General features: G+C 32.6%; 4 protein-coding genes and 1 long non-coding RNA gene across 5 annotated transcripts; 2 read left to right on the top strand and 3 right to left on the bottom strand.

Annotated features, from left to right (window-relative positions):
• Positions 1 to 7174: 7174 nt before the first annotated feature.
• On the bottom strand, positions 7175 to 43959 carry LOC123659085 (casein kinase I). Its single transcript, XM_045594351.1, has 13 exons — positions 43805 to 43959; positions 26702 to 26812; positions 25431 to 25594; positions 24157 to 24271; positions 21719 to 21838; positions 20968 to 21116; positions 19557 to 19727; positions 16281 to 16361; positions 15808 to 15873; positions 13293 to 13418; positions 12652 to 12705; positions 9358 to 9464; positions 7175 to 7819 (listed from the first exon to the last, which is right to left on the bottom strand). Exons 1-13 carry the CDS (start codon positions 43914 to 43916, stop codon positions 7744 to 7746), a joined length of 1452 nt encoding a protein of 483 aa, XP_045450307.1. The 5' UTR covers positions 43917 to 43959; the 3' UTR covers positions 7175 to 7743.
• Positions 43960 to 52123: 8164 nt separating this feature from the next.
• On the bottom strand, positions 52124 to 77086 carry LOC123659088. The gene is made up of 3 exons (XR_006743973.1): positions 77058 to 77086; positions 76358 to 76362; positions 52124 to 52190 (listed from the first exon to the last, which is right to left on the bottom strand). It is a non-coding gene; the product is annotated as an uncharacterized LOC123659088 (long non-coding RNA).
• Positions 54713 to 73337, top strand: LOC123659087 (alpha-tocopherol transfer protein-like). The gene is made up of 7 exons (XM_045594353.1): positions 54713 to 54818; positions 57958 to 58055; positions 68913 to 69072; positions 69330 to 69582; positions 71846 to 71956; positions 72911 to 73047; positions 73148 to 73337. The coding sequence occupies exons 2-7, from the start codon at positions 57968 to 57970 to the stop codon at positions 73236 to 73238; spliced, it is 840 nt and encodes a 279-aa protein (XP_045450309.1). The 5' UTR covers positions 54713 to 54818; positions 57958 to 57967; the 3' UTR covers positions 73239 to 73337.
• Positions 77087 to 78558: 1472 nt separating the features above from the next.
• Positions 78559 to 93874, top strand: LOC123659086 (clavesin-2-like). The gene is made up of 8 exons (XM_045594352.1): positions 78559 to 78634; positions 78670 to 78760; positions 79378 to 79456; positions 85477 to 85636; positions 89431 to 89677; positions 90252 to 90362; positions 92960 to 93093; positions 93622 to 93874. The coding sequence occupies exons 2-8, from the start codon at positions 78740 to 78742 to the stop codon at positions 93728 to 93730; spliced, it is 861 nt and encodes a 286-aa protein (XP_045450308.1). The 5' UTR covers positions 78559 to 78634; positions 78670 to 78739; the 3' UTR covers positions 93731 to 93874.
• Positions 93875 to 97504: 3630 nt separating this feature from the next.
• Positions 97505 to 116379, bottom strand: LOC123659123 (alpha-tocopherol transfer protein-like). Its single transcript, XM_045594382.1, has 7 exons — positions 116234 to 116379; positions 110603 to 110692; positions 105116 to 105275; positions 103396 to 103651; positions 102218 to 102328; positions 99569 to 99705; positions 97505 to 97991 (listed from the first exon to the last, which is right to left on the bottom strand). The coding sequence occupies exons 2-7, from the start codon at positions 110688 to 110690 to the stop codon at positions 97868 to 97870; spliced, it is 876 nt and encodes a 291-aa protein (XP_045450338.1). The 5' UTR covers positions 110691 to 110692; positions 116234 to 116379; the 3' UTR covers positions 97505 to 97867.
• Positions 116380 to 119094: the final 2715 nt, after the last annotated feature.

The following is a 119094-nucleotide window of genomic DNA, read 5'->3' on the forward strand; positions in this document are numbered from 1 at the left end:
TCAAGCCTGCCGTAAGGAACTTCGTTCCAATACTAATTACCAAAAAAAAAACAAATGCACGATGCCTCAAAATGTGTGGCTTATAAAATGTAATGCATATACATGTATGTAATAATATATTATTTAGAATATTTAAAGCATAAATAGTATTTATTATTTATTACCTGCCTACATTAGAGGAACATTTATTTTATACTTTATTGGTACCACATAGTATATTATAAATTAAATATAACAACTGTTAAAAGAAAGAAATTGATGACAATATAGATAACGCAATATCGTGAGTACATACCACGGTCTTATTACAGTAAGACCGTGGTACAAACTACTGATGACATCCAAATGCACATATGGGCAACATTGTGCAGGCGGGCGCCAGTGCAGCAGCCACAGACCGCACAAGCAAAATGACAGGGGGCGGTGCCTAATGAAGCCTCCAGTACAGAATCAGATTCAATTTTACTATTTAAAACAAAATACCTTATTATATTATTAGCGTTGGTAAAATAATGAAGCAGAAGCAACTCGTAAGAACCGGTTTTTGACATCGGAGTGCGCGAAAGCAAATTAATAGCATATTACAAAATAATTATTTATAGTTACTTATAGGGTTTTATATTTCCGTACTAGCTGCTGCCCGCGACGTCGTCTGCGTGAACGCTATACAGCACCAAAAATACCTACGATTATACCTTTTAAAATAACATTCATTTACCCGCTTCTTCTTTACATTTCATATCTACAGAAAAATCTAATGGATGGCGCTGCTTTAAAATTGTCGTGTCTACTTATATTCATTTAATTATGTTTATCGGCTTACTTATATTGCGTGATTTTTATAGTGTGAAGCTAGCTTATATAGCATGGTTATTAACATAATAACAACAACATTCAAATATGCGTTGTTAGATTACACGTTGTTACAGAATGCATTATGGAAATAAAGGTTCACTGCTCGTTCCCGGTAGGTGATAACATGATAATATGTAGCCTATATGTTGACCCAACTTCTTAATAATATTCGTGCCAAATTTGAAGTAAATCCATGCGGTACTTTTTGAGTTTATCCCGGACATACATACAGACAAACAGAAACAGATAAAAATTCTTAAAAGTATATTTTTGGCTTCGGTATCGATTGTAGATCACACCCAAGTATTCTTTTAAAAAAATATTCAATTTACAGTTTTGACTTTCCTACCATTTTATTATATGTATAGAAATGAGTCATTGTAAAAACATTATATCATCATCATCTTTTCATTATAGAGGCGAGACGAACGGTCGAAAAAGTTACGTTTCACAATGTCTAGTCTACTGTATTCATTTTTGATAGTTAAAATCTTCGTTTTCGGGAAATATATTCATTTATAACAGAGTTGAGAATCTTTGCGTAGAAACATTTAAAGATAATAATATTCAAACTGTCAGAAGTCCCGTATCGGTATGTAATTCACAGGCAAGTTAGTTTTTTTTTATATGACTAGATAGGTAAACAAGCGCACGGCTCACCTGATAATAAGCGATTACGGTAGCTTATAGACGTCTGCAACACCAGAAGCATCGCAAGCGCGTTGCTGACCCTATATATTCCCCCCCAAGAGCTCTGGTCACTTTACTCACCAACAGGAACACAACACTGCTTGAAAACAATATTATTTAGCTGTGATCTTCTGTACGGTCGAGGTATTACCCCAGTCGGGCTGCTCCATATTTTGAGCAGGAAATTTTCTGCTGTGCCTTACCTCAGCTAAAGTAGGTTAAGACATGACCATGACATGACAGTCATGACCTTTAAGACAGCTCTGAGCTCCAGAAGCAATAAGTAGCCTTTTGTTAACCAACCCCAAACAGTAATGCAATACGTAATAACATATTTTCCTTGGGCTTTATAAATACATTTTAGTATAGGACCTAGCCTAATACAGGCTGAAGCGAACGAGCAAAGCCGTTTTTTATTTGTATGCTGTTTTTTTTAATTTTTGCTGTGTACAATAGAATATTATAATTGATATAATAAAAGATCGAACTCCAGAACTCATCAGACATGTTGTTTGTAATTTTATCGTCTAGTTAACGGTGAGTATTTGCAAACATAAATAAGTAGATAGGATTAATAATCCACCAAAAACTGCTCTTCGTTACAGCCTCGTTGACAATGATTTGCCATACTATAGGTACAATACAGCGCCATTTCATGTTATTGTGCCATTTTTATTTTTTCAGATTGCCATTACTATTTCTCAATCTCAACATAAATTTAAAGTGTTTATTAAAAATAAATTTATAGATAAAGCGGTTCGGTGCAGGTTACATAGTTGATAAAGGTGTGTGAACTTAGTGACGCTGTATTTCATGCAAGATTTAAAGTAATTTGTAATAAAGCACAGTTTACGTATTATTTTCAAAAGAGTACCTAACTACAGTGTTTGTTGCCGATTCTTCTCTGCAGAATCTACATACCGAATCAGTTGCAGCTTCACTGTTAAAAATAATAATCACTTTAAATTTTTTATTTGTAAAATGACGATTTGAAAGTGCTTTTGAACACTATTTGAATAAAGTTGATTTTGAATTATTTCAGATTTGTCACTGTATTTTCAAACCTGAAATTATTTTTTTAATTATTATAAACTACTAAAAAGCAATTGCATTTGGAAAAATTGGATTTATTGGATAATCTAAATAATTTTAAAATAAAATCATTAATCGCACATATCTTAGATGAAGATGCAAGTGCAATCAAAATTGCCGGTTGTTATTCTATAATGAATCAATAAAACGAATATCTTATAATAAGCTTTATTTAATTATGAGTTAACAAATATTTTCGTATTTTTGAAAACAGGTTGTGACCTTAACTGAATATAAGTCAAATTGCATATGCAAATGTACATGTTACAGAAAAAATAAACACTGAGAATTGTTTCTATGATAATGAATATTTATTTATATACTTAACAATAAGAATTCAATTCAGTTTCAAAAGCATCATGTATTATAATACATAAAGTTAATAACTATAGCTCAAAACTTTCCTCGTGCGTCCTCAAGCCGGCCGACAGAGCATGACTTACTTAGTAAGCGAAATTTTTAAAAATTATAATTTAAATTAACTACACAGTACAATACGCGGCGAACGCCATCTGCCGGCGAATCACGCACTTCCACATCGGTGCAGCCTTTACAATAAATACCCATGTATATTCCATTCACATCAGTTTTATTTGAAAAATGAAATTAATAAAATGGTGCTTAAAATGTTGACTGTGATAAGATGAAACTAGTTCGAAATGCGATCGTCAGGCTTCCGACCGGCGCCGAACTCTTTCGGGCCGTCTCTCATCGCTTACAATACTCATTCCGACACAAGCAGAATAATTTTTCACGTTCAGAGATCACACGATTTGACTTTGAATTTTAATATCCACTCTAATTTGATTATTCTATCTAGCAAATAGAAAGTAACAATTAGGTACAACTATTAATATTTTTAAGACTTAATTTTATTACATTCGGTTATACTGCAACGTGTACAATAAGTATTTACGATCTATTCAACGAGGGGAATAATTTTGTTTACAATATTATATAAAAAAACTCAAACAGATTTTTTTAAATTTTCAGTTTTATACATCGACGATAATTGCATTTCTATACTTTCTCTAAAATTATGAAAACGACGCAACAAGATTTTTTTATTTATTCAGAAACATTTCAACTTTAAAAGGAATAAGTCTATTAGGGGGGATACAATTTTGTGATGACTACATATCCGTGACTATTAAAAAAACACCTTACAAAAACGCCAATGCTATCGACAATACTTATCTCGCCTATAAATCACGGACGCACCGCATCACATAGGCCCGAGACACCAGACTAGTATCCGACGGCGTCACGCTGCTCAATCATATCTGCAGACCTTATTCTACGCAATTCACGATTCGAATCTTTGCCATTTTGTATCCAAAGCAAAAAATATACAAACGTGTTTTTTCTAAGCTGTACAATTTATACACTATCAACGTAGCAACCGCGATACAGTAACCACGACGCTTGCTCACAGCGGTATACGAGTACTTGAGGGCGCGACTAGCTCCCTCTAGCCTCGCTCATAGAGCAAGTCATGGCCACACTCAAGCGGTGCAGTGAGGCGCGACCGGTGATATTATTTACTCAGTCTATTCACAATTCAGTACTAAACTCTAATATGTTATTTTTCATTTTAGCCAGCGTGAAATGTAGCCGCGGTCGTTATCGAGGAACGTTTGAATTTCGATAAACTTTGATATCATGGAATGCCCCCGTTCCCTTCGACCGCGACCGTGACGTACGAAGTCTCTGCACTATATTAATATTAAATAAAAGATTACAATAAAAATTGACATGAGCCGAGCACGTTCAAACATGAGATGATGTTTCAATCAGTCTTGTAGGGACACGCGGCAACTCACTCGGGTCTTCGATTGAAACAAATAATATTTTTAAACTATTGTAATGAATTAATACATAAGTTATTGCACGTTATATATAAAATTTACGTCAGCCAACGAACCGTATATCATACACTACCGTTCGTCACAAAACATGTAATGGAAACATGACCGTCCTCTCATTACTGCACGATATTGTATATTCATATCACTCACTAAAACTATTATCATATAGGCATAAATAAACAGGAAAGTACGTGGCATCACTATAGGAACGGAGCCGATTACATAATGTATTAATAATTGTTTCTCGCACAAACTGAACTTAGTGATAGACAATGACTAAATAAAATTATAACTAGAATATGCAAATCGCTAGCGATGTGTTGAAAGTATTGTCTCGCGTTAGTTGATCGCAACCTCGGTACTGTTCTGATGAACTGCATATATATTAAGCTCATCTAATGTACTGTGTTATGCTTTCAAATGACGTTTATTTCCCACAAAATAATATCACGTAATAAACATATCGCAGGTGACAATATCAACACACCGCTCGCCCACAATTTCAACAACACACAACTTAATATAGTCACGACATCTATGTTATGGTAGTTTATTACTTACGTAACAAAATATTATAAATTACACTCGACAGAAACTATAGTAATGAACTCACAGTGGATTTAAAAACTTTACTGTATCACTAGTACATGGGAAGCGATACGCCTACTGTTAAAACTACGGCCGTTCACGAAAATGACAATATGTACTGTTCGATTTGTTCGAAGATGATCTGAGGGTAGTTCATCAAAACTGTCATTAATACTAAAATTATCAAAGAAAAAAATTATATTTTCTTAAATTAGTAACCGTTTGGTTTAACCCTATAAAAGGTTCTTTCTGTACTGATCTATGAGTCAAAACTGATAATTTGACGTAGATATAAATTGACAGCAATGCCTTTTTGGGTCACACCGTTTCCGTCCAAATTAACAAATTGCGATAATTATTACATAGCAATGGTGACAGTTTTCAAGAACTACCCCACTGGAATGGACATCTGATGAATGACAAGTGAGGTAAAGACAATCTCTAGTCTCAAGAGACAAATAAATATAATCGTATGTCGAAGATGAAAGTAAATACCTACGGACGGGAACACAAACAAAAGCCAACCGCACCTCGTAGACGTATGTACAAAATAGAGCAATCGTTTCTCAATTCTCCTTTGGAAATCAAAATATTATTGTAAGATCAAAAACAAAACTAAGATATTTAATTACATTATTTAGGCATCTTAAAGTTCCGTTTTGTCCTAGTTTTGTCTTTGGTTTTCATGTATAGTTTGAATGCATCGTTCAGTGATCCGTTGATACTATTGTGTAAGCGTTGAATAGCAAATGTATCGACTATAACAATTGACTCGGCGCTAAACAACCAATAAATATTAAAGTATTTAAACTTTAATTTTGATTTACATAAAGAATGCCTATTACAATTAAACAAAATATAATTTAGTCTATATTTTGTATTAATTTCAGAGTTATTCTATTTCACCAACTGATTAAATGTTCTATATATCCTAAGCGCTAATTCCAATTGTAAAACCGAGAAAAATTTTGTGTAATAAAAAATACTTTTTTTATTATTATGAATTATTTAAGTATAGTTGCTTTGTAAGTGGTTATTGTACATTTATGTTTGGACGTCATAAAGGTTTTTTTAATTAACTCTGACCACCTTATTAATAAAAAATATCTTGCCTCTATATCTGGAATATCTAGAGACGAGCTTTTAGACCGTTGATAATAAATTATTTTTCTTTAATAAGTATGTCAGATTCTTACGTTAAATATATTATAACGGTAGCTGCCTGACCAACTGAATTGAATCGAAATCAAATACTATTACAAATATATAGTAATAATTTTAACATTTTGTCATATATTTCAAGTGCTCCGATTATATATAAAATATACATTGAATTATCAAGTAACATTACCGTACAATAATTAAGTTACTAATACAAGGAGCCGTGGGTTTTGATATAACGCCTAACATAACAGAAAACGAATTTGGTTACATAATGTCAAAATATATGAAATAAATATAAATATATTCGTTTGGTCTTGCTGGTTTTCATTATAGATAAATGTGAATCAACGGATCTATATGAATTATAATTTATTTGATTAGGGGTATTATGTTATCTATTACTCAAATTTAACAGTGTTGGTTGAGTGGTTTATATAGTTACAATAACAGTAACAAAATCACTACAGTTGAGATTGTTTATAAGATATTTACAAAAATTTAATACAACCAAAACAACTAACATTACATCCAATTTTAACGCTTACTGTATCAACACCCACATCAAAAAACCACGTGATTGTTAACTTCTCACAAACAATCTCACCCGTCGAAGGCAAAATACAGATATGGTCGATTTTTTAAATCAATAATTTCCAATTAGCACTTATTCATACAGATAAATGCGTGTACATTGAAAAGTCGAACGAATGCTTTATAAATAGGGTTGCCAACTTACGAATACGAATGATTCTACGTTGCGAAAGACCAAAATATGTCATAAATACTGATACATTTCATATAAAAGTACTAATTTAAAAATAAAACCTTATTTTGAAACATTTAAATAATCATTAGGCATTTTAAATCTCACATTTCTTAGACAACATAATTTAAGTTGAAATAATCAAAATAACAAATATCTTTTGAGTTCTTCCAATTTAATATACGGATACAAATAATTATATGAATGGAAGATGGTAAGCGGCGAATGTTGTACTATGAGCTAATGCAGATAATGTTCCTAGAGGATTTGTAGAGCGGACGAGCCATATTACGTACAATAAGACTGCAGGTTACCTGTCTCCTTCTTATATAGCAGAACAAAATCAATTCTATAAACGTTAGAAATAGACAAATAGTATTTCATTAGTAAGTCATCACCGTAGGACCCACAATTAAAACGTTGCGTTATTTATTCTTACCAACACGCAGATCGACAATCCATTCCGAGTATGTGTTAAACTGCTTAGCTGAACTTCTTTCTCTTTCTAACGTATAGTAACTACACGTCCCGCGTATGTAAGAGCAAGACAGGTAGCTAGGTTCGCTAGAGCGCTCGTCTGCCTTCGTACGTCACACCGTCTCTTTCTAACGTGCACGTTCCTGTGCGCTAGAAAGAAACGGGCATAGCTCGGCCGTCCACGCCACCCCTTGTACTCGGGCAGTCGGCAACCCTAGCGGTGCGGGGCGGTCACGCGCACACGCGTCACTTGTACGCGCGCGTCGCACACTTCTTCTTTTTACGTTTGAAGAAACAGCAACATCTGGAATAGACGGATTGCCTACATGATGATTTTTTTTTTTAGTCTGCCTGTGGTTAACTTCATACACTGTGATATAAGATTATAGAGAAACAATAATACGTTACAGAAAATTGAAAACAAAAATTGTTTTAGTGCCCAGCAAATATACTAAAATGAATATGTTCAATAAACATAGTGTGAATTTAATTATGAATCAATAATTCTAATATACATGTCAGTAATAAATAGTTACTGATAATAATTATTGATTTAGAAAATATAGAAGAAGTTTAGAACGCTTAAATTAAGCAAGCATGTACGGAATAACGAAAAATTTAATAAAAAATAATTGTTCAAGCAACGTAAATTTTGAAAAATAAATGTGGAAAAGACGAGCAAGAAATTTTAACAGAGGCAGTGTGGAGAATTCGGTAACCGGCTATCAGTAAAAAAAAATGCCTTATCAGTAGTAATAAGAATCCTAGAAATGACTAGAAAACTTATTATCTATATATTCCATCGTTTTAAATTTCCCCATATTACCTTTAAAAACTATATGTATATCGGAGACTAAAAAAGAACCAACTTACATTATTAAATATTTAATATTAATAATTAAATATTTTCATTATTTTATAATAATGAAAATATTTAACGTAAATGTTAAAAAATAAATAAAAATAACAAGTTTATAAATGCATAATGTCATGTTACATAAAATCACGTAAATGTACAAAAGTTAAACAAATATACTTTTCTACATACAAGTAGATTATAAAAATTGAAACATATTTATGACATTACCCATCTATTAAACGAGTAGTGATTGGTATAGTGTCAAGTGCTGGGTATTAGTGTTTGTTCAGTTATAGTTATTGGTGCGGATATTGAGCAACTGACTTTCAACTTTACTTTCAAAATTTATCGATTTAATGAGTACTAAATTCTTTTACACTTTATTTATTTTTATTTTTGTACTGAACAAACCTATTTTTTGTTGGCAACCCCTGCATAATACACACAACGATCCCTAATCGGTCATTGAACGCTCAATTTCTGTGCCGATACATATACATTGTAAAGTGTTTCACATATTATTCTATACATATTCATACTAATGATTTGTCAAAAAAACGAATTGCTAACAAGTGATGAAGAAAATATGACATGGGAAATTTGCAAATATATTTTATAGATGACAGCAATAAAAAATCTTCTCGAATATAATCGCTGTGCGTAACAGCAACTCAATAAAACATTTTTCATTAAGAAAAATGATGTTAATTCCTATTTTAAAGTTCAAAAAAATTTATTAAAAGTTGAGTTAATATGTAAAAAATATTTCACTTACGAATTTTTAGGGAGACTGTGAACTAATTGAACGAATAAAATACAGTGTAACAGAAATAACACAAAGAAAACACTAATTACGTATCGTCGAGAGAACGAGTGGGTAGCGTGTGCGTGCGTGTATGAGTGGGTAGCGTGTGCGTGCGTGTATGTGTGAGTACGGTTCCGTGGGGCAAACTTAAACTAAGAAATAAAACGGAAAGGTCGCATACAGTTGGAACACTGACTTGGTGTCGTCGACCACGTCCACCTCGTGGTGTTGCGTGATGGGCGTGTTGCTGTGGCCAGCGGTGGGGTCGTCGGCGCCCAGCTCGCCGTTCGTAGAGCTCACCACCTGAAGACACCGCCAGTTACTTACTACCTTTGCGAGAGGCTCTCTCTCTTTAATATCTAATCACGTACTCGGTATTAAACAGTTGTGTGGGTAGAATACGCGCTTAAAAAAAGTGGGCGGCTTGTATTAAATGTCAGTTACTACCTCCGCTCCAGTTCATGTGTGGGGTAAAGAAAAAAACCCAAGAAAAACGAGGCGGTTTTAATGAAATTAACACGTCACAATGGAGATACTGGTGAAATGGTGGCTAATTTAAGATAATAATGATTTTCTGTGTTTATAGTAAAAAAGACCCGTAAAGTGGATCGTAGCAGAGAGAAATTATGATTTATATTGAGTCTACTTTTGTTTTTTTTTTTTTCAATATACCGTGGCTACGATTTTGAGTTTTGATTTTTTTTCTCCACATCAACTGACTATTTGACGCTATTTCCTGAAAAGTTTAACACGCTAAAAGAGTGTACATAATATATACAGCTAAAACACAGTCGAAATCGTAAAACAATCCTTATTACTTGAAAATAAAAAGAGGTGTAATAAATACATTCAAAGTAATAGAAATTTTAGGGTTCCAACGTAATAAATTAAAATCGCGTGGTTTTTTAAATTTAATGTATTTATTTCGGATATAGTTGATTTTACGCTAAGAACGCTACTTTGTAAAATAGATGATTTGATAATAATGTATTTTTTTCCATTATTTACTATCGGTATATACAGCTTATATATATAAAAAAACTATATCAGTTAAGCTAGCTTCCACAGCCACTAAATTTAATTTATAACCTACTTTCGATATTCTTTATTATTGACTTGACCCTAACATCTTTGAATTAAAATTACACATTAAGTAATCGGGAAACTTTATTTATACTCGATTTAATAACGTATCATAAATAAATAATAATCACTAACGATAAACACACAAACTTGTTTACGTCTATTCTATTTTTAGACCATTGTAAAAAAAAAAACTGTTAAATTTATTAGTATTACATATGAATAAGAGTTGAATTTGCGCATAGACTTCACAATTCTATTCCTGGTACACCCAAGTGCTATCAAAACAAAAAATTTTGCTGAGATGGTTAAAAAGCTGTCTTGTGCGTGATATTTAACCGGAAAAATAAATCTTTGGGATCATATCCAAGCAACATTTATAGCACATAAAACTATACAGAGGTTCAGTTATTTGAAAAGCATTTTCAATACGGTTTAAAAATATTTTAATTGACTCACTACTACATACTTTTGAAATATCAAGCGTTTCTTTTTTTTTTTTTTAATTTTTTTCGATCATGTTTAATAATTATCTTGCGCAACTTAAAAAGCTTGTTTAATAGTACAATATATCGAAGAGCATTTTGATGCGAGTCCGGCTTTGACGGTTTTTATAAATTCTAGATTATAAAATTATTAGTAAGGAAACAGAAAAAAAAAAACTTTAAAGAGAACCTCATTCTAAATAAAATATAGATCGTTCGACTCCCTAACTATGTTCCTTAAATGGTTGCTTTTGTAAGTGTAATATATCACGTTCCACGTAAAAAAATCTTACGCCTCTATCTGTAATATCCCACTGCTGGCTATATGCCTCTTTCCCCGTGTAAGAGAAGGATCAGAGCTTAATCCACAACTCTGCTTCAATGCGGTTGGCGGATATATTTCCTACTATGAGTAACGATCTGTTATAACCCTGATCAGTTACCCTTATTCCCTATTCAGCACTCCTATTCTGCCTATTCAGTATTTCTATCCTTTAGCAGGTGTTATTACTTATCCGCCATAGTCAGTCTCATTCCCTTCTTCCATCCGCGCTAGACGTATGCTTTAAAAATAAATTTTGTTTCCTTTTTTAAAAAGACTCTCGCCTTGAGGCTCCTAACAGATCGCTATCAGATGTATGTGGTAACAACCGTGACCGACGGCTTAACGTGCTCTCCGAGGCACGGTGGGGAGACCCACAAGGACTGTACAACACAGACCCAGAGCTCGGCAAACATCTGTATGGGCCATACAAATGTTTGTCGTGGGCGGCGATCGAACCCGCAACCGCACAACAGCCACAAAACCATCGCTGTGACCGTTGCGCCAACGCGTCGTATATTTAGACAAAGTAAAATTTAAAAAATCTTAATTCTTTTTTAAATTTTACTTTGTCTTAAGAGAGAAGCCACTTTGGCAAGACACTTCTGCATAATCGTTTACAGCTATAATTTACAATAAATAACATTCTACGAGGAAAATAATTCTTTCCAATACACTATTGTTTAGTTGTATTCGTCAATCTATACTAATCTTATAAAGAGGTAAAGTTTCTAACTTTGTTTGTTGTAGGGACTAATCTTTGCAAATACTGATCCGATCATGAAAATTCTTTCACTAACAGAAAGCTACACTGTTCAGGAATAATATAGGCTATATTTTATTGTTTTAACAAAAATTCAGTGAAAAATAATAGTATATGTAAATCAACTCGGAGAAATGCGAGCGAGATGAAAACCTTACTGTATATTTACATCAGAAAAATAATACTTAACGCCCAACGAAGTGGGCACGAGTCGGCTAGTTAGTAATAATTTTCCTTTTTAAAGGCGTTTTTACGTGCTCGCGAAAGGTATCATGCAGAACGAGTCTATCAAAGTAGCTTGTTTATTTAAATAAAGTCAAATTTAAAAATGGGCTAGGAATTTTTTCCACGCGGTACGTGATCTATTTGAACTAAAGAACCCCCCATTTGAAGGAACGTAGTTGAGAGTCGAACATCTAGTATAATTGTACAAATGGATTTTTTTTTACTTTTGCTATATAAAGTATCTTTGTCTGAATGACTAATTCAATGTGTTAATTTGAAAACACGCCGTTCTAATTGACTACATATCATTGACCAAAATGCGTAGGTGGCTAAATAAAAGCGATCATTTTTCACATCTACCATTTTCTTAAAGCGAATGATGTATAATAATTTTAAAAATATTTTGATTTTTATTAACCTGTTTCTTACATTTTATTTTATATTTTTTATTAGCCGATTTAATTGTATTTGCGGCCGACAAATTGATTGTCTTTTTAATCTCACTATAGTTTCCGTCTAAATATTTACCGTCAAAATCAGACACAATTATTTTAGCTCAAAGCGACATGCAAAATTTCACACAACGACTGCCGCAAAATGTTCACAACTGACCGTTGACACCGATCCGGGAAATTTCACATACCGAAAATGCTTATTCTTCAACAGCTAAAAAATAAATACAACAATATACATTCACGGTCGACAAATAAACGCATAAATATCATAAGGAAAATGATATCGTAATATGATAATAGTCATGCAGAATAATTGTAAATTATTTTGAAAATAGGTAACTAACTCATAAGTTGCCATGCTTCATTGCTTAAAAATTAACAATAGAATAGATGTCTGCGTGGACGTAAAGTAAAAAGAAATAATTGCAAACAGATTCTATTTCTATCACGCTAGCTTATACTAGGATCATTTTTATACTTTAATAGACCCCATTATACTCTTCTGTTTATTAAATCGAGACGAAACGCTTACGTGCCAATATTGCTTAGGTATATTGGCTAACACATTTTATAAGTTATGTATAAGCTAGTCAGTTATATTAGAACAATTTTTATAAATATAAATGGATTCAGCTGATGACATTTTTATACTCACTTTTATTATGAAAAGAAATACGCAAAAATAGAAGAAATTATAAAAATTGGTCCTACAAACCGGATTTTAGAAATCAACAACGCTCAATGTGTTTATCTTGATATATGTTTGATAGTAAAGTGTTTTTACGATGAGATTTGTACCTGCACAGAGCCGTGCCTGTCAGCCGGCGTAAGGTGACCCGCAGTGAGAGGCGTGGCCTTCCCGCTGTGCGGCCAGTTACCACCGGTATTTGCGGTACCGCCGGTACCGGAGTCTTTTACGGCGCCCTGAAATTGTTTATTTAAACCATTTTTGAATGATCTTCTCGTATTAAACATAACGCTATGACTTATACTTTAAGCGTTATAAAAACATAAATCAATTTATGGTAAGACCATCACAATACACGCATTTAAATTACATTGACGACGCGGCAGCAATAGGTACAGGCGCAGCGGTAACAGCACTCTATGCTCACGGGGCTCACGCTAGGGTTCGCGGGTTCTATCTCCGCACATGACAAATAATTGTATTGCCTATGTTTGTCGAGGTCTGGGCATTTGTGCTTATGCATTGCATGTGTTTTCAGAACCCCGACACAAGAAAATCCTACTGGGGGCCGTTGAGTATGAAGCGTTTAATTATTAAGTTCGTTTTCATGTTTATACACGAAATGTAATGAAAATACTACATAAATAAACAAGCTTATCCGTAATGACTATTTTGTAAAAACGATAACCTAATTTTGTTCTTAATTGTTTTAATAACTATATTATTAGTAGTACAATATTATTCGTAGTGCGTGTTAAACTTAGCCCAAAAGTTAATTATAGTCGAGAATAAAAGAGAAACACTAAATAAAACAACTGTATAAAATAATATATGATTAAATTTGTTTATTCTGTAAAACATACGAATACGCCATGTGCATTATTGTTGTAAAATGAATTTTTATAAATATACTTATCTAACAATAACGAACACAAAAAACAACAATTATCCAATTTAGTGCAGTCATTCAGAAGTAATGCATGTACAATACGTTTCGGCGAGTCATTTTTATTTATATAGATATCTGTCTATTTATGTGTTAAATCGGCGTTAATAAAGACAAGTAAGCTAATTTAATAACCGCCGTAGAGCCCCGTGACTCACGTTTCAAACGAGCGTGCAGTTAATCTTAATTACCTAATAAATAAATAATACCGGTCTAGTTTATATGGCTTAATCTGAAAATTGGCTTAGTTTTACACTGTCGGACTAATGCATTCTTTATAATATTTATTTATACGGAAATTATAGAAGATTTTTGTGGTAACATTACTTAAACGCAAACAGTATATCTAGAAACTAAATCTTAACATATGTACATAAAAGACGAAATTAAAAAAAAATAGAACCTATTTAAAGGTTTTATGGATTATTTGGTAAAAAAAAAAAACAAATGCGTCGATTGTGATAACTAAATAATAAATCAAATTTGAGTTTTAACATAGCGTTAATAAATGCGACATATATGGGTACATTTGAGTTAGCAAATACAAATTAAAACCATTAAAATCGGTAATGAACGAAAAATGTAACGATTGATTATACAAAAAAAAAAATAATAATAAATAAACATGGTAACTCCCTTAATTCATTTAAGGATTTAACTACCTCCTTATTTTTTTATTAATAAAATAATCACACCAAAACTGAAACAGTGTAATAAATTAAAAATTATAAACATGTATACAAGCGAAAGGCATTAAATTAAACCACACTTACTACACACATTTTTAAGCTATTTACAAAAAAATGTTACTAATACAAGCAATAGCTAAATATAATATTTATTACATTTGTACGTCGCTGTATATATATATTAGAGTATGTGCACTTGTGTACATATAAGGGGTTCGATTCTTAACTGCGTTCCTTCAAATGGGGGGTTTTTGTAGGTATTATAGATCACATTCCACGTGAAAAAAAAAACTAGCCCTTTATTAAATTTTATTTTGTCGTAATATGCGAGCTACTCTGGCAACGTTCTTCTGCATATTTCTCCAGTACTAACATAGCTACTCATAGCCCCAAAAAACGTCGATAAAGTAAAATATTAATACTAACTGTCACATAAAACTAAAGAACCGCCCGCACATTGAAACGAATTTTTTTTCTCGTAGAATGTATTTTATTGTAAATTATAGCCGAGCTTACGCGTTCACAAAAGGTATCATGCGGAACGAATCTATCAAAGTCGCTCGTCTATTCAAAAAGTCAAATTTAAAACTGGGCTAAAATTTTTTTTCACGCGGTACGTGATCATTATTTTACGCCTATAGACCCCCATTTTAAGGAACGTAGTTAGGAGTCGAACACGTATTAGTGTAGGGTACGCCTTTTGTACATGTTTTTATTTCTCTTTCGTTTTTTTTTTTCTATGCAACAACATGCCTTGTTTTGCGTGCACAATATTAGTATATTTGTATTTTAGTTTTGGGACAAGATTTAAAATGAAACTGAAACTACTGTCTTCTAATTGACTAATTTCAATTATAAAACGATAATTTATGTTGTTTAATTTAATTGCCTGTCGCTTGTATCAACAGGTAGCAAGTATGGAGAGATTTGAAGTGTGTAAGGGATAGCGAAGTCTAAGGTAGAACACAAAACAGGGTACGTGAACCAAACCTCTCCGGATATAAGCGCCGCCTCATCGTCCTCAACCAAACCAATCATATAATCACACAAATCATCCTGCACCGACAAAAAAGCAAATAAGTTCGCCAGTCTCTTCACTTCGTATTTACGCATATAATATAAAAAATGTATTTAATTTCACAGAAGACATAGTCAAGAATCCTACAATAATAATATTTTAAAAATATACCATATAATAGATATGTTGTCAAGTGAAAAAACTGACAGAAATAAATAATATTCTTAGAAAATATATAAGTACCTAGTGCGTATAATAAAAAAATTAAAACTTAGTTTTGGAAGTGATTTCTATCTAGGCGTGCTTAAGATTAGTGGCAGTAAGTAAACATCACTGTTTTATTTCTACACAAATTAATAGTTAAATCATTTTAATATTTTTATATTATTACTATTCTTTTCTTATAATATTTATACGTCTTATTGTATAAGTTTGATAGGCTTACCTTGTGGAAGGGCTGATGTCTATCTCGATTTGGCGATACTACTACTTCGTGTCCAGTTTGTATTGAACCCACCGGTGTAGACTAAAATAAACGAGAAAAAATATATTAATGCGTTGTTTTCTTTTATTTCCCATCTACTATTATAATTAGCTATGGAAAAGGGACACAGAAATAAGATTTTAATAAACTCAAATAAGCTTAAATTTCAAACGAATCAACTAATTTTATACTGAAATAATTTTTATTATTGCTGTGTCCCAAACTAATGAAATACTAGAATTTATGAAGAAACCAACTTAAGAGTAAATGAACGAAACTATATTGATGACCATACTACTAATGAAACTATTGAAGAAAGCTAAAGACCCACGCAAATGAAGTAGTAAAAATTCAAATATGCTAAATACTACATAACTAAAAAAAGTACACATCTACATCATATGTATATATTTAGTATGAAACACTACATGTACATTACATGATTTTACTAATCGAGTTACGAATCAACGTCAGAAGCGTACAGCGTTGATGCACTGACCTTGTCTGATTTATTTCTAACGATATTCGAAGGCGGCGCGTTACGTAATATTCTCATAACGTGCATATTTGCGGGCTGCGGTAAGCATGCGGCACACAACAGGCAGGTTAGTAACGCCATGCGGTAGGAAAGCGGTAACAATAATGCGTTTTTCAAACCTAATACTTCATTTTTAATAAGACAATATTTTTTTGAAACACCGCAATATTTTATGTAGGCTAGGATCCCCATGCATACAGTCGTAAAGTTTATAAATCTTATTCTTTAAGATAGTAATTGTTTTGCTTATGTTACCTTATGTTAAAGAAATAAATGAAATAAAAAATAATAAAAACATTAGTTTTAAATAAAACAAATGTTTTTTTTTTTTATTAAATATACCAATATTTTATTTTTGATGATTTTTTTTTAATTAAATCAATTTTTCAAAAAGGTTAGGGATCATATTTTTAAAAAAGTTAAGTGTTAGTGAAATGATCTCAGTCAAACAAGTGTTAGGGGGTCGTCAATTAATCACGTGAAGTTTTTTAGGAACTTTTTGGCAGCCTACTACGTGATACACCAAAACCACATCCTTAGTGATATTGATAAGATTTTAGGTCACCCCCCCCCCTCCCGTGCTCAAAAATCACGTGTATTTTTTCCCCTTCCTTGTGATATTTCCTGATGTTTTTCCGAAAGGGGCTTTAGAGTCTACGTGATTAAGGGAGATCCGCTTTGTAAGTAAAGTATTTATTTTTGTTCATACTAATAGTATAGAAAAACATAACGAGTTCAATTTTTTTTTTTATTTTCTCTTTCAATGTCCAACAAACAAAGTCCATAGATTTTTTTCAATTTTTACAATGTAATTTTGACATAGAATTCTTTTATTAGCATATTATTTAATAGTGCTAGGAACATTTCTTGTTACACGATTGATAATATCATTTTTTATTATTGCTGTCAGACACACAAAAAAAATTATAAACATTTTTTTCAAACTACAAAACCACTAATCTACACAAAAACACACATTTACGTGTTAGCTTTATTACGCAAATACAATAAATAATAATTTCTAGCAATTAACAACTAGGTACCATCGGATAAGAAATTTCATTGTGACAATGAGTATTTCAAAAATAAATTTTTATTTTGAAACAAAACATTAAAAAATTTGTTGCACCAAACAGTGGAAAATTATAAAAGACAGGCTTTATTGCATAACAGAGCATTTGTGGTGTTGTAGGCTAGCATTCATACTAACAAAGACTTCATTTAATGAATGTAGAACGATGTTAGAAGCTAATTGCATGCAAGGACGTATTATATGGTACTTGAAAGTGTTACACGTTGAAATAAATATTTACAGAAGATTATCGATTTCAATTTTGATTGTTTTGTACGGTATAACACTTGCAAATAGGATGTACAAAATTAACGATTACTATAAACACTATTGTGCAGCGATTACATTTTTAAAAAACACACTTTCACAATATTAGCGCATCTCTTTATATTAACACAAGTAAAATAATTTAAGTAGTGTTTAAATATTTATGATACTTTATTATTTTGAAAATAATTTGTAAGTAACCGGAAGTCACAACAATTTCGTCACAGTGTGATTTAAAGTTATAAAGCTCAATAAAGTTATAATAAGGATCAATTATAATTAAAGTAGGTACTAATAATAATTTAGAGTTTAAAATATTTCTTTGTAACACATTTTACAAAAAGTATAAATAAATAAAAAAGAATTTGTTGACGTAACGGCCATGTCTATTCAAGTCATAATTCACTGTGATATGAGCTTCTGGCTTTACTCAGGATACTGTAATAATATTTAAATAATTGGCATTTGTTGTAATACTTGGAACTCTCGCTATTGCTAAAAATCTGTCTATAATAAAAAAGGTTTTAGTTGCCTCCTTGAAGGCATGCAAATGTTTATTGTTTAAAATTGAAGAATTTTTCAGCCTTCATATTGGCTTTTAAATAGTTTTCTGACACAATAAAAAAACAGCTTATTTCGTCAAGTGGTTCTCAGATTTTTGTAATCATCCGTACATCAATAAGTTGACGTCCAACATAATATTTATTTAGTTGATTTTTGAACTATAATAATATTCAAAAAAGACTTCAAATAATATTTAATTTATAGTTTGATATGTATTCTGTGTAAAAGTGTGAATTTTATATTATATTAATGCTTTGTTTATAAAAATATAGAGGTTTAAGAGTATGCACTTCCTGTATTTTTCATTTTGTGAGAATAAAGCACAGCCTACTCGGAGGCGTTCAAAAAAAACTTTCTACATGGTACACATTGATGTGACAAATATATGTACATTAAAACTTGCCAAAAGATTTTGCCCACAAAGTTCCCATTAATGTCGTACAAACATATGTACATAAGCACAAACAAAATTCTCGCTTAACAATAATTTAGAAATATCTCTTAGATAATTTTATCTCTATCAATATGGAAAGCAGGACTAATCAATCGTTCCTCTTATCACAGTAGTATATTACAGTATAGTACAGATCATATCAACTACAGAAAATCAGCATCCTGAATTGTTTAGTTCAAGTTGAAACTGTATTTCGAAATCGGATAAAAAGCGTTTATAGAAATTTATTAGTGTTTTTTTTTTTTTTTTTATTAAACAATACAAAGCAAATGATATAACGACACCGTCACAATTCCACAAGTATCTTAGCGCCAAGTGTTAGCAGCGTGTACTGCGACTCACCATGGTCTTGCCGGTCCAGTCGAACTCGCCGTCGTCCACGTAGCCGCGCCGCTCGAACAGGTCGCGGAACATGCGGCGCAGCTGGTCGTAGTCCGGCGTCTCGAAGAAGTCCAGCCGCCGCACGTAGCGCAGGTACGTCGCCAGCTCCTCGGGGTGGCCCTCGCACAGCACCTGCCGGCGCGCACACCTCCCCGTTATGCTCTCGGAGTGGGGATTTGCGTTTCTACTCGTGTTATATCCGGTCTGGTTATGTCTTTGTGGGTCTCCCCCACGTTAAGCTGTCGATCCCGGTTATTATCGTAAACACCCGATAGCGATTGTTACTAATAGTGAGGTATATGTCCGCCACTCCGCAGTGGAGCAGCGTGGCGGATTAAGCTCGACCCTTCTCCTACATCAAAAAAGGGGCTTATTCCCGGCAGTGGGATGTCACAGGCTGAATCGTAACAGGAGAGCGACGGAAAAACTGGCATTTAATGGGGAAAGAGAAAAAAATTAAGATTTTACAGAGGTAGAGCACGGCCTACCGATCTAGAGCAGCCTGACTGGGAAAACATCTCCTCCTCAACCGTTCAGAAGATCACAGCTAAATAGCACAGCTCTCAAACAGTGTTGTGTTCTTGTGGTAACGAGAACTCCTGGGGCCATTGGGGGAATCGGCAACGCGCTTGCGATGCTGATGAGTGAGGTACTAATATGTGCTGGTAATATTGCTTTTGCCATTAATTACAATCTCTTAAAATATTTTTTTTTCAGCGATTACGAAATTTTGGGCTAATTATGTAGTAGATTTTACGCAAGTTTACATGGTAATTAGTTTAATTTGCTAAATCAATTTACATAACGCTATATAATAATAACATGAATAGGAAATTTAAAAATTTTAAAAATTTCTACACTTTTGCAGTTGCATCAAACAAAACTGCCCGAAATGGGAGGCACATTTAGCAGTTGTGGTTAACTTTAATCTCAGCTTCTACTAACTTCAAAATCTTTTAAATATTTTTACTTTGATACACCTTTTAAAGGTTCTCAAAGTAATAACAGGCATATTTCTGCATACCAAAATCAAATATATACTTGAAATAAAACTATAACGGAAATTCTTTACATTGAAGATATTTTTGATAATTTGTGGTCGTGTTTGTTTCGTGTTTCGTTTTCGTGTGTTTTATTTTGTCTATCTTTTGTTAACTTAGCCGAGCACCTCGGTAAAACTGTTGAAACTGGATAAGTCTTAAGCTCATCATATTAAGCTCACTAGGTGCTAAATTACTGGATACTAATAATTTCAATCTTTAATCTTTCAATCTTTGAACGTACGACTCATCTTCGATTGGTGCTGCTTACATATTACCTTAAAAGCTTTAGTATGAAGTTTCATGTAAGTTAAAAATAAATAATAAAATACCTCAATTGGAGTCGCTCGTTTGGTATCGCCGATTTTTTGGTATCTTTCTTTGAGTGTATCAGCTTTTAAACCCTGCCAGGGTAAGGAACCACGTAAAAAATACATAAACATATGCCCCAGAGCTTCTAGGTCGTCGCGTCTAGATTGTTCTGGAAAAAACATATATTTGAATAATTTAATTGAAAAAATATAAAATCATTTCGTCGTTTAGGTAACTATTTTCTAATTATGTCATTTGTTTTTCACGGACTTATTACAGATTTTAGGTTCATGAGGTTATCGATTCCAATGTACACACTTCCAAGTAATACTAAGCTAACTTGATTTGTCGTAGCTATACAAAGAAGTTTCTATAGAAAAAATGTTAATATTTACTACATTACTAAAGCAATTTTTTTATTAAGGGTTTTAAAAAAATTGAAATAACTAAAACTAAGTTCGCGCAGTATTCTTCGGATGTATTTTTTAGATATCTTTATTGGAGAATACATATATGTATTAAAATTGTAATGCATGTAATATACGTGTATATGTCCACTAAGTCTTCACATAAAACTAAAACAAACAATACAAAGATGGGGAAGTATTAAGAATAACTCACTCACTCACCTCTGCCTATCGCAGTCCAATGCTGGACATAGGCCTCCACAAGTTCGCGCCAAAAATGGAGTGAACTCATGTGTTTTGTTCATAGTCACCACGCTGAGAGGGAGGATGTATTATTTGAAATAATTATAAAATATATCCATACCTTTCCCTAAATGTGTATTTATTGACATGTATCTCGCAGTCCCAGTTAGTGACTTGTGCTCCCGGTAAGGGATATGTTTGTTTGTCTCTAAGTCTATATATTCTTTGGCCAAACCGAAATCTGAAAAATAATTTACTTCGTATTATTTACATAGTTTAAATTCAAGTGTCATCATATTTTGTTTTAACTAAAATACAAAGTTTTCAGTATTTCTTATTGCAAAACTACAATTTACTACTTACTGCTGTTACTGAAAAACATCGTTTATTTGTTATATCAAATTTCTTTCACATTTGTAATTGAATTATTAACAGTTTCAACTTTAATTTTAACAACATATTTGTTATATTTAACAAAAAGATCCTAACATTTATATATTAAACGTCGTTTTATATAAGACATGTATGTACTAAAAATAACCTGTGCTATTAATTAGTGAGTCTCGTGTCCTAAGTGGTAACAATTGAGACGCTTAAAGAGCAAATCGATTTACTAATTTTAAAGTACTTAAGCCTTTAGATATATTAGATGTATGTAGTACAAAAATATTATTTTTAGATAATAATGAAAACCACATTTTTTTTACGAAATGAATGAAAAAATGAAAATTTAATGAATTTTAAATGTTAACATTTTTTGATACATTTTTATCTTATTTACATAAATTTGTTTATCTTTTTTATATTATTATGTTATTTTATCGTTTTAGTAACAACAAATTATAGAAATTAGTAATATATGATATCAGTAGCAAAGTCCTACAAAAAGCTGTCTGTACCGCATTACAACCGCAGACCGCGTTGTCTCAAAGATTGTGTTACTTCACCGAACTCATTGTACCGAGTTACCTAACGACACTATTGTGTCGGCTCGCTATCTTGTCATCACGGTATAGTTACGAAGTCTAGTCAAATCTTTATAGTATAAACTATCTTTTCACGTATACACGTGTTATAGACTACAAAAATTAAGTTTCTAGCGATGTACAGTTCGTATATCAATTGTTATCTACCCAAGAAATAGCATAATGTATTTTGATTAGATTTTTATCTCTTTAAATTAAAAGAATTCGAGTGTTTTAAAAATATACTCGTAAATATTTATTTTTGATCAGATTTGAATAATCTATACAAATAAATAAAATTGGAGTGTCTGTTTGTAATACACGGTACATATACCAAAATAACATTTTTTACAATTTTTGTCTGTCTGTCTTTCTGTTTGTCTGTCTATCTGTTTGTTCCGGCTAATCTCTGGAACGGCTGGACCGATTTTGACGGGACTTTAACTGGCAGATAGTAGATGTAATAAGGAGTAACTTAGGCTACTTTTATTTTTAGATATTTATTTATCTTATAACTTTGCAAACTGAACAATAATTTTCTTGTTAAATTCCACGCGGACGAAGTCGCGGGCACAGCTAGTTTAAAAATAAATTTGCTTTGTTTCAATCGTTTATTGAACATTCCAACTATCATTAATAATAATGAATTGAAGAGTATTAAATTCACTATCAGACGTTAAAAATGGGTCTAAAGACAGCTGACGCGGTAACGGTTTCCTATCCACATTGTCTGCAGTGCATAATGGGATTACGAAGGTCAAGTGTATCGATTCGCGAAAACTGGGCCTTGTTGATTCAAGGTGGCGAGCGAAACTGCGGCACGAATTAAACTTTAATACCATAATATATTACCATACATTAAAAAAACAGTAAATACCATAATAAATGTTAGTAATTACATTAATATTTTTAAATTTTAATATAAATAAATGAATACCGGCGATCTGTAAAGAGTTTTGAGCTCGGTCAGAAGAATTAGAATATCAAGAACACTTACAATTTATATGATTTCTTGTATAAACTAGTAGTTTCAATATAAACCAACCATTATCTTATATCTCTACAATAATAAAAATAAGGGATCAGTTAGAAACGACATCCAACCTTTACGGTATCTCGAAATGTAATTTACGTTTGAAAAAAAAATTGTCCAAATCCATTCATAAGTAAAGTAAGTTTCAATGTAATTTTATTTAAAAATGGACACCGACCTAAATTATAAACGGTATACGATTATACACAACATTTCATCAAAGTAGAACGTTTAAGTAATAGGCCACTATTTGTCTTGACATAGTTGCACGTTACATTTCAACTTAAATAATTTTATACATGGATCACGACTTCACTTTGAATTAACATTGAATAATATTTATTTAAAAAATAATATATAAATGTATAAACATTTGTATATCAGTCGGATGTTACCGAAATCACAGAAATTTAAGTTGATTACCTTCGATACAGACGGACCGTAAATGTCCTTACACAATTACTTATTTATAAACATTTAACTAATCCTTTTGCACCAAAACTGTCTTTTTTTAAGAATTTGTGTTTATAATTTAAGCAAATATAATAAAAGTCGACTCACCAATGATGTGTATGATTTTTTCCCTTTTACTCGTAGCTCTACCTATTAAAAAATTCTCGGGTTTCACGTCCCGATATATTAAATGTCTCGTGTGGACATATTCGATGCGATGTAACTGTAACAAATGGACGTCTATTAAGCGTCTAAAGTTGCAAAGATTAGAATTAATTACGAGGATTACGTTTCCATTCAGGATCGTAATGAATTTATACGTCCACACAAATTGAATACTTTTATTCTACACAATTCTATTGTTAGAAATACATTTAAAAAATATAAAGAATATAAGCATTAAACTAAACGACTCATAATGAAACCATCACCATACATTTCTAAGCTCTAGCAAATAGAAGCAATAGTACCTATAAGTTCAGTAGTAAGCATACTTGTGCCTACACTAATGGTTGTTTGAAATATATATATAGCTTAGAAATCGTATGTTGTATATGTGGTTTAATTTAATACTTTTTAATTGAATCCACCTGTACAGTAATGCATTACCGAATACCTTTTAATTGTTTATATAAAATTATTAGCTATCATGTTCTGTAGTAGAAATTTGTAACGGTGTGTAGAGTGTGATTAAATCGTCAACTCGTGTTGTCAAAGTCAATCATTCATTTAATCAGTTTAGGCAACTGACAACCAAGATCTAGGCCATACAAACAGGCAAACGTTGCCCTTATTAGCTGCACAATAAACTCAGCTCGTATTAGAACCGTAATAAGAGATCACTGTAATAGCGATATGATCATCGATCAATAACACGAAAACAAACAAATTATTAATACTTTACACTATTCGAACAATAGACAAACATCATTAGTAACTATTAGGATTTAACACGAGTTTATAGGTATCATAAGTAAAATATGAAATATTATATACTAATTTCGTAAAAAAATTGTGACGAAACAAAATTTTAGCAACCATAGCCCGCCTGCCCAGCGTGGTGACTATGGGCAAAACACATGAGTTCACGCCATTTTTGGCACATACTTGGGAGGCCAATGTCCAGCAGTGGACTGCGATAGGCTGAAGTGAAGATATAGCAAAAATCTTGTACTAATATAATTTTTTTTAGGCACGATTGAAAATTATAACCTTAGACTTATGGATAGGGTAAAGTCTAGTAAGCCAGACTGTCAAAAATGTTATATGTCTCCAGGACAGTCTACAGTTGTTTAGTCTGGCCGATGATCAGACGATGTGTATAAGTGAGTCAATCAAAAGTTAAGTCATTTTATAAGTATAGATTATTAAAAGAAACTCACCAGCTGCATGGCGATCATCAACACAGTCTTTAAAGAGAAGCGACGGCCGCAAAGGTCGAACAGGTCCTCTAGCGACGGCCCGAGCAGTTCCATGACCAAGGCATTGTATTTACCGCAAGGGCCGAAGTAGTACACCTCGGGTATGCCTTCTGCTGTTGATGGCGCTACGGGGACCGACGGGAATAAGGAGAGGAGGAAAGAAGACAGACATACATTTAGTACTTACGTTTTAGACACAGCGTAGCATTGCTCTCGCTCGAACCTAGCATTGACACAACACTGAAGCCGATATGACGAGAGCAATGCTCGTTTTAAACGTTACGTGGGGCCCTACCAGCGTCATGACCATGTTGCGACAACATTCAATATCGGTTGCGGTGTTGTGTCCGAAAAACGCGTTTCTATTTATCGTTAACGACTTACTAGCTGCACAGCGATCATAAGGACCGTCTTGAGCCTGAACCTTCTGCCGCAGTGAACGAACAGGTCCTCTAAAGAGGGACCTAACAACTCCATGACCATGGCGTTGTAGCGGCCGCCACAAGTACCCAAGTAGTATACTTTTGGTATGCCCTCTAAGCAACAATTTTTATTGAATATTGCATAATAATAATAATAATTGGTTGGTACTAGATATGAATGTCTAATTGATTTGATTCGAAAAGTATTTAAACCTGTATTTGTGCCAAACGATTTTTTATAAATGCCATGAAATATTTTAACGACACAATACGCATTACATATTTTTCATTACATATATGTTTTCAAGAAAACAAACAGAAAACAAACTTTTTTTCTCAAATTAGTATAACAAAGTGAAAAGTATTCATTAAGTTTAAATTATTTATTGAATTGTTTATAATGTAATTAAAGCGTTTGGAAATCTGTTCATTGATATTACGCTTAACGTTCTATTTTAAACTAAGCAGGTGCACTCTAAGCATTTTCCTAACTAGTGGCAAAATCACTCTTATGAAATCTTGCTGGCATTGTATATAAACTGTTCTGTCTCGTAAACAATAACCGACGGCAGCGTGAGTGATTAATCCATTTGAAGCGATTTAGATAAAAACATTAAATACACCCAAATACGAGGGGATCACGGTGTCCATTCAGCATATTTCAACTAATTTTTACCATTTTGAGATAAAAAGTCCTTAAAAACACAATTGTAATTATCACATTGTATACTGGTTTACTATGTTTATAAATGTATCCTATATTTAATATTAAACAAACTATATCTAAAAATAATATGAATCAACACTCACCGTGCGTCCCTAATAGTTTGTAAAATCGGTACTCTAGATGTAGTTGTGGAGCCTTGGATTTCATTGGCTCCATCTTAATCGCTACGTGTTCATTGTTGTAGAGATTTTTTCCTGAAAATAAAATATTGACTTTAATATCATTTATATAAAACAATCTGATGGGTGGTTACGGCAGTAAAGAATATAGCCACCCCCTCTTTTCTCGTGGGTGTCGTAAGAGGCGACTAAAGGATAACACAGTTCAACTACCACCTTGGAACTTAAAAGGTCGACCGATGGCGGGATAACCATCCAACTGCTGGCCTTGAAATATACAGGCCGAAGATGGGCAACAGCGTCATTGGTACGACAAAGCCAGCTCTGCGATCACCAACGCGCCTGCCCAGCGTGGTAACTATGGGCAAAACACATGAATTCGCACTATTTTTGGCGTGAGCTTGGGGAAGCACTGGACCGCGATAGGCTGAAGTGGCATAGAAAAATAATGAGGGCTTATTTCACCGGTTGCCGTTAAAGCTATTTGACGTATGACGGTAACCAAGAGATAAGTTTATTTTTTATTTTTATTTTTATTCATTGAATTTCCATTTATTTATGAGATAGTTCTTTTTGCAGCCTTCGAAACTTAAAATTGTAGTTTATTATATAATTGCGATGGAACAGGCCCGCATAATAATAACATATTTTACCTTCGTTGGGAGCAAGATATATTTTACCAATAGACGTGACGCAACAGGATCCTAATATTATATATACACAGAACAACAAATGTTTAAGATTTACGTTGTGTGACGCAGAGATTTCTGCGATCTTTCTTAGAATTACAGTTACAAATTGTTCGATGTCTGTAAACATTTTTGTATTTACATCATAAAAATGCAGTTCCCGACAAATATTACATTTAAGATAGAAGAACAGATGGCCCGTTATTGACATTGAATGAAATTGACTACTTTGTAACTCAAAATTTGCCGTAGCCAAGTAGGGTAATGAAATTATTTTATCTCTAAGATAGCTGTTTCATGGAGTATTAAGTGTTTTAACTGAATATGAAAACTATAATAAAATTGAATATCTAAGATTTTTACTTAATAATTTAATACATACTTAAGTTAATAATCAACTAATTAGTAATTACTTCTTTTGTAATCAAATATAAAGTGGAGATGTTGAACAAACAGAATTTAATTACTTTTTTTCTTAATAAAGGTTTACATAAATCGTAAGACGAATATACGAGGGGAGGTCCAAACGTTCAAGGAATGGGGGGGATGGAGTGTAGATAGGGTAGCTCACTTAGTGTCATACTAATTGGGAGTCATCATTAGTATATAAACTGAGTTTCAGCCCTAATGCGTCATTCGCTTACGAACACTCGCCTGCTAAACAAGTAAATCAGGAAGAAAACTGCAACTATGGAGAAAATTGACCACCGTGCTGTGATAAAATTCCTTACCAAGCAAGGAAAGACAGCTCAGACCATTTTGAATGAAATGGAAACCGTTTATGGGGAACAGTGCCCTCGTAAATTAATGATTTACAAGTGGCATGGTCTTTTTAAACATGGTCGGGAGTCGATTGAAGACGACCCCCGCTCGGGAAGGCCAGTTGAGGCCACCACATCAGACATCATCGAAAAAGTGGAAAAAATTGTACTGGAGGACACCCGTTTGAAGAAAAAACGTTATCTGCATTACTTCGAGTATCCTACATGACCACCTGGGTATGACAAAAGTCAGTGCAAGATGGGTATCGAGAATGCTCACGCCGCTTCAGAAACAACAACGCGTCGATGCGTCAAAACAATTTTTGGAGTTGTGTTGAGACGAACCTGCTCAGATTTTGGAGCAGATTGTTACCGGAGCGTAAACATGGGTTCATCACTTTGAGCCTGAGTCCATACAAGAGTCCATGCAATGGCATAAAAAGGGGACACAACCGCCAAAGAAATTCAAAGTTTCGGAGTCGGCTGAAAAGTTGATGGCTCTTGTGTTTTGGGATTGTGATTATATTACTGATTGATTACAAAGAAAAGGGAAGGACCATAACCGGAGAATACTACGAAACGATATTAGAAAATTGAAGGAGGCCATCAAGGAAAAACGTCGAGGAAAATTGACTAAGAGTGTGTTGCTCTTGCAAGACAACGCGCCGGTTCACAATAGCAGAGTTGCAATGGCTGCTCTGCACACGCATGGCTTCGAATCACTAGTCCACCCACCCTACAGTCCAGAACTGGCCCCAAGTGATTTTTATTTGTTTCCTAATTTAAAAAAAAAGACTTAAGGGGAAGGAAATTTTCCGACGACAATGGGGTAAAGGAGGCAATTTTAGCTTATTTTGACGCAAAAGATAAAAAATATTTTTACGATGGCTTAGAAAGATTATTTCATAGATCTAATAAATGTATTCAGCTTTATTTAACTATTGATTTTTTAAGGGTGACTATATTGAAAAGGAAAAATAGATTTATTGGTTAATTTTACTTCAAACCCTTCCATTCCACGAATTTTGGACCTCCCCTCGTATATCACCTAATTCCTTTTCGTCGATTTAAGTCGTGAACGTTAATCAACGCTCCAACGTTAGTTTTAAACGGTATTTGGTTATTTCTAATTAACATTTACAACTTGAAAAAATATCACATCGTTAAATTTTACCGCAAACGATAACTATTTTTTTTCCTTGATAAAATATTTCGTTAATCTGTTGTTCGAGCCCCGGTGGGGTGAATTTAATTAAGGTTTTATTGAGGCTATTTTTAAATTGAATAAATGTTTAGTACGCAAGCAGATTTATAAAATACTAGCTGACATGGCGAACTTCATACCGCCTTATTTTTGTTAAATATAATAATTACATATATCAAAATAAAATACAGCATATCTTTCAAGTTGAATCAAACTACACAGGTGTGCAAATTTGATTAAACTCGGTTAAGTAGTTTAGGAGTCCATCGCGGACAAACAACGTTATTACGCGCAATTTATATTCATTGAGATTTATAATACTCAATGTGAATAACTTATAATTAATGCAAAACTTATAAGTCTTATGGATTTAAAATATAATTAATTGTTCAAAAGTATGGCAGCACGTCCTTAAACATTGTATTTAAAACATCTTGAGACGATTTAGTACTAAAAATATCGTTGACATTTAAACGATCTTACTAGGTTAACAGTTAATAACTAAAATCTTTCGACGTCTGTTAATATTAAGAAATTAAAGGATGTGAGTCACGTTAGTTACGATATATTGTTGCATGTTTTATTATATTTCTTTTAAGCTTGAAATAACTATCTACGACTGACGGTAAGTACCAGTTTTCAAAATAAATTCATCATAAAAGGAAATATGTATGCCGAAAAGTAACTTATTAAAAAGTACGAGTAGTTATGTAGCTCTCGGATCATTGAGTTGTAGCGCAAAAGCAGACAGAGGCATATCAGATAATATAATTAGAAGGCATTATAACAAAACCCAATTTGTTGATTGTATGAAAGTGCTCCGTGACGTCACAGCTCGGTGATTCATCAGCAGGTACAATGGTATATTGTGAAGATCGTCACTATCAGATCTCAATGGTACCGTATCTTATCAGCTCGGAAATAAAATGGAACAATACGACTTACTGTCGTCGATGAGCCATTTTACTACTAATAATGTTATCAATTTTATTCTTTTATGGTCACCGACAACTCGGCCATTTTTTTTAATTCCTTGTATGAAGCGAAAAACGATACGTAGGTAATTATGAAAACGTATAGTCTTTTAATTTAAACAATAATTAATAACAAATCCTTTCTTCGTCTATAAAGTATGCAGTAAACAATATCTAATACAACTTACGAAGGCTTTTTTCCTTTTCATTTTGATGTAAGGGACAAGTCATTATTCGTGATCTTAAGGTCTGAGATGACCCAATAAACTGTTTGATTCAATACTGGGGAAAAGGGTAAATTTTTTGAATAAAGTATGTGAAATCCATTCCGTTTTGAGTTACGGAAGTATTTCTAAATGATTTAATTACATTTCAATATGGCAACTAAAAACTATCCCGTACCTTCTTATTATTAATAACAAATTTTGAATAAGCAGAAAACTAATACGTATAAATTGGTATAAACGTAGTTATATATTACAATTATATATACACATGCTAAATATGAATATAATAAAATGCAATGCAGTTAAAAGTAAAACAATTCATGGGAAAAGCGAGGAAAAACAAAATAAAATCTCAAAACCTTTAGAATATATTATATAGTACTGAAAATAAAATTAAAAGTTAAAACAGAACGATGAGACAATTACTTTAACATTATGGTACGAAATTAAGGTATTATTTGTAATATTTTATTTAAAGAATTCTTAGATATGACGCATGTATAAGGCATAATATATAATAATTATCGTATTTGATAAAAATATGCAATAAGCTTAGTTATAAAGACGTATTGATTAAAGATATGCCTATATCATATTCAATAAGATTTTTTTCTATATTTATCTGAAATTTCTAAAACGACATTATATAAAATACATCGAAAAAAATCACATTATCGATACAAATATATTTAGAACATTATTAGTATAAGAATAAGCGTATCTTATAACACGAGAAGTTTAGGTTCGATATATATATTTAAAAAAAAAATTTCTTTAGCCATCGCGTACCATTCACGCCATGACGCGGACGCCGCGTTTGCACAACGGTCACAGCTATGAATTGTGCCTGTTGCGCTGGAGGTTGCGGGTTCAATGCACCGCACATGACAAACATTTGTATTGGCCATAGGTGTTTGCCGTGGTCTGGGTGTTTGTGCAGTCCTTGGGGTCTCCCTACCGTGCTTTGGAGAGCACGTTAAGGTCGCTCACGGTTGTTATCACGTACACCTGATAGCGATCGTTACGGAGCAGCGTGGTGGATTAAGCTTTGATCCTGCTCCTACATGGGGAAAGAGGCCCATGCCCAGTTGTGAGATATTACAGGCTGAAGCGGCATTAATAAAAAAAAAAAAAAAAAAAAACAGGTGCTTCGTAGAGAAATGTAGCGACTTGTCTAAGCAGTATTATTTAGCATTACACAAGACACATTAAAAAATGTCGATATTCAAAATTAATATAATGAAATAATCTTAAAAGAATTTAATATCGTAAAAATAGTATTTAAAAAACTACACAATCATCACGTACCGTACAATACCACCAATACCATACAATTTACGTTGATCATTCAGTGTCCACGAAAAAGTATACAATTTAATCTTATTTTTATTAGTATGGTCAGTGTTTTTGTAAACAAATGCTTTACAGCACTCATATAATTAAAATCACATGATAATAACGTCTGATAGAGGTTATGATGAAAAAATTAAGTCAACCATTGTCTGTATCTGACCCTTGTCCACGCGAATCGAGGTCACAGTTTCATTCATAACATTATGAACAGGATTTTTTTCTTCACAAGCGACGCCGTCGACTATAAACTCTGAGATAATATAGCACGAACTGAAGGGCGTTGTTACGTCGATACACTCTGTTTGGTTTTAAAAATAATTTATATATTGTTTATGCTTTCCCAAAAAAGTGTACCGTGTATGTATAATGGTAATAGTATATATAATAAATAAGGCTATTATAGTAACTTCTAAATTTTTATATTACACAACTGATAACTGTTATAAAAACGAATTGTTACCAACAAAAATAATTGAACGAAAAATGTGACAAAAGGCCACGACGATAACAGTTTTATTTTTTGTACGGAAACTTAAAGTCTGAAGTCACATTTCCTAAGCTTTTTTTAAACTAATAAGAAGAATTTTAAGGAAAGAGAGAAATTTAATTTATTTTACGTTGCTTGCGTTATACATAAAATACAATATTAAAAAAAAATGTTAAAAAAATTAAACGGAAATAACTTGATTAACGTCGACTGCGCTGAATCGAACACGTTAGTGAATATACCTCTGAGTATGAAATAATTGTGTTTGCTCGCAAACGAAAAAAAAACCGACTTCAATTACATCGAAGAGTAATACAACGTAGATCGACGAAAAAATAGTAATACTTTGTTCGTATTCCATATAACGCGACATTATAAAATTGTAGAATTATATAATGTTCTACTGTTATTTCTAACATTTTGTTAGCGATTGTAGGCAGAAATTTCATAAAAGGCCCGTCGTCGATTCGCGCGAAGCGCTGACATCGCTTATTACGGCGGGTTTTATAGTTGAAGCGGATTTATATTGAATTACGGTTTATGTCTTTTTTTATTAAAAATATGTAATGTTCATGTTTTCACACAGCTCCGATGCACGACTGGAGTTTACCCCTTCAGATCAACTGTCTAAATAGGCACAAAAAGGCTTACTAGTCTAAGAAATATATTATTACTATATCAAATTGTAAATAAATGAATGCAATAACGCCATCTATCGGAACCTAATTGCGTTATTAGAAAACGTCTGAACGCCATCTCTAACAAGGTCATTTGTTCAGTAGATTTTACTGTTCAATTTTTTCATTCCGGGGCCTTAACCCTTAATTACTCGCATGGGGTCAAACCATTTTTGGATTAAAAAATGAAGCACTTGGCGCGGCCCGATTTCCCCTGCGCCCTCGCTAGCTTCATAACGCGCGTCCAAGTTTGTATTTTACTAGCGACCAAGTCACAGGAGTGGAAGGATGCGTCGCTGCACTCTTCAGCGGTGACCCCGTGCGAGTAATTACGTTACTTTTTTGGGAGAGGTAAGTTTTTTATTTTATGAATTTTTTTTGTGTATTATGAATGATATTTGTGTTATTGTATGTTCAGTGAATAAATGTTTGTTATAAATATGTTTTTTTCATCTTTATACAATGAAATTACCAAAAAATTCCGTTTTACTACGAGTTTTGTCTTTTTGTCAGAGTTAGTCATGGATAGGAGAGAACAGCAAATTGCGCAATGGTTGGTGGTTCTGATAAAGAAGAAGTGGGAGGGTCAGGTTTCTTATGTTCAAAAACCAAATAAAGCTGTTGTGTTGTTATCTTCCATGCATCATGTAGCGCATATCGACCCAGCCTCAACTGACAAGCAAAAACCTGAAATAATAACATTTTACAACAGCACTAATGGAGGAATGGACACCAATGATCACTTGTGTAGTACATTCAATGTAGGGAGGTGAACCAAAAGGTGGCCGTTAGCCATTTCCTTCCATCTGATAAATGTTTCAGGCATAAATGCACTCATTGTACATCGAGTAAATACCGAAAAATCACGTACTCACATGAGGCGTAATTTCTTGCGGCAATTGTCTGTTAAACTTATTCATAATAACTAAAAACGACAACTTGAAATCAGAGCAATTTCTAAGGAGGTAAAAAAACGTCTGATGGAAGTGCATGAGTTGGAAAATCGAGTCCCGCCAACCACTGCAAAACGCGGACGTTGCAACAGCTGCCCGAGGAAATGTGATCACAAAGTACCAACAAAATGCAAGAAATGTGCAAGATTTGTGTGCTATGATCATTCTGAGATGTACTTTCAACAGTGTTACAAGAGTGATTGGGAGAGTCCCTAAAAAATACGAGTATTTACTATGATCTCAGTATACCTAAGTACAAATTGTTGATTATTGATAATAATTTTAGTTTAACTTGTTTTTGTATAATTAGTTAGTAATTAATGTTATTACTTATAGATATTATAGAATAAACAAAGCACTTTAATAATAAAATAGTTTCATTTACTTGTATATTTAAAAATATATTAAAAGCTACTTATACTGTTTGGGGTCATCTGTGACCCCATGCGAGCAGTAATGTAATATTCTTTGTGCGAGTAATTAAGGGTTAAATGAAAATCGATTCTTAAGGAGAAAACTCCAAAAACAGTCAAGTAAATACGCCATATCAGATATAGCTCAAAAAGTTCGAGTCAAATCTCAATTATATTTAAATGGGACCACATGACAAGCACCACCTATCGATTAAAAAAAGAATCATCGATATCGGTCCACCCAGTAAAATAGTAATGAGGTTAATATAACGTTGGTCGACGTAAAATAGCCAAGTAAATACCCAGTATTAGCGATAACTCAAAAATTAAAAGCTCAAATATATTTATAACGAATAAACTGCTACTCTCTACTCTAGTGGAATATTGTAATTTGATCGATAGTGAACGAAGTAATTTCATTACATTTTGATAGATGGCGTTGTGGCAAAGTATTGAACATGACCACAGTCGTCTTAACATCGTCATGTAAATACGTGTCATCAAAGATTACTCAAAAATTGCTCATTATATCTCAATCATATTTAAAACGGACGACATGACAAGTATTAGCTTTTGATTTATACAAAAAAGATCAAAATCAGTGCACCCAGTAAAAAGATATAACGTATAATACAACGTAGGGTGACGAAAAAACCGTCAAGTAAATACGCAATATTAGATATAACTCACAAATTACGAATCAAATCTCAATTAAATTTGAATGGGACCACGTGACGAATAGTAGCTTTTAATTTATATAAGAAACGTCAAAATCGGTGCACCCAGTAAAAAGTTATGAGGTATAATACAACGTAAGGTGACGAAAATAATGTCAAGTAAATACGCGTTATCAAAGATTAATCAAAAAGTAGTTATCAGATCTCGATAAAATTTATATGTGACCACATGATAAACATCAGCTTTCGATTAAAGTAAAAATTATCAAAATCGATACACCCAGTAAAAAGTTATTGCGGATTTTCAAGAGTTTCTCTCGATTTCTCTGGGATCCCATCATCAGATCCTGGTTTCCTTATCATGGTACCAAACTAGGGATATCCCCTTTCCAACAAAAAAAGAATTATCAAAATCGGTACACCCAGTAGAAAGTTATGTGGTATAATACAACGTAGGTCGACGAAAAAAGCGTCAAGTAAAAACGCATTATTAGATATAATTCGAAAAGTAGTTGTTAGATCTCAAATAAATTTAAATGGGACCAATCGGCACACACCACCTTTCGATTAAAACAAAATTTGTCGAAATCGGTCTACCTGGTCAAAAGTTCTGATGTAACATACATAAAAAAAAAAAAAAAAAAAAAAAAAAAATACAGTCGAATTGAGAACCTCCTCCTTTTTTTGAAGTCGGTTAAAAATAGCGCTAGTACGTCGCTCCTAAGACCTACTTTTTGGTCGGCAAAGTTTTCTACAGTTCCACTAGTTTGTTATAGACAAGCCACGATTTTATTGTTGTTTTGAAGTGGAGAAAATGGAGAATTTATCTATACTATTATTATAAAGAGGTAAGTTTCTAACTTTGTTTGTTTATAGGGGGGTAATCTTCGCAAATACTGATCCGATCACGAAAATTCTTTCACTAACCGAAAGTTATTCAAGAGTGACATAGGCTATATTTTATTTTAATTGAACCAAAAAATTCAGTGAAAAATCTTATATATAAAATTCTAGTGCCACAATGTTAGTTACAATATTCCTACGAAAAGGATGGACCGATTTTCATTTTGTGTACATATCGGGTAGGTCTGAGAATAGGCCAACATCTATTTTTCATATAGCTAAGTTATAAAGGGGTAGGGGGGGGAGATTAAGGGGGGTTAATACATATACGGTAAAACAACGTTTGCGGGGTCAGCTCGTTTGTAAAATGTTTTTAAAAAATCCGTTCATACAAATATTCAATAAAGGTGAACTCGAAAGTTTTGGTATGGCTACAAATGTTTGGCGTTTATTTCACGTTTCGTTTTTACTCTTTTGGCGACATAATTACAAAACTGTTGGCAATGAAATTTAATGATAAATAAATTATTCTTATACGAAATATCTACTAGGTCCTTATTTATACAGTGTAAAGCAGCGGTTATCTAGTAGTTTGTTTTGTATGCATATTATAGACAAACTTATATAACAGTTACATATTACGGTAGCTTATTTGCCGCAACTACACCCACGTGCGCTTCGCTATAGACATTGCCCTTAAATATCCTGTAACTATCGACCGCTACAAAACGTATAAGGTATAAGTATTACTACGAGCATGTCCTACACATACATCTACTCAAAACTTTATAGACGTCATATATAAAATATATTCGTAGAGTAAAAGTAAACAAACTGGTTTCATGTATTGTCACATAACGACAGTTAAATTCAAAACAAGTAAGAACGATAATAATAAAAAAGTCGGTTTTAAGAGGAAAGGGTACCGAAGAGACTTTTCAAAAATAGGTATTTGAATAAAATGTTTCTGTCGCGCTGCATGCCGCTACCGCGCCCCGCGCCATCTCCGCCCCGTTTTTTCTATGTGTGACTGTCGTGTTGTTAGTGTGCGCCGGCTATCCAGCTATTAATTGTTGACGATATTTTAGTATTCGCATCTTTCGTTTGTGATTGACTACGAGTACATATAGCGCATAGTGCTATTTTTCTGAATTTGGCTTGTTTTATTGAATTTGTTCTGCATCGTATTGCTGTGACTCGGCTTACTATTATTGAATTTCGTAAACTACTTATTATTTATGTTTTATTATTTTGAATTGGATACTCTTTGTGACTTGATACATGTCTATATTTTTGTGGGTAATTATCGAAATACTTAGGTACTTTATTTATGAATTAGGTATGTAATTACATGGTTGAGGTGTGTGTAAGAATGGATAATGAAATACATACATAATTATAGTGTATACATGTAGTACATAGTATAAGTGTAAGTATAGTATATATATGTAATGTAGTACATACACAGTATAAAATGTTTGCCTTAGTACCTATATAATTTGTAATGTCTCATGTTTGTCGCAGTTATTAATACATGGGTATAGGTTATATATATTAATTAACATATAATTGCGGCGATATAACAATGGTTAAAAATAATATTATAAATAAAAAAAAAAAACAAGAAAAGCCGCCTGCGTGAAGAACAACTATTAGAAAGTCAATTGAAAAAAAAAAAATAAATAAATTACACCAATTTCAAACATTATGTACTGTACACTTACAAAAATCATGAAGGCGACTTTTTCAATTATTATTTTATTTATGTTTTTTTAGTTAGGCAAATTACGTAATCGATTGAATTTTTTTAAAGAGTGGTTGATTAAAATGACATAACATAACAATACACTTTATTGAACACCAACAGAAAATAATAATACGTATCAGATTGATTTTTAACCGACTTCCAAAAAAGAAGGAGGTTCTTAATTCGACTGTATTTTTCTTTTTTTTTTGTATATATGTTACTTCAGAACTTTTGACTGGGTGGACCGAGTTCGACTTGTACGCAAAGGAAAAAAAGCCGACTTCAATTACATCGACATGTAATACAACAAAGGTAGACGAAAATATAGTCAAGTAAATACGCGTTATTAAAGATTACTCAAAAATTTCTTATCAGATCTTGATGAAATTTAAATATGACTACACGATAAACATCAGCTTTCGATTAAATTAAAAATCATCAAAATCGGTACATCTAGTAAAAAGTTATGCGGTATAATACAACGTAGGTCGACGAAAATAGTCAAGTAAAAACGTATTATTTATATTACTCGAAAAGTTGTTGTTAGATCTCAAATAAACTCAAGTGAGACCAAATGACACACACCACCTTTCGATTAAAAAAAAAATTTGTAGAAATCGGTCCACTCAGTCAAAAGTTCTGAAGTAACATACATAAAAAATACAGTTAAATTGAGAGCTTCCTCCTTTTTTGGAAGTGGGTTAAAAATAGAAACCGATTTTACACGTCTATAGAATTCCTAAGTCGACAAGCTTGAACAGTGAAAGATTTAGTATAAACGAAAGAGGAGTGAGAGGGAAATTCAAGAAGTAAGCTTTCCTCAGAACGAAAACTGCGTTCATTGGAATCACTAAGAAACTTAAATCGTCGTTTTAGATAAGCAGGTACAACAGGATTAAAAAGAATAGAGTAAAGTAAGTTGAGAATATACGTATTCCCGAAGTAGGGAATTGGGTGCCACTCAGGGCGTAACTACTGCCGTATCAGCCGTATCAATGATACGGGGCCCCCTATTTACAGGGCCCCTAAGGTGTGTAAGCAAAAATTAGTAAAATGCTATCCACAATGTCACTTAATCTTGTGCTTCCTGGAAAAAAGAATAAAAAAACTGTCATACATACCTATAGAGTTTTAACTTCAGAAATGACTGAAGTCTGAAAAGCAGTCCCCTTTTATCCGAGTCAAGCGTGCGCCCAATTGTTAATAACATTCTGTATCGTTTATTTCGGGATTCAGTTAATCATTATTAACAATGAATTAATCTTTTTTATATAAGAATGGGGCACACAAGCAGACGAAGCCATCTGATTTATAACGGCTACCGTCGCCCATGGCCTTTAGAGAAAAGATGTAGAGACTAGACGCTTTAAAACCCCCAAATTTTAGCAAGGTCATTCCACACTTTGAATGTACGCGGAAACATTGCGCACGAAGCTCGCACATTGGTTGCAAACCACTGGTGGATACAATTAGCACCACTAGACTTCTTGACATCGAAATAATGCAGAACACGACAAACGACACTGCTCGTAGTGCACATTACGCATCGCGTGTTCGCACCGTGGAATGCTCGGTGGTGCTTTTCCCTCATCGTCAAGAGTTGAATTCGACGCAAAAAGAGTGCAAAGAATTTCGCTTACTTTTTCGCATAATATGCCAGAGAGCCTTCAGGTTCGCGCAATGATGGAAGTGTAGACTAAAAAAAGTTACCTTCGACAGCTTTTGTAAGAAACAAAAGGCATGGGTTCCATTTGGAAAGCCCAATAGTCTCTCGCCAATTCTGCTGTGTTTGAACTTTGCCCTAGCGATTTACTACCTGTAAGACCTGGAGGCAGCGTTGAATCTCTTCTTCAGGTTATGCGCCTGTGAATCCCCCATATAGATGCGGAAGATTCATAGGAATTCACTAATAGTATTGGCCTCACAGGCTGAAGCGAACGATCCCCCGCATCTATTGCTGCAGGTCAAGGCTAATAACTCTCCAGCTTGGAACTACAAGCTCTTTAAATTAGCTTAAAATCCGAAATTCAAAACATTCATTCCATTAAAGAACTCATGGAATTATTACTGATAAAATTCAATAGCCTTGCATCCAATTTTCCGGAGGTATTAACTTGATGTTTTTCAAAACTAAAACTGATAAAAAATTACCTAAGGATTTCGATGGAACAGGAACAGCTACAGCAGACTACACTCACTATTGTCTATTCTAGGAGGAAGTTATAATTTATAATCAATAAATATTTATTTTAATTCAATGCAAGCATTTTTTGTGAGAAATCTTTACCCATCATTTGCCTGCCCCCACTAATTTTGATACAGGGTCCCAAGGTTCCCGGGGTTCCAAGGAATGCTACGCTAGTGGCGCCACTTGAGTTTTTTACGCAATTGAGAAATATGATTCTATTTGCGAAGTCCAAATACGAATCGCATAGGTACATAGATTCGACCAAATTTAATAATCTGCTCCTCAGTAATGTCAAGAAAACAACTAAGCAATTTTTTACCGATGAAAAAAAACAGAGGAGGGTCTAAAGTCGCTACGTACCTATATTTATTTATGTTTGACCATTCATAGCTTTTTACAAAGTATTCCGAAATTGATAAAAAAATATATTGGAAAGAGTAAACCCCGAAGTTGTTTTTCGCCTAGGAGGCGAGGAAGAAGCGCGGCTCGCAGATTGCTTGGCATAGGCATGGGAAAGAGCAGTCCTAATTTTTTAAACTTTCTTATTGTATTTTTTATTAGTATTACGGTAATAATAATCATAATATACTTTTTTGAAATCCTTGTATTGAGCCCTTTTGATACCAAAAACAAACAACACAGTTATTTACCATAATTATCATTGTTATTTGTTAGCGAAACCCTTCGCTAGCCCAGGTTTACACAGTGTTACAATAAAAACCGCATATACAAATACGGTTTTATTGTAGTTATGAAAAGAGAAATTATTTAATTTTGTTAATACGAATTTTAGAAAATATCGACTAAAAATAACATCACTAGTGTATCGATATAATTGTCGACTATGAGGCATCACTTCGCTGGCGTATATACGTATTGCTTTGACCCTTCCCTCCCCCAGACCTATCCCCCAAAAAGCAAGAAAGGGACAACTGCAGCTCAGACCGTTTTAGGTATATAATTTTTGACCAAAACAGTGTTTCGTAGTCGACTGTTTTCTCCTCAAAACATGGCAATTTTTTAAAAATTTTTTTTTTAGAAAATAAAAGAAGACTTCGGCTATGCCCCTATGTTTTCATTTTTTTGAAAATATGCATATATTTTTTTTAATGAGTGTCTGAAAATGTACAAAAAATTATGCAATATTTCGAGTTTTTGAAGTCTCCTAATTCCTATGATAATAAGAATATGAAAAAAATCAAAACATAGGGGCATGGTCATGGCAGCAAAGAGTTCTATGTCACAAAAATATTTGATCTAGTGTCATTATCCAGGGAGAAAACAGTCGACTACGTTTGTATGGAGAAAGACCCGGTACCCTTTCCTCTTAATTTAACTGTATTTCGGTGCGAAGGTCCTTGTCTCCTTCGAGTCGGCGAGTATTTTGAACGCAGAGTCGACCCAAATACTTGTCGAAAACATCGCAGCAATTATAATCGAGAAAGTAAATCATGTATCGAGCTATCGATTCACATGTGCCCACCGTAATGACATTTTCAATGACGCGAGTTCAATCCAATTCCCATTCGTCTGCAGCCGTAGAAGTTTCAGGTGATATAAGCGATAGGAAGCCTTATTGCGTAGGTATTAGAGCTTACGTATGTTTATCTTCGATATATGTGTATACATAAAATGCGTATCAACTTATAAATTTAGATCTGTAATCCTTAAAAAGTATACACGATTATAGGTTTTTTTAATGACAAAATCGGTTTCAATTTTTTTCTTTTACTTTTCATTTTTGGAATGTTAAGTTTACCCCTCGCGGTACTATTTACGTTAGTGAATAAATAAATAAAAAGTATAGTTTATCTTAATCGTAGATAACATAAAATATAAATTTTCTATTAAAATATTTAAATTGATAAAAATCTCAATTAAAAGCAAAGTTAATGTTAAACGTTGTCATACAATATTTATCATTATATCAATTCCACACTTAATGTACTATTAAACAAAAAGTGATTTTTTAAGTAAAAACGCTTTACGCACGCTTGACTTGGGGATTCAGCTGGTTAATGCGTGACGAGGGAGTTACAAAAAGTGTGATCTGGCGAGCCGAATAAAGCAAGAGAAGGGGGAGCACACATTTTATTTCTCTCTTTCGAGAGAAGAGACGAACGAACGAGGGAAGACTTGTCGTGTGGTCTAAACACTCGTTTTTTTTTAAATTAATTTTTAACCAACTTCAAAAAAGGAGGAGGTTACTCAATTCAACCGTAATTTTTTTTCATGTATGTTCGGGGATAACTTCGTCGTTTATGAACCGATTTTGGTAATTTTTTTGTTGGAAAGGAGATATCCTAAGTGTGATACCGTGATAAGGAAAACAGGATATAATAATAGGATCCTAGAGAAATCGAGGACACCCTCGAAAATCCGCATAACTTTTTACTGGGTGTACCGATTTTGATGATTTTTAATTTAATCGAAAGCCCATGTTTATCATGTGGTCACATTTAAATTTCATCGAGATCTGATAACAACTTTTGGAGTAATCTTTGATAATACGTATTTACTTGACTATTTTTTGTCGACTCTATTGTGATGTATTCTAATTTCTATAACAATTATTTATACACTTCCTAACCGCTTTTCTATGCGCTGTCCTATACCCAAAGGTTGTCTGGAAGAAATCGCTCTTTTAGCAATAAGACCGCCTTTGTACATCTTCCTCTAATTATACTACTTTTGTTTGTATCTTTTAATGAAGTGCAATTAAGAATATTATTATTATTACCTACGTTGTATTACTTTTCGATGTAATTGAAGTCGGTTTTATTTCGTTTGCCAGCAAACACAATTATTGCCTTTAGATTTTTACTAGTATGCATAGAAATAATAATTATAAATTTTAAATACAACAAATATGTTATTAATTATAGTAAGGTGTCTTTTATTATGTTATTTAAAAGTACAGTTAAGCAAACTTCCAAAAAAACTATATCCGATTCAAATTTATATCAATGTTATACAGTATAAAATTACTATACTGCTGTTTGATTATTACTGCTGTTTCATTGTCCGATTATTTTATAACCTCGATTTTAAATACCATTCTGCCTAAACATCGTTTCAAAGAAATCCACTAACTGACAAACACGGGATGACTAACAAGTTTTTCAATATTGTTAACTATCCTTACTTTTTACCTATAACGCATCCTCATAAACTCTTAATCCAATTTAATTTTAATTAATATCTAAACCACTAGTATAAAAGCTAGAAATGTAACTGTCTTAACTTACTTTTGTTTAAGACAACCTTAGTCAGTAAGATTAGGATGCAAAAACGAATTGCTAAATCGATTCTACGTCGAAGTCGGCTAAGGTTATTACTGAACGAATAATGTAACATTATTTGTCTTAACGAGTCTTATAATGCCCGCGAGATGTCAAGAAATTTTAAATCAGAAACAACCGAGCTCCGTCGTCGATAACCAACCGTTCACGGTTTATAAGCCTTGCGTTTCGTACGACGATTTCATTGAAAACACCTGCGCGTTGTTCATTATATCCTTATTTATACTGAATACACATTGATACTAATCTTGGTCTTTATTTTTTTTAACGTTTATCGTTTATGTGTTTGATAACGCTCCTAGATGTATTTAAAGAAAACTGATATTTTATACAATATTTCTATATTGTAGTTCGAACCTTAATTTTCATTAATAAAATCACGAATTAATCGATTTAAGAATGGCGTGAATTGGGTCACAGAGGCAAGAAAGATATAATTTGTTTGTGTTTGTTAGGTGTAAATTAGTACCACAATTAGTTTTGTTATGTATTACATAGAAGTTGAGTATTATTGTTGTACATCGACTTGTTTTACATCGATTGACATGCTTAAGTAGTTCTTATGTTCTTACCGAGTCTGAGTTCACCGAAGTTACCGCAGCCGATCTTTTTGCCGACGCGGAAGTTGGGCCCGACCATAAGGACCCCCGAAGACGAGGTGACGGAATGTCGCGACGTGTGCATCGCGCCGCTTCCGCCCACGCCACGCCCACCCACCGCACCGGTCGCGCTGCAACAGTGTGTGAACACCCTTATACTAAACCAGCTTACGTCTCAAATGTGTTCAAAAGTGTTGGGAGAGCTATTTTCACAGATGATTGATTAGTGCATTTTTTAACCTGTTAGATACAACCAACCGACTTAGAAAACCAGTTAAACATAGATTTTTGTTCAAACCTTGGTTCCAATGCACTGGCCTTAGTAAAATTATAAAGGAAAAACATTGTCAATAAGGTTGGTCGAAGCAAATAATGATTTTCCTTTAGTTTTGAAAAGAAAATAAAAACACAAAATTTCCATACCCATAGGCCATAAGTCTTCCACAGCCCACCATCGAGAAATTTAAATTCTGAATAATAAATTCACTTGATCATTATACATATTGATTTAAAACAACATAGAGCATTAGAATGATCGCCAAATATTTGTGCTGCATATGTTTGTATTTTCCTCTCTATGTCCTTAGCTATAAGATTCAATATAATTATTATAATTTGTAGCTGAAGACCTCGAATCAAATAAAGATCATCTTGACAATGACTTTCATACCACTTTATAGCAAACAAACGAAGGATTTTCAACAAACACAAAAGATTATTTGATTTTACTATTAAGAATGCTATAAATAAAACAGCTTTTCGAGTATAGGATGTGACTGCTTATAGTAATTGCTTCTATTGTCTCAGTAATGGACAAAGGAAATAATGATGTGTGCTTAGAACAACTTTCTATATAAAATCAATATTTCTGATAGATCTAACACAAACAACCTTTATAAGAAAATTCATAAGCAAATTACACAAAAAAAAAGAACACAAAATTAATGTGCAGAATCATTAATGTGTAATAATAGTTAGTTTCAATTGATAAATAAACTAAGTTATATTAAAAGGAGTGTAAGCTTTTGAAATAATATATTGCAACTAATGTATGACACATGATTTGTAGTGAGTTCAGAGACACCCAACAGGTTCAAGGTTAGTTTGGAGATTGGTCGTTTATATTTCTACTACATTTTATATTAAGTAAATGTTATACTTGGAAAAATTCTCTTTGCCTGTTGTTTTTAATTATATACAATGTTTAAGTCCTATATTAGTTAGTAATAAATACCATGTTTCTAACAACTGAAAAAAGTAGTCTTAAGTTTTTGGAACGAAGTTCCTTACGGCAGGCTTGACATTCGGCTGAGCAAGCGGACTGAAAAAAATGTGATACTAAAACCGTAAGAAAAATATATAACGGAAGTGACATAATATCAGTCACACGACTGTATAATATGATGTTTGTAAAACTAAAACATTACTAGTAAACTTTATTTTTAATTATTTATGTAATTTTATACTGTCGATAAAAATAAATAAAGACACATGTTTTTTTATTTCACTTAATAGTTTGAATTATTATTATTATCGTTATTACTTTGTTTGATTTATTTTATTTTACGGTATTTGTTATTATCTAAAATACTAAATTTCCTAAATACTTTTATGTACTTAATTAAAAACCAATCAACAAAATTAAAAAAAATCAAGAACTAGATTTTTTTTTTTATTTCCACTGTTTTTAAAATTGTGTTGCTTCTATACTATCCGAAGGAACTTCGTTCCTACTAGGTGTCCCATGACACCACATAATTTTTAAGACTTTTATGATTTATTTGTCATTTCTAAAAATATCTTTCTGTAATTGTTTGTGGCAACATTTGATGAAGCCACAAACAACTAAAGAAAACTGATTCATACATTATCCTGAATGATATTATGATTATACTGGGTAGGTTTAAAAAAATCATTCTACTGTAGTAATAAAATAAAAAAAATTCTAACATCCTCTTTATAATAAAACTAGCTGACCCAGCAATCATTGTCTTGCCACTATATGCTATTAAAAAATAAGGGTTGGTGGTAGAAGGGTGAAAATATAGGGTTGTATGTATCTTTTAGTGCCAAATCATTATAAAATGAAAATATAAAATTTTGTCAAAAAAATAAATAAATACAGATTTAGGGGTGGGACACCCTATCATTTAGGGGTGTAAAAAAGCAACAAACACTGCGACACAAGAATTTTATATACTAGATAATACTGGTTTATGATTACTACTATGGAAAAAAATTGAACTAGTTTCTTTCATTTTTACCTTTACAAAATTTAAAATACGAAGATTTGAAATAAACTTTAAGTAGAAGAGAAAGCCTATTGCAAATTAGATTACAATTAATTACCACCATACACAGTTAAATTAACATAAAATGAGTATTTATAATAAGTTTAACTATTTAGAAGAAATTTAAAAAATCCATTCAATACAAAACTACTCATAATTGTATTTGAATACTTATCTACAATAATAGAGTATTGTATGTAGTTAATAGTAAATAAATAGTATATTAAGTGTTGATGTATAAGAAGTTGATGTATCAGAAGTAATTACTGACTCAGTCAATAAAGTTAAGCTGTTTTGACCAAGGCTTATTATACTAATATTAATCTTGTGAATGTGTAGAAAAATAAAACATTTAATTCTCATAACAAAATTATCTTTCTATTATTGTAATTGCATGTCAGTGTAATTTTTTAAAGACTGTTAAATACAATTAGGTAAGTAATATTATTAAGATGGTAATTAATGAACGGTATCTTAAGAGTTATCTCTGTATTACAAATACACCATAATCAAGTTAAGTGTACATTGACTGCAATGAATCATACCAACCGTTATTGGCATTGAGTCTAAAAGTGAAAGTTACTTGATGCACTGCCATTAACTAGACTTGAAAACAATTTTAGTCAAATTTTTATTATGAAATTAACATATTCAAGTTTTCATTTTGTTACTGTTTTTATAATATTATAATATGAAATACCATTTACCTACAAATTTGTCAAAATAAAAGTACCATTAATTTTATTTGTTTGTCTCTTTTCATAATTTTCTTGTTTCCATTATTAAATTAATTTTATATCAAATTTCAAGGAAGTGATAAATCTGTCATTTGTATTACACTAAATTAATGCACTAATATTTTTAAAGCTACTCTATCTGTGAACACGAATATTTAATGGAAACTATTTCTTTACTGACTACTTCTTACTGACATAAAAACATTTTAGTAAGTATATTCATTACAAATGACTAAATAACAATAAACAGTAAAATTTCTATGTTCGAAATGTTAATGTATGTTAAGGTTAAGTAGCAACACTTACAATTTTCTATGCATTACCAGTGTTTATATGATTGATTATCTTGTTTGAGTGCAGTTTAAAACACATACTTATGTTATTACACCCATCACTTTTGCAACAGTCACATATCAAATTTATGTCAAGATACATGGCTAACAAGATTTCACTTAAAATAGTAAAAATTTGAATAACAAATCACTTCACTGTATGATGTCAATCAGTTTTTTTACACTGAGCCCAAACTTGAATGTATTGTACAACAATAACAAATATATTTCATACAAATTTTGCATTGATAAACAAGTATTGTTTTTATTAAGAATGTTATCGAGAGTATTGTGAAAGATATAACAAGATGTTTACGTTTTATGATTCACTACATACAACTATTTATAGTATTAACACCATCTACCTACATGTACAGACTGGTGGTATTCCCACTATTCCCTTTTATATGACTTTTCAGGATAGTTTTTGTTATTTATAACAAAGGATTGTCTTATATAATTTTGTCTTTATAAAGTTTAAAAGATGACAACTGAGAAGTGATAAGATTACTACTTAGATAATATATATTTTTTAGTTTTACTCACTACTTAGATTTTATATAAAACAAAATAAATTATTTATGAGCTTACTTTCATAATATATTCTGTTTAAATGAAATTCAACAAATTATAGATGTATAAATAATATTAAATTTCAAAGACTTTAATATAACTTAGAAACTCACAAAATGATATAAATAAAAATGTTTAATAACTATTACATAAATATTTGAATACTCTTATAAGATCACAATATGAATTTTTGGTTTTATAATATTGATTAAATTAATAAAATATTTAATTTAGTATAATTTTAGGGTATAAATATATTTTGGTTAAAAAAAATATATAAATATAAACCTTTTTAGCAACCTTACTCAAGTCACCATAATATTAAGAATGATGAAATGAATTTAATGTTAAAGTGATAATCTTATAAGCAATTATTCATAACATTTTCATGTCTCTGATAATGATTCTTTTTAATAATTTATTCTTTACTGCTCTAAAATCAATGCAGTGCATATTTATATTGTTAGGTTATTTTTGATGACGACATACAATTGAGAATTGTATCAATTCTTTTGAGCTAGTAAGTTTGTAACCAGTATATTGCACTATAAAGAAGTCAGTTATTTTGTACTTTTGCATTAATGAGCCTAAAACATTGAATATGCAAAGTATAATTGATTAACATTTGGTTAAATAATATTTCACATAAGTAAGTTGTAAAGATCTGTATTTCTTTCAAAAATTGATACAAACTTGGTTGTTCTTACTACAACTCGCCATCATTGACATTTTAAGTAATTTCTGTTATTTCAAGCGTTTTTAGGAGAATTAAGTGCATTAGTCTTGCTGTTTAAATCTATATTTAAATTTAATTATGTTGTATAGGATTTGTCAGTAAAATTTCCTTTGTAGAGACAATGTTGGTAGTAATGAATGTAGAAAATAGCAAGAGTAAACATACAGCTATTTAAAGGAAATGCAACTAATGGATTGAGGTGAATCATACAAAGCAGTCTAGTCTACTGATAATAGTAAAAGCATGATCCTTACGTGGAAGTTCTTTTGTCGTCGCTCTGACGTTCCTTGTCCTTGTTACCCTCACGCTTATTCATAATATAGGTTATGATGTGCAGGCACTAAGCCCAACACCTTAGTTCACTCCCAGAGCCCACCGTCTGTCGGGGCCACACCACGCCGTAGTCCATGTCACAGCCTCCAACCACTGCACTGCAATCTCGCCATTCCACTGCACACACCACCAATCCACACCCAGCACTTTTATAAATATTGCTATTTTTATATTATTTTGACACAGCAAGCACTACACTACAGAATTTATCTCAAAATCATTTTCGTCACACTGAAAACACGATACAGATGTTTCGACGACTCGTAAATTTACTGTACGGTAAAGGCAATCTCGGCGTAACTTTTCTTTTTATAATTGATAATGACTTCTGTATAATAATTTAAATATAATACATCAGGAAAAGAACGCAAACCATTATGGGTCGCCGTGCCACTGTTATGTTCACTGAAGAGTAACAACAAGCAATGTAGGTGGTAAAATCTTTACCAGACTAATGAATAAATTTAACTTTAGGACGTGTTGTATAACGCCTTAATTAAAGATTGCCGATGGTAAAAGTGGAAAAATCATCGGAAAAACCTAATAATTGACAGCTCCTCTACTATGTGGGAAGTCAACCCAAATAAAATTATCTGTCGGCACTATTCGTACTGCAACAGATTAATTGGAAATATTTCTCTTGTCGAAGTTCACACCACTCATTACAATTAAATTAGCAAGCAAATAAAATCACAGTACGTAATTTCTGATTAGCTTCGCGTAGTCGCCGAAACATCAAAATTCAAATGGACATTTGTCCTGATAAAAAAGTTTAGGTTTTGTAATGGCCACCAATGGTACACTTTAGTCACTTTTATAACTGTAATTTATGAATCCTGTTTTTTAAAGGTAAAAATAAGAAATTTTATTATCTAAAACTTTACCCAAATATATACCAACTAACGACAAAATTTCATAGTTAAAAATATTATTTCAAAGAATAATCACTGAAATATCGCCATTCGGCGCATGCGCAAACTTGTAGCAGATGGTGTTGCTGCACCAAAAATAAATGTTTTTTACTAGCTACTTTGTAATCTATAATTATTTATTAAACGATTTTAACTTTTAATTAGAGTTTTTTAATGATGTCGATTGCCTAGTTATATGTTAAAACCTTAATGTAATATTATTATTGTTCATATTTATCTCAATATAAATATAAATGTATGATGAAGTCATATAAAATATATCTAGTACTGAAGTATAGGTAGGTACTTTCTCTTCGTTCTTTGTATAATAATGTCTCGTTCAAAATAAATAAAAAAGTATATGGAAAATGTTAGCATGCAACCTTAAAAGTTAATCTGAAATACATGTAAACGAAGCCTAATTTTATGTAATTATCGTATTTACAGTTATTTGCATTTGTTATTGTTTACTAATATACTATATTCATATGTGTAATTAAAGCTTTTTTACTGTGTTTTAATATATTTAAGTCACATGAAGTAACATAGTATATACTTGCGTGTAGGAGGTAATTATTCATTATTGAAAATCTTCAAAAATATGAACGCAGTGCAAAAAATATATTAATTCTTAAATAAAACTATATTTGTAAAGTAATAAAATAGTTATAATATATATTTTTTATAATATTATTATAAATATTTTATTATTCCACTTGTTTATTTGAAAGCTTACGTTCATTGAAAACTTAAACGGGTTCAAAATGGCGCCAATATTTAAAACAAGAGTATTTGATGATATAAGAGATTCGATTCATTTATAGAATGTATCATTCTATATCTATCAGTCAGTCAGTCAGTTCAACCTATAGCAGTCCACTGCTGGACATAGGCCTCCCTAAGTTCGAGCCAAGTATTCCACTTTACCGCAATCCACGTTGTATTACTAGTCGATGTACTGAAGTCGGTTTCTTTCGTTTGCGAGTAAACACAATTATTAATGAGACTATGTCTATATAATCGTGTTTTTTTTTCTAGTGTTTGCTTATAATAACGAAAAGAATTTTTATTAGAAACAAAAAGAAAATAACGCAGAAAGATTGATTCAGATTAAATGCGATGTATGGATTTTTTTTTGCTTTACACCAATGGAGACTAATAGAATTTTTTTAGACGTAAATAATATTGTATATTTCTATCTTTTAAATTCTGCGGTAATAAAATAAATGTATATTTTATTATATTCAAATAAACCAAGAAGTACCTTGACATTACATGTGAAGTAGTTTTGTTATCTTTGGCTGGATGACTCAAAATCATCTGCGTAGCGCTTTCAGTTAGAAAATGAATAATTTTAATAATTTTAAAAATTAAGGCATTAATGTAGTTTTTAAGAAATAGTATTTATATATATTTATGTAATACTTTTATAATTAATTTGATAAAAGTCGTAATAAGTTTGGAAGAAACAAGACAAAGATTGACATAATTTAAGTCCTAGCTTTCCCTTCCCCGACTTAGCGAAGTATGTTTACCTTCTAGGTCATGGTATTCACATATACAATAAAAACGTACAAACGATTTTGCAACCAGCAAATAATAAAGTGAGGTTTATATCAATTAAAAGTCCTTGAATGGCCAATTTATTTACAGCTAATAAAAGCGCTCTTAAACGTCATTCTCATGTCAGTGCGTCAGGTTTATCTATGCATCAGAATCGCCGAGCGCCTGTGTCAATTTATTCTCACGATTTCACTTTATATTTTTAAGTTTTCTCTTTATGAATAATTTCCAAGGGGACACAGGGGGTATAAAAAATGTATGTAAAAACGCTTTTAGCTGTTTATGTAAGATATAGGTAGTATTGCAGCATTTATTGTACCGATACGAATAGCAAGCGAGATAAATGAAATTTACCTTTTGATTTTGGAGTTTTATTATTTTTATTGATTATAATTTGATTAGTATAGAAAATTTTAAATAGCACGGTAATCGTTCATAAGGACTAAACTCCAGTCGCGTGTTGGAGCTGAAACACACACTTTTTTTATTTTTATACAATTATTTTTCCAGCAAATGTATATTTTTTATTCAAGGTTTAAAGTCGAGAATCCTTTATAATGTTTTTTTCATTTGAAGTTTTTATATTTATAGGGCCTGTTTCCGTGTTGTTCTTTGCCTGTTTCACCAGTTGTGGATAACGTTATTTCGATGGCTCCTAAGTATACTGAGTCAACTCTACTTTTAATAACTTTATTTTTTTCTTACATAGGTAGATAGAAAATGAAGTAAATGTTATTAATATCTTAAAAAATTAAATTATCAAAAGTTGTTAGTTGACTCAGTATACTTAGGAGCCATCGATTTGACTGATGACGATACAAATAGACTTAGATATCGGGAGCTAGAATAGGCTAGTAGGACCTGTTTCTTCTCAATTAATAAACTTTAAGATTATATGCGAATTGAAATATCTCTTAAATATTACTATATTATAATACGATGGTACGATGGTATATTACAATAAAACGACGGTACAATTCGATGGTAAAAAAAAGAATAATTTCATTCGTTGACTTGGGGAATAACGCGAGCGTTACGAAAATTGTGATCGGGTAAGGTGAACGGAAGTTCAAAGGGAGATATGAATTATATAAATAGCTAAAGAAGTATAGCATCAGTCATGTGGTCTAAATCACACTCGTTTTTTTTTTTACTTGTATTAAAGTTTAATTAAAAAGTGTTTCGCTCGTTAATTTTTCTTTGATATCTCTATGAAAAAAAAAATACAACTGTCTAAAACTAATATTTTAGTTTAATAACTCAGGCAGTTAAATTGTTATAATATTTTAATTAATTATAACATGTGAACGTTACAAGTATATGGAGGTATATAATTATATGTGATATGTGACAATTTTATATGACATCACTTATACAGTGGCTAATAAAAGGGACTCGCATATGATATCACCATGATTTTATCAATTGACAAAACAAAATTTCTAAATCGTGTACGTAATGTAACATACATAAAAATACAGTAGATTTAAGAACCTCCTCCTTTTTTTAGTATCAAATAAATTTGGTAAAAAAAAATTAAATTACTTGGTAGGGGTGGCAAATTTTTGGTGGCCCCCGGGTGACAAAAATACCACGCTACGCCACTCCATGTATATAAGTATTAGTTACGTTCTGCGATTTCACCTGCGACAGCTGGGCTGTAGATAGGTTATGTCGTAAACATCTAATAACAGGTTTTAGTCAAATTCTTTTCTAGACAAAAGCATAGTAACAAAATCCCATGTGTAATTATTTAATAATTGTGTTTGCTCCCAAACGAAACAATAAACCGTTTTCAATTACGTCGACAAGTAATACAACATAGTAATAATATTTGGTGTCATGGGACACCAGGTAGGAACGAAGTTCCTTCAGATAGTATAGAAGCAACACAATTTGAAAAAAAAATATTAAATTTTATATATATTTTCTAGTTCTTGATTTTTTTTTAATTTTGTTGATTGGTTTTTAATTAAGTACATAAAAGTATTTAGGAAATTTAGTATTTTAGAAAATAACAAATACCGTAAAATAAAATAAATCAAACAAAATAATACTAATAATAATAATAATTCAAACTACTAAGTGAAAAAAAAAACATGTCTTTATTTATTTTTGTCGACAGTATAAAATTACATAAATAATTAAAAAAAAGTTTACTAGTAATATTTTAGTTTTACAAACGTCATATTATATACAGTCGTGTGACTGATATTACGTCACTTCCGTTATATATTTTTCTTACGGTTTTTGTATCACATTTTTTTCAGTTCGGTCGCCCAGCCAAATGTCAAGCCTGCCTGCCGTAAGGAACTTCGTTCCAAAAAGTAGTAAAAAGTAGTCATCAGATGTCGATCAAATTTGAATCGGATTACAAGACAAGCATCAGCTTTCGATTAAAGCAAGAATCATCAAAATCGATACCCCCCCCCCCAGTGAATAGTTAAGCGGTATAATATTACGTAGATCGACGAAAAAATAGTCAAGTAAAAACGCATTATTAGGTATAACTTAAAAAGTAGGTACTTGTCAAATCTCGATTAAATTTAAACGGGACCACATGACACGCAATTTTTTAAATTAATTTCCAAAATTATAAAGCTGAATAGTTTGTTTGTTTGTTTGATTGTTTAAACGTGCCAATCTCAGGAACTACTGGTTCAATTTGAAAAATTATTTCAGTGTTTGATAGCCCATTTATTGAGGAAGGCTATAGGCTATTTTTTTTAAATTAACGCGTGTGAAGTAGCGGTGTACAGCTAGTTAGATATAACTCGAAAAGTATTTGCCAGATTTCAATTGAACTTAAATGGGACCATATGACACGCACCATTTTCGATTCAAAAAAATCATCGAAATCGTTCCCCTTAGTCAAAAGTTCTGAGTTAATATACAGACAAAAAAATGTGTGTGTACTTATGTACTACGTAACAAGTTATACTTCATTGGCTAGCTAACTTCACGTTACGAACTTCTAGGTTAACTAGCTAACTTCAGGGTGTCAGAATCTTTTGTGACGGTGTGCGCGCGCATGGTAAACTTTACTCACATCATTTTTCCCGAACGCGCCAAAGAATTATAACTTAAAAAAAAAACTGTCGAATTGTGAACCGCCCCCTTTTTCGAAAGTCGGTTAAAAACGACATTTTTCCGATACAAATTTATTCATATTTTAAATAATTTTTAGAAGTTTTCGAGATGTCATGATTAGTCAGTCAGTGAGTGAATGACCTTTCGATTTTATATATAGGTCATAGGTATAAGTAACGTACGTGTATCCACACATGCGAATTCGTTCTACTTCTACCACTGGTCTATGACATATTTGTGGCTTCGGTTTACTATAGGGGGAAAATCAAAACAAAACAAAGATTTGCTCTTGCGTCGAATCTACATTCGTATTAATGAATCAACTTGAATCAAGGCCCATTCAACAATCAGTCCCTGTTGAGCTGCGCCGCGTTTCAGATGTGTCGTTGTAGTTTCTTAATAAATTAATGCGATAATTACAGTAAGTTGTTTTTATATATTTTTAATAATCGTATATTGTTTGTTGATAGTGGATTGTTTTGTTTGTTGTATTTAACTACTATATTACGATCGTTTTATGTTACTCGTCGATAGCATATTTGTCAACGCAAATAGTTAAAAATATTTCATTTCATTTTAAGATTAAAATTACGTGTAAATTATACTTATCCGTTTTTAGCTTCGAAATATTTAATGATATTTTTAGTAAATATTCTATTTTAAAAATCCAACTCTTCGTTCGACGATGTTATATGTACATAAGTCATAATTTCTTTTTAGTTTATCATACAAGACTGTAAGCATTACTCACACAGTGAGGAACAGCGTACTGGTATTTTTCATTTTATAGGAATGTGTGAAGATGTGTGTGATCTGTAAACCTGTTTTTATCAAAACCGGATTATAAAATCACTTTGATTAGATAATTACTTAAATAAAGTGACGACAGTAATGTTGGAAAAAATATAAGTTTAATGATTTCATTGTTATTCTTAAGTTGTATATATTTAGATGTAATCAATTATAATTTAAATACCTGTTGTATGTAAATGAGATAAATATTCTTATTGCATTTAAAGTCTCGACAAGAGCCGAACAACAAAAGATAAGTACCTATAATAATATTAAATGCGATTTAGTCATTTTTTTATATCTAGCTACACAGCAAGCAGGAAATTAAACAAATATATTTGACCTCAAAAAAGAAGGAAGTTCTCAATTTGATTTTATTTTTTATGTGTGTTATCTCATAACTTTACTGGGTGTACCGATTTTGGTGATTCATTTTTAATCGAAAACTAATCCTTGTCGCGTGGTCCAATTTAAAGTCATCTATTCTATTTAACATCTGAAATTTAAGTTGGATTTTTTTTAAACGAAGTTCCTTACGGCAGGCTTAACATTTGGCTGGGCGACCGAACTGAAAAAAATGTGATACTAAAACCGTAAGAAAAATATATAACGGAAGTGACGTAATATCAGTCACACGACTGTATAATATGACGTTTGTAAAACTAAAATATTATTATTATTATTATTTTGTTTGATATATTTTATTTTACGGTATTTGTTATTTTCTAAAATACTAAATTTCCTAAATATTTTTATGTACTTAATTAAAAACCAATCGTCAAAATTAAAAAAAAAAATTAAGAACTAGAAATTATACATATATAAAATTCAACATTTTTTTTTTCAAATTGTGTTGCTTCTATGTCATCCGAAGGAACTTCGTTCCTACCTGGTGTCCCATGACACCACATATTTTTTTTTTGTTTTAAAACAAATACAAATATTTATCGCGTAATAAATAGCTCGTCTGGGCATTAATGTATGCTGATAATTTAAAAGTGTTAGGTTTCATCCATTTCAATTATTTTCAATGCATAATTTTAATTGACCGCAATAAATATAAATTAGATGAGATGATCGTATATTAAGTATATATAACTTGGTACAGCTCTCGATATTTGTCGCAGTTTCGCTCTTATAAAGCAGTGTATATAATATTTTATCGCCTTAACCTTTGTATATGGGCTGTATAACGAAGTATTTTAGACTAGGTATTTCTAAAATTAAGATTACACCTTCATTGCCTTTTATTTTTACTGCTCGACTGGTAGAAGTCGTAGCGTGATATAATTATAGCCTTCAAAATATAAGATGAACAAGGCTTTCTAATATAATTATTCACATCAGTACGAGTAAACAAGGTTTCAAGATTAAGTGTCAAACAAACACAATAGGCTCTCCCAGTATTTTATAATACAAGCTGTACCCACCACTTCGTGATTTCACATTTTATTTCTCATCTCTTTTTAAGAAAATCGTATTGAACTTCGGGTGTCTTGTATTGTAAACTTGGTGTATCGTGTCTGTTTTCATTCACATTTATTCCGTTATTTCAGTGTGCTACAAGGCCAAGGTACATTATCATAGATAAAAATTAAAAACAAAATCTGGTATAGCTTCAAAAAAAAATTATTCCTCTTGAATTATGTATTAGTATTTAGTATAGATTATATACATACAAAAGATGTATAAAAAGCTGAAGATTGTTCTTTTTTATATATTTGACTGCTTAGGTTATGACTACTGCATAGCGTAATTTTTCTTCTAGCAACATTTTTACAAATCGTGTTACTGTTGGATTTTTAGAGTATCTAAATAAAATTGTACAAAATGCTGTTTGAAAATGTTTTTACCGTTTTCATTGTTATAGTAATAGAGTATGCTCTTTTAAAAAATTTCGTCCTCCTGTCGAGAGGCCGCAGGGGAAAATCCATCATGGATACCCTCCAGTGCGGGGGCGTAAGAGGGTTTTGTCAGACTCCTACTGACTAAAAAAACCACCACGTGTGAGCGGTCGTGCGCCTGGGTGGGGCGAGATGGGGTCGCGCTAGCATTCGCCACCTCGCCCCAGCGGTAGGCCCGGACGAAACCTCCGGGCCCCGGCACAATAGTGGGGTGGCCTTGCTCACAACAAGGCCACCTTTTAGACATGTGGGGTCGTGTCGTCAGGCTGGCCGAAGTACCCCGACTATCGGCCAGCAAAAAGGGCCATGGCCTGGCACAGCATCTGCCAGGGACGGCGCAAACTGAGCATAAGGGGCGGCAGCGCAAGCATACGCTGGCATACGTATTGGGAATATGAAAAAATAATCGATGAGAAAAGGTCAGCTGAAATATGCTCTGGATATTTGCTTATAGATATTTGTTTGACTCAATGGCCCTAAAAATGTCACATTCGTTACACATACGCGACTTTTGCCTTTTCCCTTAACTTATGGGGCGGCGGCACATTAAAATGGCCCGGGCGCTATACGCCACTGAGGCTATGAACATATTGCTGAACGAAACGAACTTTTATATAGGCTTAAGTTTATTTTACCTAACTTTACAAATTATTTTTGGTAGTATATACTCCGTAGATAGTAATCATTAAATGTACAATATGTTCCTACTCTATACATATATACGAATACAAATTTATAAATTATATACTTAATGCTTTTAAAACGAAAACTCGTATGTTTCATTATCAGTTTCACATTATAGTATAACTAAAAAAACATCGTGTTCTACATTACTTTATATAATATAGCTACATCGTTTTACAGAACATTGAACATGGCAACAAAACCAGAAGATTCAAAGAAGTATATAGAACAATTGAGAGAATGGGTCAATCGACAACCTCATCTTCCGAAAGATTTAAGTGAGTAGATACTTTTTTTTACTTTTTATTTTCTACTTTGATTTTGGGACTTCTTATAGCAAGCATGAAAATGTCAGCCTCGTTAATACCCTAGTCACAATCAAAAAGTCAACAATATATCTCTATTCTATATTCATAATTCTCTATTCTATATTCATAATTCTCTATTCTATATTTCTATTTTATTTTAAAACTATCTATCTTGACAGCTTCTGACATTGGAATCGCCAATACACTTTGAAAAATTCCTACAGAACTTAAACTTAAATTAAATTTTATTATTACTTCCTTTCTCTTAGATACTTTTAATATGTATAGTATTCACTTCTCCAAAAATATCCTGCTCCTAACTTTGTCTAATCCATATAAATAAAAATGAATGTTGCCAAGCGCATAACTCGAGAATGGCTTGACCGATTCGGCTAATTTCTTTTTGTATGTTCCTTAAGGTCCACGGAAGGTTATAATACAAAAAAAAAGATTTAAAAAAATTACGATTAACTTTTGACAGAACGAAATCTTAGTCTCTGTAGAATTAGACGAAACGCTTAGTTTTCTCGAAAGCTATCTTTACTTTTCCATATCTATAATGGTGTAATTAAATCTAATATATAAAATTCTCGTGTCGCGGTGTTTGTAGTTAAACTTTCCGAAATCAGCCGCTTAAAGAGTTTGGGGCTTCGTGTCAGAATTGACAAGACCGAAGCCCTCCTCTTCCGCGGGACCGGACGCAAGAGAGCCACCGGGAGCTACCCTGCAGATCGGAGAGGGGAGGGTCAGGATGAGCCCCCAAATGAAATATCTGGGGCTCATCCTTACGGAGGGAGCGTACGGTATCGCGGGCTGCAGCCACTGCTCTAGCCGGCGACCCTCCGTGGGAGCTCGTGGCGAAGGTCCTTGCCGAGATCTACTCATACGTCTCGTGTAGGAGGGCTCTCGGTGAGAACCCCAGTATTGTCGTAATTTTTATGATTTAAGCTAAAATACTTCAAGACATGATTTTATTCCATTAACACTACAATTTAAGCTGCAGTCTATCGTGAATGATACCTACGAATACGATACTTGAAAAATTAAAATCCCGACCTAACTTAGTTATTTTGCTCCTGGAGCTAGTATCTCTTGCTTAGGTACACTTTATCATACCTTTTTAGAATCTACACATACCAGACATATTTTTAAGATAATGGGCAGTTATAGCGTCATACATTTTTTTTCACAATCATGGGTTAAAAATACAAGTAGTGAAAAAAAAGCAAGGAAAAAATACTTTAAATGTTAATTTTATTAATGTTTTATGATAAAAATGGCTCTAAATCTAATTAAACTAAATAAAAAAAGTCTCTAGGAGTACGATGCCACAAAAATTACACAAAAATACAAAATTTTGTGGAAATGGCACCCGATTGAATGGCCAAAGGAACAAAATTTTTGAAAAACATTAAAAGTGGACACCATTTTTACACTGTTGGTAAAACTGACATAAAAAATGATTTTATTATAGCCTGACACCTGGACTACCTCCACTTACCGGATTATCCATTATTAACGACAGACCCTGTATATACAAGAAATGCTCGCTGAATAGTATAAGATTATATTAATCGTAACAAGAGTAATTTTTGTAGATTTCAACTTAGGGTGTAGGCTATCAAATATTACTATGAAATTAGCTGATCCCGCAAACGTTGTTTTGCCATATTTGTTATTAACGTTTTAAATCCCTCCCTCCCCTTATAACTTAGAGGTATGAAAAATACATTTTCACACAAAAATAGAAAAATACAACAAATTTTGGGGGTTCCCCCATACTTAGAATTGAAACTCAAAAATTTATTTTTTCATCATACGTGTGTAGGTGTACTAAATATTTTGCGCGAGAGACACTTCTAAAGTAGTAAAATGTGTCCCCCCTGTAACTTCTAAAATAAGAGAATGATAAAACTAAAAAAAAAATATATGGTGTACATTACCATGCAAACTTCCACCGAAAATTGATTTGAACGAGATCTAGTAAGTAGTTTTTTCAATACGTCATTAATCGTAAACCGCAATATAGCTTTCATTGAATCAACTCAAATGTAAAAAAAGAAAGATTAAATGTTTTAAACATAAACCTTATGCATATGTTACTTGTTGCTACGAAACCCTACATGGGTGAGTCCGACTCGCAATTGGCCGCTTTTTTAATCTGAGTTTTAAGGATATATCTACGTACTTATCTATTCGCCCGTTCCAATTTCTACATAATATTCCAAAGTCAAGTCCCTGATCCTTTTTACGTACGTTTTATTTTTATACATCACAAAATTACTATCATATATATAACAACATTTTTTTTTAATAAATTGCAAATAAGATGATCAACCGCGTCGCCGCTGCTCAATCGACTGCGCTCGGACCGTCACAATGGCGTCACACGCATCCCGCGTACACTGACTAGCGGAAGGAACTGCATAATGTTTATTACTTAATATCTTCGTAAGTAATGGTGCGATTTTAATAATTCAAAACGAAATATCATTCTTATGTCATAAAGAATAATGTGGATACTAGTTCTATTGAATGTGCATTAACTTTACTGTTCCTCATTGACGATATAATTTAGAAAAGGCCCCATAATCTAATAACATATTAATTTCCGTAGAGACAGATCATTGGCATCGTTATGGTTTCAGCTTTTATGTTATCCTTTCAACAGTCAATTTTCAAATTTTTTCACGTAGCAGTATATACGAGTATAGTACATACGAATATAATCGTATCGTTTTGATAAAAATAGTGAATTATTGATGTACCTAATCTTGTTTAGTTATTAATATTTAATTAATTTGATAAATACTTTAATTGTTTTGTTATACAAACAGTAACTATCGATATACAAATAAAATTAATATATTTATACGAATGAGTTAAAATATATTAGTGTTATACAATTACACGACTGATATTGACCTGACGTCTCAAAAGAAATTTATTATTTTGTTTTGATAATGCATAAGGCAGTCTGATAAAAGAGGCAGGTAGGAGTCAGAGTAAATATAAAATAATATTTACATATTTATCTTTGCTAAATAAAAAAACGAGTATGCTTTAGACCAGTGGTGAGCAACCTTTTTTTAGTAGAGGGCCGCAAAATTTTAAGAAATTGATATTCGGGCCAAAAGCCCAGAATAATGGAAAAGAATAAGACTTGATGGTACAAGTATTGACTTTTGGTGTGCCTTATAATAATAAAATTGATAGTTTTGAAAATTTGAAAACATTGGTGGGCGCCCCATAAAATCTCTATTTGGGCCGCATGCGGTCCGCTCGCTGCGGATTGCTCACCCCAGCTTTAGACCATACGACTGAAGTGAGACTTCTACACAATAGGCCTGCACTGTGTCTTAGATATACGAAACGTAACTAACCTATGAGAGAAAGAGACGAGCAAAATGTGTGCTCGCACCCCTCTCTCTTGCTCCGTTCGCCTCACCTGATCATACTTTTCGTAACGCACTCGTCACTCATTCACTAGCTTACTCCCCAAGTCTACTTTAACTTAAGTTTTACTTCAAAAAGATTTCATAAGCATTAATAATTTAATTTAGATAAAATGTATTTAAATATAAATAGGACATTGACTTACTGACTGGTGCAGTGCACTGATGTATCACCAATTGTAGGCTATTAGCCTCGTGAATTGTGTGAATTTTTTGAACTGCTGCGAAAAATTTTTGCTGACAACATAGAAAATATCTTTTTTTATCTGTCCACATTTGCTTCCATACTGATCTTTTCATATCAACATTCTTTAAAACTCTAAAACGTCTACAATGCTATAAGTTCTTAAAGTAGGTAAGAATTCATCGACCGGAATATTAAGTATGAAAGCAATTTTCTGTAATCGGTATGATTTCAATAATTGTAGAATTATTACTTATGCATAACCTTAAACCACGTTCTCATGTTATCTGCCAATACTACACGCTTAATATTGAACCAATTACTCGATGCGTTTGTGCGATGCATCTAAAGATGACAAATATATTTTTTTTCACCTGGAAATGCTTTTACGCACCACGCCGACGAAGCCGGTGGGAGTATGGAACTCCTAGCCAACCCAGACTACCCACTAAAACCCAGCGATGCCTTCATCGCCATAGCGGGGTACCACGGGATCGTTTTCACATACTAACGCGACGCCCCGACGGTTGGCCCACCATCTGCCTTCGTCCATATAGCGCCCACGGGCACTGTGAGCGCTCTATCACCCCGGTGGCGAGTGGAAGAGGAAGGAGCGCATAACGGCGTCTCCTTCCCCCTGGTTCCTGCGGAGCGGGTTGGCGTGAGCTTCAGCCTCGCGCTGTTGCTCCGCAGCCTCCTTTAATGCCATGACCTTCTCCTAGAAGGAAGTTACAGCTGACCAGCACCTCTCACTGCCAAGAATGCTGCGGATCACGCTCGGCAGTGATAGATCTTCGCTTATTACGGCCACCAGGTCGTACAGTACTTACCGAAGCCCGGTAAGTGCCTGTGTCAGTCTAAAACCCCGTGCCGTCTTTTGACCCAGCACTCGCAATTCGCACTCAGAATTTGTCCTTGAGCTCGAAGGCTCAACCGGTACCGATACACTTTCGCAAGCATCTGCGCCTGGAGTTCCCAAGGCGGATCGCTCGCAAGAAGTGTCGCCGCCGTCCATGACACCATACAGTACCCACGTATGGCTCTCACCGCTAAGTCCCTCTGTGGTCTCCTTGAGAGGATTCTGTTCTGGGCGATGAGAACGTCTGCAAAAACGGGGGCACCATATAGTGCCATACTTCGCACGATACTAGCATAGAGACGCCGGCACGTCGAACCCGGTCCTCCCACATTGGGTCTTGGTCTACATTTGGTCTCTACAGGAATCTGGCTTACGCAGCGGCGGCGCTCTCAAGTCTTGGAGCGAGGTCCCTCAGATGCGGACTAAATTTCCATCATCCTTCCAGGGTTAGGCCCTGGCATTTGGGTCTGAACCGGCACCTTCATGCCCTGAACGACAATCCGCGCGCCACGGGGGGTCCTGCGTGGGTCGTGAAAATTGAGGGCCTCTGTTTTTGATACAGAGTCCCTCAGGCCCAGCATCGCAATGCGGTCGACCGTTAACGAGGCGCCTGCCTCTGCTAGTCGGGCTGCATCCTTGAAGCTTCTCGCCTGGGCTGTCAGCAAAGTGTCGTCCGCGTAGCAAATTACTCTCAACCCGGGCGGCATGAGTGCCCGCAGCAACCAATCGAAGCCAATGCTCCAAAGGGTCGGTCCAAAGACGGAGCCCTGTGAAACTCAGCAACCGAAGCGATCCCGATACAGTCGACCGGCGCTCCCCTCCCAGAGGTCCTCTCTGTCGTGGGTAACGCCACCAACAGCCTCTGCGGTAATGAGGCCCTTCATGGAACTTCAGTACCTCCAAAAGAAGACATATATCTGTTTCAATTATTACAATGAGACTTTAACCTTTTTCAAGTGGAAACGGAGAATATAATCATTTATTTATTACTCTTTGAAATCTTTGAAGAAATATTTCAAGTTCAACATTAGACAAAAATTCTGCCCTTAATCAAATAATAAAATTTAAGGTTTGTTAAGTAGTTGGTTTATAAAAAACTGTTTTTTCCATATTCTTTTTCGATAAACAGATAAAACGTGATCACGTTTGGACTCTGTCACCACCACTATTTATAGCCATCGTGAACTGCAATTATACGTTAAAGCCATTATGACTTACTATAGGTGATTATTAAAAATTTTCTTTTATACTACCTTATTGTAAAGGACTAAGATTCAATTTTACAATTTTGTTTCTTAGAATTACGTTCACGTGAACGTATGTAACTATGTATGATAGCTTGTATTTACTTTCAATATGATATTATTATATTAGTAGTTATTTGGTTATTACATACTTTTTAGTAAAATTAACTCTAAAAACTCTTATCATTAAACATAAAATATTCAGTTAATTATAGATCCAGCTAGTCAAAATTATAAAATAATTACACTTTCATATTTTGAAGTCCTAACTAATACACGTTTGTCATAATTTTTAACTTTACATTTTATTATAATTCATATTCTATTAAAAAAATTAAGTATCTTCTTATAACATTTCCAAAGACAACCAAAAGCTAATCAGAATTAAATGCCAGTTGTTGGTAACCAACTACGTTCACAAAATTTTAGATATATTGTGTTGTTGTTACCCATTGGGATATGAACCCTAAAACAGGGTTATTACAAACATTTTACAGGTGTAATAAAAACATAATATCAATGAACAAATAGATCAAGCTGGAAATATAATGTCAAGAAGGAACTTACTTTTATCTCAAGAACACCTCAAATTAAAGTTGAAAAGGCATGTATATATACAATAGCAAACGTTAATGTGGTCGCCACCACAGTCGAATAAAAAAATTCTGGTAAGTAAAAATATTGAAATTCACTTATCCAGGATTGTAAGAGGTGCTTGGAAATTATTTAAAAGCGGTTTTCCCCGATATTTTTAACGTGGTTATGAAATGAAACTTATTAATTGATTGAGAATCAAGTTGTTATCCCGGTTTTCTTCTCTTAGTACTAGATCTTACATACATATGTTTGAAGTGAATGAAGTTGATTTCATTCTTTATTTATTGTGGTTAAGAGCGAAGCTACCATGGAATAGAAATGTATATTCCGTAGAGAAGAATCGGCGAGAACTTCGCAGTTACTCTTTTTGAAAAAACTGTGTTTATTATAAAATTGGTAAAATCTTCCATCTAATACAGCGCCACGAAATCCAATCGTCATTATTATTAATATAATCTTGAACCGAATAATATGCTTTAGCTATTAATTTTTCTTTAAACTTAATTCCATGCAATTGTGAAATCGGTTAATGAATGGGAAAGTGTTACTTGAACATGTTTAAGTTTTTGATGTCCTATATAGTGAATTCAAACAAAAGATTTAACGGAAATTAATGTAGATATTTAATGAAAATGTAAATGACATAAAAATCAAAAACATTCAAATGTTCAGTAACAAAATAGGAGTGAAGTAATTGAGCTACATATGAGAGGTATTTATCTTAGGTCTTTGCAATAGAGGTAAGTCGAGCGTTACCGTCATGCTAGATATTTTTTGCATACTAATTGATGTTTCATTTACTTATGTAATATAACCTGTTCGTTTTTATCTGTAAATTCTAAAATTAAAATTACACGTTGACTTGTGCTCTTTAATTTTTTAATGTCATCATAAGTACTACATCTGCAAGTTACCGACCCCGCAATGTTCATAAAATGCTAGACTAATTTATTATTTATGTAAATGTTATTTTTATTAAGATAGAAATGAACTTTAATGTTAAAATTGTAACTCTAGTTTTCGACTTCGCAACGACTACGGCTTAAGGGTACGGTATTTTTGAGTCCGACTAAAAGAAAGTGGTTTTTTTATTTTTCTTAGGTTTTTACTATAGTGGTAAAGCCTGTTAACCTTATTTTTAAGTTCATTTGTAGCTAACACTCATATATAAGATTTGATTAATTGACTTTAGTATGATTAAATAAATTTCATTTTGTACAAATCAAAACCTATTTTTATAAAAATACTAGCTGACTCGGCAAACGTTGTCTTGCCGCTAAACGCTATTTAAAAATAGGGTTTGGTGGTAGAAGGGTGAAAATTTAGGATTGTATGTATTTTTCAACGCCAAATCATAATAAAATAAAAAATAAATAATTTATCTAAAAATTAAAAAAAAAAAAATGAGGAGTGGACTACCCTTAACATTTAAGGGGATGAAAAATAGATGTTGTTCGATTCTCAGACTTACCCAATATGCACACAAAATTTCATGAAAATCGGTCAAGCCGTTTCGGAGGAGTTTAACTACAAACACCGCGACACGAGAATTTTATATATTAGAAGATATTTATATATATTTTCATTTTGCAGCAATACTGTTAGGTTAGAGATATACGATACGTGACATTACTATTAAAGACGTCATAGATCATTTTAGATAATTTTATCAGAAGAATTTATTATATCTTTTTACTATATCAATTTAATTAAGTGTTCTTATGCGTGTGGGAATATATTATCGTATGTATTATATTATGTATCGTATATGTGTATGCGTGTATGTATAAGTATAAGTATCGTATTATTTGTATCTACGTGTGTATACCTAATATATGCATTATTATGTATGTTTGCATTTATATATTGTATAATTATGTATTTATTATATATTATATTTTTATTCTCAATATGTTTAGATTGTACACGCTAATTTTGCGACTATTTTATAAGTTTCCTGTGGCAGGACTACTGGAAGAGATTCCATCATGGGATAAGTAGTGTTTGTACCAGCATTGTTTATAAGAGCTATTTCCTTTTGCTATCCTAGTGTACACAAATTGTTAAATAAATAAATAAATATATCTTTTAAACATAAGTATGATATTTACGATCTAAAGAAATTTTTACCCATTTTTCATAAAAAAAGTGAATCTGTTTCATACGTAGGTATATATATATCTATCGACGTACCGACTTTCATGACAATCAGTTCAGTATTTTTGACATGAAAGAGTAACAAACATCTACCCATTCATTCATCCATCCTCACAAACTTTTGCATCGATATATAGTAGGATTACAATTTGTATTAATAGAAATTAATAATAATATTTTTGTACGATACAAACGCTAGTCAAAATCAAAATCAAAATCAAAAATAGCTTTATTCAAATAGCCTAAAGATCACTTTCGAATCGTCATTTTACAAATTAAAACTTTAATAATAAATTAATATATTTGTAGAAGTAAAATAAAATAGTAACAATGTAATAAAAAACTGTATTTAATTCATTACATTTACATATTTAATATATGAATATAAATTGAGTACCATTACATATATATAATAAAAAACAAAAAAACTTAACTTATCAAGAGTACAACGGTACTTACTTTAATGGCGCTTTGGAAAATTATAAACTTCTTAATGTAAAAAATGAGACGCTGTTATACGGCTATGTACCTACTACTACTACCTACCTATGTTTAATTTAATTTGGTTTATTTTTATTTAATCTATGGATAAACTAAAATTGATGGCGTTGGCATGGATTTATGTTAATTTAATGGAAACATCTTTCATTCTTTTAAACAATTATTTTGAAAATAATCAAGTTGAAATTGATAAACTCGCTGTTAATTTAGAATCAATCAATTTGAAATTGATAAAGCACGGAAAATAAGAGACGATTTATAAATTAACAGAAATATCTACTACTATATTTTAAAAAAATATGTCTGGATCGTAAATAGCTAAGTACAAGATTTACTTGTAGTTTCTCAAATTTTTAAGCTCATGTGTAGACCTATGTAGACTAAAAAGACTAGTTTAGGAGTGGTAAAGGATTCAAAAATTGCTCGACATTATTCGTTTAATAGTAACACACGAACCGTTGCTAGTTTTTTTCTGTCCCCGCGTGTCTAGATATGTTGTTTCTACTAAATCTGTACTGATTAAGTTTGTGAGTTACAAACAATCACACGAATGAATATGACACCAATGAATTAATTCGTTAATAAATCTATATCTACATATAAATAAAATGAAACTGTCTGTAATTTCAAATAACTGTATTTTTCAAGTGCATATAGTTATTTACACGATACTAAAACATATATATGATTTAAATTTTTTTGACTGTGTTTGTCTGTTTGTCTTTTTGTTTGTGTGGGTTAATCATCGGAACGGCTGAACCGATTTTTATGGTATTTTCACTGAAAGATAAAGGAGGCTGTGGAGCAACATATATGCTACCTTTTATCCCGAAACTCTATAAAAAAATAACCATACTAAACTCATATATAAAATAACCAAACTTTTTTTTAATTTTAAATAGAAGTTTTGCGAGGAAAAACACCTAAGTTCCCAAAAGGCTTAAATTATAAAAAGAAACATATAAATAGTAAATAAATAAATAAAATTAAAATACTACATTCTGCGTACCAAAAAATTACTGTTTGTCAAGTCTTTATAGTTATTTTATATTTACTAGATAGAAATGTTTTTAAATGTTTGTCTATATGTCTCTGGCACGGCTCAAATAAGATAAAGAAGATAACATAGCAACATAAAAATGTTATAATCCCATAATTCCCACGTGATCAGGCTTACGCTGTTAATAAAATAATGAGGAGGAGGCTCACCTTAGTGGGTTCCGATCAGTTCGTTGTAGGTTATTTATTTGACCATGAAACCCTTATACATTATTTCGCTTCAGCCTGTAATATCCCACTGCTGGGCATAGGCCTCTTTCCCTATGCCTTCAATGCGAGACGGCGGATATATTCCTTACCATGAGTAACGATCGCTATCAGGATTATTAACAGTTGTAAAACTTGAGTTAATCAACCATTATATAAAATCAATTTTCCTCGTAATATCTATGGACTCAATAGATATATGTACATACTCGTATTTAAATTTTATTACTTTAGATACATAACAATGGTTACTAACGACAAGAAAAAAATGTATAAAATAAAATTAGGTACTATAAAAAATGATATACTTAAAAATCTTAAATATGTATATATATATATATATATATATATATATATATATATATATATATATATATATATATATATATATATATATATATATATACACATTTGGAATTTGAATGTACATAGCATTCAAATGTCCTGTTAGTAAACAAGTAGAAGTTAAAAAGTACCTTTTATTGCCTTTGTCGACCTTATCCTGACATTCATTTTTTGTACATATTAAAATTATTATTCTCACATTGTAAAAAAAAATTTCAGGTGATGTTTTTCTCCTTCGTTTTGCACACAGTTGTTTCTATGACGTTGAAAAAGCGAAAAAGGCAATGGAAATTTTCTTCTCTATAAGAGGAAATAGTCCCGATTTGCTGAACAACAGAGATCCCGAGTCACCGCATATACAGAAAATTTTAAATGTAATGTAAGTTTGCTTTAAGATATTTTGTGTACACGATCGTCTATTCCTAACATAGACAATTTATGGACTATGTTTTTTTTTAAAATAAAATTCCATACCCAACATCTGTTTGATAAAATACATTCATCGTCAGATCATTCACGACCAAACTCACACTCTGAACCAGTATGCACTGCCAAACTCACACTCTGAACCAGAATGCACTGCCAACTGCGTCAACTTGCCAGTCAATTTTTAACGGTTTTTTCCTAATGTTACAGTAACATCGGCCTCTACCGCAGTGCGACGAGCAATAGATGGCTTTGGTTTTGGCAAATAAACGATCCCGGCTTAGAGCAGTACGAATATCTTCTCGACGTGAAACTCTTCTTCTTGAGCACGGACGCTCACTTTCTTGACCAGGAAGTCCTATCTGATGAGGACATAGTTGTCATGGACGTAAAGGATATTACACTAAAATTTCTAACGAAAATAAATTTGTCTATACAGAGAAGATTGTCAAAGTATCAGCAGGCAAGTATACGCTTCAGCCTGTAATATCCCACTGGCTGGGCATGTCTCTTTCCCCATCTAGGAAAAGTATCAGAGCTTAATCCACCACGCTGCTCCAATGCCGGTTGTCGGATGCATTCCCTATTATGAGTAACGATCGCTATCAGGTGTACATGTTAACAACTGGAACCGACGGCTTAACGTGCTCTCCGAGGCACGATGGGGGTACCCACAAGGACTGCACAAACACCCAGACCACGACAAATATCTGTATGGTCAATAAAAATGTTTGTCATTTGCGAGAATCGAACCCGCAACCACTAGCGCAACAGCCACAAACCAGTGCTGTGACCGTTACGCGCCGTCAGCAGGCAAGTTGTATGTAGTAATGTCTGTATTGAAGTGTAATTATTAATAAACAAGATATACCCTTGACGCCATTACATGCGTTTTGATTTAGGTATTTTCGTTTAGAAATGATTTTTTGGATAACAAGTATAAAGACACACGTATCTCGTAATGTGAATTCAAATCATGTCGATTCATTGTAATCTTTTTCATAGTTAGTCGTGATGCGATGCCAAAATACAGGCAGACAGAAAAAAAGATTGTGACATAAACATTGATTATTATAGAGGATAACTATCCAACATTTTTTAAATAGTTTTAATGTAAAAAAATGGACCCGTTACTGTTTATAATAAGTATAAACTTCAATGTTTATTTAACTTTTGAAATTCCGGCGAGTTAATAATATATTAATTACTAGCGACCCGCTCCGGCTTCGCACGGGTGCAATGCTGATACTAAATATACTACAGAATGTCTTTATTTATAGTGTGAAGCTAGCTTATAGCATGGTTATTAACATAATAACAACAACATCAAATATTTGTCGTTAGATTACACGTTGTTACAGAATGCGTTGAAGAAATAAAGGTTCACTGCTCGTTCCCCATAGGTGATAATATGTATCCTATATGTTTACCCAACTTCTTAATAATATTTGTGCCAAATTTGAAGTAAATCCATGCAGTACTTTTTGAGTTTATCCCGAATATACATACAGACAAACAGAGAAAAATTCTTAAAACTATATTTTTGGCTTCGGTGTCGATTGTAGATTACACTCCAAGAATTCTTTAAAAAAAATATTCAATGTACAGTTTTGACTTTCCTACCATTTTATTATATGTATAGATAATAATTGAAGTTAAAATAAATGCATTATTCTGACGTCAACATTATTATAACGATATTATCGTTTGAAAAACCTCTTTTTAACAAATTGTTTGATTATTTGGGTGAAAAAAATCTATATAGGCGTGATAAAGATCTGTTTATTTTCATGACGACTACCTCTGTAGCAAACATGAACCAAATTACAAACAACTTCTAAAATATAGTCTATTCGCGTTAACAAAATAGTAAGTCATCGCTCTCACTTACCTTAGCCATGCGTCTTGACCAATAATATCGTAGTAAATTAGAACGCATGTCTGAAGGGCCTTATTTTAACTGATCAATTTGAAAACAACGTTCAAATTTACTAAGTTTTAATTGACCGTAGGGTGTGACTAAGCTAATAGCCATGCCTTAATATTTTTTGAACGCAAATTGAATATAGTGTGAATATACATACATACGTGTACAGTATCAACAACACTGAATCAAAAACTATAACAACAAAATAAAGTTACGAAGAATAACATATATTTCAAAGTCGCAAGTGCAATTCAATTTCCTAACGCAATACAGATGAAAGCCATTAGTTATAAATTCGAATATTCTTCTTCAGGTTAAAATGGCTTTCAATAGTGCCATATGATTTCGCTAATGTCACGTAGAATGGAGAATACACAAATTCGAATATTAAATTGAAACGTCTTTTTTTGATAATAAAATAGCTAAGGCACAACATAAAAAATATCCTGCTCACAATCTTTAGCATCCCGACTGGGGAAGTACCTTGACCTTACAGAAGATCACAGCTAAATAATACTGATTTCAAGCAGTGTTGTATTCCTGTGCTGAGTAAGGTGACTAGAGCTCTTGGGGGGGATTAGGGGTAGGGACGGCAACGCGCTTGCAATGCTTCTCGTGTTGCAAGCGTCTATAAGATAGGTACGCTTACGCGTTACGCTTAAGCGTTGTTTGCCGACATAGTTATATATAAGAAATCGAAGATAAACTTCTGATGATTTAATATTCTAATAAGTCTTACTAAATATTACCTTACTACCTTTTGTTCTACATATGTTTGAATTTACCTATGTTTTAACAGGAGGGAATGCCAATCAGACTGAAGCAGATACACGTTATAAATGCTCCACCGTTCATAGACAAGATATACGGTGCTCTAAAACCGTTCGTCAAGAAGGAGATCACCGAAATGGTTTGTATATATATATTATTTATCCAACCCTAATATAGATCATTATTCGGTAGTAGTAGCAGCAACAATGTAAGATATTGTATTTAATATACGTTATAATTATTTATAACTGAAAAGTTAATGTACAAAATTAGTCCAAATAACCGTTTTATAGTAAGAAGCAAATGCTTAAGACCTATACACACTGTCGCTTGAAACGGTAGGAGGTTCTTTACTATCTCCGTATACAAACGTTGTTGCAAATGAACTTTAGCACGTCTAAATGGTACTATCACAGGTTCTGTTCGGGCATAGCCTTATTTCAAGAAACTTAATTTAAAAAGGGAGCCATCTCGTGGGAAACTCACTTTGGATTGAGATTCCTGGATGGAGGGATTAAAGAAGTTTTATATCTACAGTCTCGTCACAAAATGAATTTCCTATATTGTGACCTACCCATGTTAGTGTAATCAAATATATTTTGTAAATGTTTTATATAATGTACAATATTTTATGTCAATTTAGTTCATTGTATTATTTTAATAGCGTATATTGAAATTCAGTGTTCAGAGAAAGATGTTAATGTGACAAAGCAGTGCGCAAATGCAAAATTACATCCCACCTCACACTAAAATTTTAAATTTTGCCGAAAAAATCCATGAAATTCCAAAGATGTCATCAAATTTTCAACAATTCTTGTATTATCAAATAATAGTTTATTTTCGTCGCATAAAAAACTCTTTTAATTAAGCAACGTATAAACCCAACGTCTTGCGTTAAGTATATTTTTAGGCGATTCTATAGTTTTTCATAATAGAATTACATATAGTACTTCGAACACATATAAAAAATTACATAATCAATTACAGATTCACAAAGGTAAAATACTCCCATTGTCTACGCCGTCCCGACTTATTTAAGCCACCTCATGAAATTCTTAAGACATTCCTTGATAAGATAATGCTCTGTTGTCAGATTTATTTCCATCCACCAAAGTCCGACTCAATATACAAGCACCTCAGCAAGGAAGACTTACCGGCAGACTACGGCGGCACAAGACCATTTTTAGCGGAATATAACAAAGAGATAATGGAACTCCTCATAAAGCACAGGTAATACTCAAAACTACATTATTGTGTTTGATCGCAAATGAAAAAATAACTATGAAATGAAAATATAGAATGCTACAAAGGTGTTAATTTTATTTTTCAGGGAAACGCTAATAAGGGAAGATTTCTGGCGGCCGAGTAAAGGCAATTCGTCCACAGAAGTTGGTTCATTCCGCACACTCGCTATTGACTAGCCTTTTTTAGACCAACAGAAATGAAATAGACAATATTTTTCCAATATTTTTAAAATTAAATTGTTATACGTTTTAAGCAAATTACAATAAATAAAAATATATTGTACGTTAAATTACTTATTAATTAAAAATAGTATGATCCACATTTGTAGTGTACGTAAAGTAATGTAAAGTTGATATTGACCGATGTGTGAACATAAAAGATATTTTACTAGAAATAGAAATCACACAAATTTTTTTAATTTTTTGTCTGTTTGTCTATCTTTCTGTATGTTGGTGTCCCAATGATGTCAAATATGCTGCTGAAATTAGATTTGGTTAACAAACTTATGTAACGTGTATTGCAATAAAAATCCTTGTGTAACCTTGATTCTGGCCATTTTGAAGCTCTGAGTATTTGGTAACATGAACGGGTGTACTGCAGGTGTCCTTAGAGTATTTTGTGTTCTTAGAAATTCGCGCCACTTAATAGAAGAATGCGTTGTGTATACTTACCACAGAAAAACAAAGAAAAGATTTTTTTTTTCGATTTCACTAGATGTAATGGATGAAATCGTAACCAAGTTGGTACACCGGGTAAAACCAGTAAATTTTACGTAATTTTTGTACGCTCATTCCGCCAACACGCAAAATCCGAATATGAAAATGTTGCAGTTTACACAGTTATGATCCTTTAAGTGTAGCAAAACTGGTGTTGGTGTAATCTTAGCATACAATCTAGGGAGTGGGGTTATAATGTCACGATAAAAACGCTGCAGAAACAACTCGATGAAATTATGATGTGGAGATACGTTAAGGAGACTAACAAGAATTCAGGCTAGAAACAAACATAACATAACAATACACTTTACTGTACACCAAAACAAACTTTTCTATAATTAAAATAAATAAATAAAACGTAACAAACTCGCGATGACTGACGTGACTAAAATTTCGTCAATTTTATTCCACAACAGTCATTGACCATTGAGTCTTCAGCTTATTTCTTTTTAACTTGCAAAAATGCCTGTATCGAGAACCAACTTCTAAATCCCGACGATCGCGTGTTTGAGTCCCGCTCGAAGTGGATATTTGTGTCTGTACAAATACTTGTTTATAGCTTGATGGACTTAGTTCCAAAGTTTTATCTATATGAAGAAAAAGTGTCACTAAATCAATTAATCAAATAAACATCTATTTACATAATACCAAGAGGAATTAATATAACATAGCTAAAACAAAATAAAATAACAATTTTCTAAAATACAATCATCTGGCATGTGAGTATAAAATGTCTGTGGTGTTGACTTAGTATACTTAATATAGAATCTTAACATAACATCATTTTTAAAATAATTACAGATATAGGTAATCAATGACTGTATTTTTTAAATCACGCAAATCTTATACTAGTACTATTCATATATGGACCCACGATGTAGTGATTGTCTTAGTTGTCGGATGTCTTTAAATGATTTCGTTGAGAGTGTTTCATTACAAGGCTATCTCGCACAACACCGCATTGTGTACTAAGCCTCTCACTTTTATACAACGCACGATAACGAACGATGTTTCCATTTGTTTTTGACTTATAAAAAACGAGTACAAGGAAAAAGTCAACATAAAACACATACACATGATGGCAAGATACTCTGCATGATTAAAACATCCGGTTTATAAATAATAATTGTCTGTTTCGAAATTGAATTGAGACTTAACCACACCGGTCAGTCCCCTTCGTGTATTATTCGTCGTGTGTTCTTCGTGTGTTCATCAACTGTGCTCAACAGGCTGCCTAACTAACTGAAAAGATTGAAACTGAAAGCCATACCTATCAAATAATAGTACGATGTTATACCAATGAATATTTACACAAATATAACAATCATATCATGTATATTACACAAAATACCTAAATTGAAATTTTAGACATACAAAACAATATTTCAGACGATTAACATCTCGGCTTTAGTATGAAACCAATCCTATTTCCGTTGAATCTATCAATTGATAGCGTGCTATTAACCAGAATGGTAATAGTCTACAATTAAGTATTAAATAATTAAAAGTCGTGACACGAGATCGTGTGTAATGGTGATATACCTACATATGTATAAAGCAATGGTATAAAGTGATTAGATTGATGCGTATCAAGATTAAATTACGTGTACAAAATGAATGAATATAAATCCACATAGATATAATTGTGTTTGCTCACAAACGAAAAAAAAACCGACTTCAATTTCATCGACGAGTAATACAACGTAGATTGACGAAAAAATAGTCAAGTAACTACGCGTTATCAAAGATAACTCAAAAAGTAGTTATCAGATCTTGATAAAATTAATATGCGACCACATGATAAACATCAGCTTTCGATTACATTAAAAATTATCAAAATCGGTACACCCAGTAAAAAGTTATTACGGATTTTCGAGAGTTTCCCTCGATTTCTCTAGGATCCCATCATCAGATCCTGGTTTCCTTATCACGGTACCAAACTTGGGATATCCCCTTTCCAACAAAAAAAGAATTATTAAAATCGGTACATCCAGTAGAAAGTTATGCGGTATAATACAACGTAGGTCGACGAAAAAAGCGTCAAGTAAAAACGCATTATTAGATATAACTCGAAAAGTAGTTGTTAGATCTCAAATAAATTTTAATGGGACCAATTGGCACACACCACCTTTCGATTAAAACAAAATTTGTCGAAATCGGTCTACCCGGTCAAAAGTTCTGATGTAACATACATAAAAAAAAAAAAAAAAAAAAAAAAAATACAGTCGAATTGAGAACCTCCTCCTTTTTTGGAAGTCGGTTAAAAATGTATCGGTGTGGCTAAGCGAAATATCGAGAACGACTGATCACTTTGGCTAATTTTTAACCGACTTCCGAAAAATGAGGAGGTTCTCAACTAGATTGAATATTTTTTTATGTATGTACCTCACCTCAGAACTTTTTACTAGGTGGACCGATTTCGATTTACAAAACTTCACATCATCTATTGAAATCCTAGTGACTTAACGAAAAATTCGATGGCATGAACCTAACTCAATACTTGCAATTCATTTTGGCCTCTGAGAGTTCTGTGACAATATACTATAAACATTTTATTCATAAGTTTTGAATACGTATACCTATACTTTACATGAATGTATAGGCAAAATACAAGAATGAATTACTTCTTACACTTACCTACTACTGACAGCTTAGATTAGACCTAAAGATTACTAATAAGTACATACTTTACATAGGCCGAAGACGGGCAGCAGCGTCTTCGGTGCGACAAAGCCAGCCCTGCGGTCTCCAACCCGCTTGCCCAGCGTGGTGATTATGGGCAAAACTTATTTTTGGCGTAAACTTGTGGAGGCCTATGTCCAGCAGTAGACTGTATAGGCTGTAATAATTATGACATACTTTATACACGTTGGTACATTGGAGCAGTGTGGTGGATTAAGCTCTGATCCTTCTCCTACATGGGGAAAGAGGCTTACTGCCTAACAGTGCCCATATTACAGGCTGAAACGTTATACACGTTATTCATAAGTTCTGAATACATCCCTGCTATATTTAACATTCATTCTTTCTTACATCTGCCTACTACTAACGGCTTAGATCTAAAGATTACAAATAAGTATCTACGTACGTAGATAAATAAGATTTCCAACCACGGATTTCAGCGCTGGTAAACTTATAATGCTTACTTAGGCAATCGAATACCATGAAAGAATCTACTTTTGAGCTTGCACAAAACCAGGTTCTACTTTATAAGGACTCATTTTAAGTATGTTTTATATTTAAATATCACAAAATTACAATCTATTTATCTATAACAACACTTTTTTTTAAATAAATTGCAAATAAAATAACCAACCGTGTCACCGCCGCCCCGCCCCGTCGACTGCGGTCGGACGGTCACAGTAGCGTCACACGCATCCCGCGTCTGTACCTAGTGGCAGGAACTGCATAATGTTTATTACTTAATATCTTCGTAAGTAATGGTCCGATTTGGATAATTCAAAAAGAAATATCCTTATGTCATAGAGAATAACGTGAATAGTAGTTCTATTGAATTTGCTATAATTTTACTGATCCTCATTCTTCTTGTATCTACCAAATAAACCATCACGGCCAGACACTGTTGAGGGTTACGAATCGTGTACAACACATTTAAAGGTCAGTTATTTATCACACACACACACACACACACACACACAAACACACACACGCACACACACACGCACACACACACGCACGCAATCACGCACGCACGCACGCAATCACGCACGCACGCACACACACACACACGTACGTAACCAAATAAAAATCCAACGCATAATTTTTATACACATTAAGCACATCGTAAAAACTATATTCCTATACTTTTAATGATAAAAATAAATAATAGATTGTACAAAAATAAAATTTCAATAATAAGCGAAACCTCGATCCGAAAGTTTCACTTAAAACACTTCAGTTTCAAGTCGTTCATTAATTTATTCGATATTAATGAGTTCCAATGGTGATAGAAGAACATAGATGTTTTCACACAATGTCAGGTGAAATGTAGAAACTCGAAGGCCGGTTCCTATAATCTAACTATTTCTAACATAATTAGGCTTATGAGATACGAGGACTTATATCATTATAATAAGAGATACATAGGTTATTTGAATACGGCCATAAATAAATTAAAATTTTATTGTTATTGGAACGAAGTTCCTTACGGCAGGCTTGACATTTGGCTGGGCGAGCGAACTGAAAAAAATGTGATACTAAAACCGTAAGAAAAAAAAATAACGGAAGTGACGTAATATCAGTCACAAGACTGTATAATATGACGTTTGTTAAACTAAAATATTTTATAGTGAGCTTTTTTTTAAAATTGTTTATGTAGTAAGACAAAAATAAATAAAGACGTGTTTTTTTTATTTCACTTAATAGTTTGAATTATTATTATTACTATTTTGTTAGATTTACTTTATTTTACGGTATTTGTTATTTTCTAAAATACTAAATTTCCTAAATACTTTTATGTACTTAATTAAAAACCAATCAACAAAATTAAAAAAAATCAAGAACTAGAAAATATATATAAAATTCAACATTTTTTTTCAAATTGTGTTGCTTCTATACTATCCGAAGGAACTTTGTTCCTACCTGATGTCCCATGATAACATATTTTTTTTTTATATAAAAACTAGCAACCAAATGAATTAAAAAAGAGCTTGCTTTCAGACACAGATTTGTAGAAACGGTATATAAATTTTAGTTTAAAAAAAACGCTACGATTTTCGTAGATACCTGTCATTCTTTTAGCAATCTCCCACTATAGTGTTTTTCCGCACATCCTCGTTGTATGTTATATAATTGTAATTGATTACGAATGTGTACTTAGTAAAGCAGCTTAGTCGGTAGTACCAGTATATAAGTGTATAATCTATGGTAGGTAGCTTTTGGAATTTGTCATTAACATCTGAGTTGTTGACGTGATAGGACGTTTTACGGAGTGAGGGTGTATGAAAATTACGAGTGACAAGGTATGATTAAAATAAATTTTCTTAACGTTCATCATTACAGCCTATACAGTCCACTGCTGGACATAGGCCTCCACAAGTTTACGCCAAAAATAACGTGAACTCATGTGTTTTGCCCATAGTCACCACGCTGGGCATGCGGGTTGGTGACCGCAGTACTGGCTTTGTCGCACCGAAGACGCTGCTGTTACTATAATATAAATAATAATGTGTTTGTTAAATAAATAAATAGTATTTTAACAATGTTCTAAATTTTAATACCTATTCGTTTAAATAATACAAAATTTATTTAAATTTTTCTGGTTATATTTTTATTGTGTTTCGATTAACATAATGTATTCTATTATTTTTAATATAGATTAGGTACCTTCTATTATAGTCCCCTAAATGTTTAACATAATCTACTCATTCAAATGAAATGCAGCACAGCTTATATTCTTCTAAGACTATCATAATACGCAGAGTCGTAGATATATTTTTAATATTTTCGTATAGTTTCGATACATCGATAAAAATCATTAGGTTGAGGCATCAAATTTTTTTAAAGTTTGTAAATATTATGTATTTATAATATTGTATTATTATATGTATAATAATAATTTTGTATTTATTATGTTTAGATGTCGTGTGATTACAGCCGGGATGTAACATACATTAGAGAGTGGATGTCTAAGGAACCTTATTTACCCCAAGATTTTGGTAAGCATGATGATTACACAGTGACGACTAGTGCGTTTGTTAATTTTTTTCGTCTTCTTACGTTGTATTACTTGTCATTGTAATTGAATTCGTTTTTTTTCGTTTGCTAGCTAACACAATAAATGTTCTATTGCAAAATATTTTCTTAAATATATCTAAACTTGTAATCACGGCATCCGTGTCATTTAAGTCATTAATTTTTTTTATTCTTCATTTAATTAGTTTTAATCTTAATGATTTCCTTTATTTACTTTTGTAATCATAAACATGTAATCACACACACATTGTTTACCACTTTTTACCGGTGCATTGTGCCTGTGCTCGCGACTTCGTCCGCGTTGAATCTAACAAAAAAGTTATTGTTCAGTTCGCAGAGTTATAAAATAAATAAATTTCTAAAATAAAAGTAGCTTAAGTTACTCCTTATTACATCAGCTATCTGCTAGTGAAAATATCATCAAAATCGGTCCAGCCGTTTCAGAGATTAGCCGGAACAAACAGACAGACAACAATTTAAAAAATGACATTTTAGTATATGTACCGTGTATAAATACATTTGCATTTAGTAAAAAGCGGTTATTTTTATATTAAAAACAGATACTCCAATTTTATTTATTTGTGTAGATAGTGATAATTTTCTTTGTTGTGAATAAAAATTAAGTGGTTTTTTTAAACTAAATAAAATTAATTTATTTATCATTTTTGGTTACAAACTTAATTCGTAAATGACGTATTTATTGGGCGGGAGCCTACTAACCAACACTACACCTGGCAACATTTAATGGACGCACTCTACGGGTGGCCCATCACCTCACCGAACTTGAAGTAGAAATGAGTCACGTTAATACTGGGCTTATCTGAAACCCGAAGAGAGAGCGAGGACAGGATGATGCTGGTCTCCGAGCACTTTTTGTACTTCCGTGAAGGTATCAGTTTTCTGGTCTACAAGACTCACTAGCAACGTTGTGTACTTAAAAGCTCTGATAGGCTTAGGAAGTACCTGTGAAAGTGATATAGGTATATGCTATCTCGGCACACTTTGACGTTAAGTCGAAGCCTTGTATGAGGATATATCAAAAGCCATACATGGTACTACTGCGGCCTTCTATAACGTTATTATGGGATACTACAACGCGAAAGTGGGAATACAAGACCGCGACGAATCGAAGATCATACGGATTGGGGCGCAAGAATCGCAGGGAGCAGATACATTCAACTTTCTTGAGTCAGAAGAAAAATCTTCTCACTCTTTTGATAAATTTATTTTTTCGAGAAGAAACCTCAAACACGGTGAATGGCAGAGCCCCAATACTGTGACGAGGAACCAAATAGATTTGTTTATAGCGGATAAAAGGCATATTCAGAGATGTCTCAATGGTAAATAGGTTTAACACCGGCAGCTACCACCGGCTGTTACGGGGTATTCTGAATATAAGCCTACGCAAAGTGGGCACATTTGATGAAATCTATTTACTGACCTACACTGCTCCAAATACTATGTGACTTCGAGCAGTTCCAACTGGAACTCCAAAATCTATTCGAATCGCTGGAAACAACAAGCAAAGTAGACGAGATGACCGACAACGTGGAAAAGACGGTGTGCACACTGGGTCACAGACACTTTCCGCAGACGAAATTAACAAAACAGTCCAAACTTTCCTCCCGAGGCTTTCGAGATGACAAAAGTCTTCGAGGACACTGACAACGCGACTGGTCCGTAATCTTAAAGTTGCTCAACGTGCAATGGAACAGGCTAAGCTTAGGGTCTCTCTCAAAGTAAGGATTAGAAATGAGACTAATATCCGCCAGAGAACGAAAGTAGCCGACATAGCGCACAGAATTAGTAAGTTGAAGTAGCAGTGGGCTGATCACCTGTGTCGCAAGACTGAAGGCCGTTGGGACAAACCTGTTCTGGAGCGGAGACCGCATGTAAGCAAACGCAGTGTGGGACGTCCTCTGGCCAGTTGAACCAATGATCTTAGTAAGATTGCCGGTATACGCTGGATAAGGATTGCAGAAAACCGGGATATCTAGCGCCAACTTGGGGAGGCATATGTTCGAAAGAGGGCTGATGTTTACTGGGTAAACTGTTAGTATAACAATAAAATTTCCGTTAATGTTTGTATGAATGTTATACTTGTTACAGTAAGACACATTTAGAACTAAAATTATTTAATGCTTTTGCTAAATATCCACTCTCATACTTTTTTGGAAATATGGGTATATTTCTCTTTCTATTATTCATAGGTTAAATACTATTAATAAAATTTGGGAGTATTTCATTAATCTTCAGACAAAGTCTATACAATAAAAAACAACATAGGTAAATAGTCAGTGTAGTAACAAAACAAAGAGAAATAGATATAATCAATCAATATAACATAAGAGAGTGAAGTCAAAGTACATACATAATTATAATTATATAGATTAAATTAAATAAATTGTCCAATGTGAGTATTGGATATTATGCTATGTCTTATGTCAATCTGTCAATTAAATTACACAATAGAAGTACATTTAGTAGATACCTATAATAAAAAAATAGGTAATTAGTGGAGTTTTAAAAATAATTATGCCAGGTCAGTAAATATTTCTAGCTTATGAAGCTCCAACCATCGTCATGTAGTGTAAAAGAGGTACTTCTTAAATGATGAAACGACTTTATAAAACACATTGAGCAAAAGGCGTACTTAAAGCTAATCAGACTTACAAGCCAATCTTAAAACATGCAGAAAACAAATTTCGATAGATGTAGGTACAGAAAGGAAACGGTTACGGAAATTTTTATTAAAAAAAAACGTGGCCTTTTATTTATCGTCGTGTGAATTTAATATTAACACCACTATGAAAGAAACATCACTTAAATAAAATTTTAATAGTATTAAGCGATTAACAATTTATAACTAAACAATAGGTCTTATCGTTCATGATCTTAAAACGTGTTCTAATTAACCAACTTCAAAAAAGGAGGGTGTTATCAATTCGTCTGTATTTTTTTATATGTGCTATAGACCACTGAACTTTTTACTAGGTGGACCGATCTTGATGATTTTTTTTTTTTTGAATTGAAAGCTGGTGCTTGTAATGTAGTACCATTTAAATTTTATTGAGATCTGATGAGTGATTTTTAAGTAATCTTTAATAATGTGTATTTACTCAAGTAACTACTACGTCTACTTGCGTGGTATTACTGGTCGAAGATTGAAGTAAGTTTACTTCGTTTGCGAGCAAATACAATTATGTATATCCTAATCAATAAATTTTGAAATAAGATTACCAAATTCAATTCAATCACATTATGCATGAACCATGTTACAAAATAACTTGGCCAATTTTGCGAGTGCGTACTAAGTAGATCTACGACATAAGTTTATCAAATGCGCTTCACGTTTTATTTTAGTGTTGCGTGATTTTTAACAACACGTAAGAATCGTAGCAATGCTTAGGTCGTTTTAATAACTTTCTATTGCTTAGTGTATTCGATATGTTTTATTTATTTATTTATTTATTCTTAGTGTACACCAAAATACAGACACATATAAAGAAAGATACAATACAAGATGTACAAAGGCGATACAGTAGCAGCGGTTAGAAGTGGGAAAAATCAATATCAATGTTTTTATGAAGACGATCTTATAACTTTTACCTAAACAGACTGGGCCCCTACCTACACAGATCCTCGTTCTCAAACTCCAAAAAACGCCATCTCAGATTGGATATTAAAATTAAGAATCTAAATATAGGCAATAAATGATACAATCCATATAATATTATAAATGTGAAAGTAAGTTTGTTAGTTTGTTCCACTTTCACGGCTTAACGGCTTGACCGATCGCCATGAAATTTGTCGTGCACATAGCTTGTAGACCCAGACCGAACATAGGCTTACTTTCATCTCGGAAAAAAGTTTAGTTCCCGAGGCATAGCAAAATAATGTTACACGTCAAACCGCCACCCTGGCTATTTTCTTACGAAGGTAGAGGCAAAGATTAGCTTACGATTTTAACTAAGATTTGCTCTCAGCCAGTGCCGGATTTATATTTTTTATGAGTGTAGGCCACTTTATTTCTGCCGCCCCGTGTACATACTTTTATAATTTTCCATTTGTAGTAAAGGGGTCTAGGGGGCCTTTACTACAAATGGAAAATTATTATTTGAATAAACGAATGAAAGTTAAATAAACGAATGAATTAGTCATTAAGAAAGAGAGCGTAAAAAAGAAACAATCAAACAATCCTCTGAAATCAAGTGACCGTCCTCAGAAATCTGCCGCCCCTAGGACGCTGCCGCCCCTAGGCCGCGGCCTATACGGCCTATTTATAAATCCAGGACTGCTCTCAGCTAACGATCTCGACTAAGAAAGAATCACGAAAATAAGATATAAATTGATAAACTTAGGCAAATCTCATCAAGGACAAAGCAATCAAAGACAATTGTTAAAAGAACCAGCTTTATTGGTTGCTTAGAGACAGACATTTGTATTGGCCATATAGATGGTTGTCGTGGTCTGGGCGTTTGTGCTTGTGTATTGTGTGTGTTTACTGTGTTTCTGGACCCCCGACACAGGAGAGAATCCTACAGAGGGCCGTTGAGTGTGAAGCGTTTGAGTGCGAAAAGTTTATAGTTGCTTTAATTTTACATTAATATCTATATAGTATAATTTAAAGGTCATATTTTATTGCTTAATCGTTTTAATATACATGAACATTTTAGAATACATGCAGACAGGAAGTTGCCAGAAAGATCGAAACATAATAATTTGCATAAAGACATAATTAGTAATTTTTTGTCGATACTGAAGATAGATAGATAATTCTTCTTTTTTTTCTAAAGTAGTTTTTGTCAATTAATTAAAACGTTTTAAAGTTTACTTACTTGTTTTGGTACTTGCAAACGAAAAACTGCGACTTTAATTTTCATCGACAAGTAATACAACATACGCAGTTGCAAATACGCATTATTAGATATAATTCGAAAAGTAATTGTTAGATCTCAATTAAATTTAAATGGGAGAAAATGACACGCACCAACTTTCCATTAAAAAAAGTAATCGAATTCGGTTCACTCAGTCAAAAGTTCTGTGATACATAAAAAGATAAAATCGAATAGAGAACCATTTCCATTTTTGGAAATCGGTTATAAACTTTCGACGAGAAAAAGAATTCGTTTCATTATTTATCTCAATAAATATTTGATTTGTGTATATAATTATTATTGAAAATATTTCATTTATCACATATTATTTATATTTTATTATAAAAATTCTAGCACATTATTATTATGATAATATCGAATACGCAGAGGTTGGATGTTTGGCCATAATAAAATCATTGTAGTCGGCCCCTTTATTAGATATATTTATTCCATCAGTGATTTGTGTTTTGTATTAAATGACATTAATCTCTTTATTGTATGTAATCTATTTATTTATCAAGATATTTCTATTATTATATATTGAAATCCGTCGACGCTGATCATTTCATGCAAGTTTTGATAATCCTATATATAAATTTTTTTTATTTAAACAATTACTATAAAATAATATCGCAGGTCTCAAACTTAACAGAACGGTACGCTTGGTGTGAGAACTTCCTTGTTAGTTAAATATTTTTACTCTACACGTGCGAAACTAAGAAGCGCTAATTAGTAATATAAAAAAATATCACGTTTAACAATTAATTACGATCTCGTAGAGTCGAAGGTTGTTAATCACGAGTAAGTAGAGTAGATGAAATAATGATATATAATCCAAATTTAAAGTTATTCGGATATATATTGTGTTTATAAATAACAATTTATGACTTTGGAGTTCAGTTTATCGTATTTTTCCATTTTTCAATGTCTTGTGTCACGCCATGATTACCTTTCGATACCGGAAAATCGATGATACTTGGTTGATACTTAATTAATATTAAATTACATTCCAATCTTACTAAATCTATTCGTACCATTTTATTGAATAAATAATTTTGCCCTTGATTAGAAAAAAATATGTAAGGTTGCATGGTTTACCATTTCAGATGATTATGTTCTGACGAAATTCATACACAGCTGTAGCGGAAGCTTGGAAAGTACTAAGAAATGTTTGGATCGATTCTGCTCAACGAGGAGACAAATGTCAGAAATTTACACGTTCAGGGATCCTTTGGCGGCAAATTTGCAAGATTCATTTTCTGCAACGTAAGTCTTGATTAAATCTATAATACTTATATTATAAACATTAAATTCTTTAAGATTTTGGTATTTATGTAGCGGCTAATATCTAAAAGTACCAATCCGATCTTTAGAAAAAAAAATTAGCAGTAGATAGCCAAATTATTCGTACGTGTCACATACTATATTTCAGTATTAATCTATATCTATAATAATATATATAAAAGCGAAAGGTCACTCACTCATCACGAAATCTCCGAAACTATAACACCTACAAACTTGAAATTTGGCAAGTAGGCTCCTTATAGGACGTAGGCATCCGCTAAGAACGGATTTTACGAAAATCGACCCCTAAGGGGGTAAAGCGGGGGTTGAAAGTTTGTATGAAAGTCCTATGTTTTTGAAGTAAGAGACTTGAAATTCAAAATATACGCTCTTTAGATGGTGAGAAGGTGTCCAAATAATGTATCTTTAGACAGCAACTCCCTTTTGGGGTTACAACGGGGGATGATAGGTTGACTCCCTCATCACGAAATCTCCGGAACTATAACACCTACAAACTTGAAATTTGGCAAGTAGGCTCCTTATAGAACGTAGGCATCCGCTAAGAACGGATTTTATGAAAATCGACCCCTTAGGGGGTAAAACGGGGGTTGAAAGTTTGTATGAAAGTCCTATGTTTTTGAAGTAAGAGACTTGAAATTTAAAATGTAAGCTCTTTAGATGGTGAGAAGGTGTCCAAATAATGTATCTTTAGACAGCAACTCCCTTTTGGGGTTAAAACGGGGGATGGTAGATTGATTCACTCATCACGAAATCTCCGGAACTATAACAGCTACAAACTTGAAATTTGGCAGGTAGACTCCTTATAAAACGTAGACATCCGCTAAGAATGGATTTCACGAAACTCGACCGCTAAGGGGGTAAAACGGGGTTTGAAAGTTTGTATGAAAGTCCTATGTTTTGAAGTAAGAGACTTGAAATTTAAAATATTCGCTCTTTAGATGGTGAGAAAGTGTCTAAATAATGCATCGTAATCTATATATATAAAAGAGAAAGGTCACTAACTCACTCATCACGAGAACTCAAAATCCATCCAGGTTTGACAAAGATAAAATTTGGCAGGGAGGTAGATTATAGTTAGCAGACGTCCGCTAAGAACGGATTTTTACGATATTCCACCGCTAAGGGGGTTTAATTGGGGTTGATAGTTTGTATGAAACATATACAGCCTGAAAATAAAACTAAAAATGTGATGTATAGAGAGGTTTTATAAAAATAACTATTAAATTATACTAAATTGTGCATTTTAAAAAGTTACTCAGTTTGATAAGCATTTCAAGTGACTGAAATAAAAAAATAATTTGCGTTAAACATCTTAAAAGTAATGCATATCTTTAAACCACGCGGACGGAGTCGCGGACAACAGTTAGTGTATTATAAAACAAAGTCCCCAAAAGTGTATGTGGTCGATTCGCTCAAAATCTACTGAACGGATTTTCATGCGGTTTCACCAATAGCAAGAGGCAGGTTTACGGAACGGCTAAGCCGATTTTGATGAGAGCTTCACTGGAAGTTTGCCGGGAAAACTTTGTGACACACTAATTTCAACGCGGGCGAAGCCGCGGGCACAGCTAGTAAGTTATAAGTCAGAAAAGTTTACATTTGCAAATGCGAAATGCGCTACCATCCACTACTGCGCCGCTTTATCCACTTACGTTGACGTTAAATTAAGGTATGTGACACGCTAACACAAGGTACCTACTACAAAAATTTTCGATCCAAAAATTTTAAATTCCGACAAGCGTTTTTTGGTGGAGTTTACTCTTTAGGAACGATTACCGTGATATTTAAAAAATAAAAATGTTCTGTTAAATAAATCACAACAAAATTAATTATATCAAAACAATACTAACGCCGTGCGTGTCGTAAGAGGCGACTAAGGGATAACTCAGTTCACCTTGGAACTTATAAAGCGGACCGATGGCGGGATAACCATCCAACTGCTGACTTTGAAATACACAGGCCGAAGACGGACAGCAGCGTCCCGAATACAAATTTTTTCGTCTTCCTTACAAGGATCGGACCAGGCATGCCTGATCAGGACTAGATAAGGCATGTAACGCAGATGATTGGTCTGGACCTGATCAGGGTGAGATGAGATTTCCAGATCAGGAAATCTCATCTCATCCTGATTAGCCGGTTCGGTTCGGTCCTTTTAAAAAACACGAATGTATATTCTTGAAAAAATTGTTTAACAAAAGAAAAAGCCAATTGATATTATTAATATGTTACTTAACATAATTATTATGATATTTATTTCCGTTTATTTTTTCCAATGTATTATTTATTTATTTTTTTACTTTAAATATTAATTATTTTTATTTATTTTTATGTTATTAATTAATTATTATTAATAATTAAATTTTATTTATTAACTTCTAATAATTAGCTCTCAACATCCCTTTGCCTGCTGTTTTGTTATTTCACTCGATTTTTCACACTAAATATACGTGCTTGCAAACAATAAATTAAAATTGTGTTTGCATGCAAACGAAAAAAACCGACTTCAATTACATCCACAAGTAATAGAACGTAATTAGACGAAAAAAAATAATAAACGCACTAGTCACCACTACGATTTTAAAAGGTTAACCTCGATTTTTTTGGTATGCCATCATCAGATCCCGGACTCCTTATCATGGTACCACCCTTAGAATATCTCATTTCCAACAAAAAATAATTATTGGAATAGACTTTCTCTTACATAATATTAATTTAACTTCACTACATTTGGCTTAAAATGATACTAAATGAATATTTTTCTTTATAATTATAATAAATTAAATTAAATTCAGAAAAAATATTTACGATCTATAATAATGAAATAACTGTCATTAATCAATATATACATATACTTAATAAAAATTTAAGGGATCGCTGCCTGTGCATGGAAGATAGTCAAGTCTTTCACTTTGGACAAAGGGTTTTTTGAATAACTGCTTATATTTAAACTTAAGAAATAAGATGAGAAATATGTTGCCGATTTGGAGGCTGGTATATTTCTGATTCTCACACAGTATATTATTACATTCATGTCTCTTCAAAACAAGTCCAAGAATTAATTAATATCTATGCTTAATAATATCGCTGCCCGGTGGCAAAGCAAAGTCAGCGGAACAGTCACGTACTAATTTAACACGGAGGTCTGGGGTGCATGCATAACTAGATATATAGGAATAATAATAACTAGATATATATGAGAAGAAAAAATATAATTTGGACCTTTATCAACACAAATAGCACCTAAAACAGTGATCGTTACAATTTTTGTCTGTTTGTCTGTGCGTTTGTGCACGCTAATCTCGGAAACGGCTAATCCGATTTCGATGTGGTTCACTAATATATTGTGGTAAGCTTTACTTAACATTTAGTGTTTGTTTCGCGTCAATCGCTTCATAATTAAAAAAGATATGCCAATTTAAAGAATCACGTTGAACATGTAAATATCCAAATGACGGTGTTTATAATCCTAATTAAACCACAAGATATATAAAAAAAATGCTGTCCGAAGTCACTATTCCACGCGGACGAAGTCGTGGGCATACCTAGTATGACATAAAATATGGTTAACAATTGACGATTAGTATAAAAAAATACAAGTTTGGGCATTTAAATAGGATCTTGATGTAATTTCATTAATCGTTGTATATTTTAATACAAAACACAGTCCACGTCGGATTAAAAAAAAATATAGGTAAGAAATCATGACTATTTGATACTTTTTGATAGAGTATATAAAATTACATTTGATATTTCAGGGTTGTCGCGTATTACAAGTTTGAAAATTCAGAGTTTTTTATACATAAATACGATGATCCGACATATGAAAAACTTATATTCTACGATATTTTAAAAGCCTTGATGATACAAGCGGACCATTGGATTAAATATCGTCAGTTCATTGCAGACGGTCACTATGTTATCATCGACATGGAGCACTATTCCTTGAAGATGGTTCCCAAAGTAAACATTATGTATTTTCGGGACTTCCTGATATATTTATTGGTAACTATTTATGGGCAATAATTATAACACTTAAGTAATAATTTTACATAGACCGCATTTATTTCTGATGCTAGATGAGGTAGCTTGAAGGCCGTAAGCAAACCTGGCTCATAGGCACTGCCACAAAGTCAGTCATTATACTATGTCCTAGTTGGATGGAAACTCGCAATAATTAAAAATTTAGGAAGAGGTGGGATAAACCGACTACTAAGCAGCAAAGAACATCTAGGGAACGCCACGTCACCTGAATGAAATGGCACATTACTGTAGGAACAGTAGCCTAAAATGTCAACCAAATAAGCTGAATTTTGTAAAAAATGATTTTGGAGTTAGATTACTAAAAGCCGCATTAAGCTCTTAGCTCCGATAACGCAACGGCGATAAAGTCAATATACAGATTTGTATATTGGACACATTATTTAAATTTTAAACCTACAAAGGTTATATTAGCTTTAATACCTAAACAAGTCGGTAATACTGTATCATAATATAAGTTTAGCATACGGAGTCTGTCAACTATTTCATCTAGATAATTCCTTTTCAATATTTAACTTTCACTTTTTTAATATTTTAGGAGGGCATGCCAGTTATACTAAAAAAGGTAATAGCTGTTAATGCTCCGTCTTATTACGATAAATTGTACGCCCTTATAAAGCCTGCTTTACCGTCCGAGATTTGTGATCTGGTAAGCATTTTAAATTTTCATTAACAATTTTAATTAATAAATCTACACGTAATATAAAGCTACATCTATAATCTATAATAATTAATATATATAAAAGCGAAAGGTCACTCACTCATCACGAAATCTCCGAAACTATAACACCTACAAACTTGAAATTTGGCAAGTAGGCTCCTTATAGGACGTAGGCATCCGCTAAGAACGGATTTTACGAAAATCGACCCCTAAGGGGGTAAAGCGGGGGTTGAAAGTTTGTATGAAAGTCCTATGTTTTTGAAGTAAGAGACTTGAAATTCAAAATATACGCTCTTTAGATGGTGAGAAGGTGTCCAAATAATGTATCTTTAGACAGCAACTCCCTTTTGGGGTTACAACGGGGGATGATAGGTTGACTCCCTCATCACGAAATCTCCGGAACTATAACACCTACAAACTTGAAATTTGGCAAGTAGGCTCCTTATAGAACGTAGGCATCCGCTAAGAACGGATTTTATGAAAATCGACCCCTTAGGGGGTAAAACGGGGGTTGAAAGTTTGTATGAAAGTCCTATGTTTTTGAAGTAAGAGACTTGAAATTTAAAATGTAAGCTCTTTAGATGGTGAGAAGGTGTCCAAATAATGTATCTTTAGACAGCAACTCCCTTTTGGGGTTAAAACGGGGGATGGTAGATTGATTCACTCATCACGAAATCTCCGGAACTATAACAGCTACAAACTTGAAATTTGGCAGGTAGACTCCTTATAAAACGTAGACATCCGCTAAGAATGGATTTCACGAAACTCGACCGCTAAGGGGGTAAAACGGGGTTTGAAAGTTTGTATGAAAGTCCTATGTTTTGAAGTAAGAGACTTGAAATTTAAAATATTCGCTCTTTAGATGGTGAGAAAGTGTCTAAATAATGCATCGTAATCTATATATATAAAAGAGAAAGGTCACTAACTCACTCATCACGAGAACTCAAAATCCATCCAGGTTTGACAAAGATAAAATTTGGCAGGGAGGTAGATTATAGTTAGCAGACGTCCGCTAAGAACGGATTTTTACGATATTCCACCGCTAAGGGGGTTTAATTGGGGTTGATAGTTTGTATGAAACATATACAGCCTGAAAATAAAACTAAAAATGTGATGTATAGAGAGGTTTTATAAAAATAACTATTAAATTATACTAAATTGTGCATTTTAAAAAGTTACTCAGTTTGATAAGCATTTCAAGTGACTGAAATAAAAAAATAATTTGCGTTAAACATCTTAAAAGTAATGCATATCTTTAAACCACGCGGACGGAGTCGCGGACAACAGTTAGTGTATTATAAAACAAAGTCCCCAAAAGTGTATGTGGTCGATTCGCTCAAAATCTACTGAACGGATTTTCATGCGGTTTCACCAATAGCAAGAGGCAGGTTTACGGAACGGCTAAGCCGATTTTGATGAGAGCTTCACTGGAAGTTTGCCGGGAAAACTTTGTGACACACTAATTTCAACGCGGGCGAAGCCGCGGGCACAGCTAGTTTAATATAAAGCTGAATAGTTTGTTTGTTTTAACGCGCTTATCTCGGGAACTACTGGTTCGAATTAAAAAAAAATTGTGTCAGATAGTCCTTCCGGAGGATTTTAGTATGTACCTTTTTTTCTGAAATTAACGTGGATGAAACCATCAGGTACGGCTATTATATTTATATAATTATTGATTAATTATTGTCTATATTAAGAATACTTATATTTTTTTTTTATGTCACTAGGTCGGCAAACAAGCGTACGGCTCACCTGATGGTAAGCGATTACCGTAGCTTATAGACGCCTGCAACACCAGAAGCATTGCAAGCGCGTTGCCAACCCAATCCCCAATCCCCCCAGGAGCTCTGGTCACCTTACTCACCAACAGGAACACAATACTGCTTGAAAACGGTATTATTTTGCTGTGATCTTCTGTAAGGTCGAGGTACTACCCCAGTCGGGCTGCTCCATATTTTGAGCAGGAAATTCCTGCTGTGCCCTACCTCAGTTAAATTAAATAAATGAATTGATATCATGTTACCCTATTTACGAATATATTCAAGATGGTTTTTTGGTAATTGTGGGGTCGATTACCGTTCAGAGATTACTTTATTATTTTGGTGCAGATTTAAGTATATTTTTTTAACCGACTTCAAAAAAAGGAGGAGGTTACTTTATTCGACCGTAAAAATATATATATATGTTCGGGTATAACTCCGTCGTTTATGAACCGATTTTGATAATTCTTGTTTCGTTGGAAAGGAAATATCCCTAGTTTGGTACCATGATAAGGAAACCAGGTTCTGATGATGGGATCCCAGAGAAATCAAGGGAAACTCTCGAAAAGCCGCATAACTTTTTACTGGGTATACCGATTTTGATGATTTTAAATTTAATCGAAACCCAATGTTTTTTATGTGGTCACATTTAAATTTCATTGAGATCTGATTACAACTTTTGGAGTAATCTTTGATAATGCGTATTTACTCGACAATTTTTTTGTCTACCTACGTACTTGTCGATATAATTGAAGGCGGTTTTTCTTCGTTTGCCTGCAAACACAATCATATTATATTTTATTATATCATCATTTTATTTTTCAGGTACATTTCTATCCCAACTATGAAGGTCTATATAAACACATTGATAAAAAATACTTACCTTCTGAATACGGAGGTGAAGCAGAAAGTATGTACGAAAAAAGTAGAAATTTGATAAAAGAGATAAATGAAGAAAGGTAACATTAATACTTAACAGTACTATTATAATTTATTTTTTTGAGTGATGAACGAAACAACGACTAACAACTACGTGTTTTTTTTTTCGATATTTTCATTTAAAAAATTGAATGTAAGAAGTTTCTCAAATGAATAGTTTTTCTTTTTATTTAATCAATTTTCGTATTTCAATTTTTTTGAACATATACTCGTGAACCTAGATATAAGCTTAAAGTAATTCCAGCTGTGGCTATAACATTTGAGTTCAGTTGGAGACAGCTAATTCCACTACTGGAATATCTATAATTTGGGGATTATTTAAAATAAACGGTAAAAATTCTAAATATATACATAGAAAAGTAGTTTAACTTTCAGAAAAACAAAGTCCTTAAAAATATATTCCATTTAAGAAAAGCAATTCTTACTAAATATAAATCTTAATCTTAGGTTGAATACATATAGAGGTTTAAAGAATCGTCGTCATTGAGAATGTATGATTTGTGTATGATTGTATGTCATGTATGATTAATGTATATTTGGTATTACAGAAAGTTCTTTCTAAACGAAGAGCTGTGGAAAGCGGATTTGAAGAAGAAACCAAAACATAGCACCAACGGAGCAATGAACGGCTCCTTCAAAGCCTTAGCTATAGATTAGTTAGCATCATTCAAGCCGCTACCAGTAGCTAATTGAAGGAGATAAAATCATGTTATGTTCTTGAGGATGTATACCTATATCACATACTTTTATAGGTTTGGAAATCTTTAATATGTGTATGTCTTTTTTTCTTATGTTGCATTACTTAAAACGTTTTATTTTTTATTTGATAATGTTCTCCGATTCTTCTTTCTGTGTTACATTAGTTAGCTCACCTCTAAACTGACCTCTTTAAAAATAAGCTTTAATAGATTTTTTGTGTACAATGTACATAGTTTTTTGTACATATGTACCGTTGATGCAGTGATACATTCGATGAAAATTATACTATAACTGTGAATTTAAAAAAAAGAAAACAATGTTTGATATCAAAATAAAAATATGCGCGTTTTCTCAAGCAAAAACAGTTGCTTAGTTTAAAATTAAAACGCTATCTGGTATTATAAACATACATGCATGTATAGTATTCTTTTTGGAATTAAATTTGTAAAAAAAGTTTGATATAGTAATTTTAACTCCCGTATAAACATATTTGGTAATTGGACAACTTTTTAACCGACTTCCAAAAAAGGAGGAGGTTCTCAATTCGACTGTATTTTTTTTTTTTTTTTTTTATGTATGTTACATCAGAACTTTTGACCGGGTAGACCGATTTCGACAAATTTTGTTTTAATCGAAAGGTGGTGTGTGCCAATTGGTCCCATTTAAATTTATTTGAGATCTAACAACTACTTTTCGAGTTATATGTAATAATGCGTTTTTACTTGACGCTTTTTTCGTCGACCTATGTTGTATTATACCGCATAACTTTCTACTGGATGTATCGATTTTGATAACTCTTTTTTTGTTGGAAAGGGGATATCCCTAGTTTGGTACCATGATAAGGAAACCAGGATCTGATGATGGGATCCCAGATAAATCGAGGGAAACTCTCGAAAATCCGCAATAACTTTTTACTGGGTGAACCGATTTTGATAATTTTTAATTCAATCGAAAGCTGATGCTTATCATGTGGTCACAGATAAATTTTATTGAGATCTGATAACTACTTTTTGAGTAATCTTTAATAACGCGTAGTTGCTTGACTATTTTTTCGTCGATCTACGTTGTATTACTTGTCGATGTAATTGAAGTCGGTTTTTTTTCGTTTGCGAGCAAACACAATTATTTCATTTAAAACCACAATTCGTCCTAAGTATTAACCTCTTTATCAAGATAGTAAATAAATAGGTTCAACATACACACAGTCAACTGTTCCATTGTACTTCTTGTGAACACCTTATATATATAAATTTTAAAAAATGTATACATAAATACTCCCAAACTCTAGGGGCATAACTCAAGACTAATCATACTTGGAGCGAAAGACAGTATCAACCATACCGTGCCAACTATACCGATAGGCCTTATTAACCTACAGAGCGCACAGTAAATGTAGTTTTAATATAGAAAGGTCAACGTCTCCGACATATTAAGGTCAAAATGCGTCGTAATAAAAAGAAAGTAACTGTGAAATTTGGAAACGATAACTTTAGTGGGTTAAAGTAGTGAGCGGTGTTTGTAGTACACTATGTAGCGATTGTTTCATCACTTTGCACACTTTATTTGATTTTTATAACATTATTGAATTATTTAAAGAAATTACTAATGTTAGTAGTAATTTTAATAAGTAATAATTTTAAAATAACTCGTATACAAAGCTCGTGTGTATAAAAAATAATAATTTTGTACAAAATTGAATGGGATTGAGTTTGATGGTAATGTTAAAAATTTTTTGGGAGTGTAGTTTCGGAAAAAAGGTTCGTGTTTAAAAATGGCATTTAATACACGTACAATGTTTAAAAATATTTTATTTGTTATAATAGGTAGTTAGTATGTCAAAAATTAAAAGAAAAATGTAATTAATGTTACATTTTAATAATAAGATTTAAGAATAAGTCAAAATGAATAAACATAAATCTAATTCTTTGCTGAAATTTACTTTCGTTTAAAAATGTATAAAAAATAGATATACACCGTAAAATACTTAAAGTAACTTCAAAAACGTGTGTCTTAATATAATGGTAAACGCCGTATATAAAATAATTGAAAAATAATTATCGTAAAAACCAAAAAAAAACAAATTCACAAATCTATAATCTATATACCTATATAAAAGCGAAAGGTCACTCATCACGAAATCTCCGAAACTATAACACCTACAAACTTGAAACTTGGCAGGTAGGCTCCTTATAGGATTTTACGAAACTCGACACCTAAGGGGGTAAAACGGGGGTTGCAAGTTTGTATGAAAGTCCTATGTTTTTGAAGTAAGAGACTTAAAATTAAAAATGTATGCTCTATAGATGATGAGAAGGTGTCCAAATAATGTATTTTTAGAAATTAACTCCCTTTTGGGGTTAAAACGGGGGATAGTAGGTTGACTCACTCGTCACGAAATCTCCGCAACTATAACAGCCACAAACTTGAAATTTGGCAGGTAGGCTCCTTATAGGACGTAGGCATCCGCTAATAACGGATTTTACGAAACACGACCCCTACGGAGGTAAAACGGGGATTGGAAGTTTGTATGAAAGTCCTATGTTTTTGATGTAAGGGACTTGAAATTTAAAATGTATGCTCTATATGTGGTGACAAGGTGTTCAAATAATCTATCTTTAGAAATCAACTCCCTTTTGGGGTTATAACGGGCGATGGCAGGTTGACTAACTCATCACGAAATCTCCGAAACTATAACAGCTACAAACTTGAAATTTGGTAAGTAGATTCCTTATCGGGCGTAGACATCCTCTAAGAACAAATTTTAGGAAACTCGACCACTAAGGGGATAAAACGGGGGTTGAAAGTTTGTATGAAAGTCCTATGATTTTGAAGTAAGAGACTTGAAATTTAAAATGTACGTTCTATAGATGGTGAGAAGATATCTAAATAATGCATCGTAATATATATATATATATATATATATATATATATATATATATATATATATATATATATATATATATATATGTATATATACATATATATATATGTAAAAGAGAAAGGTCACTGACTCACTCATCACGAGAACTCAAAAATCGCTGGATGGTCCATCCATCCAAAGTTAGCAGGGAGGTAGATTATAGTTAGTAGACGCCCGCTAAGAACGGATTTTGCGATATTCCACCGCTAAAGGGGTTTAATTGGGGTTGATAGTTTAAATGAAATATATACAGCAGCTATAAGTTTGCCCGATAGGTTATTTATACTGCAGCCTGAAAATAAAACTAAAAATGTGGTACACCACAGAGGTTTTATAAAAATAACTATTAAATTATACTAAATTGTGCCTTTTAAAAAGTTACTCAGTGTGATAAGCATTTCAAGTGACTGAAATAAAAAAATAATTTGTGCTAAACATCTTGATAGTAATGCATATCTTCATAACCGAGCGGACGTAGTCGCGGGCAACAATTAGTGTATTATACAATAAAATCCCCAAAAGTGTATGTGATCGATTCCCTCAAAATCTACTGAACGGATTTTCATGCGGTTTCACCAGTGGAGAGAGGGCTTCAAGGGGAAGGTTTACGGAAAGGCTAAGCCGATTTTGATGAGAGTTTCACTGGAAGTTTGCCGGGAAAACTTTGTGACACACTGGTTTAAACGCGGGCGTAGCCACGGGCACAGCTAGTATTTGTATAAATACAAATATCAATCGCGACCCGCAGGTGTTTAGGCGCCTACACGGCACGCACCACTACACCGTAGCGAATATTAATTGTTTTTAAAATATTTTGTTTTAAATTAACAAAGAAATTGCAAAATAAAACTGATTCTAACGTATACATTACAAAACAAATAGTCAGATACAATCTCCACTAGGCAGTTAAACATGAAAAAAATACAACTTACATAAAACTAAAAAACACTTTTTTTTAAATAACTACAAATAATTCGGATGAATCATATGATCAATACGGAAAAATACAGATGCATATTTTATGACAACTTATTTGAATACGTTATCTAACATGATAATACATGTAGGTATGGAAACCAATTGTCCAGATTTTTTTTGAAATGGAAGTCATAACACTGGACATAACGTTTTTAAAATAATAGGAATACTCTTATGAATCTCTTCAATATATCATTTTAATCAAAAGCTAGAGATCTGAAGGAGCCGGGAAGATCTTTTACGTTGTTGTCTTCCTGAATATCGTTGGGGCGGAGGGATTCATCAACGACCCAATTCTTATCGTTGGCCAGGAACCAATCTCTGGAACAGTTATTATAATTGTTTATATGAGAAAGAAACAATAGTTTTTTTCTAAAATTCTTTTGTTTGATAAGAATTCTACAAGATTCTTTGTTTCGTATTTCACTCTTTGCTGCGTTCTTATTCACTAGTTACACATTTTATAGTACTTTTGATAAAAAGAAATATTTCAAAATATATAGAAAAAAGTAAAAAAAAAAATAATTTCCGATACCTAAAACTTTTAATTTACAATCTGCGTAACTAGAATACCTATATATAATAATTACTTAATATTGCAATAATTTACAAAGTTCGAGTATAACCTTTTTAACCGACTTCCAAAAAAAGGAGGAGGTTCTCAATTCGACTGTATTTTTTTTAATGTATGTTACATCAAAACTTTTGCCCGTGTGGACCGATTTCGACAATTTTTTTTAATCGAAAGGTGGTGTGTGCCAATTGGTCCCATTTAAATTTATTTGAGATCTAACAACTAGTTTTCGAGTTATATCTAATAATGCGTTTTTACTTGACGCTTTTTTCGTCGACCTACGTTGTATTATACCGCATAACTTTCTACTGGATGTACCGATTTTGATAATTCTTTTTTTGTTAGAAAGGAGATATCCATAGTTTAGGACCATGATAAGGAAACCAGGATCTGATGATGGGGTCCCAGAGAAATCGTGGGAAATTCTTGAAAATCCGCAATAACTTTTTACTGGAGGTACCGATTTTGATAATTCTTTTTTTGTTAGAAAGGAGATATCCATAGTTTAGGACCATGATAAGGAAACCAGGATATGATGATGGGGTCCCAGAGAAATCGTGGGAAATTCTTGAAATTCCGCAATAACTTTTTACTGGGTGTACCGATTTTGATAATTCTTTTTTTGTTGGAAAGAAGATATTTTTAGTTTAGTACCATGATAAGGAAACCAGGATCTGATGATGGGATCCCAGAGAAATCGAGGGTAACTTCTGAAAATCCGCAATAACTTTTTACTGGGTATACTGATTTTAATAATTTTTAATTTAATCGAAAGCTGATGTTTGTCATGTGGTCACATATAAATTTTATTGAGATCTGATAACTACTTTTTGAGTAATCTTTGATAACGCGTAGTTACTTGACTATTTTTTTCATCGATCTACCTTGTATTACTCGTCGATGTAATTGAAGTCGGTTTTTTTTTCGTTTGCAAGCAAACACAATTATCGTGCATTCTAAATGTTTTATGATTAACTTTAATGACAAGTTTCGTAATAACTACATTACAAAATATATCGCAACTTTTAAGACCGAATACTTCTTAAGTTTATCACAAAATTAAACATTTAATAAAATACGTTTTTATTACGATTTCCTAGCAGTAAATTAAATCCAAGTAGTCTACAACTTTTCGTTTCGCAGGTATATTTTATATATAATTTTTATAGCGAATAAAAGATTGTTGACGGATAAAAGTGAAAGTTTTCTTTATTGTTTAGGTACGTTACGTGTAAGTCAGATAATGATCGGAAAGTTATCAGCAACCGGTGAAATGGGCTTTAAATTAAAACAATATTACATATTTTCACACACAGTTCTTTACCTTTTCGCCTCTATCCGCTTAATCCAGTATCGCTTGATCTGGTCGATAGAGCCCGCCTTCCCGCCATACTCGAAGGGCAATAGGTCTTGAGGCACATCTTGATACAGTGTATCCGTATTTGGTTCATGGAATTTTATCTGCAAACAATATATTTCAATCATTTAAGAGGGAAATAATCCATAAAACTAACGCAGTAGCATTGCAAACAAAATTATATAGATTATAATGAAAAAAATAATACAAGAAGAAAAGACAATTTACAAATTTTACGAATTATGATATGATAAATAGAAGAGAATAATATGGCGTATTAAGGCGAAAATAAAATGCGTCAAATACGTTCTAAAAGTTTTAAAATACTCATCATTTCTTAATTACTTTAGTTAGCCGACAGAATTTGACTGAAACGTTGGTAACATAACTTGTAATTATAAACAAAGTTTTCTGGTTGGCTGAAGAAAAACTGTCTTTATTGGAACGAAGTTCCTTAGGCAGGCTTGACATTTGGCTGGGCTACCGAACTTAAAAAAATGTTATACTAAAACCATAAGAAAAATATACAACGGAAGTGACGTAATATCAGTCACACGACTGTATAATATGACGTTTGTAAAACTACTGTGTGGCTACGCTACTAAAGAATATGGCCACCCTCTCTCTTCCCGCGGGTGTCATAAGAAGCGACTGAGGGATAACACGGTTCCGCTACCACCTTGGAACTTAAAAAGCCGACCGGTGGCGGGATAACCATCCAACTGCTGGCTTTGAAATACACAGGCCGAAGACGGGCAGCAGCGTCTTCGGTGCGACAAAGCCAGCCCTTGCGGTCACCAACCCGCCTGCCCAGCGTGGTGACTATGGGCAACACAGATGAGTTCACGCATTTTTGGCGCGAACTTGTGGAGGCCTATGTTCAGCAGTAGACTGTATAGGCTGTAATGATGAAAACTAAAATATTACTAGTAATCCGATCCGCACTGGTACTGTTAATTTTTGATATGATATTCAAAAATGTTTATTACTAGTAAACTATTTTTAAATTATTTATGTAATTTTATACTGTCGACAAAAATAAATAAAGACATATTTTTTTATTTCACTTAATAGTTTGAATTATTATTATTATTATTTTTGATTTATTTTATTTTACGGTATTTGTTATTTTCTAAAATACTAAATTTCCTAAATACTTTTATGTAAATTAAAAACTTAATTAAAAACCAATCAACAAAATAAAAAAAAAAAAATCAAGAACTAGTAAATATATAGAAAAATCAACATTTTTTTTTCAAATTGTGTTGCTTCTATACTATCCGAAGAAACTTCGTTCCTACCTGGTGTCCCATGACACCACATAATTTTTTTACCTTGTAAAAATGTTTGCTAATTTAATTATAGACTTTTTTTGTCAACTCAAAAAATCGCGGTCATTTGCCGAACCTCTTGCGTGTGCCGCCCGGGGCTATGGGCTCACGGCACCCCACCGTTATGTCACTGACCAGAAACGATTACTTGCATAAACATCTAGCCCCGAACGGTTTTATATATACTGCTGATATTGTTCTGTAAGGTTTTTCGCTTAATTTGAAAGCACAATGTCTTGAGAATGTACTGTGGAAATTTAAAACCGAAATACTAAATATTACCGGAGTAATAATGAATAAAAAAATAAATTGAAGCTGCTGAAGAAAAAACAAAAAAAAAAAAACGAAGAAAATTTGTACAGAGAAAAAAGAAGTTATATAATTCCGAAAAAAAAACAAGAGCACACTGTGGCCTAACTACGACGACTCCAGGTAAAGACGATGAACGTAAGTATAAATTTGCTTATGAAAATCGTTATTGAATTTTAAACGCGTTTTTCTCAAAACAGTATTTTTCTGGTCGGCCCGGGTCGTAAATTTTTTTCTACCGAACCGATTGCTTTCAAATATTAACAGGCTACACACATAGGTACCTATAGTCCTCGAACTACCGAGAGATTTTTTTCACACCAAACTTTTTATTTTACAAGCCCTTCCTTGCAAAAATAAAAACTTTTTTTCAAAGTCCTCCTTTTTTCTATTTATTCATGAAATTTACCTCCAGTAGTTCCGACCAGAATGACATGTCTATAGATTAAGAATTATTAAGAATTTTGTTTTCAGATAACATCAAGAGCAAAAGTCACCGAAGCCACCCACGCGCTTTTTTTGCGAAGCGTTCACTTCGATCAATAATAATAATACTCTATTACTTTTTCAATTTTTTTTTGTATCTTTAATATGTTAATAAAAATACCCTAAATATCTATAATTAAAACACGAAAATCGGCTTAAGTTACCAGACAACAATTGACATAATTATGTAGGCTAGGTATATTAAAACTTATAGCGTCTTAGAGAAATCATTACCAAAGAAAGCACAATAGAAAGTGATTACAAAAGAAAAAAACCTTTGTTAGTAAATGTACAAACTGCGTAAGGACCTACAAAGTCTATATTTTAAATGTTCCTTAATTAGGACACCCTAAAAAAACAATCTTAGGGAGAAAAAAATTAAAGATGTGTAGATGTTAAACTAATAATAAATATTCATATTCATCTTCAGTGTGATACAAACTTTTTTTATCTTGTTTTTATATCAACAAAAACAATATAAATAATATACCAGTTTAGCGACTTCTGCTTTCAGAAACGGTTTGCAAAGAGCGAATAATTTGCCGATGTAGGCCGGCGCGTTGATCACATGTACCTGCTTCAATCTTATCGGAATGGCTTCCTGAAAAATATAGAACAATTAAATAAAACTCGATAAGAAAACCAATAAGGAACACTGGAACACACACAAAAAAATCATACCAACACCCTTAACACAAAAAGCATCGTATGGCCTACGAAAGCGCAACACAGTAACAGCCAACCTACTTTGTCACCTCCGTCATTAAAGATAATTTTCTTACTATTTCATAATTATTGCCTAAGCAACTGTACATAACATATTAACATATCATAACACTAACTTGAAAACATTTAGTTTTTAATTCACACTATAGTAAGAGTTCCGGAAAATAAAAAAATAAATAAATACATACAATTTAAATTTACAATAGCGTATGACATCACGTGTATCACGATATTCCCATGTGACCTGCGGTATTTAATAATTTCAATTTTTTGCTTGACCATCGCATCCGTAAACATGACTTTTTGTAATTCTTCTAACGAAAACCAAACTGATCGGTAGATTGGTGAATAATAATTACATTTCGCAAAACAATAAAGGAGTTTTTGTAAGGAATAATTTTTAGTACAAAATGAGAGTAATTATACGATAATAATTTAACAAATAGTCAAGTCAACAAATTGAAAAACGTGTCAAATAGAAAAAAAGCTTCTGAGACACAGCTCATTCGATCCGAAATGATATCTAAAAATATGGGTCGGAAGGATTTTCTAGCACGCAAAAAATTGCAAAGCTTTTAACTAATTAAGTTGCAAAAAAAAAATCATTTTTTGTTAATAATTCGAAACTAATAACGTAAGGATTTTTTAAAACCTTGTCGACTAGACTAAATATGATAATCGCAACTATTACCGACTTAATTCAGTGTGTTTTATCTTTAGATTTTATTCAAAGACAAGTTTTTATGGCTATTAAATCATTTTCATTAAATTAAACACATTAATTCAAACTCAATAAAGCTGTGAATTCTTAATTTATTATTATACCATTCTGACGTGACAAAATGCCTATTGTACAAAAAAAATCAATAAATTATTATTAAAGCATCTATACGTTATTAGGTGTTTTTACTTCATTTGCATATTAAACAACACTTAAGTTACCTGTGTATACAGCATGTATTTTCGTAAAACTGACAGATTTATTTTTCCTATAAACTTCAGAGTGATGTTAGCTGAGTCGAATATGGGTATTTCTCCCGAAGGAATGTCGTCCTCTTCGGTGAGACGAGTGTCGGCGAGCATGAAGAATGTCTTCACAGAGTCAACGAAGTTGAATAGATCGTAGTCAGGATTGTTCAAGCGATATATAAACACTTTATAGTTCTCTTTCGTTTTGTTCGGCAGCGGTAACATGTCTCTGTAATAAATAATACAATGAATACATATTTAACAACCTACGGAACTTGGTAGAATGTGCATACGTTGTGTATGGACAAAAATCTAACTAAGTACATACAAAAAATTGTTGCTTTTACAAAAGATTGTTATCGATCTTACGCTTTATTATCTTAGCTTTTTTTTGGTATCGCAGGGAAACCCATTTACGGGTGATATCCAGGATGCCCGGGTAGGAATTCCTAGACCGTATGTCGGCTTCAGCACTTGGGGGTGGAATACCGACCAAAACTCCTGCGGGACCAATCTGGCCCCAACAAATAAAACGGCCTTCAGCTGCTTTAATTTGAGGGTCCCTCCAGCGACCGGCTGGCCTCGGTGAAAAGGCCAGACTTCTCCTCCATGGGGACTGTCCGGCTCACCTCTGAACAATCCCGATGACGCCGTGTCAAACAGGACTGAGTTCCCATCCCGGCTCGACACAAACACAGGGGTGTTACTGAAGGCGCATTAAGTAGCGCCTCCTACGCACCCCCGTTCGTCGCCTGCGGACGAAGGCCTCGTCGGCGGCCTCCTCTCTCATCCGTTAGTCATTTTCCTTCTGGGACATTACTGTTTCGCAGAAGGAGACCATCGCCTTCCAGGACTTGCCGTCGCCGAGCATCGCGGTGATGACGCTCGGCAGTGACAAGTCCCCTCCGAGGACTGTCGTCAGATTGCGACGCAGCGCCGCTCATCTCGGGCACACCTTGAGGGAGTGCTGGGCCGAGTCTACCACCGCTTATTATACTTAGCTGATCCGACACACGTTATCCTGTCTTTATAACTATAAAAAACTATATAGGGGCACCGTAAACACCTAGTCGTGTATTTTACTATCTATTTTCATACCTACAAAATATTGACAAAAAAATTTCGAGCCGTTTCAAGAAGTGCAACAACAAATACTTATTATGAACACAATAAAGGTCAACATACCATTAATAGACGTATAAGAACGTTTTTAGCATGGATTAAATTGCAACAGTTTAGTATGTTTTTTTTTAAATTTATCCAAATATAAGTTTAGCGATCATCCTTTTTTATAAACAAACTTTTTTGAACGTTTTCAGCGCATATTACTTTAATTGTTTTATATCGGATGATAATGAAAATATGAAAATTTCTGAATTTATATAATACCGACGATAAAGTATTTCAGTATTCAAACAATTATCATAAGTATTTATATTTTGTTTTTGAATCAAAAACTTAAGACAACTTATATATATCATCAATTTAAATAAAGATCTTCAATTTTTTTTGATATACATATACTAAATTGTTATAAGTTGGTTACTAAATTGTCCGTGTCTTTTGTTCAAGCATCATGCATCTTGCTTATCCTACAGGGAATTAATTACGCGAGACAACAGATCGGCAGTTCTGTGACTGTGTCTAGTAATGCTTGTATATATGTGTTAGAAAATCTTCTTAGAAAACTTACGTGACTTCAAATACTCTTCTAATCTCCGGCGACCAAGGGTCTCTCTTAAGGAACAGCTCGGGTGCCGTAGAGCGAATGGTGAAGAAAAGATCCATGGTTCGTTTGACGCGTTCCATTCTTTTGCCACTGCTGGTGTAGAATCGACGCAATAGAACATCCTCTGTAGAATTAGAAAACAATATTAAGAAAGAAAATCAAAAGTTGTATATTTAAATAAAATAAAAAATTATTCAATTAAGAAGCTAAGTGAACTTATTTACAAAACTAAAACCATTTTTAAAATACTTAATCGCAAAATGACTATCGGCGTAAATGCTGTGTAAATGAAAGTATTAACATGATTTTATTTCTTACTTCATACACACGTACCTAAACGTTTATATCGAAATTTAGAGCTGTGATAAATGGCTCGCTAAGAAACAAAAAAGTTGGTTTCTTTGTAAGTATCAATAATGAATATACGAGTAAATATACAATAACTTTATTTATACAAAATATTATACATATTTACAATTCACAACTTAAGAACTAAATATTTACAGATAGTTTTGGTATAAATCATGTCCGCGTGGAATTGTGCCAAGAATGCTGGCAGCATTTCCCCGTTGAATCGCTATGCCGATTCTCTGGGCAAAAAATGCACCAGCCCTCTTGTCACCAGTGGAGGCAATAAGGCGAGGTCTCATCTCATTTAAAAACATTTTAGCACTGCTACTCCAAGGTCCAAGTGTTTCGACTGCAAACGGCACAAAGATGTAATTTGGAATTAGTGACGAATATTTGTGCCGTTTAGTCGTTTCAGCTTTTTCCGCTGCGGCTCCCGCTTTTAAGGCTGCTTCCCTGACACGAGACGGAGCAAGTGTGTCAACGCAGGTTGCGTCCCACAAAAGCGCCCGTCCCCTTTCTCAGGGAACCAACGTCAATCCATCAGGTTTCTTACCATCATTGCGACTAATTCCAGTTGGCTCGATAAGAGCAGGAACGTCGATGGTGGCAAGAGCTCTTTTTATGGTATCGTTTAGGGAACCGTGGCGGGAAAACCTGCCTGAACTCTTGTTACAGGAAAGGCCGTGTAGTCCTAAAGAATCGACCTCTTTTCCGCACGGACATCTGTGTTCAAAGCACAGTGGAGCTCCCAACCGGAGACCGAGAGCAATTCTAAAACTTTCACTGTCTAAAAGTGTCCCAAGATTTTTTGACAGCATTGCGTGTAACCAGTGACCTGACTCTTTATTTGACACAGCTAGAAGCCTGGCACGGTTTTTGTCACTTGTAAGATTTTGCGTCAAACTTATATGAGTATTGTGAACTATTGGTATATCCCAAAGTTTTTGTTTTGTAACGTTCTTCGGGATATCGCCATTAGGACACATTAACTTCCAGTTTTCTATTGCATCTGTAGCATCTGTAATTTGGACTGAATTAGATTTTAAGATGTCAGAACATAAACCCTTGATACTATGTACAGAAGCAAGAAACGAACGCAGGAAGAGCGACACTAGAAATTTTTATTTTAGTAACATAATATAATTATTACATTTAATAGTATTTAACAATATAATTAAAATTGCCAAGAACGCTTCGATAATCTTATCAACGCAATATTGATGTCCGGAAAATGCAATAGGAAAACGTAATTCGCAAGAAGGATATTGTGGAACAATATGCTGTATTATCATTCGCTTAAAACAATATCTCGTTTTAAAAAAATGTAGTTGAGTTAGAACAACAGGCGACATTTCGTGACGTCGCCCGTTGCGCATAACATTGAAGAATACTTGTGTTAAGTGTTGCTCAACACGAGTAAAGTTTAAAACTTACGTAACATATGGTAATTAACCATTGTAACGATTGAAAGGGACATTAACAGTGACAAAATAATTTAGGCGTGACGCTTAAAAGTTTGCAAAGGAGTGTAGTATTCTTGGGTTCATAATATGAAGTTATTTCGACATCATTTTTAAGTGACAAAATTATAATTTTTCGGCGCATATGCTGTATTAATTTAAGTCAAACAACAAATAGTAAAATTAACTTGTTCAATCCTATCAAAATTAAAAAATAGTATTAAAAATTAAATTCATAATATGGCAAGATTATTTATATATATTTTTTACAGTTTTTATATTTAAATGACACATTCGATTGTCTGTGTAAAAACTCTCTATATAAAATGACTCTATACATATAATTTAAAAATTACCACTCCTTGTACATATATAAATGAAACAATATACGTTTCCCAATTGCACCATTACGGAACTCTACAATCATTGTTGATTTACACCAACTTCCTTGAATTATTTACTTTTTTATTGCACAATTACAGTACTGTGACATCTCTGAATGTTTTACAGTTATCCTAAAATGTACAGCAGAGATGTCGCAATACCTATCTTGGTAGCGTGTGTCACAATTATTTATGAGTATATGTGCAAATTGCGCTTCGTAACCTATCCGCTTAGGCTTCTAAAAGGCATTGTATTACAATCTTAAAGTATTTAACTGTAAAATTTAATTTTAATATCTCTTTAATTATTTTTATGGATTCCTGATTTTCATACTAGACTTTATTCCTAAATGTCTAATTGTATATAAATAAATTACTTACTAAAATCATTGTATCCTCAATGATTAACGTATAATTTCAAACTATTTAAAAAAAATAGTAAACAAAAATAACACATCGTCAACTTGTACTAAAAATTAAGTTAAATTTGTACTGAAAATTTTAAATAAAATTTATAAACTAAAACACAGATTTAAACGCGAGTAAAGCTCGTTTTCTAACTATACAAACAACTCTTAATGGTCACCAGGCGAAGTTCTATAATGTTAATACTATAACGTTAAAATGAGAAAATTATGACAATAAATTTTATATAAAGAGCAAAGTTAACATCTGGCAACTTTTGCTATAATGTTAATATATAGGATTTTAATTGAATTTATACGTATTAACTTTTTGTATTTAACTGTTGATTTACTTTATAAATTAAAATCTTAATTTAGAAACAGTTATTTTTTTTAAATGTTCATAATAAGAATTTTCTTTTTTTCTAGTCTTAATTTAAAAATCTTTGACAGTGCCTTTTTATTATTTTTTATGTCGTAAATAATTTTTTAGTCTTGGCTTTTATTATCGTTTTTGTCTTAAATTATTAAGGCAAAAAAGATACTGAAAAAGTTACTTTTAGACTGCTAATGATCCAAATTCGTTGGACATAAACAATATCCATTAAAATATTGTGTTTGTTCTCAAACAATACAAAATGACTTACATCATTAACATAGGCATAGTAAGTATATATCTATCCTGGAAAGGGTCACCAACTGTGTAATCGTTGCAACTGATGTAATTTGTATTTTCATATATCATTTGTCATATTGTTAAAACTTTGTATTGGTGTGCGAAAGAGTAAATAAATAAATAAATAGTCCAAATTTTAGGGATTTTAAAACTACTTGTGATATCTCGTTTAAATTTAAATGGAAGCACATGACAAGCACCAGTTTTTGAATAAAAGAAGGGTAATCAAGATCTATACACGTGTAAAAAGTTGAGATATCACACCTTAAAAAATACAGTCGAACTGAGAACCTCCTCCTTTTTCTGAAATTGGTTGAAAATGCGTCAATTTGACTAAACTTTATATTAAATACGTGAAGCAAAAACTTTGTATCCCTTTATACGAAAATTGCGCGGACGGAGGAGCCTGTTATTTCGCACACCTACATTTTATATAGAGAAGGACTGCAGATTGCTAATATTTATTTTTACTTTAAATCAATAAAAAAACATTACACACACTATCATGTATTTGACACACACACACACACACACACAGGCATATTGCTCTTTTGTTTATTATTATAGAAGTATAGTCTTTGACAACAGAATCATAATAATGTTCAAACTTATAATTTAAATTAATTATGGTCAAATTTCGACCACAAGGCGACCACTAGTGGCATTAAAATGCCGTAGTATAAAAATAATTTAAAATTAATAAAACATTGGATTTTTTAAAGAAAATACATACATATGTAATATATCTTCTTTGTTATGTATTTGCTAGGCAGTTTATACATAATTAACTTACATGATACAAGTTGTCCTTCAATCGTCTTCATCAAAGTCTAACGAAATTTGGATTGGATTGGATTGGATTAAAATTTGGATTATTTTCAATATTTTCTAACGATTTTTAATTTTCAACGAATATTTTTTTAAATTAAATATTAATATGCGTATCTTCTAATGACATAAATTAAACATTAACATAAGATTAACTACGAAAAATCAGTTCGAAAATAAAACCTGAATAGCAATCAGATCTTCTCAGTTATTACATTGGCCTTTTGGTACAAAACGTCAAACAAGCCTAAAAGTCTTGGTTGACCTCCTTACACGAACTTATTTTGAGAGATCGAAAAGTCTGGTAAATTTTCGAAAGTTGCCGTGGTGTCCAGCGTAATAATATAAGGAAAAAGTTGCGATTTTTAAAAACTGCATTATGGTATAATAATACTTTCTTTATAGTTGAACTAATGATGAAAATGTTTTTTTTAAAATCTGTGTAACTATTTTACGCATGGAAATGTAGGTATCTATCTTATAATCTTAATTTATAAATTTACTAGCTGACCTCGCAAACGTTGTTTTGCCATATATGTTATTAAACCCCTTAATTCCCCTTTAACTTAGGAGTATAAAAATAGATGTTGGCCGATTCTCAGACCTACCTGATATACACAGTGTACACAAAATTTCATAAAAATCAGTTCAGCCGATTCGGAGGAGTTACAATTCTCCTCCGAAACGGCTGGACCGATTTTTATGAATTTTTTTGTGACGACTAACATTGTGACACGAGAATTTTATATATAAGATTTTAATCAAATTAACACGTATAGATACTTATTCTGTGTGATAGGAAACTTGGTTTCTCTTACCCTCAGAGAATATGCTTTTAAATTGTTATTCTTATAATAATAATACATTTCTAATCTTAGATAGAGCCTCAATTGAGACCAAGTTGGTTGATTACTTTTTGTTGTGTTCGTAATTCGCGCTTTTAACCAACTTCCAAAAAAGAAAAAGGGTCTGAATTCGACTGTATTTTTTATGTATTTTACAGGTTCATAGGAAAAAAACTCCGCTTTCGATATCTACGTTATTATAGGTATATAAAATTACATTTTAATATCTTTAATTACATGACGGTTCTATATCAAACGCACTGATGAATAAATTCTAATTTTAAGAGCAGATAAATTTTTCTTTTCGTAAATATAGTAGTCATTTCGAGTTTATTAATAATAATGTTGGATATTGTATGCTAAGCATTCAAGCTATAGTTTTTGTTTAAAACATGGAAACTTTTAGAAATAGTTAATTTCACGTCGTTCGTTTTTTATTAACTGACTTCGTTTTTTATAAACTAAAACATATTTAAAAATATTATAAAGATTTAAATATCTTACCAACATCATGCGGCAGATGAGGTTGTTTGTTGAGCCAATCTTTAATCGCAACTAATGCTTCACTCCATTCTTGTTCTTGGTCCGGCATAACTGGGAATATTAAAAAAAATATTAAAGATCATATTAATAATATGTTAGAACATAATTCACAGCGTTACTCCATTGTGTGTGATGAACTGAACTGAAATTTTACTATTTCTCTAGTAAAGTATGTCCTCTTGTGGAGCTCACCCTCCTCGGAGACCAGGTAAAGTCCTTGGTCTCGATTGTCAACATAAACTCCTGAAAGCACTAGTTGCTCTTGGTAGAGATATTATCAACAAACCCAAAGAGAAGCTAAGCCTTCACATAAGTGAATCGTGGTTAAGCTCCATATAAATGGAGCTTAACCACGAATATATGGCCTTCTCCCAGCTATGAAACGTTTATAGGCTCTTCCAGACCAATTCAGTGTTACCTAACATAAGTAAGTCCTAAAAAAACTTTAGAATACTACTATAAATCATTGTAATTTTTTCCTTTGCTGATGAAAAGGAGTTTCAATTAAAAAACGAATTGAAAACTTTTTGCGGATCTTTAGGTTTAATTTTGACTCGTGCCACTTTGGTAAAGATTTGATATGTAACGAAAACACGATCTCGGTTTAATTTACATATTTTAACATTTAATCTTCTATTATTACGTCATCAGATATAGTCTCAGTTTTTCTGTTGTATTTCATTAAATCTTGAATTTTAATTAATATGGAATCAATAAAATTACATAATTTTGAATAAATTAGCGAAGGAATAAATATATAAATCACAATTATTTAAATTGTATGTAAATATGTATGTAAGTCTAAACTACCAATAACTGTCTAAATATTTATATTAAACCATTTATAAGTTAGCAACCAAAATGTATGTCTTAACAAACAAAAAAATGTGGGCGTTTTCAGTCTTAAAAAGTTATTCAATCAGTAGTCAGAACCATTAAGTCTGCTTATTTATTTATTATACTTTAGAAAAATCTGTAAGTCAGCGTAAACCTATTGTTGATAGACGAAACCAAAACATAATATTGACTTTATGATCTTCCTGTCTATCTACATAAGGATCGATTTCCGTAGCTTACGTTACTAAAGTGTAAACAGTAGGTATTGTTAGCGCTGTTATGATCGAAAATTAATCGTCGAATACATATTGTGAGAATTTGTGAGAAATAATATAACCACATAACTTTAGAGTAAAATCATAAAAGAAATCACTGACAAGGCTTATATAGTCTAACATTTAAAAAAGGTAAATTATGTTTGAATACCTGATGATTGTTACGATCATTTATTCTAAATCGGTAACTTCTATTAATTCAGTCTCTTTCTACCTTGAATGTAATGAAGTTTAAGTGTGTATATATATAAGTATTATATTATTTGTATCTACGTGTGCACATTGTTATGTATGTATGCAATTATATATTGTATAATGATGTATTTATTATGTATTATATTTTTATTCTCAATATGTTGAGATTGTACACGCTAATTTTGCGACTGTTTTATAATTTTCCTGTTGCAGGACTACTGGAAGAGATTCCATCATGGGATAAGTTGTGCCTTTGTACCAGCATTGTTTAAAAGAGCTATTTCCTATTGCTATCATGTGTACATAAATTGTTAAATAAATAAATAAGTTTCTTAAAAATGAATAGGTACCTAAAATATTTCAATATATGTACTTATGTTATTACATAATACAAGATTTATAATAATTGGCTCGTCTAACAGTTAATTGTTATATTATTAAGAAATAATGAAATTCTACGCAGGTAGGTATTTGTAACATTAGAGTTGTAGAACAACTTTTGATTGTGGCAAAAGCTGTGTTAATTTTGCCATCCAATCAATGGTTAATAGCTTCTTTCCGTTCAAATTTCAAGTTCTAGTACATTCTTGATCCGTACAACCAAAGAATGGAACTCTCTACCAACGTCTGTGTTTCCAGAAAATTATAACCTGGGGATCTTTAAGTCGCGAGTGAATAGGTTACTACTAGGTAAGCGTGCTCCATCTTAGACCACATTTTCACATATCATCAGGTGAAATAGTGGTCAAACGCAAGCCTATCATTGTATAAAAAAAAAGTTTTAGTACGAAAACATAAATGGACTTTCTAGATTTCACTATTAGTTTCGGTAAGAAGACCCAAACACGGTGTACTCAATAATTAATATATGTATATTTTCTGATTATTTATCGTTGCCAATTTGCCGCTTATAAAATTTTCAAACTGACAGTTTAAAGTATAGGTAGGTCTATGGCTAAACGGATATTGGCAATCCGATTCAAGTTTGAAAAACTGGTAAGCCAATGCTTCAAAGCTAATTACGAAATATGAGCCATAAAGGCTTTTAGCAATGTTATGAAATATATAAGAAGCGTTTAAATCGTACGAATTGAAACGAATGTTTAAATACTCGACGCTGATTGAATTTTGCCACAGTTATAAATATAGCTTTAATAAACTGCAATTTGAAAGTTATTTTTGACATTTCTTTCGCTTGTGTGAGTCGACTTATACAGAAACAAAACTTTCACATTTTGTTTTGACATCCTTTTATCGTTTTTATAGTGTCTAATATCATAATACATATTTGATTGTATGTTTTATTATACAAGAAATCAGGGTTAAATTGTTTCTATTTTTTTTTTTCGTAACCTTTATGGACAGAATTCCGTATGCCAAAGTTGTTTGTTTTAGTTGTATCCAATTTTATATTAATTAATTTGGAACATCATTTTATGTAGGTATATAAATAAATATTTAAAAAATCCAAGTATACGGCCCACACACTTTTGTTTATTTTATTATTATTAATTGACTATGACTTGTTTACCAACTTACTTATTATATATATATTTACTAAAAATATTTAACTTAAAAAATTGAGGAATTTTTCAGCCTTCATATTCACATAATGACATAATAAAAAACAGCTTATTTCATCAAGTGGTTCTCGCGTCATTTTGCTGTCATCACTTCAGCCTATCGCAGTCCACTACTGGACATAGGCCTCCACAAGTTCGCGCCAAAAATGGCGTTAACTCATGTGTTTTGCCCATAGTCACCATGCTGGGCAGGCGAGTTGGTGACCGCATGACTGGTTTTGTCGCACCGAAGACGCTGCTGCCCGTCTTCTACCTGTGTATTTCAAAGCCAGTAGTTGGATTTATATCCCGCCATCGGTCGGCTTTTTAAGTTCCAAGGTGGTAGCGGAACTGTGTATTTCTTAGTCGCCTCTTACGACACCCACGAGAAGAAAGGGGGTGGCTATATTCTTTAGTGCCATAACCACACAGCATATTTTGCTGTAATCGCATCTACAAAGTTGACTTCCAACAAAAAAAAATTTATTCGATTCTATTTACTATGATAGTATTAAAAAAAGATTTCAAATGGTATTTAATTTGTAGTTCGATGTATATTCTGTATAAAAGTGTGTATTTTATAGCATCTTTATGCATTGTTATAAAAAACGTAGAGGTTTAAGGGTAAAACGCTTCCCGAATTTTTTATTTTGTGAAAGTTAAGCACGGTCTCCTTGGAGGCGTGCAAAATTAATCCCGAAACGTATGTATGCCTTATAGCTTCCGAAACTGGATAATCCTCTCTGTTAGCTTAGATATCTGCATAACAGAAAATTTAAAAAAAAAAAACATTGATACCAAGACATAAAAGGTATGGCAAAACGAATTTCGTCGGTTCAGCTAATTTGTCATAAGTAATATTGCATATTATAAATAAATTTTGTAATTAATATAACTTTGAAATGTTATTTTTATTTTGATACACATTTATTTTGACATTGTTCCGTAACACAAGACAATTTTCACGTAAATTGCTACTCAGTGGTCACGTAGACATATTGATGTCCTTGTGAGTCCTAGTACAAAGTGTTTATACCTGAACGGAATACAAATAAATGCTAAAAAATTTGGAACGACCTTAAGGATTAAAATGTTGATGTATCAGTGCAATATTTAAGTCACATCAGCTTAAAGTCCATTCATTTTATATTCAGACCTAAAAATTTTAACCAGTCCTAATGAACCAAAAAACATGAATAAAGTTACGTTATTATTATACTTTTCAAGACGAAGAAGAGATGTAGTATAAATGTATCTCACCGCATGTGATAGATAGTTATTTACTGTAATAAATACAATACGTTGAAATATATTGGAAGTTATAATTATCTATACGATACGTAATTATGTACATACCTAGTCACTAGCGCCAAACTTAATGTTACACCACACTAGGTTTGAATACTACTTTATATAGGCAAAGTATGATGGACTGGTACGGTAAAATAAACACGAGCTATAAAATATAATTTGTTATATTGTGGCTAGTCTATTGGTGTCTGTCTCGATACACAAAGCATTTACCTGAGTGTTTTAATTTACAATATAGTGCTATATCGTGATATCAATATTTATTAAGGCACGTTACTAATGGTAGAGTATGTCGGCTTCCTGCACGGTATCATTACGGCTTCGTCAGATGATGTCAAGGCAAACTTCGATAGGTTAACTTTTAATTTAGTTAAGTTTTACTTTTACGAGAACAGACTTTTATAAGGGCTTGGTAATCATTAAAGTAGTCGTCGAATATTATGATAATAATCACGTTTAGTTTTTTTTCCTTGGTCTATGATTTGTTTTGTAAAGTTTTTTTTGTAAAATAAGTTGGCGAGTTTTTATCATATTTTTTATTTTTTTTAAGAATAAAATGAAATTGAAAATCACAATAATATAATATTACATAAACATATTTACAAAACTTGTATTATAAATTACCTTAAAGTGAAAGTTTGTATTCATATAGAAGATACCAGTTGTTTATTTGTATGCGTGAAGAGTAAATTTTCCAAATTTTAATTCAAGTCATTTGTGCAACTCGTAAAGTAGAAGTATTTCATTGACGTTCCTTGCATTTTAACAATTATATTGCAATTAAACGTTGCATTTTCACGAGTTTCCTTTGATTAAAACTAGTTTTATTTTTATTCCGTCTTGATTACACACGATAATGAAGGATTGATATATCTTTTGTCTTAATACTTATTTTATAAGCCTGAAATCATGTATGATTTCTGAATGTGCCATAATATTATGATGATTAAATGTGCTAGTTTCAGAGTATTCTAGTCCAATTAGAATAATGCATTACGAAAGTTATTGTTTTTTGTATTAAATCAAAGCAGTTCATTGGTGATCAACTCGACTCGTAACGATCAAAATATTTTTCAATTTATTTAATAGTAATAATAGCTATTTAAATAAAACAAACATTAAAACTAATAAAACAGATAGATAAACTAAAAAAAGTACTGGACTGATTTAAAGGTTTGCTCAGCAGGAGAATGCTACGATTCTACGAATTATAAGAAACGAAATAGCCAAAATGGTAAAGCTAGTTAAATACAATTAAAAATATTTTTTTTTCCAATAATACAAATTTTTACAAAACTTCTCGGAACATAATAATTTGCTTTTTTAATAATTAATAAAAAACCTGATTTTAAGAGTAACGTAACATAAAAATATCCACATTTTGTTTTTCTCTATTATTAAAAATAACTTACTTATAATATTAATCCTTTACTTCTTTACAATATAACCGTTGTATTCGCAACTTGGAAACACAGAACTTTTAAACGAGTGCGTTTATCGGACTATTGGAGTGAACTGTGGCGTGTATGTCAAGACTGTTACTCTTGCTTTCACAATAAAGTCTGTTATCCATTTAATATAGCACTAAGTCACTCAAAGTAGAGTTAGGCGCATACTGTTACGGGAGTTTTTTGTGCTCGTCGATAAATTACAATGTTTATAAAATCTTATTATTTTTAATATGTGTAGGGCAGCAGAGCAGCGTTCGGCCCAGCTGATGGTAAGCGGTTAACGTAGTCTATGAGTATAGTCACCTGCTACACCAGACATACGTAACAGGAAATGCGTTTTCGACCATATCCCCGCCCTCCCAAGGAGCTCCTGCCACCTTACTCACCACAGGGACACAACTAGTATACAACAACTAAACATAATTGAGATCTTCTCTTTACAGTACCTAATTTTCTTTATCTATACACCTACTTTCTCAACGACGTCTACCTACATTTTATTACGGAGGTCGACGTATAGTGCAGGAACAATGAGTGTGGCTATCCTATGCGATGATACTTGTTCAGTAGACGGACACCCTACATTCGTCTTTTTACATCTCTGCGTATCTCTTTTATGTACCATATACACATGCGATACACTCGTAGCAGTAATTTGTAATAATTTTAAAAGAACCAGTAACTAATTGCAGGCATTAAACTTACAAAATGCTATAAAAAATTGTATACTTTCGAAACCCTTAAATTAATTATTACTAACTATTACCCGTGATTTCGTTCGCGCGTTAGTTTGATTATATTCCATACAGGTATTATGACGCTGATCCATAGGAAACATTTTTCGCGATCAAAAGTAGCTTATGTCATTTCTGCCCCTAAATTACCATAATCCAAAAGAAGTCATGTCGATCCTTTCCTCTATATGTTCAAAACAATGAATCAGTTTCACGAGAAAGTAGCCTTGTGCTATTCTATTGTGCTATATTTCGTATAATATAAAAAATGAATCGTAAAATGTGTTAGTAAGCGCACAACTCAACAACACCTCGACCAATTTTAACAATTATTTTTTTAAATGTTCGTTGAAGTCCAAGGATGGTTTTTACGGCGAGAAAAATTCGAATAATTTCCGGGAAAACCCTAAAAACAGCCCTTTTCTTTTTTCCATACAAACGTGTTTTAACTAAAATGTCTACATTTTAGTTAATACACGTTTTGACTCCAGTCAATTTGAGCTTTATTGATACACAATAAACTTCATATTAAATTACAAGCACTCACTGTCGTCTCAGCAATGTAGGTGTGTTCCTAACGTCAAAGAGTCAATTTGCAACTTTATTATCGCTGCACAATGTTTAAATTCAATCATATCTATCAAAACAGTGTGCGTGTTCGCGTTGGACGATCTGCTCATTCCGAAACTCAACAAAAGTGATATTATCGCGAACCTGACCAAATTGAATAGTCTAAAAATGTATAATCATTAGTACTGATTTTTATTTTGGTTGGCTTCGCGATATTATTTCTTAATGGCTAGGCTGGCTAGTTATAGTGAGAGTAAAAGTTCGGTTCAAATTCCCGCACAAGTTTGCCTTAAAGAAAAGTTAACTTGCCTAAGACAAAAACACACAAAGATATATAAATATATAATACTAAATATATACTTAAAATAGTTAACTTTTGTTGGATATTTCCATCCCGTTATAGTTTTATATTGTTAGTTTCAATGAAAGTGCATAAAGAAGCTATAAACGGGGAAAAACACGTATTAATAAGGATTTTAGGTCAGTAGGACGTGGAATCTCAAGGGGAGCATCATACAAAGAGAATCGTAATTTTTCCGGGGTGGCTTCGTCTAAACCACATTCACAACAACAAGCAATGTAGGTGTGTTCCTAACGCCAAAGAGTCAATTTGCACTTTATTATCGCCGCACAAAGGTCAAATTCAATCATATCTATCAAAACAGTGTGCGTGTTCGCGTTGGACTATCTAATGTTGCGTTCCGAAACTCAACAAAAGTGATAATATCGCGAACCTGACCAAATTGAATAGTCAAAAAATGTGAGAGCTATAGATCATTAGTACTTATTTTTATTTTTGTTAGCTTCGCGATATTATTTCTTTTGTTTTAGTTTCAGCACGCGACATAAAATGCATTAGTTTTTAAGTCATTACATCTGTCAAACAAATTGCGTTAAAAAAGGCGTTTATTATCTTTAATTATTAATTTAATATCACGGTCACGATCAGGCCAAATAAGCGCGATCGGGCACGACGCGTCGCGCGTTCTGTGACGTAGACTTGCGCCACTTTTGATAAATATAGGTCTACCAGGATCTGATGGCAAAAAGGGGAAAAAAAATTGACGCTAGCAATACTGGGGAAATTGGAATAAAACGTTTTGATACTTTTTTCCTTATTTATAATTTATTGATAAGGATAATTTTTTGAAATCTTACTGTGGCGAATGTGGGGTACTAAATTTAGATGAAAACTCCAATTACTCTGTTTATGAGTTTATTAATTAATTATTACATTTTATTTTATTTTTATTGGGAACAAACAAAATCAATAGTACATTCATACACAACATACCACTAACACATTTTTCAAATAAGTTTTCACAAATAATTATAACAATAATACATTTAGCAAAATAATTTTGAGAGAAATAACAAAAATTTTAAGGTATTTTAAAAATATAAAATAATCAAAACAAATACACTATAATATTAATAATTTCGATTAGCCAATTCAAAATTTACAAAAAAAAAGCTAGCATGTATATAAAAAAGACAGAACAAAATTATAATATTTCC

The sequence above is a fragment of the Melitaea cinxia genome, chromosome 13 (assembly GCF_905220565.1).
Source record: "Melitaea cinxia chromosome 13, ilMelCinx1.1, whole genome shotgun sequence".
In the NCBI taxonomy this organism is placed as follows: Eukaryota; Metazoa; Arthropoda; class Insecta; order Lepidoptera; family Nymphalidae; genus Melitaea; species Melitaea cinxia.

Coding starts and splice junctions, on each gene's coding strand:
- LOC123659085 (XM_045594351.1), bottom strand. CDS start 43,916: ATGCACACGTCGCGACATTCCGTCACCTCGTCTTCGGGGGTCCTTATG. Junction 12,706..13,292: donor ACAGGCACGGCTCTGTGCAG/GTACAAATCTCA, acceptor TTTATTTTTTAG/CTGTTGAAGAATAAGCATTT. Junction 9,465..12,651: donor TTCCCGGATCGGTGTCAACG/GTCAGTTGTGAA, acceptor CGGTGTCTTCAG/GTGGTGAGCTCTACGAACGG.
- LOC123659087 (XM_045594353.1), top strand. CDS start 57,968: ATGGCAACAAAACCAGAAGATTCAAAGAAGTATATAGAACAATTGAGA. Junction 58,056..68,912: donor TCATCTTCCGAAAGATTTAA/GTGAGTAGATAC, acceptor AAAAAATTTCAG/GTGATGTTTTTCTCCTTCGT. Junction 71,957..72,910: donor AGAAGGAGATCACCGAAATG/GTTTGTATATAT, acceptor CTCTGTTGTCAG/ATTTATTTCCATCCACCAAA.
- LOC123659086 (XM_045594352.1), top strand. CDS start 78,740: ATGAAAATTACGAGTGACAAG. Junction 90,363..92,959: donor CGTCCGAGATTTGTGATCTG/GTAAGCATTTTA, acceptor TTTATTTTTCAG/GTACATTTCTATCCCAACTA. Junction 93,094..93,621: donor AAAGAGATAAATGAAGAAAG/GTAACATTAATA, acceptor TTGGTATTACAG/AAAGTTCTTTCTAAACGAAG.
- LOC123659123 (XM_045594382.1), bottom strand. CDS start 110,690: ATGCCGGACCAAGAACAAGAATGGAGTGAAGCATTAGTTGCGATTAAA. Junction 105,276..110,602: donor TCATCTGCCGCATGATGTTG/GTAAGATATTTA, acceptor CTAATTCTACAG/AGGATGTTCTATTGCGTCGA. Junction 102,329..103,395: donor AATACATGCTGTATACACAG/GTAACTTAAGTG, acceptor TATATTTTTCAG/GAAGCCATTCCGATAAGATT.